At 40.3% G+C, this 131,441-nt stretch overlaps 7 protein-coding genes across 15 annotated transcripts in view; 2 read left to right on the forward strand and 5 right to left on the reverse strand.

Annotated features, from left to right (window-relative positions):
• Positions 1 to 4,253: 4,253 nt before the first annotated feature.
• Positions 4,254 to 17,246, reverse strand: bcat2 (branched chain amino acid transaminase 2). Its single transcript, XM_042504706.2, has 11 exons — positions 16,569 to 17,246; positions 14,739 to 14,810; positions 14,130 to 14,330; positions 13,773 to 13,883; positions 10,629 to 10,748; positions 10,237 to 10,400; positions 7,468 to 7,610; positions 7,246 to 7,331; positions 6,706 to 6,846; positions 6,252 to 6,326; positions 4,254 to 5,806 (listed from the first exon to the last, which is right to left on the reverse strand). The coding sequence occupies exons 1-11, from the start codon at positions 16,584 to 16,586 to the stop codon at positions 5,765 to 5,767; spliced, it is 1,173 nt and encodes a 390-aa protein (XP_042360640.1). The 5' UTR covers positions 16,587 to 17,246; the 3' UTR covers positions 4,254 to 5,764.
• A 137-nt stretch (positions 17,247 to 17,383) lies between these two features.
• hsd17b14 (hydroxysteroid (17-beta) dehydrogenase 14) lies at positions 17,384 to 23,440 on the reverse strand. The gene is made up of 9 exons (XM_042504707.2): positions 23,121 to 23,440; positions 22,998 to 23,036; positions 22,275 to 22,372; positions 21,828 to 21,894; positions 21,638 to 21,729; positions 20,302 to 20,406; positions 20,147 to 20,214; positions 19,163 to 19,259; positions 17,384 to 17,973 (listed from the first exon to the last, which is right to left on the reverse strand). Exons 1-9 carry the CDS (start codon positions 23,200 to 23,202, stop codon positions 17,827 to 17,829), a joined length of 795 nt encoding a protein of 264 aa, XP_042360641.2. The 5' UTR covers positions 23,203 to 23,440; the 3' UTR covers positions 17,384 to 17,826.
• Positions 23,441 to 23,632: 192 nt separating this feature from the next.
• kcna7 (potassium voltage-gated channel, shaker-related subfamily, member 7) lies at positions 23,633 to 35,128 on the forward strand. Of its 4 annotated transcripts, none has more exons than XM_088069545.1 (4): positions 23,633 to 26,097; positions 26,362 to 26,396; positions 27,217 to 27,946; positions 31,179 to 35,128. In XM_088069545.1, exons 3-4 carry the CDS (start codon positions 27,260 to 27,262, stop codon positions 32,109 to 32,111), a joined length of 1,620 nt encoding a protein of 539 aa, XP_087925671.1. In that variant the 5' UTR covers positions 23,633 to 26,097; positions 26,362 to 26,396; positions 27,217 to 27,259; the 3' UTR covers positions 32,112 to 35,128. The 4 variants fall into 4 exon arrangements, with proteins under 4 accessions (XP_087925671.1, XP_042360638.1, XP_042360639.1 ...); XM_042504704.2 differs by having other exon boundaries at positions 23,633 to 26,030; XM_042504705.2 differs by having other exon boundaries at positions 23,633 to 25,959.
• A 2,236-nt stretch (positions 35,129 to 37,364) lies between these two features.
• slc1a9 (solute carrier family 1 member 9) lies at positions 37,365 to 68,097 on the reverse strand. 3 transcript variants are annotated; one of them, XM_042504702.2, is made up of 11 exons: positions 67,946 to 68,097; positions 58,014 to 58,169; positions 56,122 to 56,274; positions 54,396 to 54,652; positions 51,432 to 51,537; positions 49,346 to 49,472; positions 46,667 to 46,900; positions 45,651 to 45,845; positions 41,844 to 41,978; positions 41,238 to 41,676; positions 37,365 to 39,775 (listed from the first exon to the last, which is right to left on the reverse strand). In XM_042504702.2, exons 2-11 carry the CDS (start codon positions 58,162 to 58,164, stop codon positions 39,575 to 39,577), a joined length of 1,998 nt encoding a protein of 665 aa, XP_042360636.2. In that variant the 5' UTR covers positions 58,165 to 58,169; positions 67,946 to 68,097; the 3' UTR covers positions 37,365 to 39,574. The 3 variants fall into 3 exon arrangements, with proteins under 3 accessions (XP_042360636.2, XP_042360635.2, XP_042360634.2); XM_042504701.2 differs by lacking the exon at positions 67,946 to 68,097 and adding an exon at positions 60,653 to 60,924; XM_042504700.2 differs by lacking the exon at positions 67,946 to 68,097 and adding an exon at positions 60,649 to 60,924.
• Positions 68,098 to 76,022: 7,925 nt separating this feature from the next.
• ntf4 (neurotrophin 4) lies at positions 76,023 to 85,922 on the forward strand. 2 transcript variants are annotated; one of them, XM_042505259.2, is made up of 2 exons: positions 76,023 to 76,695; positions 83,693 to 85,922. In XM_042505259.2, the coding sequence occupies exon 2, from the start codon at positions 83,712 to 83,714 to the stop codon at positions 85,161 to 85,163; it is 1,452 nt and encodes a 483-aa protein (XP_042361193.2). In that variant the 5' UTR covers positions 76,023 to 76,695; positions 83,693 to 83,711; the 3' UTR covers positions 85,164 to 85,922. The 2 variants fall into 2 exon arrangements, with proteins under 2 accessions (XP_042361193.2, XP_042361192.2); XM_042505258.2 differs by having other exon boundaries at positions 76,024 to 76,922.
• Positions 85,923 to 86,833: 911 nt separating this feature from the next.
• ppfia3 (PTPRF interacting protein alpha 3) lies at positions 86,834 to 121,349 on the reverse strand. Of its 3 annotated transcripts, none has more exons than XM_088069543.1 (31): positions 121,213 to 121,349; positions 119,475 to 120,161; positions 112,032 to 112,133; positions 111,578 to 111,817; positions 111,427 to 111,486; positions 109,790 to 109,918; positions 109,556 to 109,648; positions 108,937 to 108,989; positions 108,751 to 108,844; positions 108,425 to 108,559; positions 107,521 to 107,604; positions 107,112 to 107,243; positions 105,626 to 105,688; positions 105,454 to 105,533; positions 104,349 to 104,514; positions 103,662 to 103,855; positions 101,962 to 102,199; positions 100,867 to 101,000; positions 100,622 to 100,776; positions 100,380 to 100,479; positions 99,369 to 99,450; positions 99,040 to 99,240; positions 98,072 to 98,137; positions 97,608 to 97,634; positions 97,261 to 97,436; positions 96,812 to 96,909; positions 93,380 to 93,555; positions 92,128 to 92,196; positions 91,859 to 92,021; positions 90,032 to 90,093; positions 86,834 to 89,743 (listed from the first exon to the last, which is right to left on the reverse strand). In XM_088069543.1, the coding sequence occupies exons 2-30, from the start codon at positions 119,823 to 119,825 to the stop codon at positions 90,041 to 90,043; spliced, it is 3,714 nt and encodes a 1,237-aa protein (XP_087925669.1). In that variant the 5' UTR covers positions 119,826 to 120,161; positions 121,213 to 121,349; the 3' UTR covers positions 86,834 to 89,743; positions 90,032 to 90,040. The 3 variants fall into 3 exon arrangements, with proteins under 3 accessions (XP_087925669.1, XP_042361227.2, XP_087925670.1); XM_042505293.2 differs by having other exon boundaries at positions 91,859 to 92,024; XM_088069544.1 differs by lacking the exons at positions 86,834 to 89,743; positions 90,032 to 90,093; positions 91,859 to 92,021; ... (1 more) ...; positions 93,380 to 93,555; positions 96,812 to 96,909 and having other exon boundaries at positions 97,268 to 97,436; positions 97,608 to 97,882.
• Positions 121,350 to 127,656: 6,307 nt separating this feature from the next.
• nucb1 (nucleobindin 1) overlaps positions 127,657 to 131,441 on the reverse strand; it is a 7,780-nt gene continuing 3,995 nt past the window's right edge. The window contains exons 6-13 of the mRNA XM_042505718.2: positions 130,908 to 131,093; positions 130,665 to 130,755; positions 130,523 to 130,581; positions 130,221 to 130,313; positions 130,018 to 130,107; positions 128,513 to 128,683; positions 128,215 to 128,332; positions 127,657 to 128,118 (exon numbers count right to left, since the gene is read on the reverse strand). Coding sequence (XP_042361652.2) covers positions 128,033 to 128,118; positions 128,215 to 128,332; positions 128,513 to 128,683; positions 130,018 to 130,107; positions 130,221 to 130,313; positions 130,523 to 130,581; positions 130,665 to 130,755; positions 130,908 to 131,093 — 894 coding nt within the window. The 3' untranslated portion in view covers positions 127,657 to 128,032. The remainder of the gene's footprint in view (positions 128,119 to 128,214; positions 128,333 to 128,512; positions 128,684 to 130,017; positions 130,108 to 130,220; positions 130,314 to 130,522; positions 130,582 to 130,664; positions 130,756 to 130,907; positions 131,094 to 131,441) is intronic.

Here is a 131,441-nt window from a genome sequence, read left to right on the forward strand (position 1 = left end):
CTTTTTTTTGGGTCAGGGTATGAAAGTATAATTGGTTGTCAGACGGGATTGAACTGCATGAAAAATGGGAAAACGGCTCGATTCCTGTGCAGAGATTTGCAAGACACACACATCTTACTGTACATATTACTGTTTCTCGATTTCGGCTTCTTACCAAACATATTTTAATGGCAAAATGGCTCTTAACTTTTGTTTTCTCGTTTAATGGTTCAGTACAAGCCGTTTTCTTGTTTTTCATGCACTTCAATTCCGTCTGACAATGAACTTTATTTCACACCCTGGCCTTTTTCAACAATCAATGATGTCTTTTTCAGCCATTTTTTGACACGTCAAAATTTGACAGTTTTTGACATACTATACTATGTCCTTTTCAGCCATTTTTCATCCCTGTCAAAATTTTACGTTTTTGGCCTTTTTTTGGACATGTCATACTATGATGTGTCTCTACAAGCTAAAATATGTCCTTTTCAGCCATTTTTCCGACATGTCAAAATTTGAGAATTTTCAACATACTACGTATACTATGTTGTTTTCACCCATTTTTTCAACATGCTGTAATATGACATGGTTGGCCTCTTTTTTGGCAGTGTATACTATGACATGTCACAAGCTATTACATGACATTTTCAGACGTTTTTTCCACATGTCCAAATCTGACATTTTTTTGACATACTATACTCCCATTTTCAAAAAAAGGGACCAGATAGTGTCCTCCAATTATCAGGGTATCACACTACTCAGCCCCTCAGGGAAAGTCTACTCCAGGGTGCTGGAAAGGAGGCTCCAACCGATTGTCGAACGTCTGATTCAGAAGGAACAATGTGGGTTCCGTCCAGGCTGTGGAAGAGTGGATCAGCTCTTTACACTAGCAAGGCTGCTGAAGGGTCGTGGAGTTTCCTCATTCGGTCTACATGTGCTTTGTGGACTTGGAGAATGCCTAAAATCGCGTCCCTCGGGGAGTCCTGTGGGGGGTGCTGCGGGATTACGGGGTGCCGAGGTCGCTTCTGCGAGCCTTCTGGTCCCTGTATAAGTGAGAGCTGTGTCCGCATACTCGGCTTTAAGTCAAACACGTTCCCAGTTGGTGTTGGGCCTTTGCCAGGGTTGTCCCTTGTCTCCAATCCTGTTTGTGATTTTCACTGACAGGATCTCAAGGAGCCGGGGGGAGGAAGGGGTCCAGTTAGGGGACCTCAGAATTGCATCTCTGCATTTTGCAGATGATGTAGTTCTGTTGGCTTCATCACACTGTGACCTCCAGCATGACCAGGGGTGGTTTGCAGCAGAGTGTGAAGCGGTTGAGGTGAGAGACAGTACTTCCAAATGTGAGGCCATGGTTCTCTGCCAGAAAACAGTGGACTGTTCCCCCTGGGTGGGGAGTGAGTTGCTGCCCCAAGCAAAGGAGTTCAAGTACCTCTGGGTCTTGTTCACAAGTGAGGGTAGAATGGAGCGTGAGATGGACAGGCAGTTAGGTGCGGCATCCGTTAAGAAGGAGCTGAGCCGGAAGGCAAAGTTCTCGATTTACCTGTCCATCTACGTTCCAACCCTCACCTATGGTCATGAGCTCTGGGTAGTGATCGAAAGAATCGCAGATACAAGCGACCGAAATGAGTTTCCTCCGGATGGTGGCTGAGCTCAGCCTTAGATATATGGTGAGGAGCTCGGATATCTGGGAGGAGCTCATAGTAGAGCTGCTGCTCCTCTGCGTCGAAAGGGGCCAGTTGAGGTGGTTAGGGCATCTGATCAGGATGCCTCTTGGGCGCCTCCCACAGGAGGTGCCCCGGGCACGTCCCCAGAACACGCTGGAGGGATTAGATCTCCTCTAGCCTGGGAAGACCTTGGAGTCCCCCAGGAGGAACTGGAAAGCGTTGCTGGGGAGAGGGACGTCTGGAGTGCTCTGCTTAACCTGTTGCCCCCGTGACCTGGCCTCGGATAAGCGGATATTTTTCAACATACTAAACTTAGTCGTTTTCAGCCATTTTTCAACATTCTATATTATGACATTTTGGGCCTTTTATTCAAGATTCTATACTATGACGTGTCTCTACAAGTTATGTCTTTTTCACCCATTTTTTCGAAATGTAAAAATTTTACAATTCCCGACAAACTATACTATGTTGTTTTTAGCCGTTTTTTATACATGTCAAAAATTGATATTTTTGGCCTTTTTTCGACATTGTATTCTATTACGTGTCTCTACAAGCTTTTCAAGTCTTTTTCAGCCTTTTTTTTTTCATGTCAAAATTTGATAATTTTCAACGTACTATGCTGTTTTTTTCAGCCATTTTTTTTTCATGTCAAAATTTGATAATTTTCAACGTACTATACTGTTGTTTTCAGCCATTTTTTTTAACATGCTATATTATGACATTTTTGGCTTTGTTTAGACATGCTATAGTATGACGTGTCTCTACAAGCTATAATATGTCATTTTCAGTCATTTTTTCGACATGTCAAAATTTGACAATTTTTGGCATTTTATATTATGTTGTTTTCAGCCATGTTTTATACATGTCAAAATTTGACTTTTTTGGCCTTTTTTCGACATGCTATAGTATGGTGTGTCTCTACAAGCTATAAAGTGTCCTTGTCAGCCATTTTTTCAACATGTCAAAATTTGACAATTTTTGACATACTGTACTATGTAGTTTTCAGCCATTTTTTCGACATGCTATATTATGAAATTTTTGGCCTTTTTTTCGACATTGTATGCTGTGACGTATTTCGACAAGCTATTATATGTCATTTCCAGACGTTTTATTGACATGTCGGAATTAGACATTTTTTGATATTGTTTTCAGCAATTTTTTGGACATGCTATATTATGATGTTTTGGGCCTTTCTTTGAACATACTGTACTATGACGTGTCTCTACAAGTTATAATATGTCCTTTCAGGCATTTTTTGAACATGCTGTATTATGACATTTTTCGCCTTTATTTGACATTGTATACTATGACTCAACAAGCTATAATGTTTTGTTTTCAGCCATTTTTTCAACATGTAAAATTTGACACTCCTCTTTATTGATAGGACAGCTGTAAAATGACAGGAAATGTAGGAGACAGAGGGGGAATGACATGCAGCAAAGGCCCACAAGCTGGAATTGAACCTGGGCTGCTGCAAAGGTCTTGGCATATGGGGCACACACTCTAGCAGGTGAGCTAGAGGCAGCCTCTAGTATGACATTTTTATGCCATTTTGGACGACATACAGTTTCTGCCATTTTAGACTACATGCTATAGTATGACATTTTTATGCTTTTTTGGACAACACACTATACTTTGATGTTTTTATACCATTTTGGACAATATACTATTTATTTATGTATTTATTTATTTGTTTATTTGACATGGACATACAGTAACATTGGTGCCGTAACATTGAGGCATGCTCAAGTCCCAGATGCACTGCTTTGAGTGTTTATAGCAAAATGCTATTTTGCAACACCTGTCGGTGAGAGGATTTTAGAAATTACAAATTAAGATACAGAGAAAAAAAGAAGAAGAAAACTAAAATAAAAGAAATTTAGGTCATTACAAATACAATATAATTTCAAGTGGTAGATAAAGTACAGATATAAAAAGGCTGTGTGAGGAAACTAAACATGCATGATCCTATACCTGTTTTAAGTGTGGGAACAAAGTTGTTTCTCCTCTAGCAATATACAATATACTAATGAATTATGTTTTTATGTAGTTTTTGACAACATACTATGATATGCCATTTTTATGTCATTTTGTACGACACATATTATAGTATGACATTTTTATGCTTTTTTGAAATCTGTCAGTCATTTCTTCTACTAGGAAATATCTGACCCCTGTCACTGTGAGAAATATATTATTTGTTCCATATTCATACATGAAGAAAGTATTAGACTGGAAACAGCTAGTTCTGTCCAAAGCGTAACTAAACACATCTTGCAGTACCTCTAAAGCTTTCTATATTGGACTAATGTAACTGATATGTGTGATCCGTACAAGATCAAAAAACAAAGAAAAAAAATTAACCTTTTTGGGACTGTAGGAGCTCTGCAGATATATCTCTCACTGCAAAATGAAAAATGTGGAAAAAAGAATAATTTTGAGATCACATTAAATCAACAGTATTTTGACATTGCAAAAAAAAATGATTTGAGAAAATAAATATAACTCAACGATGAATAAAAAAGATGCCTTTTTTTGCAACTTAGCACCTGAAAAAATTACCAGTGATGGACACCTTGAAAGCAAAACAACTTAAGTACAAAACATGGCTGAACTTAGATCAGGTTTATTGTAAAAACATTAAAGCCATGTAAAAGTTACAGCACATTTAAAAAACTAAAAACAACTAAAGGCTGACAAAGAATCCAGCTACATCCCCTAGTGCACAAACGAGAAAACAAAACATCAACAGCAGCTTAAGATCCACAGAACAACAAGCTAACAGACTGAGGTCAGGCACTTAGACAGAAGAGAGGGGCAGGTATGTGTCGTGTGTGTGTAAAAATGAAAAATACATTCAAAAGTGAGGGAAACCGCAGAGGGAAGGACATGAAGCCAGGAATACAGCACAGTACTTTGGAAGACAGTCGGCCTAATTTCACATCAAAACGAGGGGAAAATATATATTTGAAAACCTTTGAAATAACAACACTATTTGTTGTATTGTTTTCATAATGATTACACACAAACTAGTGCAGGAGTCACTGCCAGTCTGTAACAGTCCTCTTCTACAGCATGTCGTCCTCTCATTAGACCTTCTTAATCTCAAGTTTTTTGTGCATTCTTAACAAACAAAACCAACAAAACAAAAAAATTCTGTTTCCTCTCTTAAATAGTTGACTCACACTCAAAATACAAACCTGACATTAAACAAGGTCAGTGCAAACTCTGGGTTCAAAGTGACGTGGCCCCATAAAACTAACAGCATTACTCTCTTAGATCATTATGTACACGACAGAAACAAAACATTATCCTATGATGCACTTGATCACATGTAACAGTTAAAAGGTATTCAGAGAAAACGCCACAGGTTGTTGCAAGAAGTACAGCTTATTGTCACTACAAGTTTTTCATTTTGTGAAATATATGTTAATACATAATTTCATGAGAAACAGCAAGTATAGATTACGTGCCCCAAGTAACTGTCCTACACATCAAATATGTAACCGCTTTAATATTGCAAATATTTCACCTCCTACTACTGAAACACGTCAGTTTGTGCCTTTTTTTGTTAATGCCAGAATGAGGCGTTAGTGAAAATGAATGTTTGTGCTATTAGGTATAAGCAAAGTCCTCGTGAGGCATTTATCCAAGTGAAAAAAAGGGAAAACACTTGAATAGAATGTATCCTTTTTGCAAGTTAACCCATTTAGATTAGAGATTTGAATGTGCTCATGTTAACATGTCACCAGCAGCCATGTTTCCTTATCTGGCTGCTTGAATTGTTTCTTCCAAAGACAGCTGTTTTTTTCAGCTTTGCATACCTCGAGGTTAAGGGTCAAGTCAGAACATTGCATATTGTTGTTAATATTGCTTTCCAAAGCGAGACATTCAAACCACCAACCGTTTTCCTATGAGAGTCCATGACAAGAGAAACCTGTTAGAGTTGCCTGAGAAGGCCGACAGAGAGAGGCGTTTGTCTCCTCGGTTGGGGAATAAGCAGGAGTGCATTAGTGGGTTGAGAGTTTGGGGTGGGGGTGGGGGTGGGGGGGGCTGCTGGTCGTCCAAACTGGAATCATGGGACTAACTGTTGATACAACTGGCATGTGCAATAAGGCCGTTTAGACAACCAGTGGTGCCCATTCGCTTGGTTTGCGTCCATACTGAGTGAAACAAGAAAGCAAGAGCGAAAAGAAAAAAATGAACACACAGAAATGTAAAAGTAAAAGATGCCTGATAAGACGTTTTAAGTTTTTATTTTGTAGTGTTACATTGTTTTTCCCCTTTTTGACATTTCATATACTAAATGAATAATCCAACAAAAAAAATTAGATTAATTAAAATAACTTGTGCGGCCCTGATTCAGTCACGGACTCTTGAAATAGAGTGCAATATAAATCCTAAACAGCAGTGAGAACGTTGGACTTTATACTGTCACATGACAGTTTTTCCTTAATAAAAATTACAAGCCAATTTTAAAAAAACTGGTAATTTCTGAAAGTAAAGTAACTAATATAATCCCTTTTGCTGCCACTGGGAGGCGACGACATGCAACTCTGCCTGCAGCCCAAAGACGCTGATGCATATTGAACAGTGTAGTGCACTTACCTGAATATCAGTAAGCTCTTTGTAGAACCTCTTTGCCAGGTCCGGACCGTTCTGCATAGTGGGGATCTCATATGTCTAAGAGACAGAGAGAGAGGCCAAAACTGATATTACAGTTATTGTTCTTACAGATATACAATAAGTGGGTTAACATGCACTTAGATAACAAGATTACAGTCATCTTTCATTAGTAAAGTGATGTATTACACATCATGTACAATGAGGACTGGAGTAAAGGAGATATCTGACTGTTGATCTGCTGCATGTATACACAGATTTAGGGTAACCAGTGTTTACCTGGTTTCTCTGAGCAACCTTATTCTTACAATGCATATAAAGGCACTGAATAGAACAAGAAAAGATGGTAATTTTCTAAAAGAAGATGCAGAACAGCATCATCATCATTTGCATTTGCAAAGAAGACATAAAAAGGACACAACACAGGGTGAACCCCTACCTTTCCTCTGTAGAGGAGGCTGCCCACAGGACACACAACGCAGGCCGTCCCCGCTCCGAACACCTCCTTGACCCTCCCGGCATCAAGAGCCCCTAGCAGCTCCTTCATACCCATTGTGCGCTCCGTTACCTTGAACTCACCCTGACAGGCACATGGTGAACATTAAGTTTAATTATCTGCTGCTAATCTGACCGCCACACTCTGGTTGTGCTTTTGTAAACTTTGAAGTTTTGAGGGATTGGCAGTCACACTTCTTCTACATTAATGCTCAACACCGGAGCCCCTCAGGGCTGTGTGCTCAGCCCCCTCCTGTTCACACTGTACACCCATGACTGCACTCCCACACAGCAGGAGAACTCTACTGTGACGTATGTAGACAACACCATTATCATCAGCCATATTATAAACGATAAATAGTTCATACAGGGAGGACAATATTGGACAACATTACATGACAATGACTCTTTTATACCATTTGCAAAGACATGGTATCATATGACTTTTTTTTGCAATTTTGATAGTCTGTGTGTTTGGTCTTACCCAGCCTCTGGCCAGGTCCAGCAGAGACTGTCTGGTGACTCCTGGGAGAATGATGCCGTCCAGAGGAGGGGTACACAACTCCATCTCTGCAGACACACAAACACTTTTATCTTTATTAAGATGGCAACAAGACAATAGTAGTGCACCCAAAACACCTGGAACAACATGAATTCATGGATTTCAGCAACAATTAACAAAGATCAAGACAGAAAAGAGTCACACCTCCTTTGTCATTGGTCCAGTAGATGAAGAGGTTCATGGTGCCGACCTCAGTGATCTCCTCCTGCTCCCCATACAGCCACAGGACCTGCTGACAGCCACGCTTCACCGCCTCGTTCTGCACTGCTATCGTAGGGCCGTAGTTACTGGAGTGAGTAAAAATAAACCAAAGACATGACTGTCAGGACAGGGACAAAGGACAAATACTATAGATGCCAGCTTCCAGAGATCATTTTAGTGTTTGCTTTAATCATTTTCCAACAGTTTCCTTGTTGGTGCACTTTTTTCCTATATTTGTACTATGTGTAAAATATCTAAGGCTATGATACAACGAGAAGCACTTTGGATGGTTCAAAGTGGCATTAGTGTTTCAAGGTAATAAACGAAGACAGAGGTGTTTTTTCCTGCCTTATGACATTGAACCAACACCAACAGACAGGTGTTTATGTTGAGAGGGAATCATGGTGGTTACAGATACCACCAATGTGAACAACAGAGGACTCAGAAGAAACATTTTGGTTGGTTAAGAGATAAAAGCAAACAAACCAGACTGCATTAAACCTCCTTAAATAAATAAACAAGGAGTCACCTATTTCATCATCCTGTCGCTGAAATTAAAGAACATCCTGTGAAACACACTGCATGATCTCTGGAAACAAGATATCCTTCTGACAGCAAAGATTTACATAAACAATGACACTAACAGTTAAGGTCTCAGGTGATCAGCCCTAGTGTGAAAATCTGTTGTCTTTTTCCATGTGTCAGTAGATGTTTCTAGCTAACATGTCAGCAAAAGAGAAGAGTTTTTTTTTTTTTTTTTAAAAAGCCCAATATTTTGAAAAGTGTCATAAGGCAAATTATAAAAAATATATAATATATATATAAAATACTATATGAAAATATATATATATAGAATAAAATACATTTTTTATATATATAAAAAAATTAAAAAACAAAAACAAAAATCACAATGTTACATTATGAAAAGAGAAATGAATAGTGTAAGATGTCAAAGAATATTTTAAAGTCATAGTGTAGTTGGTATGTCTTAATAAAAAGGTCATAATACAGTAGTATTTTTTTTTAAAAAAAGGGAATAAAAAGACTATGTTACAGTGTGGTCAGCGGACCAGTGGCCCCTGAATGTAACCTGAAATGCATGCATTTTATTGTAATCATCTGCAATCCATTCAATCCCCAATACAATACAATACAATCCCCGGCTATTGCATCAAACTGTGTGAGCTTTCCACAAACACATATCCAATAGACATGATCATATTCTGAGCTATGACCCTGAAATATCCATCCTGCGGTCCTGTGACTGCTGCTGCTGCTGCTAAATCTGTCCTGATAGCTGAAGTGAGAGCAGATTTTGTTGGTTTAGTGAGTCGAGTGGCTGCTCGCTGGCGTTATGTAATCACAGTGGAGCAGGGCAGGCCTGTGATTAGAGGCTGTGTGGAATGAGTCCAGATTACAGTGATGGTATCTGGAGAGTTTATACTGGACCCTTTAACAGCACACTGAGAAAGACTCTCCCACTGTGAAATAGTTACAGTGTTGCCATCTGTAATGTTCGTAGATTTTTTAGGCTTGTTTTTTTGTTGCACTTTTCTAACGTCATTCTTTTAAAATAAAAATTGGTTACATTTTGCTCAACAGACCTTTGACAGTCTGTAATTTCATAGCAGGAGAAGCGACAAGTTTAAAGAGGGCTCTGTTCCACTGAACCACTTGTGTTTGACGAGTCAAACTGGTCAGACCACTCAGACATTTTCACTTGTCATACACAGATTTGACTGATTTTTTATTAATAAAATCAATGGGTTTAATTTCATTATTTTCTCCTTCATCTTACATTATGCATTTTATGTATTCATTTTTTATTCTTATTTTATCTTTCTTTTACTAGTTTTTTTCGTATTTTATTTTTACATGCAGGTTTTAGTGTGTCTTTGTCTTGTATGTCTTTTGATGTGAAGCACTTGGTGTGTGTAATTGCTTTCTTGTAAAGCACGTTGGGCTGCATTTCTTGTGTGAAATTAGCTATAAAGATAAAGTTGATTATTATGATAATTGAGTAGATCTTTTGTTCCACCTTCTCTCTCTCTTTTCTTGGCACAGTGTGGCCCAACAGGAGCCGGCTCTGTGGCTGGCTTCTCTGCGCTTCATGAGCAAAGCGGAAAATCCAAATACTTGTACTCTGTCCAGACCCACAGCTGAATAAAAACACAGCCGGGGTGTAAAGCACGCCAGAAACTTCACCCAGCCATGACAGTAGTAGACAGCAGATAGACTACTTGTGCAGATGTATATATAAAGTTTTGTCTGTTTTCTTACTCTTCTCAAATTTCAAAACATCTCATAACCCATGGTTCAGCACAAATTCTTAAACCGATTCACGGGCAACCAGCTTGTTTTTACTTAAATTTAAGAGCTACACATGAACGACCCCTCTTACATTTTTATGACATTGGGTGTTGTGCTTGAAGCACTCGTACAAACAGATTAAATCTGAATAGGGACACTCCGGTGATTGAGGAGAGCTTGTCATATGTCGATAGTGGAAACAGAAACCATCATATAGCAATTTAAGTGAATCTCTGCTAATGATCACAACTTGTGAATGAATACTGTACTGACAAAAAGTGACATTCATCGACTGACATGGAGGTGACTGGTGGAGGGATGTGACTTGCCAAGTCTGTGGATGGAGTGCTTTTAATAATTATTACATAATAATATAAGATTGAGGGGATAGTTCAAACTCACCCTCCCATCTTATAGGCCCCGACGCCTCCTTGCCAGGCCCTGACAAACGAAGGGTCCGCCAACAGAGAAACAGGGTTAAAGGACCCTGTGGCGAAGTAAGGTCCCACTGGGCCGATGATGACAAAGATCATAGCCTGTCCTGCCCGAGACACGCCGAGGGACGGCTGGAGGAGGGGGGAAGGAGGGTGAGGAAGAGGAGCAGACAGGTAATCAGGAGCAGGAAGTCACTCTGTGTGACAGTAATGAGAGTATGCAGCACTGTATTCCAGCCACAGTTAACTACAGCTCATTTAATCTCTCCTGATGAGACGGGTACCTGCTGAGGTGACCAAAAACCGTCAAACGTGTCACTGCAGCAGGAATACATAATCCCTTTCTGAGCCAAAGCTCACCTCAGTTCCTATGAAGGTGGGTCTGATGTAGAGGCTGGCGTCCTGGGAGAAGGGAACCCAGTCCTGGTCCACCTCCACCAGCTTCCTGATGCACTCCAGCAGTTCACCTTTATCAAACAGCTACAGAGAAAAAGAAACAGGACATTAACCTTAAACTAAAAACTTTTCCGCACTGAATAATGATATCAATTATGTTATATTGTTTTTGAAGTCAAGCCAACTGAACCATCTCTACTGTTCGGTTGAGACATGTTACGCAAAAAAAAATTTTTTAAAAATCGCTTTGTCTTTAAATAGTCTTAGTTTTCATTAGTAACTGAAAAAGTCACACCAGACAAGGCTCTGTGAGATGGGATTTTCAAATCTATTTTTATGCTATATTAACTATTTATACTTTAGTGTCAGAGGAGCTTAATGAACAAACTAATGTAACCTTATACAAAAAATAAAAGTCTAAAAAGAGTTAAATCATTTTTTTAACAGTTCATTTGTCCTTTTATGGTAAAGGCAGTGAAGCTAAGATGCAATAAAGACTGACTATTTACTATAAAATAAAAAAAATTGGGATAGTTGTTGTTAAATTATACAATGAATGATACATATTTTATATACGCTAGAATAATTCCACTAAGTATGATTGGTTTTTTTTTACTGTCTAAAGCCGCATTCAACCAACAATATAATTCTAATTTTATGGTAAAGATAGTGATGCTAAAATATTCATAACTGTTTTTATAAAATAAAAAAGGATGAGTATTTACTGTTGTTAATACCATATATATTTAATGTTATTCCATTATATATTTGATTTTTTTTAAAAATCAGTATAATTTTTCATCAATTCTAAGGTTATGATGACATTATTGCCCCAAGTAAATAAAAAATGCAAAAAATAAAATACAATCTCCTTGCTTTTACTTAGTATAGACATTAACGATAAAAAAACAAGGGACATATGTGTACTACCCATGCACACCAAAGACTTTGATCTGAAATAATCAATACTAATCAAATGACCTTCAAGGGGATTATTACCAGATTTGTACCTTAAAATGAGGCTGTTCAACTTTTAAGGGAAGAAATTACATCAATTTGATAATAACAAGTCTTACCTGTTCTGGTATGGCCAAGTGGCAAATATTATAACTTTGTAACTATTGTAACTGACATTAGTGAGACACTTTGTTGACTTTATAATCTTTCTTTACTTGTGCTTCTATGTGTTTTAGCAGTACATGACAAACAGCCTCAGGCTCCACCTCTTTGATGACAGCACCAAAATTAATTCACCTTTTGGTGAATTAATTTTGGTGTAGGTGTACTAGAGAAGAGCTGTGCAACTTGATTTAATTTCGCATTAAAGCTCATGTTGCTCTGCACCTCACTGTTACATGTAGCATTTTACAGACTAATATTTCAATGTCTTAAACACAAAAATTAAACTTTAAGTCATTTTTTGAGATGTTCATTTGTGTAAAATGTGGTGCAACAGTAGCACAAGCAAAGGAGAGCTAATAAAGTCAGCGAACTCGTTTAGTAACATCATATACGATATGATATCTACCTAAAGTTTGCAATAACACTGTCGAACATTAGCCACCTTAGACTCCTTTTCATACTCGTCCAAGACTGTAACAGCAAAACACAACAAAGACTGGCTTCAGACCATGTGACAGAGGTACATCATGTGTGACATACATGATGTACCTCTACCTCCACGGTGTCCTGGACACCCAATGAAGCATTAACTCTTGCAGCAGGGTGGTGTTGCTCTGGGTGGAAAGCCTAAACTGGGCATGATGCCAAGCAGTTGCACAACACTGTAAAAGATTAATAGTTTCAGATTGTCAGCCTGTAATGTAACCTGCCTCGCCCTGCAAACCCGGCGCTTAGCAACACACAACTGTCATAGCTAGTTTCAGACAGAACACAGTTGTCATTTTCACAGTCAGCACTCACTTGTGCCCATCTGTGCACTCATGGGCGTGTAGGTTTTAAAATGTGAACATAGCAGAGATCAGAGCAGAGCTACTCTCCATTAAGAGAAATGCTGAGCACATTTACGCACAAGGAGCAGCCTAACTTCATTAGTTATTTCAGAAGCTAAAATATTAGTTCTGTTTCTTCTGTCACATTAATAACTACAGTTTTAAGTTTTGCTGTTTAAATGTATTTGCTACAGTGACATTACCTCTAATTTGCCAAATCCGCCATGTTAATATCAGCGCACCAGCTGCAGACGCATCTGGCTTTTGGACGATGACAATATGATTGGTTGATTTCATATCACACTAAAAACACACCTATAGATGAATTAATGGACTAAATACAACCTTGCCCCTTGCACCTTAGTTTGTGCCTGGATCATGCACTGTTTAACTAGCAAAAGGAAAAGTGGATACGCAACAAAGGCACTTGCACCGTGTACTTTAGACCTTGCAGTATGGACCATTTTAGTAGATCCCAAGAATCCCAAAAGAATCATTCAACATTCAGTCAAACTGTGGCATGATGCAGAGGGGCTGTGTTGGTTTGGGCATTAACCTGTGGAGTTTGGAGGATGAAGTCCAGTTTGAAGGCTTGGTTTAACACGCCTCACATGATTGTACAACATTGAGAAGTTCATCACAGCAGCAGTAAATTAACACTGTAGTACGAGACCTTGATATGTGCCTGCACGCACTCAACCGGCCGGTTACTGTGCACTTTGTGCGATCACTTTGCACTGCGCTAAAACAAGACACCGTAATTTTGGTGTTAGGCTGGCTTTCCCAGTTTTAGTGAGAGCTCAGATCGAAACCAACTCTACATTGGTGGGAATGTTCTGCTTCAGGTGCCAGTGAGGTAATAAAATAAGATCCAGAAAGTCCAGTTTGAGTAAAACATTAATGAATGAAAAACTTAATCAGACACCATAGTCCTGCACGTTGATCTGAACGTGACTTTATGTGTCTCATGATGTACTCAATGCTGTTTCAAAGGTTTTTACACTCTGGGTGAACAACTGCTTAAACGACCAGTCAAGCATATAACACCAAAAATTGGCTTCATCCCAGGTACACACCACCGCCCAACATGAAAGACCTGACACAAGCAGAAATCCTCACTGAGGGTTTCTGAGGACATGATCGAGCACAAACTCACAGGAAGGCAGCTTCTGTCTGCGCTCCGATGCATCCTCTCCATGTTCAGCATCGGTCTGAAGAGGCGGATGTGGTTGTCGACTCCACGGAACGCCTTCATGCCTTCAAATAGCTGGAGAGAGGACCGAAGAAAAACTTTAGTTATGATTTCAATGTAACAGACTGTTAAACTCTTACTGAGCTCATGGGGCAAACCTGCACAGAAAGTTTCTTTCCCTATTTTATTCATTCAGTTGACAATTTTTGGCATTTCCAGGCCAAATTGTGCATGAAATATCAGTTTGTTACCACTTTTTAATAAAAGTATTGGTCTTGCTGCACCCAACGAAAACATCAGAAATAAGGGAACTCCTCTCACCTCTATGGAGTAGTGCAGTGCAGAGCTGGCAGGGTGCAGTGACAGGTTCTGGAAAGGTTTGATCTTTGGAGCATCCCAGCCGCCCTTCTCTGACCAATTGATGGTCAACATGTGGTCGGAGAACTGTTTCCCAAACACCAAGGTGGAGGGGTCCGGCTTCGACTTGCATTCTGAGTTGCGTTCTATGACGAGATCTGCCGCCTGAGATGGAGAGGACCGAGCGAGCCGAAGACGGGTGGAGAGAAAAAGAAGCAAGACGGGACAAGAGCAGAGCAGCCGACGAATACAGCGATTGTTTTTAAATCATCATTATTAACAGAGCATGCTTTAAAAGGACAATTAGTTGAGCTTTATGAAGAGTCGATAAGCTGACTTAACTGGTGAATTAAGTGCAATTAATGAAGTTCAATTAAACTGAATTAAATGATTACAACAGGCAGACAGTGAGGGAAAGAGAAAAAGAAAAGTTAGGCAAGTTGAAGAGACAAACTCCTCTTTTGAAGGTTGTCACTTCTTTCTTCACAAAATACACTGCTCTGACATGTACAGACAAACATGCAGTCAGGCCTCACCTGGTAACAAATAAAATGTTTACGTTTTGCTCATTACCTTAAAGGAGCTGGCGAACCGCAGTGAGCCAAAAGAAAAGGGGAGGGCCTGAACAAGTCGTCCATGAAGTGCCTGCAAATGAAACGCAACCAAAATCTTTGCCATAGTTCTAATAATAATACATGTAAATGTTTTACTAACACCATGCAGTAATAATTCATAAGATCCATTGTTTTTCCAGTCAATAATTCACCCGGCCTTGCAAATATACAGGGACGCCATGTCTGACATTGTGTTTTTGTAGGTGTGTGTCTCAGCACCAATCATTTTGCATGTATGCAGCTTGTAACACCTGCCGATTAGAGACAGCTGGTGCCGAGAGCTGTAAAAAGAATCAGCACATGTGTAGGCTACTCTGCAAAAAGAGGAATGCAAGGAAAGAAACTCGATGATCTTATGAGGGTGAAAAAAAAGGTGAAATGGAAAAAGATATCTGCACCAATAACCAAAAAGATGCCACCAACAATAATGGCTTGCTGTTGGAAAATTCTACTTGGAGACGCCCCTGGTGTACTGACTAAGAGAGAAAGCAAGAAAAGTTTGTTTGTGCCACATGCTTTGATAGCTTTTTAGTTTGCATGTAAATTCTGTTCCTTTCCTGGTACTATGAGGTTAGGCTGTGAAGGATATTATATTCATTGTTGTTTAATTTCTCTATGGTTGAATTGCTCTGGCAGTTACAGGCTTGTGAAACATGCTGTGCTTTTGTTTATTCCATAATTAATCTTAATTGCTGGTAGTTTTTCCCAGTAGTTAAATATCCTCATTGTGGTGGCTGACTTTACTAACATGCCTATCATGCCATGTGGTCACATTCTCATGCAGTGGCCTAAGGAACAGCATAACTGATGCTTTAGTAAAGTTTAGCAGGGACTCTGGTGCAGAAGCCTCTGTGTGCACTTCTGTTCAACTGATGATGCAAGTTCTGTCTTCATTACATCAATGAGTTTGTTACATAAGTTATCCATATTTTTGCAGTGACGTTGGTAAAATGCACGTGAGTCATGAAATTTGATCCTCCTTATGTTAGTTTGGCCCCACAGTCTGGAGTGAGAGTAAAATTAGCAAATGCTGGCTTGCGTTTGTGGTTAGCCTTAAAATTAATTATAAACCAGCAGTAAACTAATTTATTTTCATATGTCAAACGCGAAGTATAAGCATAATGAGTTAATAATATACATATACACTTTACCCTTGCCATTTCCTGTGGATAAGCATCAGAACTACCCCAAGATGTAAGATACCTTCTCGCCGCAGACCAAACTCTGTTCACAAATTTGACAATTCAACGAAAACTTACTTACGGCGTCGCTTACAAATTACATAGAAACAAACTCACGACTACTCTCGCGTCAGAAGCATATGTTATTCAATTCGGCATATTTATCATCTAGCAGTCATCTAACTAACTTGCCTAACACCGTCCAGCAAAACGCGGAAGATGGTAAACTATGTAACGTTTGGTAACTTCATTATTCCATAAATTAAGGTCTTACTTGTTGACTGTATGTCTGCTGAATTCGTTATCGCACCATGAACAATTAAGGAAAAGACTGGTCTTGTTTTTGACGGGGATTAATTTTTTTCTCGAAAACAGGAGAGTTTTAATAACCACATTTCAGCATGGAGTTTGGTCTAATGACCTTTCCACGCTGCTTTGTTTTGTCACCCTCGGTACTGGCGGGACACACAGAATAGACTATTTCGGGAACTTTGTTATCTTTCTCGGTCATTATCCGCAGATTTATTGCTACTTTAGATGAATCATTTACCAGACAGTCAACATAAACACACAATAAACATCAAACAGACATCGGTCAATGAACTCACCGTCCGGAGGGCTGCCATCTCCGCTACGTAACGACGATAAACGGGATTATCTGCCCGTGTGGAAACAAACGCTCAAAGTCAACTTGAGTTCCGCTTTGAAATACGAGACGCTCTTCGGCTGAGGTGAAGCCTGAAACCTCCCCAACATAAAATGCCCTTCGTGATATTTTATCTTTATCGGAAACACTTGGCACGTCTATTTCATATAACGTTACAAGCGATTTGCGATTTTCTTTTATCTACTTGTTTTGGGTCAATACTTGAAAATCTATCGGACTGCTCGATGAGAAGACACAAATACATCAGAGGAGGGAAACCACAAAAATCAATTTTATAATAGTCTAGTAATAATATTTCATCCAGGAAGTCTTTAAAGGCGTGACAAAAGCGTAATGTCTGATTGGTGGGCACCATCAGAAAAGTGAGGTTATTTGAGGTCAGAGAGGTTGCCGCTGATTGGTCGGATGGTGGGGAGTGGTGCAGGTCTCCTTACACAGTTGGTCAGGATGCCAAAATTTAAAGCTGACTGATCTCAGAAAGCTAACTTACTAAACTAAATCAATGCAATGTCACTTTTACAACCATTAAAGGTCCCATATTATGCTCATTCTCAGGGTCATGCTTATATTGTGGATTTCTAATAGAACATGTTTAAATGGTTAAATGTAAAAAAAAATAAATTAAAAAAAAGCACTGTTTTTATCAAATTGACTATCTGAATATATCTTTATGCAGCCCTCTTTCTGAAATGCTCAGTTTTTCATATACACTCCAAAACATCCTAACAGGAAACACAAAGGGACTCATTTATATAGTTTAAGTTTTAAAGTACTTTTAATTAAGTAGCTTATAGTTGTGACATCACAAATTCGTGGAAATCCTGAAGGCTCTTTAACAACCCAGTTTCTGAATAAGGTCTGTGTGCATTTCTGTGGGTATTGAGCATTTTGATACTTCCTTAGTATTCACACAGCATCAATACCTGCTTTATATTAAATAAGTCATGGAAATCTGATTTTTTTTTTTTTTTTGTAATATGGGACCTTTAAGAATTTGCCTTTGTTTTTATTTCCTCTTAATATTTTGAATATGTGCTCAAGACACAAATGCATATTCTTGTGAGCAAAATCTACCTGGAAATAACCCTGATTCTGATTTATTTTAGTATTATTACCAGTGCACTTTTTCAGCATTTATCAATTTAATCTGTTTAATCAGCTGTTCCAGGACAACAAGGACGCTGTGGTGTTCAGGACAGTTAGGATGGAATCTGACTTTTGATGCCATAGTTGAGTTCGGCTCCTCCGCTACACAGCAGGTCAATCCCAGTGCAAAAAGTAGCATCAGCAGCGAGAAACAAAGCAGCCAGACCACACTCTTCTTCTGTCCCCATACGACCCAGCAGCTGTTGGACAAAGACAATGTGTCACATCCAATTTCTGTTTACTTTCCAAAAGCATGTGTTTGTATTTGCTTCACGTCATTCCCTTCTGTTTTTCCTTGTTCTTTAGGCTTCTGTAGCTGTTGCTGCTGCACTGTGTTATTGCATAGTAAAAAGCAGCTTATTGGCCACTAAACTATTGGCCTTAGGGAAAAAAAGATGCATATAAAATTTTTTCTGGAAGGGTCCTCTTATGTTTCGTCGCTTCCAGGAATTGACAAGATCCTTAAAGTTATATACACAAGGCTCTAGGCTAAAAACTACAGATTCACAGACTTAAACTCTGTCAACCCAAAGCTGAGAAAAACTCCCTTTATCATCATTACCTGAACACCTGAAAAAAAGTTTATAAAATAACCCTTCTTCGCTATTAACCCTGCAGCTAATTCCTTGAAATAGAAAAGAAGACCAGCATTTCAACAACCAAGCAATGAATCACATTTAAATCTATAAAATGAAATTATTTGCTTTCATTCCACCACTATAAGTAATGAAGCGCAAGCTGACACTCTTTAGTATCACATGGTGGTGCCTTCTCTTCATTGTTTCAGCCCGTCTGCTTCAAATACCTTCTCTCTGACTGGAATGAAAGGAAAACTGTAATTTGCACACCAACAACAACAAAAACAGCCTGTTGTAGAAACGCTCTCTATTTAGATCCAGGATTGAGGGGGTTAAAATTTACAACCCAATAGAGCAGTCGCTGTGCATGGCAGTTTGGATCATTTACACAACAATGTTGCCTGAACTGTAGGCTGCCTTTAGGTTTTTACAGTGGAACATGGAGGATTAACTGACTTTTTGCAAAAATCTTATCAGTAGCAGTTCAGCTACTGCAAAAGCTCAGAAGAAACCAACAGCTTATCTGCAAGTGAAAAGAAGTGGTTTAGTGCGTTTGAGTGTGTGTGCGTGCGTGTGTGTGTGTGTGTGTGTGTGTGTCTGTGTGTGTGTGTGTTATCAGTTCTGAAAAGAAAAAAATGTTAATATTTTTATTCTTGGACAGCCACATAACTATGTCTTTCTTTTTCAGTTTCCAAAGTATTTGTGCCATTCCCTAACCTCCCCAAACACATTTAGATCACTTCCACTGTAAACATGTTCCACATCTTTCTAGTCCTATGTAGGAACCCTTGGTTCCACCGTGAGAACTTGCCTGAGATTGTTCTCCCATTTTAATGGCTGCTGCAGCATCCGGTGTCTGTCCTGCTAATTCTTTCCACAGAGGTGTCAGCACATTACCCGGAGAGAGGCTGCAATAAACGGCAGACAGCATTATTACATTACATTATAATACATGAGATAAGAGAGGATACTGTTAGATTTGTAGATTTTAATACTGTACTGTAAAAGAGTACACAATCATTACTCAGCTCAAGCATAGTTGTCAGAAATATGGTGGTTACAACATCTTAATGCATTGCCGTGTGATATTTTTGACACTAATAAGCAGTGGTGAAAACAACTAAGTACACTTACACCACTGCTGTATCTAAGAACAAATCTGAGGTACTTGTACCTCACTTGAGTATATTTATTCTATGCTATTTCAGAGAGAAATATTGTACCTCTTACTCTAGTGACTGATATAGTTACATTTCAGATTATTATTTTATATTATATTTTTATTAACTTCCTACCAATTGACTTACCTGTGGTAAGTTTATAAAATACAGTTCACTGCATAAATAAACCAGTTGTTCCACCTTAAACCTTAAAGCTTGTGACCCAGTGTAAAAAAACAAAAACAAGAACTCAGTTTGACAACAGTCAACTTCCATATCTCGTACAGGGTTCATTAAAATAACTGTTTGAGTCCCAAAAAGGTAAACTTATTAAATACTTTATAAAAAACACAAACATGTGAGAAATATCCAAAAATAAAAACAAACTTTTATTTCAGATCTTGGTATTTTTTCTTTTCTCTTCTCTCTCTCTCTCTCTCAGAAATTAATCTCACAATCCCTAAGAGTTATTTGCCTACCCTTTGGAGGGGCCCGACCCCTAGGTTAGAAACCACTGGACTAACCTAACTGTATGTAAACTAGTAAAAACTAGACCCCTCTCTTGCAGCGACACAAGTACACATTGATGCATCAGTATTAACAATCTAATAATGTGGCAGTGCAGTTTCGCTCACCAGTTCACTCTCACATTGTAGCGACTCTCATCCACGGCCATCGCCTTTGTCATGGAGATTATCGCCCCCTTGTGGAGAAAACATCACATTACAGGACTCTTCTTTCTCTTCGGCTGAGATTTAAGGAATACTTGTTAACTGGAGGATGAACTCACCTTGGTGGCAACATACGGTGCAGCATCTTTCTGACCGATGGTTCCCACCAGACTGGAAATGTTAATGATGTTTCCCTGACGCTGTCGTAGGTACGGCAACGCATACTGAAGAGAGAGGGAGACTTCTGAGTCATTGTTTATCAGTCAGTCTATCTATCCATCCATCCATCCATCACAAACTGATAAATTAATCTAAAATGCATAATAATTTACAATTAAATCACTACTGAATACTTCATGTTGGAGCTAAATTTAAAGCACTTAATGTTCTACTAAAAATGTCACTGATCTGAATCAATTTAAATATTCCTCATGCACAATAATATTTCACTATTATTCCAAATACAACAATATTATGAATTTGCTGCTGGTCATGTAAGCAGCATATTTTGTTCGGATATTTCAAATTCTGCCTTTTTACAAATTGAGCTTTTTCTGAATATGACACGTGGGATTTGCCGGTATAATTTGGGTTTTAGGAGCATTCTTTGGACATGTATATTGCTCATTCAGAATATTGGTCTCAGTTGGAGTTTTTACTGTTATCTGCGACACTTGGCCTCGTCCATGTTTACTGTCAGCTCTGTACGTTGTCATGGATGCATTGCACACAAACCAACTTGTCCACAGTTTGCAAGTCTGGACTAGAAATACATGATCCCCAGAAAATCCCACATTTCTAGTCAGAAGAAGAAACACACCTACTCTTAAACATTATGCAAGACTTGGATAGCAACTGATTTTTTTATATATATATATGTGAAAAATTGCAGCACTGACTTCATCAAGAGGGTGGTTAAAAGAACAAAAGAGTGAGGTTGTGTTTGCACAACTGAACAAGTCTGCCAGTGGTGGATTTTTAAAAAAAAAAAAAAAACCCTATTTTGATGCAACAAAGGAAAAATGTCAGTGTCTCCAGCTGTCACACTTTCCCACATTTAGATGTGTAAAAGGCCTGTTAGGAAACGTTAATCACAGTATGCATGTAAATGGGAATATTAGATGAATATTCATTTTCATTTGCCATGTAAACAGCTTGTATTGTCTTTTTTGGAATAAAGGCAAAAATTAAGTGTTTTGTGCATGTAAACATAGTCACTAAACAGGACTTCTCTCACATGGATAATGTGACTGACGGGACTATATAGGACAAGAGATTTTTAATTCAATGCAGGCTCCATTGTAAGTATTCAGTAGTGATTCAATTTCACAATTAAGTGTGAAGTTTCTTATAAGGGTTAAGTCTTTACACCCTTTCTTTGCTTTTATAGAAGTCAGCGTTTATGAGGGAGAGTTATTCTATGATCTGTCATTTTACACACGTTGGACACATTACTTTAGAAGCCAGGAAGTAGCTGACGAGGTTCAGATTCAGCAGATCCCTGAACTCCTCTGCTGTGGTGTCATCAGTGGGTTTATGAGGCGGGTCTGAAGACAGAAAAAAAAAAGATAAATTAAGTATGAAAGCATCTTCACGACTTTATCATCCCATCTGTTGGAGGACAAGAAGGAAGTGTGAGACTCACGCCACCCTGCGTTGTTGACCAGGCAGTCAATGTGTCCATAATGCTCCACTGTGACTGCAACTAGTCTCTGTGGGAGAGACAGTCACACCATTTGCATGCAGACAAGAAACCAGTTTTCGAACAAAACACTGCGCTTCAACCAGTTCAGCAAACCAGAAGCTTGAGTAAACACTGAACTGGTTGGAGCTGAGACAAAAGAGAATGAGAAGTGAGAAGTTTTCCAAGAACAAGAATGAGGCAATGGGGAAAAAAGCTTGACTTCCTTTTGAGATTAAGTCTTTAGTTTTAACTGGACATCTGTATCTTTGAATCGTTTGGTCTTGAGCTGAATCAGCTGATAAACAACACACCTACACACACGTCATGTGATCATCTGTTGGTTTCATAGGCGAACTGTAAATCTCTGTGCAGCATAACCAGAACAATAACACTAAAGTTGCACATCACCTTTATGTCATCTTCTTTAGAGATGTCACATGAGACAAATTTGCATGAGCCCGGCCCTGCTTTGTTCAACTCCGTCTCCACAGCCTCACCTGCTGCACCTGTGATATATGGGTGAGCGTCGTAAAATATTCACATTTTAAATTCAAGGTTTAAATTTCAGTGAAACTCCTATACTTAAGTTATAACCAGGGAAGTAACTAAGTACATTTACTCAAATACTGCACTTGAGTATGATTTTGAAATACTTTTACATAGTAATTTTCATTTTATGAGACTTTATACTTCTGCTCCACTCCATTTTGGAAAAAAAGTACTTTTTACTCCATTACATTTATCTAATGCATGACACTATTGAAGTAACCACTGATGTATAAAGTGCCTAGTATTTGCTACACATGACAAATGATAACATTTAGTAATAATATCCCATAATATAATATATTATGAATGTATTATTCTTGATAATACCACCTTTGAAGGGAAGCTGTGTTTCTGCACAATAAACACGTTTACTTTTTGTAATTTAAGTTCACTTTACTGATAATTTTGTTCTTTTTCTAAAGTTAAAAATCTGTCCTCTACCAATGATTGTGCACCTGTTGTGTACATTTAAGTCGCATCAGTCAAATACACTTACATAGTTGGTGAAGAAATGTGGTGATGCATTTTCCCATTGAATGCAGAATTTAAAAGAAAAAGCAGAATAAAAACGACTTTACTGACCTCCTCTTGCACAAAACACAACTTTGGCTCCATTCTCCACTAAAAAAGAAAAAGACGCAGGATAGTCAGTGCGCCACTCCCTGTCTGAACAAAATCAAATCCACATTAGAAAATAAACGTTACCAAACACTTTGACAATGCCCTTGCCAATCCCTTTGGATCCTCCGGTCACAATGACAACTTTGTGGTGGTATCGGAGGGACATCTCGGCTGTGATGAGGATGATGATGGTAAGTCGTAAAACGCCGCAAAGCTGCGCTGCTGTCACACAGCGCTTCTTGTAACACCGCACAAGTGGGAGTATTGATTATTTTTATTCTCTCTTTGCTCTATTTTTTCTCAGCACGTCAGCTGTCTCTCCAGTTCACACACTGTCACACAATCAGCGCAGTTTGTGTGTGAGGTTCAAAGTTCCACCAAATCATGGGGTTTGCTTTGCTGCATTCAGGTGCTGTTGGAAATCACAAAATCCATTAAAAGGCAGTCAATAAAGAGGTGTAGTGTAACGAAGTAATAATACTTCTAATATAATACTCCAGCTCTGTCAAAGGCATGAGAAGAAGGCAATGCGCAACTTAACAAAAAATTAACAAGAAATTTACAAAACTCACAAGAAAATGACATGTAAATAAGCAACAAAAAAAGAAAAGTAAAAACAAAAACACAAAAATGACCTTAACAAAGTGCTAAAAAAAGACAAAATATATCAAAAAAGGTTTTATTTTGTAGAATAACTCTAAATATAGAATGATTAAGGATGCCTGTTGGCTCAGTGGATAGACTGGTGCCCCATATACAGCAACAGCTGCGGGTTCGATTCCAGCCTCAACCCTTTGCTGCATGTTGCTCACCCCCTCTATCCCCCTTTCATGCTTAAACTTTCCTGTCCCTTTAAGGCAATGAAAGCCAAAAAAGCTTTAAATATAGGATGATTAGATTTCTAAAGATTTATAATACCCCCCATCCCCCCAAGCCTTTTTTTAAATGATTATTTTATACTTTTTTTTGCAGGTTTGGGGACATTTCTGTCCAAGCTCCTTATTGCCCTTTTCACCCAAATTTTTCAAAATAAATCAAACCAATTTTCTGAGGTTTCAGAGCTTTAGACATCTGTGAAAGGCATCTGAACGCAGCAACAAAACTGATGACAATCCAGGTGTTAAAGGGTCAAATAACATGTAGGCTATACTGTCACTCCAATACTTTTCTTTTGGCATTTTAGTCATTTTACTACTACAAGATAAAATGAAGATTTTCACTCTTAAAATAAGTTTCAATATGCAGTCAAGTCTTGTCAGAGTAGATGCTACATGCAGGTGACTATTCATCCATTATCCATTAAGGTAGTGTACATTCTAGGAAAAATAAACCAACCTTTAAATGTACTTCTACTATTCTGTCAAACTTAAATACATTTAGTAGACTATAATATAATTACTTTTGATACTTTAGTACACTAAATATCTTACTTTAATGGTTTTACTCAAGTTACATTTTAACAGGTGTCTTTAACTTCTATTGATTTTTTGTATTTGGTAAGATATCTGTACTTATACTTCTATTGCTAACAATAACTCTAAAAATAATGCTAGTTGTTAATTTTACACAGATGTTTTTCCACTACAATTGAACTTATCCAGTGATAACACTACATCTGCATCCACACAAATGCATTTTGATTTTTATATATGATGATTACAAAGTCTGAAGATAAGGGAAGTTATAATGATTCCTTCTCTTCCTAAACATCTGGTATTAATGTTTGTGCCAATCCATCCAATATGTTGGGATATTTCACAGAATACGTGAAAACTTTGATCTGCCCAAGGAAATTTTGGGCAATCACCAAAGTCAATAGGACTCATCATCTTGTGACCACACATATCTGTACAAAATTTAAAAGCATAAAAATGAAACAAAATAAAAAGCTTTCATATTCACAAATGTGTTTCAAATTACACTTATTATTTCAGCATACACTCATCACCTCCTTTACCCTAGCTTTCAAAAATGTGACTTTGATAGTGTTCAGTCTCTTATTTATTTAATTTACCTAACAGTTTATGAGTCTGGTATTTACTCAGAGCATTTGAAGGCAGCATCTGTAAAGTGCTTCCTGTTGTGGGAGTTGTAGTTTTGCTGCACACAGACGCTTAGCCTCACAGAGATGTTTGAGTGTAGACTTCATGATGATTCCAAAATAACCCACAGACATCCAGATTTATATTTAATTTAAAATGGAGACCAGACCAGCAGGTTGAGTTTCATTTGGCCTGTTTTACATTTGTGGACAACTCTGCTCAAGCCAAAGTCAAATAGCCGAAAGTAAACCTAATTTACAATAGATGATGAAAGTATAAAGACGTTAAAGGCAACAGAAGCCAAAAAATACACACATTTGTGGTCTCATTCAGAGCATAAATCATGGCCATGAATGTTCCTTTTTTAACTCAATGGTTTTGGCCTCTAGTACAAGTTCATGTGCACACATGTGCAAACATGTAGGCTCCTACAGTATGTTTAAGAGAGAGTGAAGGGTTAAGAGGTTGACCTTTTCGGGCAGGAAGGGTTGCTGGGGGCAGAGAAAAGGTGGGGAGAGGAGGCAGCGGCGCTCTTGGAGGTGGAGAGGGTCAAAGATTGAATTTCGGCCTGACAGCATTCCCCAGGGGTGCACTGAGCGTGAGAGAGAGAGCGCAAGTGAAGACTGCGAGTGACCTACAAACAAGCTTAACTATCTTAACATCACCCGCGCAGCAGATTAACACCACAGCAGCAGCCCCTGAAGGAGCCACGCCACCTCCCCTCCCAAACGTGACATATGAAGGTGGGACGACATAGAGGAGGAGGAGGAGGAGGAGGGGTTGTCTGGAGGGTTGTCTGCACATCATGATGAAGGAACTGATACACAAACTGTCTCACAAGGAGTGAAGGGTCAGCCCAAAAGGCACCCTAAGTTGTGGAGGTACCGTATGAGTCATGGTCACTCTGTGGAGGGGTGGTTAGTTTGAATCAGGAGCTGTGGCGGGCAGACGGGTGAGAGGAGGTTTCTACTGGGTGAACTGGACATAGTGATAAACTAGTGATGAGCATGAAGCTGCATGTATGGAGGTTTTTGCACGGAGGGTCTGCATGATGGGATTTACGGAATATGATGGAGAAAGTTTCAAATAAATTGCATAAATCTACTGATAAATGTAAATACTGGGGACATTTTAAGACAAATTCTGCATTGTTGTTAATGCTGTGGATCATTATTTTCAGTGCAGCGTTCACTCTTACTTTCACAAAGTTTATGTTCATTTCTATACAAAGCATTGTGATGTGATCTCAATGACACTAACATGATTTTTTTTTCTGTCTACAGAAAGTTGTTCGGCTGGATTTACACAGAAAAGTGAGGTGAGATTTTCATATTATATCAATAAGTTCAAAAATATTTCTGGGAAATTATAACGTATTATTGATGAGGTTTTGTTACTACGTGTTGGATTTTATGATTTAATTAAATGTAAAAGGGGCAATTTATTTCATATTAATAGCCTATTTCACAAATGTAATACAGTGTTGATAAGCATTGTAGTTTGTGCTCATTATTAGATAGATTATTATTAGATATTGTTTATATATTTGCTTTTTTATGTTTGCCTTTGATACTGTAAGCTGCTGTAACAGTAACATTTCCCACTGGGATTAATAAATAACTCTGTGCGTCTGTCAGTCTCATTATCTGAATGCATGAGGTTTGAATTCCCCTCTTTCAAACTGTAGGCTCATTTCAAGTTTGCAATTTAAAGGACTTAGCAAATTTAAATTAAAAAAAAACTGTTTTGGAGGTTTCAGGTCACTAAACTGGACTTCTCTGACTTGGATCAAGTGACTGAAACGACTTAACCTGATGAAACGGAAGTTTTATGAATTCCATTCAGGCTGCATCTATTATACATTCAAGTTCTAAAGTTTTCAGTCTGAATTTTGGTTGCTGAATTTGAACAACTGACGTCTTGCCTCGACTGGATGTTTTTAAGATCTGAAAAAGACAAACTGAATCTAAGCAATCTGAATAAATTGATTTGTCCATCTAAATTTATTAATGATGATAAAACAACAACAACTTAAACATCACAGAAAAGAAAGGAATTCAGATCACAGCGCTATCTGTCATGTTTCCCTGTACTCATGTTTCCGCATTGCCATGTTAACTTTAATTTGTTTTGTCCAGAGTGAAGGGACAAGACAAGTAAGACAAGAAAGAAGACTGAGAGATGGATAACCAAGACAAAGGAGGAGGTACAGGAGAAGGAGGAGGAGGGCAGTCAAAAGAAAAACAGAAAGCTGAGGAGGTTGGTGACGAAGAAAAGAGGACTAAAGAAAAGCAAAACAAAATGGAGAAGGAGGGCAACGGAGAGGCCAAGAAACACAACCGTCGTGGTCACTGGAGGAACGGCTGGGCTGTGACCGAACGTCTTGCCATCAACGTGTCGGGGATGCGTTACGAGACCCAGCTCCGCACCCTCGCCCAGTTCCCAGACTCCCTGCTGGGAGACCCCCAGCGTCGCATTCGTTACTTCGACCCAATGCGGAATGAGCTCTTCCTGGACAGGAGTCGTGCCTGCTTTGACGCCATCTTGTACTTCTACCAGTCAGGCGGGAGGCTGCGTAGGCCCGCCAACGTCCCTCTGGACATGTTCCTGGAGGAGCTACGCTTCTACGAGCTGGGAGAGGAGATCATCGACCGCTACAAGGCGGATGAAGGCTTCCCAAAGGAGGAAGAGAGGCCCTTACCCACCAATGACTTGCAACGTTACCTCTGGATGCTGTTTGAGTATCCAGAGTCTTCCAGCGGAGCTCGAATCATCGCCATCATCAGCGTCATGGTCATCGTGATCTCCATTCTCATCTTCTGCCTGGAGACTCTGCCTGAGTTCAGGCTGGAGAAGGAGCTGAGGGAGGTGAGGATGGCTTACATGGTGCAGATGGAGGTTATGCATGCAGACAACCAGATAAATGAAGATAGCTGACAGGGTGCAAGGAGAACAGAGGTTATTACTGCGAGGGAGTGATGAGGTGAACATAGAAGGACAACATGTGCTGACAGGTGTCACTTTGCCAAACATACACCAGCCATGTAGCACGAGTTGAACACGTATTTGTCTTTCAACACCGAGGGGAAAAAGGAAAACTGCAGGTTAATCAGAAACATTAAAGTAAGGGACCAAGATTAAGGGAAGGAAAAGCAAAGGCAGCAGATAGAGGAGGAGAGAAGGGCGAGGTTTTCCTGAGATTATTTTGGACTTGTCGTTAAATCCGATCCACTCAGATTGAGGGGATGGAATGGAGGCGATGAAGAGTGCAGTTAAACTGCTGGTGGAAAAACCAGAGTAAGGAAAGACGAGAGCAGACAGAGCAGGTTGGATTAAAGTTTACATTGTGGAGATGATACGTCGGCCAATTGCGGACGCCTGCCAGAACTAAGAAACACACTCAGGTGGAGTGGAGACTTCGAAAGTACTTAGGAGAGAGAGAGAGTGAAAGGAGTTAAGAGGTACAGAGGCAAGTGTGAAGGGAAGGAAAGAAGATGAGCTTGTCTCACGTTACCCCCTGGAGATCTAAAGGGCTATATATAGAGGAAGGACAACCCTAAGAGCACATCAACACATAAACGAACGTCTGTATTAATAAACGCTATGACTCATAGGCTACATATTGAAAACAGCATGGAAAAGAGGCTCACAGATCAACTTTTCTGATGACCGCCGCTAAAATCAAATTAGCCTCGCACACGCTGCTGTAGCCTGGAGACGAGAGGCGGATTCTAGATGTCCGGGCAGCAGAAACGACACCGCAGCAGCAGCTCGCTGGATTTACGTCCCCCCATCACCACCAACACCATCCGTACATAAAAAGATACACTCATGTGATCAGAGCATTTGACGCTTTTGGAACGCTACACAAACAAAACAAAACCTGAATGCACAGCCGTCCCCACGCTATCACTCATGCACCAGACAGTGGTAAAAAAAAAAACAACTAGTCAACCAAATTAGTTTAGCTAGATTCTGATGCATGTTGGTGGTTCTGTTTGACAAATCATATGACTTTTATATGGCTGTTACAAAAATGTATTGGCCCAGATTGTGGCATACTGACTATTCGATATCTACCATTAACCAAAAACAGTGGAGGTGAATGAGATGTGTTTGTCTTCAAAGTATTTTAAAAAACAACGTTAAGCTTTTACAGCCATACTAGCTGCTCTGTGAGCCTGTAACAGGGCACTTTGGTGCTTTAAGCTGAATGCTAACTTAAGCATGCTAAAAGTCTGATGTTTATCAGGTTTAATGTTTAGAAAATGTTCACCACCTTACAGTGGTGAAGTGTTAACGTGCTAATATTTGTTAATTAGCACTAATCACAAAGTACAAATGAGGCTGAGTGGAATTTTTGTTATTGTTGATATTGTGAGCGCAGCTATGATTCAGGGATTGAGCTGGCAGCAAACAGTTTACAGTGCAAAAAGTGCTCACAGCAACAGTGCTGACAGAGCTTACGGAGGGTGTTATGCTTCCACAAGCTGCCGCCACCTTAACCCATGGTGGTGGTAACCACCATATGAGCAAAATGCAGAATGACAATATTTATCGATCGCTAGCCAGTGGGATGCTCATACAGGGACTCACATGCGGTTACGTGCACGTGTGGCTGGACTGGTTACCAAAACAAAGACCAGAAAAGCTAAAATTCAAACACCCACAGAGGGAGTGTCACCAGTCTCTGCTCATGATGCCATTACTCCCCAATATCTTTACACTGCAAATAATTGCTTGCTGCTATATTAAACCTTAAACACCTGGATTGACATCAGTTTTCATGTGCTGCATTCAGACATCTTCCACTAAAAACCTCCAAAACCTGAGAAAATTGGTTTGATTGCTATAAAAAAAAACATGTTTAACAACTTGGCAAGAAATGTCCCGCTAACAGCAATCATTTGTGAAAGGAGAAAAGAAATAATCTTAAAATTGCCTGAGGGAGAATATGAGATGTTACCAAAAAACAAGGGAAATGTCCATAAACTATATGTATAATTCTCTTAATTATTCTTTTTAATTATGTTACAGAGCACCTTCTTCTGGTTATTTTCTTGTTTTGCTTTTTACCTAATTTTTATTATTATTATTTTCAGGTATTTTTAGTCTTGTTATGTTGCTTGTTGCCCTGCCATGTTTTTGAAAGAAATCAAGCCAATTTGCTCAGGTTTCAAATGGTTATTGTTGTTGTTAAGCTCCTTAAAGCTAATATTTTTCCAAAGAAACAAAACTGTCATGCAGGGTTAAAGGAAAAGTCAGAGAATCACCAAAGTCATTCATCCTCTGCACAACATATCATGGCAATCCATCCAATAGTTCCTGAGATATTTCAGTCTAGACCAAAGTGGTAGACCAACCAAAAGGCAGAACGACAAGTCTTCACTTTATATATGTTGCAAATAGTTTGGTTGGTGTAAAGATACATGAAGACATGTGGTTAGAGGATAGAAGAAACATGTAAACATCTAAATGAATACTTATAGCGCCGAGGACAATATGTGCTGCGAGGTCACCAGAAGCTCAGAGTAACTCTATCTAACTTGCTAAAAGACACTAATGCCCAGCCATTTCAAGCCTGCACCTACTTCCCAGAAAAAAACAAGCAGCCGGGTTAAATGAAGTGTCAGATGCCCCGGCCGTGCTGATGTCTGGGGTGTAACGCTACCCAGCGTCACATGAACTTAATGTTTTTTGTGTGCGTTTAAATATAGAGAAACTGATTTATATAAAAGTCTGTGAGGAAAATAAAGCCGGTGGAGTGAAAATGGAGAGGAGAGAAAAGTTAGCACCGTATCACAGATCTCACAGGCTCGATCAGATCCTGATGACAGGCGTCATGCTCCGAATGTGCTGAGGACAATCTTTCAGAATAATCGCTTCTTCTCACTTCTCCTCTTATGTCCTTGTTTCTTCTCTCTCTATTTACTCTCCATGGAGATATTCATTATAGCCTTACCTTTCCCCTTCATTCTCATATTTCTCCTTCCAGCTCATGTTTGAAACCATAGATGATGGAACATACCTGGTATCTGCTTTGATTTGTAACAGTCTTTGAGTGCAGCTATGACCACTTTTCCTTTTCTTTGTTTTACAGCAATTCACCACCATACCTCACCCCACCATCCCCAACGAAACCATCTCGGTCTCACCTGGCTTCGCTACCTTCCAGGACCCCTTCTTCATTGTGGAGACAGTCTGCATAATCTGGTTCTCCTTTGAGCTCATTGTGCGCTTCACCTGCGCTCCGAGCAAGGTGCACTTCTTCAAAGACGTCATGAACACCATTGACTTCTTCGCCATCATTCCCTATTTCGTCACCCTGGGCACAGAGCTGACCAAGGACAAAGACGCGCAGCCGTCCGTGTCCCTGGCACTCATCAGGGTCATCAGGCTGGTGAGGGTCTTCAGGATCTTCAAGCTCTCTCGTCACTCCAAGGGTCTCCAGATCCTGGGCCAGACACTGAAGGCCAGCCTCAGGGAACTCGCTCTGCTCATTTTCTTCCTCTTCATCGGAGTCATACTCTTTTCAAGTGCCGTCTACTTTGCAGAGGTGGACAGTCCTGACACAGCGTTCACCAGCATCCCTGAGGCATTCTGGTGGGCTGTGGTATCCATGACGACAGTTGGCTATGGGGACATGTACCCGGAGACAGTCGGAGGGAAGCTGGTGGGCTCCATGTGCGCTATCGCCGGCGTGCTCACCATCTCTTTGCCAGTGCCCGTCATTGTGTCAAACTTCAGCTATTTCTACCATCGCGAGATGGAGTGCGAGGACACAACGGTGTACAACCATGTCTCCACATCACTCTGGGACAGAGAGGACGATGAAGATGGGGAAGATGAGGAAGGGGAGGATGAGGGGCATGAACACTTGGGAGATTATGCGCCCTTGTATGGGCAGGACAGCAGGGGTATCTGTCCTCCGCTCAATGGGACGATCCTGGCAGGGCTTTGTGCCGGACAGGAAGCTGGTCATCAGAGAGGGATAAACTTCTACCTCAAAGAACCTCTGGTCACTCAGGTTTGAGAGAGTTCAAGGCGGACATCAAGAAAAGGAGACTTCCATGATGGAATGACACTGGCAGAGTGATACAGGAGAAAATTCATTACATGTACACAAAGACTTACACTGATATAAGCTATAATTTGTTACATTTGAGGCTTTTGCATGATTATCTTTGACTCAGCATCTTTTTTCTTAGTTAATAAACAAAGACCCTACAGGTCATCTGACAAAACTTACTGCTGTGTTTTTTTAACTGACATGTCCAGAGTCTTCAAAGAATCCTTTATCCAGCTCAAAAAAAAAAATCCACGAGCTACCAGTGGTGCCCACATTTTTAAAAAATCAAAATTGTGAATATAGAAAGTTAAGGAATCACACACTTTGGTTTGTTATTTCACAGTAAATATCACCAATTATCTGATGCACATGGACTAGTACCGGTGTAGTAAACTTTGAGTTCCACAAAAATCGTGTTTTAATGTATTATGCAATATATTAGCACTCCAAGTAGGTTGGTTGTCCTTTCTCTTAAAGAGAAAATAGACGGCTTTAATGAAATTCAGTCAGTCACTGTAAGGAAAATGTAATGGCAACAAGCCCTCACACGTTTAATTAACATTTAATTTTCATAGATATCTTGAGGTGAGAATTCAGCGGACCCCTTGAAAATGGCCATCCCAGCTGTTCCCTTGCCAAAATTTAGCCTAAATTTGGAGCATTATTTAGCCCCCTTCCCAACAAGCTATGCTGACATGGTTGATACCAGTGGATGCCTCACATTCCCTCCAGCTAGCTTTAAAAATGAGCAGTAATATAAACTACAGCAACCACAAGTGGCATTCTGTTCATTCTTTTAGAAAAGGAAAATGAGATTACTATAGAGAAATTAACCTGGTAATAAAAGTTTCAGGTAATGAGTAATTCATGGGTCCATTATTAACCAAAAAAATTCCTAGGAACTTCCCTGTAAAGAGCGATGTAAACTGGCATTTCACTGAAAAAAAATAATCTTGATTTAAACCCAAGTAAATATTCACAATTTTAACATTTCTTCATGTTCACTTTAACTGCTGTGCACTGACTGAAACACTATTAGTACTGATCTACTATATAGTCCTTGCAAAGAAACCTAGAGAATTAATGAGAAAGTATCCAGAAATTACAGTCCCGTAAAATAAAGCAAGTTAGTGAAACTTCCAGTCATCACATTTGTTTGGCTAAATAAAAGAGTCCCAGTTTGGAAAGCAAGTTCAAAACCTTGATTGTGCTGCAGATGGAATACATTTCATCCCAGCTAAATGGATAAGTATTTGAGGAATCTGGAAATGTCTTTAAAACAGACAAGTGTTGTTAAATAATCTGCGAGGTCCTTGTCTCTCATGAATGTAATCACCACTGCAAAAAGTAAAAATAAAGTTACATCACCAATATTCAATATAAACTACAAACAGATACATTTGTGTAATCCTTGTAATGACAGTTTAATATTGTCACTGTTTTATGACTAAAGTACTGCACGCAAAAAATGAGTTCACTGCACATTATTCTGATGGTGTTAAGTGAACTGTAGTGCCAGTAACTGCTGCTGTTCACACGCTGTTTATTGGAGCTAAATGTACAGTGAGTGTTGCAGGTGTTGATGCCCTGTACTTGTCAGAGTTATGGCAGAAATGCAGCGCTGTGATCTCGTGCTGAAGTTGACAACAAAGAGATCGCTCATCGGCTGGCAGCGGTGCAGACAGAGTTCATGTAGTTGGTTCAAAGCCAGTTTGCATGTTATACACCGCAGTGTAATAGATACAGGCTGGAGAGGTGTGTGGAGAAAGCTGATTTAGTTCAGAGATGGTATAGCTCAAAGTCTGCTGACATTTATTCTAGCCACAGTGACTGGAGCAACACTGTACTCTGATGAAATGATGATGGTGGTACTAAAACAGTCTTGCCCTCTAATCAACAAGAACTTACACCATGCAGCAGGGTATATGTTTTATGACACATTCATCCTCTGTATGTTTGAAATGTGGCGGTGAAACGTTTGCGGTTTCCTTTAGGTGATTTACACTCTGTGGCTCATTCATCAGCTGTTTGGCTACCAGCTGACTATTAACACCAAATCACATTCATGTGGATGTACAGCTCAGCCTTTAAAACACTTCTGACACCTCTCATTTATTTATATATGCTTCTGCCAACTCCCACCATCGCCCCCACCGCTTTATCTGTTAAGTTTATATATTTCTGATTACATTAAGAATTAATGTTCAAGTATGTTTTTATTGGGAGGGGATTAGTTCTTCCATCAGAGTCCTTGTTGCTGCTCTGCTTTTTTCCCCTGAAAGAGCAGGGCCAATTTATTGCAAAATCGAACCTTTTTTCGATTTGTCAAATATTTGACATGTAACATGAAATGTTACTTACAATAAATTCAAGCTGTGACAAGACTTCATTGCAGAATTTATCAAATTGTGCATGTATACCTCCCAGATCAGTTCTGTGAAGTAATCCTCTCTCATGCTCTCGGGCTGGCGCGATATCAGATTTTCACAAGACGATTATCTTGGCTAAACAAGTTCAAAACAACGATGTTATCACAATATCTATAGATTTTATTTTATTTTTTAATTATGACAATAATAATTCTGTCATCTTTAATTCCGTTTAGTATACATTTTGTCTCTTTTTTTGGCAAATTAATTACATAGATCATCTTTTGTCAAAAGTATGACTATTTGGAAGATACTAAGGATATGGATATGCAGTAGAGTACTTGGGAGTGATTTAGGGAGAATTTGTTATATAATTTCTAAATTTCATTGTAATTCTCATGAGCTCAAGCTGGTGCAGCCATTAAAAAACATCTTTTAGCCTAAAGTGGGTGAATGTTTATTTGTTTGTATAGAGTTTTACCTCAAAAGAAAAGAAATACTTTTATAAGTGGTTTAAACTGTGTGGATGTAGTGTGACCTACAAATTCTGAGGGCAGATGTGGCTGTGTATATGTATATAGTATTATTTAATAAAGATCATATTTAGTCACTTATGTCATGGATTTCTGAATTCCTTCCACATGACTCCCTGTGCAGTGACTCAGGGAGAATGTGATGATGTGTGCTCAGATGTAAACAACGTTTTAAAAGCATCATGAGGCATTTATACAGTATCATTAGACAGTGATGCACACTGGGGGCTGCACATCTCTGTATTGTGTTCAGAAAATCTACAGTGCAGTACAGATTGTGCACATGTTCCACTGTGCTGCATGTGATGAGTGATCCTGCCTCTAGATGTCAGACTGCGTTTTAAAAAACAGGACATCTGTTTCACTCGTGCTGCCACTGGATTTAATTTACAGTAATATGACATGAAAGACTCCAGAGTAACCATATGAAACATTTTTCCTCTTGAAATGATCATGTTCATCGATGCCATATGATCCAGATGACTCGTATTATGCTGTTTTCATTCCACGCAATCCACAAAAAGACAATGAATTATGATAGACTTACCAAACCAAATTGATAAAACTAAAAGTCATGTGATTGCATCAAGTATTTGATCTCAAGCCAGTATACAAATGTTAAAAATTACTATTGCTATTCAATACAGTGTTATTTAGTAAATTTAATTCTAACTTTAGACTAAAAAAACAAGTAATTCCTTGATAATACAATCTGATCCATCCAGCTCTAAAGCGTGTTACTTAGCAATAAATCAATAGCATAATTAATCTATAGCTGAAACAATTAGTATATTAATCCATTAGTTACAGGTAAAATTATTAACTTTTATTTAAAAAAAAAAAACAACTTTTTGCTATATTTGCTAAAGCTGTCTATGAAAAGTTGTTTTTTTTTAACTAAAAGTTAACAATTACAACTTTAATGAGGAGAAAATGAACTGGCAACTACTTTGATACTTGATTAACCATTTACATTGTTGTTTTCAAGCAGAAACTTTAAGTATTTGATGAATTCAGCTTTTTAAAATCTTTGGAGTTGCTGCTTTTTGCTAATTTATACTTTTAAATAGAATATATTTTAATCATTTTCAAATGCTTAATCAATATAATGAAAAATCAAGAAAAATAATTTTCAGATTAATCAGAAAAGCAATGGCAGTGGCAGCCCTGAATCAGTTGTATTACTAAATTGTTGAGAGGCTCAGAATTTATGTTAATCTGGTTCTACCTTTCAATAGATCTAACTGAATATACCTTTTGTTTTTCGAAGTTTATCAAAGAAAACAGTTAAGAGCCATCATCGACATATTTTTTAAATGCAGTTTTTACCCCTAAATGTCCAGTTTTTCTGTGACTTGGATCAGAAATGAAATCAATAAATCAAAATAATGAAGTTTGTGACACTCTCTATTTTGTCTTTATTTGTGAATTATTTAGTTTGAGGTCCAGTAAACTCATCCACTCATAGTTCTATTAAACTTCAGGAATCGAAATGTCTAAAAGCAAGTTAATGAACTGATCAAACTTTCATTATTTGGCAGAGATGATAACTAAAGACTCAAGAATTAGTTTGAGTTGAGCTGAAGTAAAGAAAATAGACCGGGTTTGGAGCAGATGATCCTCCTCATAACCCCCAGCCCACACGCACACTCTCTTCTCCATGATGATGGCTGCAGTGATTAAATTCCTGACCCCCCTGTCGCCTCAGATGGTGTGATATCCTCATGTCATGTGTCGGAGCTCGCTCTCATGCTACAGAATAGATTAGTGCTTTGTTTCACAGACACCATCAACTAGGAGCATCATCACAAATCTGAGTTTCACATATTTCCAGACACTGCCAGATTTTCAGATCTCTGATGACCTGTACCATTTCACCCTTTCCCTTCACCGAACTCGGATCTCCTCTCTGACGTGCAGGCGCCCGAAGCTAACGTCAGTCCTGCTTGCAATTACCCACAGTGCCCTTATGCTGTCTGGGAAGAATGAAAAGGATTGACGTCTTTCTGGCCATCTGCCGTCCTCCGATTCCTCTCCCATCCCTCACTCTCTCCTGCCTCGTCCATCTCTAGCTCTTCTTTGAGAGGATTAAGTGTGTTGGTATCTCTGTGTGTCTTTGTCTCATCAATGCGTGTGCGTGCAACATGTCCATGTGTGTCTGTTGCAACTTTTACATCCAGTAATATCTTTGTCTGCGGGATTTTTCCTGCATCTTTAGTCACCAAACACTGACGCGTGTCCCCTTTCGACTGCAAATCCCTCCACAGATTGTCCAAAGTTACTTAAGCGGCAGAGGACACACACAAGAATTGCAGTTATTTTAAATAAACTTCTAAGATTTTATTACATACAATATACACATGACCTGGACCTGTGACTCTGAGTTAAGACTTGAGGAGGGAGAGTGTTGGGAGGCAGGTGATGAAATTAAATTTAAAATGAAAGGCATTTTCAGTGGGGAGTAAGAGACTGATGGTGTTATTTTACAGCAATGAAGAATGATACATGAAAGTAAAACTAGTCAAATTTAAACATACAACAAAATTAAAACAGCATATTGCCTATTACTCATTGTTTCAGACACCACAACAAGAAAATACAAACCATACATGATATAGACAATATTAACATCAAGGTGGCAGGTGATGTGCAAGAAGAGCACCGAGGGTGAAAATGTAAAGAGATGAAAGAAGGTGGAGAATTATAAAAATATTTTCTGCTGGTTGTACACTTCTGTCATTTAAGTGATCCTGTTGGTATTCTTGAGGTTATTTAAAGGAAGAGTTTGACATTTTGGGAGTTAAATGAGAATAACAACACCACTCTCATGTCTGTACGGTAAATATGAAGCTACAGCCAGCAGCCGATTAGCTTAGCATAGCTTATCATAAAAGCATAAAACAGGGAAAAACAGCTAGCCAGGCTTTATCTAAAGGTAAAAAAAAATCTGCACAACTCTAAAGCTCACTGGTTGATAGGGATAGGCATTTTAAAGTAACTTTCATATTCAAGCACATGCATTAAATTATTATATGGTAGCTACTCGAGTTCTCAAAACAAAAATAAAAAATTCTTACGCAAGAGTAGGAACATCAACATGCCAACAACAAAAAACAAGTGTGATCTGAAAATCATTTATCAAACAACCAGGCTTCAATAAGCCAATTTTACGATAAATTTAAAGTCAAGAAAATCAGCAAACTTTGTTCAGAGTCGCTTTCCTCAAGTCAAGTCAACATCTGCCTGCCACAGCAGCTGTGACCAATATCTGACACCAAGCCATTAAATGGCCCGAAAAAACTCAGTGAGTCACTAAAACGGCCCAACCCTGTAGTTAAACCTGTTACCAACCATTAGGTAACATTAGCCATGAGATGGTAACAGTTAGCCCTGTCACTGTGTGTGTGTGCGGGTGGACTCACACCAGCTGTCAGAGCTCACACTCCTGCAGCAGTAGTCTCATAACAGAGTGACAGCAAGGCAAGGAGGTAAAGATCAAAACAATGTACGCAGCTCTGCTATGCAGATTTTACCCATTTTAAATAGGAAAAAAAAATAAAAGTCATTTTCACATGTGAAAGGTTGGGAAATGTTTACTCTGTAAGAATAAATACTGCCGTCCAAAGTGACTACTTGATAACTCATGCCCATCCCTACTAGTTAATATGGTGTATTAACTTTGTTAAATCCACACCAAAAACAAAATTTCTAACCAAGAAGACGTGGCTTTACGGACTTTTATGTGTTGGACTATTCTTTAACTGGGACTCAAAGAATTTACTGCTCCCAACCAAGGATTATTGGGGTATATAACATACTTTTGTATGGATTAAACAAACTAAATATACCAAAGTCAATTAGTGAGCTTTAGAAGTGCTGGTTAGAGGATTTCATTTCAGACATGACTGTAATATTAATTTTCTCATCTTACTCTCTGCAAGAAAGCAGAGAGTAAGAAAGCAAATAAATAAATGTATCAAAATGTGAAACTATTCCTTTAGGTATATTCATTTTAACTTCCTGCCAAGAAAATAAAAGTAGAAGAGAGGGAGGGAGTTGAGCAAAGGTAAAGGATCAAATAATAACTCATGGTTGTGCGTTAAAAGGCTGGTAACACTGAGATGCTTTTCTCATGGAGAGCAGACTCAATTTCTCTCCTATCAGGCAAATTTAAGGAACTTCAGACTTACAGGAGCATTTTTAGTTTGTTTATGAAATGAAGACAGTGATGGAGACAGTAAACTAGGGAAGCAGCTCTCCATTTAAGCTCTCTTTATGAGAGAAACCAAAGAACAAAAGTCTCAGGTTTTAAAGTTTTAATATTTTGATGTTTTAATATCTTTTCATATAAAGCTCAAAGTGAGCTTATTTATCACTTATCCAACAGTTCTGTTGATCAAGAGCAGCAAACTCAAAATACATCTAAGAAGTAGCAATGAAACCAGCCGGAAATCCAAAGTGGATCTCGTAACCTGTCGTAAAACTGGAACTAACTGATGGGGAAGCTTTTTGGTGCTAAATCCGATCAGGGCAGGTCGCTCGGCGGCATTGCGTGTCTCCTGTCATAAGCAGTGTCATCACTCTCCTCGCCGTCGCTCACTTCACCTAGAACCCTTTCTCTCTCCTCCTCCTCTTCAGTTTCACTCTCTCGCCTCAGACGCTCCCGTTCCCGTTCCCTGTCCCTTTCCCTGTCTCTCTCTCTGTAGGAGCGAGGCATTGTGGGAACCTGAGACAACAAAGAGACAAAATGAGAACATGTTTATACTTAGTGACTAAAAAATGTGAATTTTACTCATGTACATGTGTTAAATGTTGAAGGAATACACAATGATTTGATCGTTTTAGCAAACATGCAAGGACAGAGAGAACTAAAGCAACCATATATCTGAAAACACTACCTACTATTATCTTGTTAATATCACAACTTTATGCTACCTGTCTTCTATCTTCTGCATTGCAAACCGTTAATAACATATGCAGGATCTCAACTATTTACGATTAATTTCATTATCTGTGAATCAGGAGACCATTTTCTTGATTAATAGTTAGGTCAAAAATGTCCTGCATAATGTCATCAAATGTCCTTTTTTTAATTAATGCTAAAACATTGTTTAAATAATTGTTATCCAAATAGTTGCAGATTATTTTTCTGACAACCAACTAAACCATTAATCACCTCATCACTGCAGCTCTAAAAAGTATCTCCAAAATATGTTTTTATTCAGTTAGTTTAGTTCATAAATAAGAAAGGGTCTTTGGGTGGTCTAATTTTTTATTGTTTTTTTGTTTTGATGATTTATTTTTGTTCAATGTTATTGTTAACTATTAAAAAAACTTTCTTTCTTCAGATTATCTAAAACATTTTAAATCACCAAATTTGGCGATAGATGGTTTTCTTTGGACTATCACAATAGACAACCTCCTTGGAAGGATGTCTAATAAATGTGTACTTTAAAGAAAGGGTCTTCAACATTTCTCAGGCCAAGGACCCCTTAACTAAAAGAGGGACCCCGCTACTATAAAATCGGGGTGCATATTAAACTGAACGTGTATGGCAGCTTAAAGTGCAATGCATAAAGATAACTTAATGTGATACACAATTAATACATAAAAAATATATATGTATTGAAAAATTAATATATTAATACATCATGGATTCATTTGAAAAGGATTTATGGGTAATAACTAGCGTATCATCAGTGTTGTGAGCTGTTAATAGATTTTATTCTATTTTTTATTTTTATGAATAGGCCAGTTCATCTTAACAATTAGTTATATGGATTCATATTGGGGGGTTTTTTCAGACATATTTTAATTTTTGGAAAAAAAACAACTGCATTAACTTTGAGGACCCCCTAGGGTCACCCTGTTAAAGACCCATGCTTTAAAGGGTTAAAGGTTAACAGGTTAACCACAGGAGGAGAGGAGCCATTGGAGGAGAGTCCCACTATGCTTCTATATTTGCAGACAAAGTACATGGTCCTGACACTCAACATACTGTATCTTAAAGCAGTAGCATGCAGTACTGCGGTAAATGCCCTGAGACTGTGCATGATTTGGGAGTCTATTGTATGTTCTGACCATCAGGCCAATCTCGAAAATATCTGTTCTACGTAAATTTAAAGTACCTTTCGATCAGAAAGTATTGTGTGACATGATAACAAGAAGAAGCAGAGGTGTTTAGTTACCTGGTTATCGTGGCTGGGCAGGGCGCAGTAGCCCGGCTCCGTCCTGCGGAGGAGGCGTGGCGAATGAGTACGGAAAGGCCGAGGGGAGTGGGAGCAGACGGAGCGCGGAGAGGGAGAGCGGATGGAGCGAGGTGATGGAGATCGGACAGAACGAGACGGTGAGTAAGTGATGGACTGGGATTGGGAGAGAACGTGACCGTGGTGGTTTTGTTTGGGTGGGCGAGGGGAGCGAGGGGGCAGCTCGGGCGGTTTGAGGGGGTCCATCAGGTCAATTTCTGTTAGGATCGGGGGCGGGGGGATGAAATCGAGCTCCTCCTCCGTCGGGAGCATTTGCATTTCTGCTGCGTCTATTTCGGCGAGCTCCGCCTTCGACAAGTGATCCACTATCCCGGCGCCGAAAGAGTCGCCCACCACATTGATGGAAGTACGCATTCTGTCACTGGGTGTACAAACAGTATCAGTGTCAGTGGGTGAAATGAGAGAAAGCCACCCAACACCACTCGAATGTTTCTGTTTAAAGTGAAAAGCTGTGAAGCGTCACAGCAAACACTCATCTGTTATTCACACACACTCACACACTCTCCACCTTTCAGACACCTGACTCACAGCAGCCAGTCGACAGCGATGAGCAGACTGATGTCCTGAGTTGGTAGACCCACAGCTGTCAGGATCAGCAGCATGGTTACCAGTCCAGCACTGGGAATACTGGCAGCTCCGACACTGGCCAGTGTGGCCGTCATACTTGGGGAGGAAAAAGACAGAACCACCGCCACTTTTAGAATGAGCCTTATAAGGGTTCCCTGACACACTGACTCCACTTTAGACAACTAACAAAGATGTATTAAGATCCTAAAATTGCCTTTTATCTGTTGTTAGAAGCTGCACTTGAACATGCCACAAAGAAAGCAGAGAGCAATCACGTAATCATAATTAATCATTATAAATCATTATAAATCATAGACTGTAAAAATAATGGATGTAGCATGATATCACTAATAGGTTTGTGGACTTCTATTTTGAAGCCTCACGTTCAGCATTTTGGCTGTCGCCATCTTGTTTTTTTTAAAGTGACCCAAAGTGACCATATTTGGGCGAGAGGTTGGAGCTGTGGAGGAGCGAGGGTGGGATCTGACTGAGAAGCAGAGAACACTTTCGCCAAACAGCCTATCATTTTTGGCACTTTTGCATGGGCTTTATTTTTCAGCTTCAGAGGTTGCCATATGTTGTGAATAAACAAACTTGTAATCCATGATTTCTTGCATTGCAATATATAATTTAAAAAAATTCTGAACCACATGAAATTTTAAAAGTAGAATTCTGCTCAGGAAGCTTTATGCAGCGAGCGGCCGGTCCAGCTGGCACACTGTCTGCAGACACCAGCCTTTAGTCCCTGGACGGTCTGTTGTTGACATGTGCTCTGAATGCAAACAGGAGGATTTATGGGATGGGAAATGAGATGAAGTGAAATTAATTTCATGTATCACATTTTGTGGAATATGCTTTGGCTGATGACAGCACAGCCCAGTAAATGTGGTTCAGATTATTTGCAGGGGAAACTGGACTAAATGAAAACAAAGGGTTTCAGATTTTAACCATTACTTTTCAAAGCAATGACCACATATTCAACATGTAACAGGTTCTACAGGATATCCCACTTGTATTTTTTGAAAAGAAGTTGCAAAGTATAATCCTTTGATACATTACGGTGTTATTGAACAGGTTTAACCCGGTAAGAGATTAATCCCGCGCTTGTCTGATGGATTATTGGAGGTTTATCACAGATTTAGCACAGGGTTACTCGAACACTGTAGTCGATATTTCAACTCTCTCGATGAAAGACATGTGGATAACTGCACAATGTGATTTGTGCCATGACATCTCCATGATGTGATTTAATAACAAAATAAGATAAAGACTGCATAAATGTCAGATGCATATTTGAAAGCTGACACCATGTTTAGCAGAGATTTGTGATTTGTTAAAGGCCTAGTATAATCGTGTGGTTTACAGTTGCAGAACCTGTTCATACAGTGTTTACAAGGGTTAATTGCACCACATCACACATGAACCATTAGCATTAATATTTTTTTCCGAGGAAGAAAGAGGTTTATTGGCAAACAAACCCAAATGTCTTTGTGTTTCCTGACCTCTCTTTTTTTTCAGACTAAGATCCTCAGTGCTCAAAAGGCGCTGCTCGTCGTGACATGTTTGCAGTTCAAGGAATTATCAATTCATGTTGGTCTCAGATGTGACTGCAGGCCAGTTTGGACACTAAATCTAAAGATGCTGATCATTTGATCCCAGAGTTCTGTTACATCTCAATCCTCACTGACGAACTGCAGCGCTAATTATCGCCCAACTGTGACTGTGACATTCAGAAGATTTACACGCCACATATGGATCTGATTCCAGAACAATTCCACCCCAGATGATGCAATAGTCGTACGGTGCTTTTAGAAAATTAGATTTTGGAGTTTGGTGGTAATTGATGAAAGACATACAATAAACAACTTCAAAGTGTGGAGCGTCATTTGTTACCCGCAGCCGCAACAAGCTGAGTCTGATCCAAGTAGACTGGCTCCAATCATACATGAATGTTTCGCTGAAACCTCAGAAATGGGAGATTTTACTTCCTTGCTGCATCCATGCAGAGTTTAAAACTGTCGTTCATCTCTGCACATCATTAAATGTTTTTTGAGGTTTGTTTACACGGATGCACAGATGTTTTCATGCAATTTGGATGTACACAGTGTGTGTGGCCCTTAAAGAAATTTTAACTTTATCTAACTTAGTTGCATTAAGTTAAAAGTATATGAATTGTTGAAATTTAAATATATGCTGAGATAATGTCATTTGGGTACAACCGAAACCTCCTTTCATCTATCACAATCAGCTGATGGACGACAAACAGTTTGTGATGTGGCATGGACCTAAGAAAAGAACCCCCCTGACAATTATTTATACAAATTTCAAGTGTAATTTTAAAAACATATAATGTGTAAAATTATATGTAAATGGTCATTTATTACATGTGGGAAATTAAAAAAAAAAAAGTTAACAGAGCCGTTACCGTTACTGACTCAATGGGAGGCAAATTAGATTTCTGTGTCATAAAAAATAATGGTCAAACTATCTGAACAACTTAAACGGTAACCGTTGTATTTTTCAACCTGGACCATATGTCTGCATGATTTTGTGTTAAAGTCTCTAACAGGAGCAAGAATCTTTGAAGTTGTGCAGTATTGAGTGAGACGGCTGCAGCAGGCAGCAGCAAAACAAGATGCAATTAAAGGTTAATGTGCAATGGCGCTCCATCAATTTACATCAGTTAAAAATGTTTGTTTTTGCTGCTGACGGACTCAGATTATTCTGAAAACATATTAAGGATCCCTTCAGAGAAAGATCTTCTTGTTAAGGAGTAAGACTCTTTTGTTTAACGAGACATCTCCAAAATTACTATCGCCAAACCCACCAGCGTTCATTTAAATAAACAGTGGAGATTTATCAACATAAAACACACTTCATTCGAAGTTGAGAGAAACAAAATAAAAGTCACAAAAGCTGTCTTGGTTCATCTTTTCAGTTCCAACAAATTCCAACAAAATAAACCCCTATTTGCCCAGTTAATGAGGTAAAATATGTTGGCTCCATACACACTTAAATCAATGTTTATTCATCTTGTGGGTTTGGCAATAGCAGTTTTGGGATTGTGACTAGTTAAACAAAGAAGATCTTACTCTTTAACAAAATGTCCATCTCTGTAGGGTCCTTTCCATAATGTTGTCACACACTTGAAATAATAATCTGTGCCTCTCAGTACCAAAAACAAACACTTTATGTAGACATAAATTGTCAGTGCAAACAGTCGTCTATTAACTTTGAATTGTAGCCTGTTTCAATGCTGCTGTCTGCAGCCCTGTTGCTGAAAACTGGACCAGTTTGAAACATTGGTGTTTAACTCAGATGCAAAAATGTGGAGTAGAAGGTGCAGGTTAAAAAACACTGAAATTAGCCTTTGAAGTCCTCTTTTGTTCAAAAATCTGTAGTTGGGAGCAGACTTTTCAGTGAAGTAGGAAAATTTAGTTCCAATTGCATTACTCATAGATTGTGGATTTTTCAAGGGAGGGAGAAACTGCAGCGAAAAATGCTTTTAGGAATGTTTAAGGAACTAAGTGAACTGTTTGTGGAAAAGCCATATAAGACACTCATTTTTGTGTTTTTCATGAAGTTATTTAAGGCTTATTTATCTCCTCTGTAGAAGTGTCAGTAGCAAATGTCGGTACTGATCTGCAGCCCAGAGGTTGGGAACCACTGTTTTTTTTTTAATGAAACTATGCAGTACAAAATGTCACCAAAAATGTTTCTCAGTCGAAAAAAAGACGCAAACAGTGAAACATCCTCCATGTCTCTTACCTGACAGTGATGATCTGTCCGCTGTCCAGACTGATGTCATTCATCTGGGCAATAAAGATGGCTGCCACGGCCTCATACAGTGCAGTGCCGTCCATGTTTATGGTGGCTCCTATAGGCAGCACGAAGCGAGTCACACGCTTATCAATCTTCAGATTTTCCTCCAGGCAGCGAAAGGTGACGGGTAATGTCCCTGCGCTGAGAGAAAGAGGCCACACAAGGTGTTGAGTTAGAAAAAAGGTGCACAATGTACAAAGAAGAGGAGCAAAGTGTCTGCTGAAGGACATAAAATAGGTAGACAGGTGGTGAAAGACAGAAGTGAAGAGGTGAGGAGGGAGGTGAGGGGGTGAAGTCAGCGTAGAGACAAAAAAAAGTGGAAATTTGAGTCGGCCGACAGCCTCCTCGTAACAGCTGGCGCAGGCCACTGTTGCAATCCTCCAACATGTGAATTAAAGGAATTTGATTCCTGGCCCTGCTAAGCTCGGGTCATAATATAATTAGAGAAAATGTTGATAGGATTACCCATATTCACTAAAGCCTCAGTAATGTGCCAAAATGACAGTTGGTTTCAGCGCAATGCAGACTCCCGGGCGGGCCGAGCCAAGCCGAGCCGGGCAGGATACATCGGGGCCAGTGACGACTAATCCCGAGGCTTAGACATTTACAACACAGAATCTGTCTGACATGGACTCGACTATGATAGCCTGCGCTTACACACATTTGGCTCTGCTGTCCTAATTTGTCCGCGGAAATACAAAATTTTTGCCTTTAGCCGCTCAGATTTAACCCAAATAACTGAAAGCAAGCAGCAGGCCATGCCGATCAATCATAGTAACTACAGCAGCTGCTCGAGGAATAGATGTTGTAAAAAGAAACATGTGACCCACATGTGTTAACACATGCCCAAACAGAATTTACACACACACACACACACACACATACACACACACACACACACACACACACGCACACACACACACACACACACACACACAGACATTTACTGCAGGCGGTCCTACCTGCTAGCAGTGCCCAGAGCTGTGATCCAAGCCTGGAAGATCCCAGAGTAGAAAGTGAAAGGGCTTTTTCTGGTGATAGCGAAGAATATAGCAGGTAGAATCAAGCCGCCATGGATCACCAGGCCCACCATGACGGTCACCATGTACATGCCAAGCTGCCTGGCTACCACCTCCAAGTCCCCAATGGCCGCTATCTTCCCCGCGATCAGGGAGGCGATGCCAACAGGAGAGTACCTGAGCACAGAGTTAAGAAGACACGTCAAAGCTGGAATTATTACTAATGACAACTTTACATTTTACTTATGGTTTTATACTTAAAACGGACAGTTTGTAGTGCTATTTATCAATCAAGATTGTTGTGGTGTGATTTGCTGAGTGATATCAGCCATAGAGAAGTCTGCCTTCTCTCCAAAATAATGGAACCAAATGCATGCTTCCTTTTAAGCAGTGATGCTGTTGGTGGGTGTAGTTTGATAATAGGAAAATAGTTCCTACATGAAACTGCTCACACTGACTAAGTAACCGTGTCATGAAGTATTTTTTGTCGCTTTATCTAGTTCCATTTTACTGGAGAGAAGGAAGACATCTCTATGGCCAATATCTCCAACACTCTGCAACTCACACCAAAACAGTGTAGATCAATAAATAGCACTACAGGTAAGACCAAAATTTATCTATTTTTGCTTTTGAGGCAAACTATTCCTTTAAATCGCTTACTGCTCAGTTTGTTTGTGTTTTCTGTGATTTGTAAAGATTTCTTGTATGCAAAAAACTTTGATGCTGCTGATGTGATGTAGCCTATTTATGTGGTATATAAATAACCTTATTTATTTCCAAAAAAAATATTTGTTAAGGAAAAAAGGTATTTTCAGGATGCAAAAAAAAGTGCTTACTTTCATAATCAATTAATGTACACTTTTTTCCTCTTGATTCACAAACTGATTGTTTGGTCTAAAAAACATTTAAAAAAAGAACATCAAACCAATATTCACTTTAAAATATAGTCAGTATTTTATAATATAAGATGATAAAAAGCCGCAAATGTTCACAATAAAGAAACTGGAACCATTAGATATATATTTTTTAAATGAATCGATTATTAAAATAGATCGATGATCAATTAATTGACAAATTGTTGAAGCTCTAACGTATATTATGTAAATAAATCAAACCTTCAGTCCTAAATGGTTGACTTTCATGCTCAAACCTGAAAATAAAAGTTAAGGTCGCATCTCATAATTTTCATCTTTAATGCTTAAAGGCAACATTATTATTTATATTTGTATTAAAGCTGAGTTTAGAGATGAAAGGATTAGAGTTGAAACTTTTAATAGATAATGTGATTTTTTTCATCTTCCAGAAAATTAATCAGCAACTCTTATGAAAACCTTGAGTTATTTTATTTTACTTCATTTTTTGGGGCGAGAAAAAAGCCCAATATTTTTAAGATATTTGAAGATGTCACCTCAGGAAACAGAGCATGTTTTCACCATTTTATGGCTTTTTGTAGAACAACAACATTAAACGATGATGCCAATAATCGTTAATTCCAGCTCTTGAAAGCAAATGACCCGGCACATGGATGCATTTATCACCTCATCCATCTTCATTCACTGTCAAAGGAGCACTTTTCACTTCGGGAGGACATGACACATTCTTGGATCTCTGGTTTCCAGCTTTGGAGCGCAGTTGTTCCTCTTCGTGAATACAGGCCGCTGTGGGGCGGATGAATTAAAGCGGTGTTCCCCTTTAAGCGCCTTTCCTGGTCCGAGTCAAAGCAGGTCCCATCACGACAGCGGCCCGCTCTCTCCCAGGTCAGCTGCGTGCTGAACCCCGAGCCTGGCATTCAGTGACAGTTGTTTGGTGGAGTATGCCGTGTATATGATTTGATGGATGTGTTCCTTGTATGATACGTGTTTTTGTATACACTGGACTCTGTGTTTGGCGAGCTCCATCGGCCCGTGAGTAATCTGTTTATACTGTGTGAGTGATACGAACAAGGACATGATTCCTTTGGTGTCCAGCTGCGCATGTAGATGGCCTAGGAGAGCTGCAGCACAAGCATCCTGCTGTTTCTCTTCCAACCGCCTCCCCTGCCCCCCCCTCCCCGTCCCCACTCTGAGTGCCACTACACTCTTTCTCTGTGCGACTAGCCGGGGTCCTGCGAAGCCTCAAGGCGTGCACTGCTCTCCAAAGACATGCTCTCACATGCATCTTTCTACGTCCTGCTGTCCCTCCCACCCGCATCTGCTTTCTGCTCTGCTGCCAAGTGGCTCCTCTGCCGTCGGTGGATCCATTACATTTTGGAGATCTTCCACCCGGCTCCCCTGGGAGCCCACAACATTGTTCCGGGCCCCGGCTCCTGCTACTCCCCAGCATACCACGGACTCCAGCATGTGCCAGGGAAACCCTCTCTCTTTCCATCTGTCTGTGTCCTTCACTGACAACCTTTTTCCTTTCTCTCCTCCTCAGTCTTGGATGTCCAGCACTGTTACCCTTTCCCACAATACGCCTCATGTACGCAATCTTCGCCTTATCCATCACTGTCACTGACCTCGTGTGTGGTTTTTCCAGAATGTCAAAGCAGTGCAGGCCGAACAAAACCAGAGACACATGTTGTGCATGACTGCAGATGGGCACACACAAAAACAAACACAGGAGGGAAAACAAGACACTAACCACATGATCATGGACACCATCGTCATTATAATCTCGTTGAGGATGTTGAAGAACTCGCACATGATCTTCCCTCGCTCGCCCATCCGGCCCATGCATATCCCAAAGGTGATGAAGAAGCCGATCAAGCCTGGAGGAAGACACAAAGCTGCATGTCAGCGCAAACTGGAGGAAAGGACCACAGATCAAAATGCAAAGCAGCAAGCATCAGTGTTTGGGCTCACTGTGTTCGCCAAACCAGTGGCTGTAGAAGTATTCAGATAACTAACTTAAGTAAACTCTGTTTGAATACTCTGCAAGAACAATACCTGCATTAAAACCCTACTTACTGTAAGTAAAAATGTGTAAGGATTATCAAAAGTAAAGGTTAAAGTCCAGTGAAATGTTCCTAGCAGCGTTTTTCTAATTAAAATAAAGGGTACATTTGGTATTTTTCAACCTTTACTCTATTTTTCTATGTTTTTTTTTTGCCCTTGCGATCACAGGAAACAACATTTTTGGAAACTGGTCCAGTATTAGTGAGACTGCTGCATCTGGCAGCTGCTGCAATGCAAACACTGAGGGCATGTTTGTATCATCACTTTACATCCACTAAAAGTGCTTGTTTTTGCCACCTACCATCTCAGATTGTTATTTTGAGTTTCTGAAAACATTATGAAATGAACATCTGCACTGATGGACCTCTCTGTTAAAGAGTAAGATCCTTCTCATATAACAGCTGCCATAAAATTTGGGCAGTTTAACATTATCCACAACTATTTTACTCAAGAAAGATAAATGAATAAATGTAATATGTTTGTCCTCGAGGTGAAACAGAGAGAGGAAACCTTACAGACAACATGTTCCGGAAAGAAATATTTGACATTGTAAAGGGATTATTGGTTTTGAGATCCCTTGTTCACCTTAGCTAGCCTTACTAGGCGACACAGCTGACATCCCTCCTGATAAAAGAAACAAGGTGCGACTCATCAAACTGACCACGATTGCTGGTCATAAATGCATTGTTTTATTGTGGAAAAGTGCCGATCCTCCCCTTGTCTCTATGTGGCTTTAAGAAATCTTGTGGTGCATGGCATCAGAGAAAGATTATGTTCAATCTTAAAGGAAAACCATCTGTTTGATAACTGCTGGTCTGCTTTCAGGAGTTACATGGGAAATATATGAGAGACTGTTCTTGTGGAATTATTACTGTATTTTATTGAATGTTGGAAAATAAGAATTCTGTGTTTTCTCCTTTTTTGCGGGTAAGGTTTTTATTTATTTGAATAAATGAAAAACAGTTTTATCACCTTCAGTTAAACAAAATCCAAAGGCCTGTGGCAAACGTACATATTAATAACATCTGAAATAAATATTTAACAATTATAGCCAAACCATGGGATCATCAGTGTCCCAGCAACACTGTGAGCAAAAAAGTCCCATGACCTCTTAAAGTTTTTGCCTGTGTCTTTGACTCTAGCTAACATCTGTTCACATAATGGCATTTTTTTCCATTGTGAGAAAATTCAATTAAAATGTGTTAAAAAAAAATGATTATCCTTTTATGTTTAACTAGCAACAACTCAAATGTTGCCGTTGCCAAACCCACCAGACTCCATTTAAAACAAAGATTAATTTTTTAGCATGTACAGAGAAAGCATACTTTCACATCTAAGTGGATGAATTAGGGTTTAATTCAACCAAACCAGAGTGATGGTTCGAAAGACAAACCAAGATGGTTTTTGTGAGTTTTTCTTTGTTTCTGTTGACTTTGAATTACTGTGTACAACAGGATCCCCCTCTTTAAAAAGTACTTAGAATACCCATCTAAGCTCGTCAGTGGCACAAACAGGCAGTTTCAATGGATGAACAGTGAAGATGTGAACAAGCCTCAAGTGGTTACATTGCAGCCTGTTTTTCAATTATCGGCTGCAGCGCTCTCACTCAACACTGGACCAATATTAGAACTTGTGGTTCCCATTAGTCACTTAGACACAAAAACACAAGAAAACAAGGCCCCACATTGAAAATCACCACAGCTACCTTTTAAATGCAATGAGCCCCAAACCTTTCAAAGAGGAAAATAATATCAGCTCTGTCACCGACTCACCGAGGACATTCATGCCCCATTTGTACTCCAGTTTCTTCCTGTTCACTAAGACGGGCTCAGTCTGGTTTGTTGCTGCAACCGGCACCTTTTTCAGCACCGTCTGAACCTGGAGGTAGGGGAAGAACCACATTCACATTAATCAGGGGTTCAGGCTGTAATCGAACTGACTTGAACCCTATTCACACAGCAAAGCCCTGATTTTGTAACTCATGTTGTGTGTGAGCAAACAAAAGCTTGGCAGCTGCAGCACAACACACTCGGGTTTTTGTTTAAAGAAAAGGAAAAACAGGGAACAAGAGATTCTCACATAAAGACAACAAAGGGGAAGAAAAGAGACAAGAAGATTGAAAGGGGAAGGACAACTCCTTCCTGCAAAAGCAATTATGTCTTTTATGACTTCAATGAATCCCCGATGAGTACAAACAAAAGAAGCAGTAAAACAGAGATGAAGACAGAAAAGAGAGAGATTTGGAGGATAAAGAAAAAGAGGGAAAAAACAGAGAATACCGCAGGGACAATAAGAAAGAGTCTATAAGCTGGTGCTCAGCAGTGCTCCCTGCTCACCAGCAGATGCCTTACTGTGGTAAATAAGGATGTAGCATTACAGATGTAAAGAGATTAGCAGTAGCAGAAGGGCTGACCCTCACCCAGTGCAACACAGACAACTACTTCTAATCATTCAGACACACACGCAGAGCGCAGAGAAGAGGGGAAAAAACAGGATTTGAACAGAAGTTGCATCAGGATTGAGACCTGGATCATCATTTAAAAATGATCTGTTTGGATAAACAGTTGTGTCAAGATAGTTTTATTTATATAGCCCCTTATCACAAATGACAAATCCTGTCCAACATCAGCCAACTGGCCATTACTGTAACTTCAGTTTTCAGAGGGAAATTATGATCTTATTTTTTCAGTTGGGATTCAAAACAAAGTGGACCATTTCTGATATCTCACTTTTATGTCCCTTTTTTTCAAATATCCGTTTCACTCAACACAGACTTCAAGCACTGATTAACTTAGTTATTCAATAATCTAGAAATTATTTAATGAATTGGTTAGAAGTTTGTCCATATAAAATGGCCCAAAAAAGTTCCTAACTGAGCCAAAAAGTGATATTTTATTTAATTTGGTTTCTTTTGTCTAAACAAGTTTAAAAAAAAACAATGAAATTGCAATGTTGTTAAATGGAAAATATTCTCTTGTGTTTTTTAAGTAAAATTAAAACTTAAGTAAAATGTTATCTTTTTTTAATAAAATAACCAAAAAATCCCAACAAAAAAACAATGTATAGACTCAAACGTAAGTAGTCCCTCTCAGTCATCGCTTACGATCCTTCAGAAGTGAGCGGTAGTGTATATTTCTGCAGAGACTCTGCCCTCTGACTGCATTTTCTTCTTATTTTGCTGTGTTTGGGATGTTCAGAACAACGTGCAGCTGAGTTTGGGGCTTTATAAAAAGACAGCAACCAGGTGCTAGACCGTAAACAGCACGCATCCAAGAGGAGGCTACCAAAATTACGGACACAGCAACAAAAGATGCTGTTTACAAACTGTAACCATCATTCTTTAACCATAAATAGTTACACTTCAAACGTTATACTTCTGGGACAGTACATGGCCAGAGGGCAGCCTTAACCTTTTGGTCTTTTTGTACTTCAAACCCTTTGAGTCAAATCAGGCTTTCACTCACACGTGTAGAAAACATTGTGGACGGAGTTTGAAGGACAACCAGATTCCCCAGAGAATAACCAGCCATTAACAGCTCTTTGTATTCTGTCAGACCCCACAGTTAATATCTGGTACACTTTGACCTTTTCGGGTTCACAACAAAAAGGGGTCTTTTTTAAATTTAGTTTTTAGGCTTTTATGCCTTTAATGATAACGCAGTAATACCTGGTGAGCGAGGTCACAACACACAAAGAGGTTTTTCCAATATTTACTGCAACTTTAAAATATTAAAATTTGATTAATAAAGCCAACCTCACCTCGAGGTACATTTAGCAGCTGTTATGGGGCTTTAGATCAGTGGTTTCCAATTCATCTGCATGTGAATTACCACTTGCAACTCTCCATCACAAGTTGAATACCTTTGAGATGTGAACAGTTGGATAGAAGAGGGATTTTCTCTAAACAGAGTGTTTCTTTTCATGACTGTGTTGACAGCTGAGGAAATAAAACAGTCTATGATATTTCACAAGAAAACAGCAAAGATTGCAGAAAAAAAAGTCCATGTAGCAGTATTTAGATTTCTTCATTTCCTATCAGAGTGTTGGGGAGTAACTACTTGGATGTTATTGTGTTACATAAATAAATACAAAATAAATGTTATCCATTATAGTCAGTGAGAAAAAAATCTGTAATTAAATTACAGTTACAAATGAATTTGTTAGTGATTACAAAGGAGCTTAATCTGTATATATCCTACAAAAGCAAATAGAATATAACATTCATCCTGCTGCTCTGCATCTTCTTGCCTTCTTCTGGCATATTTCAGGACACGGGTCAGCAAAGCCGTTGGGACATATCTGACTGCAACACCATCAAGGGTAGGAGGGCGCACAAAGAGCTATTTCAACATCCAGATAGACTCCATCAGTTGGCAGCATGCACTCAAATTCTGAGCGTTGTGTTTTGACTAAAAATAATGGATGATACTTATTGTGTCATGTTATGGATTTAGCATTACTGGAAACTTAAAATAAAAGTTGAATGCCTGTCTAATAAGACATTTTTCAGTGTATTTAATTAGCATTACTTTAAGACTGAATGATGCATATTTTATCACAGTATTTATAACCTGGTACACCAAGAACTAACGTTGCTGGAAGTAGAAAGCAATGACTGACAGATAACTAACTTAATTCTAAGACCAGCGTTGGCAACAAAACTTGTCCTTTCTGACCTTTGACCCACATCTGTAACATTTCATGCACAACAGACACATTTCAGAGGCAGAGCCTACCTGTTGGAAGCAGGCCTGCACCAGGTTCTCAGGGAAGAGGTTTCTGAGCAGGTCGAGGAAGGCGTCCAGACTGCTGACTTCCTGGTTCTTCGGGGCTGAGCTCGTGCCCGAACCTCCCCTCAGTTTGGGGTTGCCCGGATGGATCCCCAATACCAGGATGACCCCGAGGATGGCAGCGATAACAGTGGTGGACATGTAGTATACCATGGCCCTACTTCCCATCCTGCCACTGGAGCGAGCGTCTAGACCAGCCAGCCCTGAAAGAGACAGATGAGCATCAGTGTTTGGGCTCACCGTGTTCGCCAAACCAGTGGCTGTAGAAGTATTCAGATAACTAACTTAAGTAAACTCTGTTAGAATACTCTGTAAGAGTAATACCTGCATTGAAACCCTACTTAAGTAGTAATGTGTAAGGATTATCAAAAGTAAAGGTTATAGTGCAGTAAAATGTTCCTATCAGTGTTTTTCTAATTTAAATGGTGCTTTTGGATCAAATATTACTGCTGCATTTTACTGCTGTAGATGTTTAAGTTTGCTTATTGCACTCCTTTATATTCTGTTGGGTAGTTTAATGTACAGCAATGAATCATATTCCATAATCATCATATTGTAACATGGCTGTCCTGTGAGAACCATGTATCTAAAAAAAATGTTAATGGTGTCACAAAATGTTCTTGATTAGCTCTCTTCAGCATGTTAAAGGAGCAGTTTGTGACATTTAGAGCATATCTATGATTCAGTGATTGAGCTGGGATTGTCTGCACATGGCTCTCAACATGGAGGCAGCTGAGCTGGTGGCTAGCAGCTAACAGTGCTAACAACAACAACAGTGCTGACAGAGCTAACAGTGTTAATGTGGGGGGAACCGAAGTAGGGGTGATAAGCTTATGTTATCATAGATAACCACCACATGGGCATAGTGCAGAGCGGCGCCGATTAGCTAGCCAGTGGGTTACACAGGGACTCATGTGCACTAACATGCACATGTGGCCACAACGTCTACCAAGACAAAGAACAGAGAAGCTCGGATTACAACACACACAACAGGAGCATGATCTCGGTCATTCACACCATTATTGCACTATATCTTTAGATGGCAAATAGTGTTGTTCTGCTACATTAATGCTCTGAATGTCACATACAGAACTTTTAACTAGCGAACAGTTAACCTGCTGATATCTGCAACATTTGTAATGTTTAGCAGGTTAGCGGAATGTCATTACAGCATGTTAGCATTTCCTCAAAGCACATCTGAAACTGACAGAAACATTTCATTTTAGAGGTATCTTTTAACCACAACTGTGGGAAAAACACTAAATTACTGTCTAAATGAAGAAGCAATGTTCTAAATAAACTGATAATTTTTGAATGTACTAACTTCTAACATGCTAACATGCTGACATTTAGTGTCTCAGTTTGATCTCATGTACAGTTAGTGTGGTAAAACACAAATGTTAAGAAAGATAGTAAAACATATTTACAGTATGTTAGCACTTCACATGCAATTGTGGCACTATTCTTAAAGAACAGGCTGAAAGTTAAACGTTTTAAAGGTATTTCTTCATAAAAAGATGGAACACTTGACTGGTTATTGGTGCTATGAAAGGTCATCAGGATTCATCCTCTGGGGACCATGAATGTCTAATATTTGTAAACATATTTACACTCTAAAAGAAAAAGTCCAACCAGCGAGTGTCTGTGTTTGGATGTGTGTTTAGTGGCACACCTGTGATGAGGCTGGAGATGATGAGAGGCAGGATGAGCATCTTTAGCATCCTCATGAGGATTTCTCCAGGGAAGGAAACCATAGTGAGAGCGGCGTTATCCTTCACCATCATGTACCGCAGCAGCATCCCAAACACCGCTCCCATGACAACACCTGAGGAGAGGAGAGGAGAGGAGAGAAGGCAAATACTGTTAATTTAAAGTTTGAACCTTTGAAACCTGAGCAAATTTGCGTGATTTCCCTCAAAAACATGGGAAGAGGGCAACGAGCAACAAAAGAACTGACCCCCCAAATTAGCACGAAATGAGTAAATAAAAAAAAATTACAAGAAAATTACCTAAAAATCTGTGAAAAAAAAAGAAAAACACAGAAATTACCTGGGTAAAGTGCATACACGGGGGAGAAGGCAATGAACAACAAAATAAGAAATTAGCAAAAAATGTGTAAAAAAAAAAGTACAAGAAAATTACCTAAAAATCAGTAAAAATATGTTTAAAAAACATGGAAAAAGAAAGACAAATATCGGAAAAAGAAAAAAAAACCTTAAGGAAATGACCTGGGAAAAGTGCATAAGTATAATATAACAAATACCATAATAATTCTGTCACATAATTAGTTGAAATTGATGTATTTGGACAAAAATAACTCAATAATTAAAATGATCAAATAGTTGTTTTAAAATTAAAACAATTCCAACAGTGTGTACTTGGTTAACTGGAAAATGGATCCAAATTATCATCCAAATGTGAGAAATATCTGAAACTCTGACCTTGCACTGGCCTTCAGAAACCACATGTTGATAGACCCTCTTGGTCTTTCTAGGTTTTTATTTGGACTCACTGGCCTACTTCTTTTTCCCTCAAAAAGGGCTCTCACATTTTTGAGACCGCTGACTAATGAGAACCGTCTACTGAAATGTAAACGGGTTGAAATTGGGGTTTAATTCTGGGTGACAAATGACCGACTAAAAAAACACATCTCGACATTGCAGGAGCTTTTTTTGGACAAAGAACACAACTATGTAGAAACATACCAAAGTATTTACAGAGGCGGACTGTAGACAACACCAAGCCAAAGTTGTCTCATGGGAAAATGTTGAGTCTGTATATCTTGTGCATGTGTCATTTGCTGTTGCACAAATGGCTGTTTGGAACAATAAAACTGACCTAAAATTTAATTACATTTGGAACGTTAAATCATGTGAACCAAAAGCTGAAATTAGGCTTGTTTTTTTTTTCAAATGTTTCCTAACTTTTATTACGTTTTTAACAACTGCATTTCAGCTTTCACAAGCTGATGGAGATGCTTTGGAGTTTAACTCTATTGGCTTGATTTCTTTCAAAAACAGGCAATGAGCAAGAATATTGTAAAAAGGTACAAAAGGATTAGTGCAAAAGCAAAGGGAAAGAAAATAAAAGAAAAGAAAAGAAAAGAAAAGAAAAGAAAAGAAAAACATAAAATGACCTCAAAAAAGTGCTAAAATAAAATAAAAATAATACATCTAGATAATAATGATATTTTTTCACTAATCTAATTTCAAATATATAATTATAATAATTATGAATACAGTTTTACTTGCTATTTTTCTCTAGTCATTTGATAATTTTGTATTTTTTAAGATAACTTTTAGGTCATTTTCTTGTCACCTTTTAATAATTTTGGGTTTTTTTGGCCGATTTCTGTTTTTGTTTTTCTTTTTTTAAGTTTTTTAAAGAAATCCCATTTTAAAGGTATAAATACTTGTGAAGGGCATCTGAACACTGTGCAAGAAAACTGATGGCTTTTTAAAGGGTTTAACACAGAATAATATAATAAAAGATAGACAGTTTCCATGCCACCAAGGAAACTATAAAAATATGTATTTATTTACAGTTTTCTTGGCCCATGCATACCCATAACAGTGAGTCCAAGCAGCAGGTTGTGGGTGTTGCGGCTGCAGTGGCCTGCATCTTTATACCCAACTTCTGTGTTGTCATCTCGCTGGCTTTCTTCTTTCTCCTTCTTGTTTGTGTTGGACTGGTTTGCTGTTGACTGGTTTGTCATCCTGCCTGTGGAGACAGTGGGAGACATGGGTTTACTGCTGGGAAAATACAGCATCATTCAGCACACGCTGGCCTGCACAGTGCTCAGTGTTGGTTAATGATGCACCCTTGGCTCTTTAACTGATTCATCAGATGTGAAAACTGTGTACTGTTTATAGACTATCTTAACAGATCATTCTTCTCCAATGGCTCATGAGGATTCAAATTGAGGCCCTCCCGGCTGGCTGATTCTTGTTCTTAGAGGGAAGTTAAGAATAACCAGGGCTACCTGCTACTCATTTACTCTCACAACAGGAATGTCTTCTGAGTATTTGGTTTGGGTCCCTAAGGGAAGTAATGAGTGCAGGCAACCCAAACACAGCAGGCAATGGCTAAACAGGACATGAAGAAACAACTCAAGAGATGTAATCTGTAATCATCCTGTAAATGGAAACTGCCAGAATCTAAATACGACACAGTTGCAGATAAAAGAAGAGATAAAGCTGATGAGTGCGGTAAAGAATGAGTCAGTCAGGAGCCGTGAGATGTGGCCCCTGGTTGTCTAACCATCTGTGACTGACAGGTCTGAGTGGAAGTTACTTATTGAGGTAGTCCATAATGGAAGAGTTCAGGAAAGAACAATAGTCTACAGCCTTGCTAGAAGCTGTGGGAACGGTGTGCTTGGAGCCAGCAAGTGCCTTAAATTAAATGCTAAGGTATGTCTAATGTGTTCTTAGTTTTGACGATAACGTACAGCGAGCAGATTGTTGGGGGGGAGGGTATTTCGCAATAATGACCTACCCACTGTACATTATCCCACTTATTACACTGCCACTTAAAAAAATAAATCCATAATTTGACATAAAATATTAATTTAAAAATGATTTTATTGCTTCTGCTGAGCATATATGATCAGAGCTTTCTCCAAAAACAAACTACATTAGCCATAATTGACCAATAAAAATCGTGTAATATAACGTTTGCTTTATAAACTACTCATAAACTCAAAGTGGCGCTACAGAAAAGTCAGAGGATAACCAAAGTTATTACAATTCATGCTGAGGGGTTTGTACTATATATTAAGGCCATGCACCAAATTTTCATTCATCCATTAGTTGCTCCGGCATTTCAGCCAGAACTACAAATGAGAATTCATCGTGTGGGAAAAATCTGTATATTTTACACACCTAATTTGTAGATGTTGAGATATTTCACTAAATATGCGAAAAATTTGACCTTAGGACATCCTCTGGGCAACATGAATAACTGTTCCAATTTCACAGCAATCCAATCCAATAGTTGTTGAGACATTTCACTAAAAACCCCAAATACCAACATCATAGCACAAGACAGCCTGGTCTCATTCCCAAGCCATCAAAAAACGCCAGCCTGGTCAGTGGCCCTCTTTGTCTGATACGGCTGCACAATACACCCTTTAGCATCTGCATGAGACAAACTGGACTTTCAACCAACTCCAAGGTAAACCCATCTATGTCATTAGATGGTCAGAACAACTGACGTCACATGACAAACGTCAAGCACAGTCTTTTCCTAATCAAACAAATCCATCTTGATGCCTAAATCTAATCAAAAAACCCTTCTGCGTCAAGATGCTATGCAAAAGGCTTCCCAGGGTGTAATTATAGTGACGCTGGGGATGTCTTCCAAAGCGTCAAAATATAAAGAGTTGGGATGGGATTGCGTTGTGCTGGATGAAAAGTCAGAGGATCACCAGAGTCATTAAGATTTCTCCTCTGGGGATCATAAATGTTTTGAAAAAAAGGTCACGACAATACATCCAGTAAAAGGTGAGACATTTTGGTCTGGACCAAAGTGGTGGACCGACCAACTAGCACTGCCATGCTTAAAGCTACAGCACTAGCATTCCTTAAAAGGATAATCAAGCAATGATAAAATTCAAGTATGATGTCCGTCCATATGTATTTCAGCAGTATGAGTAATCAGAAAGAATGCAGCTGCATGAAGAAAAAAACATATGTAACATCAACACTATTGTACTTATGGAAGTTCACATCTATTATTTCAAACAGTCCCCCTAAAGAAACTTCACAGCTTTCAAATGAATACCTGACAACTGTTAATTATGATCCGTCAAAGTCTATTTTAGCTCCTGTGAGTCAACACAGGATTATTATGAAGCTATCAAATTTTCCTCCAGGGCAGAGTCATCACCTCCAACACCAAAGAAAGACTCAACCAGAAAGAATGAGTCTACTGTCCAATAACACTACACATTTCTACTCAACAGAGACCACCATCTCTCAACATTAATCCTATATAAACACATCTTGAGAGCAGCACACCCATGCCAAATCCTTGTCAGAAGTATGAATGTCACATTTACAAACAGTCTGACTCAGTGAGACAATTGCAATCAGACATGATTATAATCCATCAGCTAAGCCTATGGCATTTTTCCGCAGCAGTAGGGATACAGTTGCAGACTGAAGTACAGTTAACAAGAGGGAGCACAAAAAAATGTTACCTACTAGTTGGTTTGCTCTCACGCTTTCACCTCCACTCTCTGGCCATATCTCTGCCCCTTTTCTAGTCCCTGCAAGAGTCGCCAGTCCAGGCATAAAGTCGGATTGCCAGTGTGATCTGAAATTGTATATTTTGGGGGCGGAGAATGTCCTGCTAAGTTTCAATTGCAAAGATATAATCCTCGGTCAACAGAGTACGGAGGAGAGGAGGGGGGAGGGTGTTCCACTTGTTCCACTGTTGTAGTCTTCACAAATCCTCTTTTCAATCCTTATGTCATTCTTAGTATGAACATTGTTTGGTCAATCACATACGCTTCAGTTTTATAGCTGCCTAATAGGGGGTGGGGTGGGGTGGGGAACTCATCCTCCCAGCCTTTTTATTGAACAATGAACTCATGGGCAAGGTCGCAAGAGTTTGCCTTAATCATCAGATTTCCAGGTTTGTTGTTTTTTTTAAATCACTGAAGGGATTAGACCTTTTTTCTATAGGTTTATAAGGTTCTATAACCTTGTTGGGTAAATGATGTCCTGACTCAACAAAAATTAAGAGGTCGTCAAACTGTGACAAAGGCTGGTTTGCTTTGTTTTGGACAAACCTTTTAGTTTTTCCCTTGAATACAAAAAGAAAGTAAGAATAAGGATGATTGTCATCCTCTGTGGCAGTGAAAGCTGGATATTAAAGCTTCGCTTCCTGAGCAGGTCAAATGGAGGCCCTGAAGTAATGAAGCAACAGCATGTGTCTTGCAAGGAGGGCGGCGCTGAGTATAAGCTGCAAGGACATACTCAAGGACCTGAAGCTGCTCTGCAAATCTGTCTTCCTTCCCCAACAGACAGATTATTTTCCTGCTCCAGGAAATGTCAGAGCAACCTCGAGATGAAACTTAGCTGGCTTCTAGGAACCAGCTCTTACTGGGCTGTCCTGGTGGTTCTGTTTGACTGAGAAAACAGAAACTATTTACAGCCTTGTAGAGTTGAATTTGACTCCTAAGTTTTTAATGTCTTGTCCTGAAAAGTACTTAACAAAGTACATTTTATAGGAACACAGGAAACAGACGCTGATCAGAGTATCAAGGAAACAGCCAGGAGAGAAATGACTGGCCGTAGACACGCCTGTTACATCACATTACAGCTTAGCATCCCTAATAAAACACAGCAATTCAAGTCAGCGGGTTCAGTCTCTTTGGTCAGGCAGTTTACAGTAAATCCTGGATTTCGTAGCAACATGACACAGGTATTACAACTCTGCCAGGTAGGCTGTAGACCAGGAGGCATTCCCCTTTGAAGGGAAGCCTAGTCTTTAAGAGACAGCTGTTGGTGATGAGCGATGAAGAGACTTCAAAGTGAGTCGAGCTAAGAGCAAAGACACGAGGAAGTAACTCCTGCTGGTTTGGTGGTGATGGCTGTTTACATGCCCTCATGGGCCAGATACAGACAGAGAGTCTCTCACAGTGACTGTCTAAGTGAAGCAGACTGGATAAACATCAGGGTCTTCAATGTAAATACTCTCATGATCCATCAGATGTGAGATGGTGACCTATGCAGTGCGTGATAACCATCACAATCAGTCTCCACATACAGTCATGTACTTACGACACATCTTCTTAATCGTCATGGTTTCCAGTACAACGGGCCTCCAATGACAGAATGAATAAATCTCCCGAAGGGGCAGGCTTTGATTACTGAAAATGAGCCCAGGCTGTTGAAGACGAAGGTGCACATACCATCAGAGCAGCACACGGTAACTACCTCAGCACTCGCTTCAGTCCGGCTGTCTCCGGCTTGTCAGTGTTAACTCCAGTCTACTTAAATCCACATTAATGATCCAGCAGGGTCACCAGCCAATCGCTGATGTTGAGTCAAGGGATCAAACAGATGCACGTTGGCTATACATAAAGTTATACCTCCTCCCCTCCCTCTAAATCTGTCTGCCTGCCTCTGATCTCAACGTAGACATTACAGCAAGTTTCAAAAGCAGGAATGCTGGAAATCAACATAAGAACATGAATGAGGTTTGAATGACTGTATGTACTCTGTTGCTTTGTCTATATATAGCTACAACAATTAATATATATATATTTGGTCTGTTGTTTCCTTCAGTGTTTGATCTAGTCCTTACTTATGTCATGCATCAGGATAATATATCTACTTTTAAACAACGGCATGCAATTATTTTTAATGACAGTTTCAGTCATTTTGAAGGAAAAAAAGGGAAAGCATGCCAAACATCCTCTGTTTCCAGCTTTTCATGTCAGATGATTAACTGCTCGTCTTTGTCGTATATATCATCGTAAACTGAATATCGTTGGGTTTTGGATGTTTGGTTGAACAAAACAAGACATTTCAAAGAAGTCATTGGGCTCGTGGGAGTTTTGTTGAACATTTTTCACTTTTTTCATTTTACAGAGTAAGCGATTTATTGATGAAAATTATTGTTTTTTCACATTAAAAAATGCAGCTTAGCCACTATTAGAGAGCATGGCATTAGTAGAACTTAAACATCTAAATGGCATACAAATCTTGACTTTATTGATTTCATCGAGGTTACTATATATGATATGATGCGTGTGTGTGCGTGCACACATGTGCATTCTGTAAACACAGTGGATTGAAATGTATTGTTTAAAAGGTATCCGTGTGTGTGTGTGTGTGTGTGTGTGTGTGTGTGTGTGTGTGTGTGTACTTGCTTGTAACTGTGTGTGGATGGATGTCTGTGTGTCTCAGAGGATTATTTCCAATGGTTGATTGTTTGGTGTGAGCTTTGCAAAGGGATCGAGATATAATCCCCCCACCCCCCCACCCCTCCATCCTCTCCTTGTTCAGCAGAGGGAGATGAGGACGGTCACTACAGCAGTACAACGTTGCATTACAGCACACCCACATGTCAAACATACATATAGCTTTAGGCGTTAATCCATGAGAATTTAGGTATGTGGTTCTCTTGACAAAAACCGTATCAGAATGCAATATGGTGAAATTAATGCAGTTTCCCATTCTGCACCAATATGAACTGAGGTACGCACTGATAGACACAAACTTTGGAAATTCGAATTCTATTTTAGAAATGAACAATTCACAAAAAATGTTTTACATTTTCTCTTCTGGAAGTGTGTCTTATTACAATTTCAGCATGCATGAAATAGTCTTTTACTTTTAACCTTTGCCATGATTATTTACCAACATGCTGCTGTCTCCACTTCACTGTGTGGTGTGAATAGGGTTGGGTTCCTCTAACAAGTTCCTTACAGATCAGGTTCCACGTCGGTAAAATCTTCCTTGGAGACAAAAAAATCTTTTGGCAAATCTGCTCTCTTGCAACAAGCAATTAGGTAATCCTTAAGCTAAAGAGGAAACATGGAACCTATAACCGAAGCTGAGTTTGGGTACTTTAAGTGTGTCAGAAGTTATTTTATAAACTGCATGCATATCGATGATGCAGAGTGTGAGATAGGATTGTCTGCGCATGGCTGTCAACATGGAGGTGACTGTGTGCGTGTGTGTGTAAAGACACAATGACAATGACTACCCACCACAGATCAGGATTGCATTATCAGTGGTGACTACAACTACAAAGCGCAGTGCAGAGCGTTGGCGCATAGTGGAAGTGAAAGGACTCACATGCTGTAACATGCACACGCGAACAACAACAAACAGAAGCTCAGACTTCAACACACAAAGAGGGAGCATGACTTCATTCTCTGCTCAGAAAGCCAATACTCCACTATATCTTTAATAGTTGTTCAGCAAAATTGGCATAGTTGTTTAAATATTGCATTTCAAGTAAATTCTTCTACAAAGTTCTTAAAAAGTGATAACAGCTAAAGCACTGTTTGATAAGGCATTTGAAAGATTCAGATTTAATAATTGGAATTTCAGATTCTATCTAAATGCTGTCAAATGCCAAACCTTGTGTTGCAGGAAGGTGCTACTTTGATTGGTTGTGGGTTTGGCTAGAGTATACAGCATGCAAACAGCTAACAGTACTAATACTGATACAAGTTGAATTGGTTGGATTCCAACCCTTCATATCACTATTACACATGAATAATCTCTTCTTACAGACACACATATTCTATGTAATTATCATCAATAATGGTACGCTCTCTCTCTCTCTCTCTCTCTCTCTCTCTCTCTCTCTCTCACACACACACACACACACACACACACACACACACACCTAATTCCTTCGACATATGCACAGCTTCCATCAAACACGTGTCTAATGCATGGCTTTAACAGATCTCTGCAGCAGGACGGTCTGTGATGCGTATTAACCCTCTCTGTGAAGGTCAGACTCAATCAGATGAGGACTCCACTCAGTCCATTAGTGGTTGGACGCGACAACATGAGTCAATATGTGTCCTCACTTGGCATGTTTTAATGCCTTATGAGGTATTTCCTTCTGACTTTTGACTAAAAACAGTAAAAAACAGATCACATAACTTGTAGTGTAACTATAATGGTTTCCTGTTTGTTCTTGGAATACTGATTTTATTAGTTTGACTAGCAAGTGTTTCATGTTTCTGAGGCGTCTGTCCTTGGGTGTCGATATATCAAAATATTGCAGAGCCCTATTTTCATGATTAATAAAACGTTTACTATTTTTGATATTTATCATATTCTATACAAGATCCTATTTTGTCTGATCAACAGTTCAAAACCCAAAGAGATTCATTTTAAAATGATATAATAATGTCAAAAAGAAAACCCTGACATTTGAGAAGCAGATAAATGACTTAAACAATTAATTATCAGGACCTTTTTGGTTAATTTTATGTTGTTTAACTATGGGCACTTTGAGACACAACACATTTTGAGCTGCACTTGCTGCTGAGTTCAGCTCAAATCTGACTAGATGCTCAAGAAAGTCGCAGAGCACAGTGCAAAATAGGCAGACTTTTCAAAACTTCTATCTACGCCATTTTGTTGTTGTCAGCAAATAATATTTTGAGAAAATGATACCTCCTTATGTCAGAGAGGAAACTTTAGAGCTATCAACAAGGAGCACTTTGTCAACCATATAACAAACCTATGCTGTGTTTATCATGTTGGCAACAAACTCTGCCTACCTACAAGTTCCCTGTTAAAACACACCTAATATGCCCGCTTAGCTGGAAACATGTTTCCAAGACAGGGCTCCCCTCCCGAGGTATGAATACAAGAGAAAACTTGTGTTGTTCAGTTCAGTTAATTCAGACACACAATATTATTTTTTCCTCCACTTTGAGTTCTGTGCCTGGCTCGCTGCCTCGTTTCTATTGGCCAGTTACCAGAAAAAAATGTTGGCATTGAGCGTTTCTGCAAACCAAAGATATGTTACATTTGCATGTTATTATGAAGCAGATACATGGACACTACATTTCAACAACCCTGTGGTGGACGTGTGGTAAGGTTTAGGGAACAGAAACCACTTGGTTATAGGAAAAGACCATGTTTTGGCTTAAAAAAAAACACCCATATTGAGGGCACTGGAGAAGCAGCAATGTCTTGGTGAAAAACAATTACTTTTCGTGCCACTACCCAACAAACAGGTCGCTGCAAAACACCCACAATTGGCACCTAAAAAGCTGATGGGAAAACACAGGCAATCGCTACAAAATACCCACGACTGGAGCCTTAAAAGCTGATGGAAACAGAAAAGACTCGCTAAAACACAACTAGTATTGTTGTTTGTTGGTTTCATACAGCGGTCTGCAGCTTGGCAGCTGTCTTGCTAAGATGACAGGCTAGGACACCATCCTCTCCACCTCCTGATGACAAAGTCAGCTCATATATTAAGTCACAGACAAATATTAGTTTGCAGAAATGTACAATGCCAACTCTAAGTGCTATATATCATAAGCAACTGGACTTGCTTGGGTTTCTTGAGGACGTTTCACCTCTCATCCGAGAGACTCAGTTCTGTACTGAGGAAGCTTCCCGAATGAGAGGTGAAACGTCTTCAAGAAACTCAAGCAAGTCCAGTTACCTACGATATATAGCACCACGACCTAGATGAATGAGAATCTTTGCCATTTATAATGCCCACATTTTCTTCCAACAGATGAACTTCATGCCCAAGTTCAAGCTAGTTGAATCCAAGCTGTGTGCTCGATGCAGCAAAGAGCTGTCGTGGCGCAGTAAAAGCCATGGGAAATAATAGGTTGCATTATTGTGTTGTGCCAGGAAGGGATTCAAATTAATTAATCAACTTTCAATTTAGCACTAAATATCTGAATAGAAATGGAGAGGAAGATGCAGCCAGAGACCTTTGCGGGAAAGATTTGTGTCAGTGGTTGAGCCCTAAAGTCCAAAACCCAAAGATATTCAATTTACAACGATATGAAAGAGGTAAAAGTAAAAAAAAATCATCACATGTGACAAGCTATAAGTCAAATTTCGGGCACTTTTACTTCATAAATGAACTAATCGATAAACTGACTAAAATGTTTAAGCACTAAAAGATGTCTGGCAAGAAATAGAGAGGAAGACACAGCCAGAAACAGTCAGGGAAAACATTTGGGAGTGTGTGTTTGTGTGTGTGTGTGTGTGTGTGTGTGTGTGTGTGTGTGTGTGTGTGTGTGTGTGTGTGTGATTATCAGTATTTGAGATTGGGTGGACACGACAGAGTGTGAGTGAGAGAAAACACTTGAGCTTGTATGTGTGTGATTTACTCTGCATCTGTGTGTGTCCACATGTCAGGCACACGCCCTCCTCCCTCCATCCTCTCTTGTCTCTCTCTCTCTCTTGGACGATAATCTGAGTGTATTAATCTGTTGTTTGAACTCCTTAAGCACAGACTGTCTATCACATCTGCTCTCTTCACCCTGGCAAAGCTCTGCTATTTATACATTTTCTCTTTCTCTTGCCTCCCTTTCTTTTCTCCGCTTCTTTCCTTTTTGATCTGCCAGCGCAATTTCTCCCATCGTGCCTCTCTCTCTCCAGCAGGACTGAATTTCACACAGCTAACTCCCTCCGCACTGCAAATCCATCCTCTCATTTGGCCAACAGACGCTTTGGAAACTCCTTAAAGTAGACAGCGTGCCGAAACAATGCTGATAACTGATAAGATAACACAGGTCCCCACATGCTCAAACAGCAGATTTAAAAACTAAAAAACAACTTGACAAAATCAGCAACACTAACTAAACACTCATTCAAAACGGCTGCAAACAAACATGTCTCCAAGGCAATAATCACAAATGACTGATCCCCAAACAACCAAACCGACACCAAACAAATCAAAGCCATGCTGTCAACACGCCACGAGTCAGCTGTGAATGAATGGGAGCGTGCTGACATCCAGGAGGGGACCGAGCTTACCTGCTGTGTGTCGCTGTCTCCCATCCGACAAGAGCGAGGCATCGGGAGAGGCTCGGAAGAGAGGAGGGATGTGGAGATGAAGAGGGAGAGGGGACGGGAGGTGAAGTCACAGTCTGCGTCATCTGAGAAAATTTGCAGATTAATACAACAGCTTGGTGCTCAGAGCCCCCCCAACCCCATCTCACCCTCGCTCTCCTCCTGTCCCCTCCCTCCCTTCTCTCTCCCACATTCACTCACTTCCTTTCCATCACAGGATTGCCTCATTTAAACTGTTTGTTGGCAGTGACAGGAGACAAATAAGAAAACTAGTCTCACATTATTTTGCATTTGTTTGCAGAGACTATCCTCTCAACAGGGAGGGAGTTTGGGAAATCCAACCTGCTAGCAGATACGATGATGGTGGTGATGGAGGGGTCAGGATTACCCTCCCTTCCACAGGAGGGCGCTATGACTCTGCACTGAGAGGAGATCTCTACACAGTAGCCTCCCTCCGAGGGATCCTTTGACAGATATCAGTGTCACTCAGTGAGGCCTCAAAGTGCACGGAGGCCCGTGGGTGGAGCTGCTACATACTGTACATACAAGGTTCAAGCTCTTTTCCATGAACCATGACACTTTATCAATACACAGAATCCGAAATAAACCATGGTAGAAGTCGAGGAGTTTCAGGTTTGTCATACCGGAGACACATGGTGCTGCTGCAGGGGAATGTGGGCCTAGGACTGGGACTTTATGAGCGGACCAGGATTGATTTATGGGTGCAGCCTCTCAGCTGTCAAATACAGTGTTGTAAAATGACGTGACTATGCAGACATCTGACAGTCTGACTCCGTGAAGTCTTAAAATCCAAACTTAAAACTCATCTTTTCACCTCAGTTAGTTGCTTATTTTTTCATTTCTTCAGCCCGCGTACCTGTTCAGTCCCACTGAATCTCTCTGGCCTCATTCTTACGGTCCATGTTCATCCTGTTAATGAGAATACCGTGATGAGCTTCATCTGTGCCTCATTCCAGATGTTTGGATCACGATCTTCATCCACCAGGAAATTCAGCCTCTCCTCTTCTCTCTCTTTTTTTGTATTTCATTTCTGCTAACCATGTGAACGGTTTGCTTCAGCTTTGTCTCTTGTGTGTTTGTGTGTTAGTCTCCATGGTGGAAAAAAGGTTGTGTGGTCCAGGTCTTATCTGTTTGGTGACACCTGGAAGCCGCTCGACTTCCTCCCTGATCCACATTCTTCATATATGTCGTCATCCCGATTGTCTATACCGTTGGTCTCTTCTGTGTAAACATCTATTGAATGTCTGGCCATCCAGGTAGAGGAATTCCTCCTCAGTTGCTCTTCCTAAGAGTAAAGGTTTTTATTCCCCTTACATTCCACTACATGACATCAATATGCAAACACTCCTTGGTATGAAACCCACACAGCCTCTTCCTTATTGACATGGCAGATACATGCAAACTGGATGATCTGATCTAAAAATCGATCACGAAGTCATAATAAACTGTCATGATAATGACAATCATTCTAAAATAAAGTATGTATGATATATTTGTACTTGATATTAGCAGTCTTGTGTGAACTCACGTCTGAACAGACAAAAATGTTCACTTCTAACATGGTCTGTGGGCTGATCAGGTGGTTGAACTTCTGGCTTTGTGTTATAGGGTGCTGAGTCTATTCTAACTTTCGTAACATGGGGTTCAGACAATGCATTTAGCACATATTTAGTTCAGTAACGCCCCAGACACACTGCATGCGTGAGCAGTGCATGACACGGCTACCTCGCCAAACTGCTGCGGCTCACATTTGCAGAGTTCATACAGACAGAGTTGTTGCTGCAGAGCTGCCTGCTGCCTGCTGCCATGACTGCTGTGTGTCCACAATTAAAAGCCAATACTGCACTCATTTATGGAGCCATGCAAGCCACCGCGTTGTCAACAATACAGTCATGCATTATTTTATAATTAAAAGCTTTGTGTTTACAACTAAAGTTTACTGTCTACAGAAAAGTTGTCAATGGGCTTTTACTTAGAAACAGAAACAAGAAAAGTTGAGTTATAAAAAATAAGTATTTATATGTCTGTGACAAACAAACACATTGAAACGGTTGTAAAAGGTGGTATAATGTTAATATAAGCATCACAAGACTATTATCACTGTCTATTTTTACTAAAAAACGGTGCACATCATGCGGAAAGTATCCGCAAGTGTCCTTTGCTTTGAATGTTCCACAGCTGAGCAGCAGCCACGTCGCGCCAGAGCAGCGCTGCTCACATGGGCAGTGTTGACCTTAGACCATTTACAAAGGAACACTTTACTTTTCCTGTTTATCATTAATCATTTAATTTATATTGTGTCATTCATTATCTGCCTATTATACACCAGCATCCACTAATGGGTGACTGACAGGAGTTATAATACTTGACACATACGTTAATAAACTCTTTTATCTGCTTATAAACACATTATAGGCTACTGTGTTATAAGCTGTTTTTTAAAATGTTTGTATAGTGCTTAAAAATTATAAATAGGGGGATTAAAAGTAAAGTCATGCATTAACTGACTTATTATCCAACTCAACACTAACAAACAAACATGCACACAGACATAGAACATTTCAAACATCCATGCACAAGCAGAGCCACACGCACTGTAACACACATACACAGACAGTCCCACAGGAGTGACAGATGGAGAGGGGCAGGACGGGAACAGGGGCTTGTACAATTGGGCCGGTGCCTCCATTGTGCAGTAGGTGCGCTGTAAGTCTATCCTCTACTAATTGCCAGAGCAGTTCAAACACAAAGTCTGCCTCTGAAATCCAATCTTGTGGGGTGTTGTACAGTGAGAAAAGTTTACAATGTGTAACATTTTTCTTCTGGCAAGAAAAGGGACAAAACATGGCTTATGGAGCAGGGGGGTGAAGGGATTTGGAGGAGAGGGGGGAGAGAGTGTGCACAGCGGGGCGTATAAGTGCAAAAACGCAAAACACAGAGAGGTGTGGATTGTGTTGGCGAGAAGGCAAAAGAAGACGTCACTGTAAATAGATCATTCACTATTTAGACTGCATGTCTAATCCAGGGGGGGGGGGGCATCCAGACTACAGCGGCACTGTGGCAAGTGAATGAAAGTGTAGCCGCTGTAGGTGACACTGTAAGGAGACACTGAGGAGGGACAGATAAGGAGGCGAGGACGAGTGATTGAGAGGTGATCTGTGGAAAGAGGGAAAGCGAGGTGCTGTAAGAGGAGAGGGGACTGGCTGGGGCAGACGATGTAAACAAGACGAGCAGAGTGTGTGCGCTGGGCAACGGCTGCATGGCGGCGTCAGAAGCATAAACTGACAGTGACCCGGCTTCTACTCCGACACCACACGTAGCAGAAAATCTAAACAGACAGACTTGGATTGGGGGGCAGACTGCTAATGCAACAATGCAGCGCCAGTCTGTATTCTGCACCCATTCCAACCTGTTTCTCATTAAGCATTAAACAGAAATAACCCAACTAAGTCCTTCATTCCCCTTAATGAGGGTTTGCAGCTCCAATGCTCTCATATTCCCTCTCCCTCCCAATCTGTTTCCCCAAGGTGAACATTCCATACACTAATTTCAGTTTCATGCAGGAAAGACTTGTAGGCGCATGTGTTGTTTGTTTGTCAGAGTGAACGTGTGTGTGTGTGTGTGTGTGTGTGTGCATACTTTTACTTCCACATATGCATGTACGTGTGGTCTGGCTCCAGACCCTGTCACTCATCCTCTTTGACCTTTAGTAAGCTGTGAAATTTAATTTCAGGCTTGGGTTGCTTTTTTTTCTGAAAATCCTACACCTGTGCCAAATATGTCTGTGGGGAAGTTGGACAGCAGCTAAAGCGCTGCAGCCAGGGATGTCTAAGACAGACTGTGAGCCAGACAGACAGACAGACAGGAGGTGATGTAATCATCAGAGTCTGACCTCCTCCCGTGAATGACCTCACCTTTGACCCTTTACCTCTTTGCCACCACGGCTGCCGACTGGGGCATTTCCAGGAGGCTTCGGCTAATTGGGTCAGATTGCGCAGAGAGGAGCATTACGCCTGAAATTGGAAACACATGCAGCTATACCTCCATGTGTATGTGTGTGTGGTGATGGCAGCGATGGTGGTGCAGCTCTTACTGGGGAGAATTTTGGGTTACGGGAGGAGGAAGAGGCTGTGGGTGAATGATGAAAGGAACAATGAAGGACTGAAAATGTAAAAACTAATCAGCCAGGGAGATTCAAAGTGTGCGACGACAGAAGAGGACATGATGAAGGACTGACACCGGGCACCCCGGGGAGGTCGAGGATTTGTAATTGAGGTCTGACGTCTGACTCAGTTGCGGACAGACAGACTGTTAGCCTCGCCCTGACAGCTTAGCTATTTGCAATAATTGCCATAATCGCTACCTTCCAATTACGCTCAGATCCGAGTTTCAAATAAAGGAGGATGTCGAAAGCGATCGGTTGATGTGTGGTGGCGCTGCGTGTGGGAAAGATTTCATCGAAGGTAGTGAAAGTGACATCTGGAAACGAGAATCGGTTGAAGATGTCAGGATGAAAAAAGGTGGATCATGAGCGGGAAAAAATGACTGTGGTGAAACTGATATCCCCGCTATGAGACGCAGTGAGTGATGTTACCGGAGGCCTTCTGAGTTCCTCGTGTACGAGGCAGGAGCAGTAAAAGGATCAGTTTTGTTTTTGTGGGGCTTTAATAACAGTCTGATAATCTGTTTGGGTCATGAAAAATGTTGTTTGTCGAAAACACAAATCCCAATGGAACAACAGAAAATCGCTGTTGGGTATTGTGTTATTCGGCCACATTATTGTGACCTAACTTTAAGGGCTTTCGGTGACTTGCGGATTTAGGAAATGACAGTATGATGGAAAACATGTTCTGTGAATGAACCTTAAAAACACCTCTATATCTCCTCCATTGTGAAATGGTTCTGCATGTCTGAATGTGTGTGTTTGTGTGTTTTCAAAAGACAGCAAAAGGACATTTGCGCGTCCCTGCCCTTTCAATTGTCATCGTTATTTGACCTCCACTCAGTCCACACTCAGCTAACAACTTTCCCTTGCTCTCTCTCTCCGACTCCAACTCTCGCTGATGCACCCCGAGGCGGAAATATCTAAGTGCACGCAGGGCAAGTTCAGACAAAGAAGGAGATTGAGAGAATGGTGGGAGGGTTGCGAGGATTTCGAGTGACTGACACTAAATGCCAAGAGGGAGGAACGCCGCAAGGGAGACACCACGCAGTATGTCTGTGTCATAATGGTAAAGAGAAGCTGGTGGAGGATTTTCCAAAATATACATGCAGAGCTTCTATATGTTGGGTTTGGTTAAGAGAAACAGGGGGAATTGAGACAGACAGAGCGTGTATGTGTACGTGCCATCGTGTGTGTTTGCGCAATCAGTCAACGGGTGCAAGTACATCAACGCTCCCTTCCATCTGAGGGTATTGACAGTGTTAAATGTCTCCGTCCCTGAGTGAAGACTGCACTTTAGTCCGCCTCTCTATACAGAAGTGACCCGTTTTAGCGGCTTTGAGTTTGAAAAACCTCTTTTCATGATCCCCCTTCTCTTTCTGTGTCTCCTCTCCGGTCCCTATCTCTCCCATCCCCAAACTCTTTCATGAGCAGTCTCTCAGGGGCAGGGTTGTAACATAACCCTCCCCTCTTTTGTCTCCATTCTTTTCCTTATCCTTTCATCTTTTTAAACATTCAGGGGGAAAGGGGTTTGGTGAGATGGAAACCACTACTTGGTAAAGGAAAGAAAGAGATAGCATGTGAGAGAGGGGGAGGAAGGAGGAGTGGGGAGGCAGAGTCTCCCCCCTCCTCTGCTCATCCGCCAATTTATGGCTCTCCTTTTCAACAAGGCCATTCAAGGTGGGGAGGCTCAGTGGACGCGCTGTTCTCGCGGGTCAATAGCACTGAACCCTCGTCTGGTTTGTGTGGGGACGACTTATCTGCTCAGAGGACCCGTTGAACTGTCTGTCGGCCTGTGTGTCCCCCACAGACTTCCATTGTGTCTCTACTGGGCCTTCGCCGATTTCCCCAAAAGACCCGTGAGTGGACAGGGCAGCCAGTCACCAGCTCCTGTTTCCATCCTTTCAACTTTACAGGAAGCCGCCTGCATTCAAACAAACAACATATACAGGGAAATTATGTTTAATTACACTGAAAAACTGCAGCATTTAACTGTGAACATTCATGAAAATTTTAAATAAAAACAGCTGCGTTAAAGGAAAACTTCACCCCCCCAAATGATTATTTGTAAATCACTTACTCACCCCGTGTTATGCAGTATTTGTTTTATCTCGCATGCCTCCATGGTGAACGAAGAATCCAAACAAAGACAAACATTCTTGATGAATTGAAGCAAAAGGTGTCTGTGTTTAACAACAGCAAAACTATATCTAAAAATCATTTTACAAACTTTGACACAACTCCTGCAGTTTAATCCAAGTCTCATTTACCCAGTCGTATGCTCAGTACGTCTTAAACACATGCATTGTGGCTAAAACTCTAAAACGAAGTATTGCACTGTGCTGTTTATGTGGAAGTGTTTGAAATGTTACAGTTTTAGTGAAAATGCATGTGTTTGTGAAGCACAGAGCATATGACTGGATAAGTAAGACTTGGATTATACTGCAGGAGTTGTGTAAACATTTATAAACAGATGTTTTGATATAGTTTTGCTGTTATTAAACCCAACTTTTACTTGAGCCTTTCAAGAATGTTTACCATTTTTTGATTCTTTGTTGACTGCAGAGACGTGAGAAAAATTTCGTTTTCTCTCTAAAATTAACATAACCCATGGTGAGTAATGGACATACAAATGATAAAATAGGGGATAAAATATTCCTTCAAGGAGAAATATATACAGAACTTACATTTACAATGTCAGACATTATTACACTGAAAATACACATCCATTCACTGCATTTGCACAATCATCTTATTTTGTTGCTATAATAAAAAAAAAATGACAAATGCATTAGTGGATCAAGGAATAAATGTGCCAGATTGTTTTTCATTCAAGTAATGTGTGTTGCAATACTTTCAAACATCCCCAGATTTGGAGGCACACCAAAAACTAATCACCTGTTTCTTTGCCCGCGGCATCAATAAATATTTTCACTTTTTACAAGGAAGTAACTTTCAGTTACCTTTATGATAAATAATAAAAATCTGTCTACGTCTGAGACCACACAAGAACGAAGGACACCAATGTTGAAGGTAAATGCTTCATACACCACTTAAAACAGCCGGCAGGATGTTCACCATACAATGAATGTTGCTTATGAATATAATTTTTAGAAGACTAAGAATGGTTATAAATAAGAGGATATTCCAGGATTCAGTTTTTATAAAACAGCTGGTTGGGGTGATGTAGGTCTGGGCTGGGACTCAGGGAAACCCATGCTTAACATTACCCAGGACCCCCAAATTTGTATGTCCACCCCTGTTAAAACGCATGTATGGGATTTAGGAATGTGAATTATTTCCATACTGAACATTGTATCTGTGGTGTCTGTGCTTCTTCTGTATTTTCACTTTTGCAAACCACTACGTTTTGGAAACAGTGTCAAGAAAATATGTAAGCACTAATTACAGCCAATGAGGTCATCAAGATCCAAATGATCCCATCCAAGTGTTGCACTTCAGCAAGACACTCACCTGCCAAATAGCCAGGCACATACCCAAGAAAAAAAAAATCTGGTGCAAGCAAACAGGAAGCAATCTGAAACTCGGATTTGGCATTAAAACATAAAGTTACATCCTGAGGTCTGATTGAGCCAAATGAGATTATGTTGCAGTCTTGCACTTGCAGAAGGGGAGCCTTGACGAATTGCGCCATCCAGCTTCACTACAGCTTGTTTGTAATAATTTGCACTGTTACCAACCCATACTGAAGTCACATTACGTGGAGCCGTGCCAACAAAACACTGCTGGTAATTCGTCAAATAATTTTCTTGTGAACCGTGGGGCGGGGATGAAAAAAGGAGGGGGGAGGTAAAGGTAAAACATATCTCAGTCACGCACATGCTGAGTCTGACTTCACACACGTTTGTTTGAATGTATCAAATCTAGCTAGCATGAAATGTGACCTTTTTTTGGCTAATTTTATTTACCAAACGCTGGATTACAGTTCTATATTATATGCATATGTTTAGGAAACGAGTTTAAGACACATGTGTTCTCACAGATGTTACTCGTTGATATGTCGTAGGTCTCGTTTTAATATACTAACCTCCTGAGGAAAAAAAAACTTGTGCTTGTCTTTGCGCTTCACAGGAGAAACCAGAGTCGTTAGCCGTGTCAATTTCGCAGCGGAGAAGAAGAAGTTGCGCCGGAAGTACATTTTCATGTCTTCAAAATAGAACTATCGTTGCCAGTCAAGCGTTTCATCGCAATACAGCTTTTGCAAATTGATTTTACTTTGACAGTCAAAACCGGAAATTTTGATTCCGCCTCGCGCTAGCTTAACTGTTTGTCCGACTTTACGCGTTTCAGGCGGAGTTCAGGTCTTAAAACATTTGGCCAACTTCTTCACCTCTCCACTTCTTCGCTCACATATTTGAAATGAGATACATTTTCCCCGGGCCGCCTTGGAGGAGTAACAACTCATGGAATATTTAAACTTCATGGCACATTTTTGACACTTTTCTGGGCTCATTAAGCAGCCCTTTTTTCTCTGCAGTGGAAGCGCTCCCGGGACAGGAGACTTTTTCTGGTTTGTAACTTTACAGTTTTCCCCACCTTGTCGGATTTTTGGGGCGCACATGCGATGTCATGGACTATTAAAAGAAGAAAGACATGTTTGTGTCTAGTTTTGTGGTTTCCGTACGAAGGTGTTATTTGAGTTTATTATTTTAAAACCAGTTGAGTAACTGGCGACAGGACTCTATAATCAATGTGGTGTCAGCTGGAAGGACGCGGGGTCCGGATCTCACCTAAACGGTATGGATTTAAATCATACATGTAGGCCTTTAACAAATATTTTAGTGTTAAACAATGTGTATGCATTATTATGCGTATATATTTATTGATTTAATGATGTGTTTAGCCAGTTACTTTGACTACTAGTTACATAATGCGAGGAAGAAACCCTAGGATATATAATTAGGTCAGTTTATCAACCTCATGTACATATTTGGCTATTCAAAAGTCCATGCATTTCATTTATTTATTTATCAGATCACTTATTTACTTACACCCATGCATGCACACACAACTGGCACACTGTTTTTTTATCATCTTCAATTAAATTTTGGTTGATGTTTTATAATGCATTTTTAACTCATTTTCGTCGCACAAGGCTTTTGAACACTCCAGTCGAAGTTCAGTTTTACTTATTTTCATTGGCAGTCCTGCAGTTGTAGCCAATTTCGCATTTTGTTTTCGTTGGCAGTCAGTCAGGTGAGGTGAGAGCTACCGCGTGACAATCCACCCGCAGGTAGATCACACAGGTTGTAATATAAAACAAACCCGCTGCTGAAGTCTTAATTTGATACTGTCAAAAGATCAGGGGCTGAAAAAGCTCTGTGGGAGGTGAAAAAGTCATTTAGAATAAAAGAAATCATTCAGTGTTACAGTTTTACACGTTCTGTGGGATTACATGTCAAAATTAAGTCAGACAAGACTTTGTTGTGGTATTTTAGTGCATTACTACATGTACCTTATCAGCAGTGGTGGAAAAAGTACTCCGATCTTAAGTAAAACAGCGGTATAGTGTAGAAATACTCTTATTACAATTAAAAGTCATGTGTTCATAGTTTTTTAAGTAAAAGCACAAAAGTATTAGCATCAAAATATACACGGACTACCAAAGGTAAATGTGCTCATTATGCAGAATAATATATCACTGTATTACAATTATTGTATACATCACTTTAATATTGAAGCTGGTAAAAGTGGAGCTCATTCATATACCTTATCTGCTAGATGACTTGTGTATCCCCCTCCCCATTACCAATAAATGTTTTCTTTTAATGTATAATATTACATCACTACATCATGATGTATTTGTTGATTATCTGAATCCAGGAAATACCAAGTAATGAAAGTTATCAAATAATAACTGGAGTAAAATATTTAACTCTTAAATTAAATACAAGGTTGCAGAAAATGGAAATACTTAAGTATATGTACCTCAAAATTGCACACAAGTACAGTACTTGAGTGAACATACATGTAACATTCCACCGCCGCTCATCAGAAGTGTGTCTTGTCATCTTGTGTTTCTGAAAGAGAGAGATGATCATGTGATTGGAGAGAGATGCCACTGATAGAGTTGTTTCATTTGGAGCTGAGGTCAGAGGAGGAGGAGGAGGAGGAGGAGGAGGCTGGATGTGTGCAGGCTGAGCGTGGTATGAAACAATCACAGACCTGGAATTAATGGGCTGTTTGCACAGTGGGACAGCAAGGCACTGTAAATGAGCACATGTGAGGCCAAAGCTTTTACTCTACCCTCACAGAGAGAGAGAAAGTGAGGGCAAACATTTACCCACATGTGTTATATACCTCACATGGTGTCACAGCCACACTGTTTCTGACCTAACCTGTCGTAAAATCTGCCTAAAGACCTGATGTGAGGTGCAAACTGTCCTCCAATCAGCCGGCCTTCCAGACATTTTCCAACCCCGTTGACTTCAAAGAGGCAGGATTAGGTTAGGATGGGGCCTGGTCCCAACACTAACACACAGTGCATTAACTGTCTGTCGGATGGACGTGTCTGACATTAGCCACGCACGAGGGGGGCATTACTTTGTTAACAGGCTAATAGCACAGTAGCCACTGCCAGGTGTGGGGCTGCTTTATGGCATCTGCTTCCTGGGGAGGGTCTCACAGCCAGAGGCCCTCTGTGCCATAATTCCCCCTGATTTCGCCGTCACTCACGCTGTCTTATGTGGATTACACCCCTGTGGATCACACTGGCAGGCAGCACTCAAAACAGAAGTCAGACCAATTTGCCAGGTGCCAGACTTTGTGAAGAAACACTTTCATATAGTGTTTTCCCATGTGTTCATATGTGTCTGTAGTGTTTTACAGCAAAGTGTCTGTAGTGGCTGCACGTCAACAAAATAGTTGGATTCAAGAATTGAAGACTAAGTTAAAAAAAACATTTATAGTATTATAATTACAGCATTTAAAGCTGCAATTATTAAAGTCACTTAATCAATTAGTCAATCCACAGAATAATAGTCGCAAACTATTTTCGTAATTGATTAATCGTTTTAGAAAACAATTATCAGATTAATCAATAATTAAAATAACTGTTGCAAGGGGGGTTTGGACAAACCAAGACATCTGAAGATGTCACACTGGACTTTTAGAAATTGTAATTTGTCACTATATTGAAGAGACCAGGTAATTAATTTACTATCAAATAACTAATTTTCAAATTAATTAACCAATAATAAAAGATCATCTTTATTTTCAGCCTCAATGGCAATGATGTGATTTAGTATTTAATGTAAAAATGACCCTTGAATTCAACAGAATAATAGTTGCCAACTATTTTCATAACTGATTAATCTTTTCAGAAAATAATTGGAAGATTACAATCATGAAAGTAGTTGTTATAATCTGAATATTTCAGTGGTTTTGGACTTTTGGTCGCACAAACCAAGACGTCTGAAGACACCACATTGGGTTTAAGAGACTGTGATTTCTAACATTGAATAGACCAGGCAATAAACTGATTAATCAAATAACAAACTTTCAAACTAATCAAAAACAAAAGATGGTCTTAATTTGCAGCCCTAGCGGCAATGATGTTATTTAGACTTTAATATAAAAATGACCACTGAACTCAACAGAATAATAGTCGCCAACTATTTAACAGTCGATTATTCGTTTCAGTCATTTTTAAGGCAAAAAAATTCAAACTTTTTCTGGTTCAAGCCTCTAAGACGTGACAATTTGCTGGTCTCTGTTTTCTTACAGTATAGTAGGTCTTTTGTTTTTTGTTATTTATTTGGGCATCCCCTTGGACTTGGAAGCTCCCCTTTGCTCCCCTTGGAAATTGCAATGGGTATTTTTCTAGTTTTTTTTATTTTTATGACCAGACAAGTCACTAATCAAGAAAAGAATCGGTAGATAATATGTTAAAAAAAAAAGAACAAAATATAGCGCAACATGTTTCACAATAAGAAGAATGTGGATAAACAGGGAAATGGTTAAATGAAAGCAATCAGTAACAACAGTAAAATAATCAATAAACAAATAACGTCAGTAACAGGAATAAAACAAAACACTGGATAGTGATTTCAGAGGAAGGGAAACGCAGCACGTTACAAGACAAGTTGAAAAGCAAAGTGAAATAGATCTGTTTCGAGTTGTCACTTAAAAATGTTCTGTGAGGTCGTCTCCCTGATATCCTGCTGGGAATGTTACAGTATTGCACAGTTTGGAGGAAGAGTTTCTTCTGACCAACCGCGAAGGGTTCGAGTGAGCATAAATTCACACGAAACAAGTGGAAAACAGGCTGTTTAATTAATAGAATCAATGCTAAATAATTCAGGGTGCCACAGCGGCTCAGGGAGGCCTCGCCGTTAATGTCATAGTTTAGTCTGTTTAGTGTTTATTCATGGAGTTCTGCTCGGTGACGTGGTTTGTTCAGGCCCTTGTCCTGTGGTTTTTAGCGTATTCTTCCTGTGCTCATTTGGAAGAGTTCCAGGCTACGGAGATTAGGATTAACATAAGTGTGCAGTGTTGAGTGGGCTTTTATTTACTAAGTGAGGTTTTGGATTTAGAGAGACTGGGATTTTTGTGTGTGTGTGTGTGTCCGTCTGTGGGGGGAATCAGAGTGCTTGGGTCGGGTCCAGAGGGCGGAAGAACGTCGTGGTCCTCGTCTAGCCTTGCAGGGAGCGCAAATGATGCATGTCATTGTGGCAAATGGAGCATGGTGATGAAGTGCTGCTGCTGCTGCTGTTTTACAAAGAAACCACTTAGAGAGTGCGCTCGCCTGCCTTCTGTGTGGTGCCTGAGTGCTCCAAGAAAGCCCTTAAGAAGCAAATTGCTCCCTGCAAGAGACTCACATAACACAAATCCTGCAGATTCTTCCTGGATATTCACCATCCAATTCCAAAAGAGCTTCTCCTGCTATTAGAGATCGTATGCAACTTTGCTGCACACATTTTGTTTTCATCTTGCGCTGCCGTTGGCTGGTCTCTCCATGTTTTAGGGGTGTGTTAACAGCCCAATTTACCAATTATCTTGCTTTCATCACCTGATTTCTTTGGCAGGTCATCATAGATCAGTAGTTTAAGCAAACAGGAAGCTCAGCATGACATGCAGGCACTTTGTGCGCCCGAGGTGATTGCATGAGTGATGCGTCGACCAAACCTTGCTGCTCCTCGGCTGGCTATATTGTGCCCAGGGTGTGGCCCTGTTGACAACGTGTTCTGTCATTGAAAAGGGTTAACTTTTGTCATTCATGTGTTGACACTCACTTGATGGTCACTGATGATACATTCAGTCAGTCAACCAAAAGCAAACAAACACACATTTGTGACACCCACTCCTTCACACTTGTGTTTTTTCTCTCTTCGCTGTCTGAGGAAGCCGTGAAGACACCGCGCCAGTAAAGCTGCATCTCTGACATTCTGATCATTCCACCTATTTTAACTCTTTGCAAGTGACCTCCTCCCTGCTTTCAAACAACACTGAAGGCTCACCTCCTCAGAGCGCCGTCCCACTGTGCATGCCACATGGACGGGGGACTGGAATTTTTTTCTGGTTAGTCACAGGTGTCCCTGACTATGAAACACAAATGAATCACCTCTGCCTGACTTATGATTCATGTTTCATGCAGATGATGTCAGACATGACAAACTACCTGAAAAGTCTCCTGGGAAGTGTTTACATTTGGCTCACACGAGGGAGTGTTTTATTTGACTTCTGTACAGATTTGTTGGCTAATAGTCATTGTAATGGCTTTTCAATGTGTCACTATATAACATAATGTGTTCTTAAGTTATTAACATCACTTTTTTGATAAATCTGGTAAAATGTGATCAGCATTCACTTGGACACACGTGCTTTAGTTTTTATTTAATGTTGCAACTTAAACATTTTGGGGATTTTTTTTTGGTGCAACTGTAAATTGTTTTGTATTTAAATAATAAATAAAATCAAGTTAAGTGCACAGTCTAATTTGTTGGCATTTAATATAATTAATTCAAATAACTAAACAGACTAGGACCACAACTAATTTTTTATCTTTGATTAATTTGCTGATAATTTTCTCAATCCACTTCATCCAACCTTGGTCTGTAATGCATCAAAAAATGGTTTAAAAAATGTATTCATCTCTGTTTCTCATGGCAAAAGGTGACCAGTTGTTTGCCTCCTCTGGCAAAAATAATTGGAGGCTAATATTATTGTCATCAATTGACTGTGGCATGCTTTGTTTTAGTCAGTGCAAAGGTATTGGTGAAACTAAAGACATCCATTGGTACCAGCCATGTTGGCAAAGCTTGTTGGGGAGGGAGGTAAATAACACTCCAAATTTAGGCAAAATGTTGGCGAAATTTTGGAAAAACTACAATGGTGTGCCACCCTAAGATTTTCAGAAAACCCTATTTTGTCACTCCTATGAAATATGAAATATTTCTATGTGGGCTCTGAAGGTTGAGGTCTTCAAATGTTGTGTTTTGTCCATCCAAAACCCAAACGTATTGAAATATTTTAATATAAGGCAAGAAAAAGCTGCAAATGTTTACATTTGAGAAGCTGAAAGTATTACATGTTTTTACGCAGAAACAGACTTTCAAGCAGCTCTAAAATAAACTTTTAATGACATTTTAGAAACAGACTCTGCACTTTTAAATAACATTCTGTCCTGTTTTCAAGATTGTAAATGTCACCTACTGCTACTGCCGCATGACTTCACCCCTAGAAGATTTATTACAAAGATTCTGCAGTATTTGTTTCATATTTTGCCACGCAAAATCAACTGCTAATCCTTTTGTGACTACAAGCTGCACAAAGTTTAAATAATGCATGTTATGGCAAGCAGGGTGTTTACAATAGTGAAGATATATATCACTAAACAAACTCTGCCAGTCTGAGGCAGCGTATTTATTGTATCATGTTCAGGCATCATCTTTTGAAAGAAAAACAAATTCCACCACACCACAGGTGTGTTCACATTGAATACCTGAGGTTTACCTTTAGCGGAGTTGTGATGCTTTCCTCTAATTTGTGTGTTTTTGCGAGCAGATCTGAGGTAAACCATGATTGTTATGGAGATTTCCAGATTACTGGATCCTGGAAAAACCTGCAACAACAGAAAAAAAGAAAAGAAAAGTTATACCCTTAAAATCTGAAAATGGGGGCTTGTTTTCTTCGGTTGCAGATGTCTTCTGAATCCATTTCCTTTGGCTGTAAAGTTCTTGACTTGCATACATACCAGGTTGTCAGTGTGTCCGTTTGAAGGTCAGTGCTTCAGAATCTACAGTGTTCATAGCTGAACTCCATCTCCCCACATGAAGAAGCAGAGCGTGACCTTGCTGTACTTGGTACTATTTTTCCACGACTTCTGCCAAGATTTTAAAGCCATACCTCAGTGGTTAAAGCAGCAGGGTCATAAAGCTGCGGGCCACCAGTAAAACTTCTCATTTTACATCTTAATTGAGGTACTTATGTTAACTGTATAAGCCACAATTTGCATTGTTTAAACTAACATTGTCTCTCTGTCTCTCCCATCTATCTACTCTTATCAGCTGATACGTCTTGGGAGTGATGCACTGGCTTCCCCTGGTTGCCATGGTGATTGCCTCGGCCCTGCCCTTCCCTCACAACCCCGTGTCCAGGATTGCCGCCGCAACGACAGAGCCTGGCTTCGACAACCGCAGAGAGCCCCATCATGCTCGCCTCGCGGCCCCCCCTGTGGACTACAACTTCCATGGAAATGCCTCCTTGCAAACGGACTACAACATGGCTGCTGCTCTTAGCCAACACACCAACAGACAAAACCTCCAGAACCATAGGGATTATGTGAAATCCTCCGTAGATGAAGAGACTTCCACGTTCAAAGTGGACAATCAGGCAACCTTCCAACCCAATAGCAACTCAGGCAGCGATGACAGAAGCGGTGTCACTGTGGACGTTCCCACAGAAGGAGGAACACTCAGGACCGAGGATGTTTCCCAGGATAATTCTCGACCAAAGGATTACAAAGCTGAAAGCAGCAGCAGAAGCAGGCGAGATTACTCAAGTTTTGCTGACTTTTCCAAGAAGGACAATCTTCAGGACTCTACAGAAAGACTGTTGCTGGTTTCCACAGCGAAAACCCATAATGCAGTCAGTCCTGCTGCTGATCTAAAGGGTCAAAGAGGACCAGAACCAACTGTTTCCTCGGAGACGCTCAGAAATTCACCCACGATCGGGATGGGAAGCACGTGGACACCAGGGGCCGAAAGAGGTCGAACCGAGATGAACTTGGAGGCAGGGCTTGGTCTTGGGACCGTGTTGGAAAATATCTTTGAAGGAGACGAGATGTTTCTGGATGCACATCCGCGAGTCTTGTTCTCACCGTCCCCGTCGCCTCCAGAACACCCGCCTCTCCTGCTCATGCTGGAGACCGGCATGCTGGAGGAGGACAGGGAGGAGCAGGAGGACATGGACGGACACATAGAGGGTCACGGGGATCGAGCGATCGATAGGAGCACAACTCTGAGTTGGGCTGACTCTTCTCGAGTCACAGAGGCTGCCCACCCTGTCAGAAGGGATAAACGCTCACATTTAATCGACAGACGGAGAGGCGAAAAGTCGGTGTGCGAGTCGGAAAGTGTTTGGGTCACCGACAAAAAGACTGCCATTGACTCCCACGGGCAGAAGGTCACCATCTTGCAAGAGATCCAGACGCAGACAGGGCCACTCAAACAGTACTTCTATGAGACTCGCTGCAGAGAGGCCGAGCAGCCGAGCAACGCCGGCAGGTCAAGGGCTGGCGCCGCTCTGAGACCTGCCGGGACAGGCGTAGCTGGGGCCGGCTGCTTGGGCGTGGATAAAAAACAATGGGTGAGCGAGTGCAAAGCCAAGCAGTCGTACGTCCGAGCCCTCACAAAAGACGCTAACAACAGAACAGGATGGAGGTGGATTCGCATCGACTCGTCCTGCGTGTGTGTGCTGCTGTCCAGAACCAATCAGGCGCTTGGGAGGGAGGTCTTGACGAGGAAGGGGAGAGGCTGAGAGAGTGGAAGGGGGAGATAAAGAGAGAAGGCAAGAAGTAGAAAGTGACACAGAGCAGATGGCTGTGACATCCTTGTGTGTGCACATCCTTAAACATGACTTCTCTCTCTCCTCCATCACAACTTCAAAAGACTTTTGCAAAAAACAAGAAGACCTCAACACTAGATCTTAGGGAAAAATGTCACATAGAGATTTGACTTTAAAAAGTACTGTTTTTGTATGATGTATCTACATAATCTAAGTTATTTTTGATTAGTATGTAAGCATGTGTATGTCTTTGATATTAATATATTCCTTTATATATGTGTACAATATGACACCAGTATACCTTTATGTATGAAGATATGTATATCTGTGTGTATTTATAGAAGAAGTCTTCATGGAGTGGTAGGTCTCTCCAGTGTCTGATGATAATTCCAGCCTCTGGGCCGCTCGGGTTGTGAGAGGAAGGAGCGCCACCTACTGAGGCTCCGTTTTACTGCTCCACACTGTCCCCAGATGGATTAATGTGACAGTGCTTTTAGATACAGAAACTACAGCATGGGCAATCTTTAGCACGGTTTCACTCAGGCTGATGATTTGACAGTTTTGTAGCAGGAAAACATCTCCGTCTGTAGAACATGTTCGATGTGGTTCATGAATGCAAACCCATGTGGTTTGTAAATTATACAACACCTAAACAAGCTAATTTTAACATCTGCTGGTTTGTTCAGTTTGCCTGCCAAAATGTGGTAATAAAGGATCTTTGTACTCGGCAAATTATTTTCACACAAATTAACTGATGGAAATGTGCAGAATTTCATTCTCAAAGCACTCTGGGATTCATCTTGCAAAAGGAGAGTTATCAGGGGGGACTGTACTTTATTTATCAGGGGAGCTGGGGCGTGACTTTTTTGTTGTTGTTTTTTTAATATCACCACCCTCCCCAGAGCAATAAAAAATATTTCTCCTCAAGCCTCCCTGATGAACTGGGGAAAATGCATGACCCTCCCTCCACCATTAATAAATAAATACCCATATCTCTCTATAACCTTTCAGGCTGCAATTAATGGTGTTTAAAAAAAGAACAAGGGTATTTACAATAAATACAAAATTCGACCATTTAAAGGTGAATATTCCTCCCTGAAGCAAAAATTTAAAAGAAAGCATAACTCCTTCCCCAGTTCCTTAAAATTATTTGAAGGGTCTCACCCGTTGTGCAAAAGAGTCAAGCCCTTATGCACTGAAGTCCAGATTCTTGATATTACAAATTTTTAAAGCTTCACTGAAACTAATACTACTTGCACTTACTGTTGACAAAATGTAGATTAACCTGACTCACTCCAATAATCATATTCCTACATAAAACCTCCCTCTGCAGGGGACTACACTACTCACCTTTAGACTTACCTGCAATGCTTTAATAAGAAAAAGTTCATTTGTTTAAAAATCCATCTCATATTTGCTAAAAAAATAATCTTTTGAAAATGTAAAAGCATTACATTTAATTGTCTGTACATGTACACACTGTGGTAAATGTACTTGGTTAAACTCACCCCTGCACACAGACGATTACCTGCAGAAAGGGAAAGAATAAAACAAATCAACGGGGAAAAGAAAAGTGGAGGAAATTTTGCGATGATCAGCAGATCCACCTGGATCGCTTTATTTTTTTTCCTTTTACATCACCATTTTTATCATCATCATTATTGTTTATTTTCCAGATGATATTTTCAATTTGTATTACTATCACTTTAATCATGGAAATCTGTTAAATCATTGCACAATTTGTTCTCAAAATGTACACATACAGTAGCGTATTTGAATGACCATTTTCAATGTTTCATATTTACTTTTTAAAACTAGTTCAAATTAAGTCAAGAAGGAACGGAACATGTACATACATTTATCCAATACATACCTAAAGAAAATAAATAGATATCGTAAAAAATAAAAAATACAACTGAAAAAAATACACACATTTTACAAATTGATCCCCAGGCTCCCGACCCCCTGTAGGTTTATCATACAGATATATATTTTTTTTAAAGACACCTCATATCATCTTCACCACCAAAAAAATGTTTGTAGGTCATTGTCGTTTGTTTGACATGCATCGTAAACACAGAGGCTAAAGGTTTTGTTTCCTGGGCTTCCTCGGGCTCGCCCTCTCTCCCTGCCTCTCCCTGATCTCATCCCCCAGAGAGCTCTTGGTTTCTGTTATGGCTTGTGTGTGCAGTAAAATGACCGGCTTCTGTCCATCCTTTCAGTTCTTTTCTTTTTTTTTTTTTTATCTCCGTCCTCCCCGTGAGACGCTGTTTCATCTCTCTGCCGCCTCTCCTATCATCAGGATTACCCAAGACCCTGAGCTGATGATTACAAGTCGTGAAGCGCACAATGACATCATGAAGGGCCAGCGAGGAGTTCAAATCTGGCCTCAACGTCATGTCAAGTTATGTCATGTCTCATTCCTTCTTAAATATATAATACTGCGGTACCACTTTCTAATCAGACATACTTTACTATCCTTACATGACTATTTTCATGTTCATTATATTTTATGTTTACATTATTTATAGGCCAGTAATAATTTACTATATTATTAAAAATGGCTTTCGAGTTGCCAGTTATGAAAAAAAAATCTATATTATTGTTGCATTTTTGCTTTGTCTTTTTAGCAAACTCTTTATTCCATTAATTAACAACTTATTATTGATTTAAGATCCACACAGGATATATTTTTGTGATGGAAGAACCCTTTATTAATTACTAAAGCAGAATTTTAATGTAGACCTTTGACTCTTTGCCTCAGCGTCCTCTGTTTCTGCTGCTCGAAATAACAGTGGTAATGGTATATTTCAGCAGCGCTCCAAGTTTTCAAACAATCCAGTCGGTGCCAGACAAAGAACATACCTGGTGTCACAGAGGTCTGTCACCATAATGAAAAGACTTAAGATGACAGAAACTATGTGGGTTCCCGTAGGGTCGGGCTTCATTTTTTTGGGCCCAATTAAAGCTGTATTTTGGATCTAATGGCTCACTATTATGTCCAAAAAAGGTATGCTCTTTTACATTCGGATCCTAATACTTAGCTACAAAAGTCTGCAGTTTTATATATATATTTATATATATATATTTCAGAGCTAATGTACAGTATGTGTTTGAGCTTTGTGGGGTCCACAGAACTAGAGCAAATTTTACACCATCAAAATTAATTTTTTCACAACTTAGCAACCCAAAATATGTCTTTATCAGCAGCTTTTTTTTTTTTTTTACTGATCTATAAAACATTATTAAGAATTTATTGTGCTCAAGCATTTTAGTATTGCACTTTGAAAAAGTTGGGGCACTCACAAGAGGCAGATAAAAAAAATCAAATAAGTTGAAGCATCAGAGAGGGAGATATCGTGACTTTTTAGTCCCCAGTATAAGTAAAGCTCCAAGAATGCTGGATCCTACATTTCCCATAATGCAACTCAGTAGTGTCTTTTTGCAAAGCTTCTCCAGCACCTTAGAAAACACTATACAACTGTTTTTACAGGTTTATCTAATTTCTAGTAAACTGAACTTCATGTGACATATCTGTGGAATGGCCCTTTAACATTGATAAAGCCCAGACTTTAAAGTCTTTGTAAAGTACACCTTTACAGAAAGTGGTACCAACACTAAATTAATGGATTCCCTGCCATCGACATCATGAACACAGTGCCTCTGCGGCTTCGCTCCACCCTGTCCCGTCCACCTCTGTGCCTTTGATCTCTATAATGGGGTCTCTTCAAAAGAGATTACTCAGCCTATCGGCTTTCAAGGTGCCAAAAGACAAAGCATGAGGAGGGTCCCTCTGATGTGGTCGGAGCCAAACAGCGGTCTGAACTCGGACGTGTTTTACTACACCACTCCGACCAACTTGGGACACTTACACACCCCTGACAAGGCCAACAATAGAGCCACAATGGCTGACACTGGACACCATGAGCAGAAAGGAGAACACGGTTTATGACCATCCGGCCGTTTCCCCCCCGATCAGTTTACAATTTTAAACATCCTTCTAGTCATTTTTCAAATCTTAACTTCACGGTGAGGTTAACTTCTGCCCCGGCTCTCAGTAAAAACACCTGTTGTTGAGCAGAAGTTATAAGGCGACACGTTTAAGTTGTTTTCAGACTGTAAGAGAATAAATGGCAGCACGTAGTGGTTCCCTCTGAACGTAGGAAAATGAGCCCTGATATTGCCAACTCTGCTGACTGTGTGCAGACTCTGACAGGAATGAGGAGGGGGAGGAAACGTGCCGGACTGACACCAGTGTTGTCCTTCGTTAAACCCCACAGCACAGTCACGCCGAGAGAGGAAGAGCAAAGACAGAACGACAGGAAGAGAGAGACAGAGAGAGAAAGAACAGCTGATCCCATTCAACCTTCCCAGTCTGGTCGGAAAATACATTCATACATTCTTCATGTCATTTTCCCCCTTCATTACTTTGCTTCTGTTATTGCAGAATGGTCAGACCGATAGATTTATTTTGAAGTTAAATGGTTATATTCATTGCTTCTTTCTCCGTGGATGAGCGAGCGGGGTCCTCTAGTCCCAATCCAGTCAGCGCCCTGGGGAGAGAAACAGCATTATTCCCACGTCACTGCTTCCGCAGCCTTAATTCAACTCTCCTTAAATCCCCACCAACTGAAACCCACCACTTAAAGACCTTAGGGCGACTCCTAAAATCCCAGGCTCAAACCAATCTGCCTCAACAAACAAAAACATAAAACAAGGAGGCTCAAGGAAATGTGTTCAGCACATGTGAAAGGAGACTCGGATGTTTTTGTTTCACCACACCGATAAAACCCCGCACGGATGAAACACCACTAGACAGTTAAATAAACGTGTGTTCTCACCTCAGCCCCTCAACAGGAGTACGTCCTCACTGAGGCAGATTCACCCCGGGCACCAGAGTTGGCTGTTTTTGGAGAAAAGGGGAAACAGACACAGACGGGGTCATTATCACAATGTCTTAAACAGCGCTGACCTTCCACATGCATTCCTATTAAGAAGCAGAATGAGGGATAATAGTCTTCCTCTGCACTTTGAAGCGTCTGTTCCTTGTTATAGTCAGTTCCTTTACTGAAGAAAAGAGAAAATTCCTCTGCCGAACTAATGGCAGAGTAGCATGAAAACAACCAACATGCATGTGTAACTCTGGTCGTGCCTTTCCTGCGGCTTATATAACATGGCTGACGGAAGAAGTACTGAGATCCTGTACTTCAGTTTAAGTACTAATACCACACAGTGAAAATACTGTGTAGGTTACCTAATACAGTAGGTTTTTTAACTAATATTCATTTACGGTTGCATTAATGTGTGAGCTAAATTTAATTCCTTTATCTCCTGTTGCGCAATGTGTCACATTCTATAAAATCATCATAAATGTGTCGTGTAGCTGTCCTGTGAGACCAACACGTATCTAAAAAGTCAACGTTTCATGGAGTCAGAAATAAAGCCCTGTTTTCAGCTTTGTGACAATGCATTTGCCCGCTGATCCAAGATGGTTTTTAAAGGGTCTGTATGCAACATTAAGAGCATAAATAAAACAGCAAACCACGATTTCCTGTGTACAGATATAGTGGAGTGATGGCGTTTTGAGCGGAGGATGGAGTCGCGCTACTTATTTGTGTGTTACAATCCCAGCCTCTCTGTGGTTTGTTGAGGTAAGCGGGTCAGGACGCACATGCATGTTATAGCAGCACCACACCACCTGCATGAGCAGTACGTGATGGCTACCGCACTGCTGTGGCTCACACGTGGTGTTCACACAGATAGTACGGCTGCTGCAGAGCTGCCTGCTGCTGCAGAGCTGCCTGCTGCTGCAGAGCTGCCTGCTGCTGCAGAGCTGCCTGCTGCTGCAGAGCTGCCTGCTGCTGCAGAGCTGCCTGCTGCTGCTGCAGAGCTGCCTGCTGCTGCTGCAGAGCTGCCTGCTGCTGCAGAGCTGCCTGCTGCTGCAGAGCTGCCTGCTGCTGTACCTACTCTATTCCAGGATCAAAAATGCCAGTACTCCACTCATTTCTGAAGCCCTGCAAGCTACTGCATTGTCAACAACACGGTCATAACAATATTTCACAATAAAGAACCTTGTGTTAACAAATGAAGGGATTCTGTCAACAGAAACGTTGTCAGAAGACTTTTATTTTTAGAAGGGAAACAGAAAAGATTCAGTTAAAAAGAAATGTTTCTATTTTTTCATGTCTGTGACAGATACAGCTATTAAATTTGTAGTGAAATTTGATACAATGTCTGAATAAAATTAAACATTTTCTGTCTGTTTTTGTTAAAAACCACACAGAGTGTAAATGCATCTATGTATCCCACTTGCTATCTCATCACTATGCACTGCGCTCCTATGGCAGTTGTTGCTGATATCGTGACGACACCATCATGGAAGTGTAGTACCTACCCTTCAGTCACCCCCTGCTTAACACTGTTGCGTTACTTAGACGTTTCTGCTCAAGGATCATTTCAAATCCAGATGTTAACACATGTATCATCAGATCTGCAGATCACCTGATCAGCTACAACAGACCTTTGGCCCTGATTCCTGTCATGCTCTACATGTGAGTAACGCCATATAGAGTAACAGGTCATCGTCTAAATTGAGACGCGCCTCGAGGGCTCGGAGTGTGAATGTGAATATGAGAGCGGAGGTGTCAGAGGTCGGGGATCTTACTCACCATCACTCTGAACCTTTCTCAGGGTAACGGAGGGCGTGGAGATGGCTGAGGCACGGAAGTTAGCAGGCAGGGTCTCGGCAGAGTCGGAGGTCACGCCCCGAAGGTCTTTCTCTCTAAACATCTTCCTCCAGGAGGGCGAGCGGGTGAACGTCTTCGTTCCATCCTGCTAGACAGACAGAATGTGAACAGAAAGACGGAAGCTCAGATAATCCTTCTGTTGTATAATCTCAAATTTTTCTCTTATTATTTGAGCTGATTAGCATGCTGACCTCATCAGGTCGCCTCTCGGTTCCCATGGAGATGAGGGAGTTGTACTCCTGCTCCAGGAGCTGTCTGGCCTGCAGGAGAGAAGTGATGTAGAGAGTTGAGATTGGTTTGGACTCTGCAGATGACATATTTTCAGGGCAGGTGTGCTGCCAGTCAGTAGTTCATGTTTGAATATTATTCCTGCTTTAAAAACACGTCATACTTACTTACTGTCCTATTTGAGGCTCTGAAGGTCAAAGAAATTTAGACTTATGTATTGTTTAAGACTGAAACTACAGATATCATGAAGCTGTGAAAGAGGCTGCAGTGTAAACAGTCAGGGAACGTGTGCATCGCCAGTTCAGACTCACTAAAAGTGCTTCTGTTTTCCACGGACCAAGCTCAGATTTTTATTATATCTGATAACCGTATGGAAACAACCCCTACAGAGGTAGAACTTTTTGTTAGAGAGAAAGATCTGTTTTGTTTAACCAGAAAAAGCCCTGAAATCGCTCACATCAAATCTTCAGACTCAACTTCAATAAACATGAATTTTATTCTTGTAAAACACACTTAATTCAAAATCTACAGAAATATAATCAACTCAACAAAACTGTCTTGGTTCATCTTTCCAATGTTCCAACAATATCCAACTCTGGTTGGGTTGGAATAAACCTTTAATTTTCCCAGTTAAATGGGTTAGGGTTAGATTTTATACACACTGAAATTACTGTTTATGCTAATAAAGTCTGGTGGGTTTGGCAATGTTTCTGGTTATGGGCATGGAAGTATGAGCATTTTAGGCCATCACAACTTTTACAGCCAATCACGTTCTAGTATGCAACTTAAACAAGTGTGATGAGGTAACTCGAAGCCTCAAACTCACATTTTCAGTCAACTAGGAGACGTCTTTTGTTCAGCGGTTAGAAATATGTGCATAACTGCATATTAAAGATTCTGGATTTTTCAACGAGGGAGACGAAGATGTAATTTCATCTGTGGTCAAACTAAAGCTGGAGCCCCAGTAGTGTAACGGTCAGGGTGCATACCATGGAAGCACCAAGTCAATGACTGATTCCCAACTTGGCACCTTTAGCCATGATTCCTGTCTCTCTACACTGACCACTCTCAGTTTATTAAAATACAAAATGCCAAAAAACTCATGTAATGTAAAAGACAAGTTTGGAGGAGATTTTCACATCCAAAAATATATGTCTATAAAAACTCTGCCTCACTTCCTGTTGTAGCTCTAACTCCTCTTCATAAGTGCATTACCTGTGTGTTCTGATTGGGGATCTGCAGCAGCAGGGCCAGGTCAGTGTAGTCAAAGGTGTCGTCCAGCGCCAGCAGAGCCCCGTGGACGCCGCTCTCACGCAGGTTGTCGGCGTACTCCTTCAGACCGATAGTCTGCACCCAGCACATCACGCGCTCATTGGACCACACCATCACATCTGGGAGGAGAGAGGGAGAGGATGAAGAGAGGCAGAGGACGCATCCATCTGCAAACAGCAAGCTGTCGGCTCGCTGTTTTCAGAAGCCAGATCAGGTTTCTTAATATGCTCACTTCCTGAACGTCAAGCTGGATTAAACATGCAGATCTATTAGTGAGCTTTTGAAAGGGTTAAAGGGGAACTATGCCTAATTTCAAAATTCATACAAAATTTTTCCTATGGTCTAAGACAGTCCAAAAATGTTGGCAAACATGGAATATTTGCTCCAGATTCCAAAAAAACCTGGAACACTAAAATTCAAATTTGTGATGTAGGAGTCAAAAGTTTGGGACTTTTTTTCTCTGGTTTCTGGCTTTGAGAGAAAGAAGCTTATGTTCACAAATATTGATTGAATTTTCCCAGTCTTTGGAAAAAACATATTGGAACTATTCATTTCAGTGGTGTTCCCCTTTAAAGAACCCATTGTGTTAATTACTGATGAATAATCAAAGGAAACAGGAAAGTGTTCCTGTTTTACTGAGTCATTCTTCCTACATAGACAGACATGCTTATTATCACACAAACCCAAAACTCACGTATTTCCTCACTCAGGGAACTCTCTTGTGAGGAAATCAGCCAAGATGAACTGACTGTAAATGTTACAACATGTGACTCCCAGGGCTCAGCGGCAGGAGGGCGAGTGGTTTGGGTTTATTTGATGACTGAGCCTGTTGACATTTGTAATCATTATCTTGCCAAATTTCACTGGAAAGCTGTGGTCTATAATCTCATGTGATTATGAGGAAGGGGGAGCAATAATGAGAGGGTGGTCAAAACATCTCCCCACAGTGTGGAAGGCAGTGCAAATCTAAGGAAATGTGTGTTCTCGTTGCCATTATTAGGTTTGTTTTACTTTATTTCACCTGTTTAAACTAATGTGGGGATGTAAAAGATTTTTATAGGTTAATGAGTCTGGGAAGTTTTTTTTTGCTCATGTCTATATACTTTTAAGAAATGTAGTAAAGCAAATGACATATGCAGCTGCCTCTATTAAACATATAATTTAAAAAACAGCAATCTGGTGTGAAACAAGGAGATGTGGTCACACACACTGTTCTCTACACTAGTACACTAGGCTCCAGAATCAGGCAGGTTTAATGGTCTCCCTGAAGATAAAGCCGCTTGTTTGTTGTGTTATTTATGTGAAATTCATGTTCTGTTGTTTATTATGTATTGATTTAAGGGACATACTACGGAAGATTAACTTTTTTTTTCTGATGAGTTTTGCTGGATGGATGATTACAAAAAACTTTAAGGAAGGAGCCTTTTTGTGGCAGATTTAATTTGTAGGGAATGTTGTGTTATGATGCCACGTTGTGTTAAATAAAAATAAAAATGTTAATGTCTAATATATTGGTGTCTTTTAAGTCCATGTGACCAGGGGAACTGTCCAGTACTTTGGGTAGGAAATTACAATCAATTGTAGTATGGACATGAAGTAAAAAAGTACTTTTCAATCTATCACTAAAAAAAAAAGTACTGTGTTTGGATTAAATGTCAGACTGACACAGAATGTGGAGGCTGATGCACACCTTTGAACTTGTAAACATGTGTGCAGAAGATGCTTGTCCACAGTCCTATTACTTGCAATAAACTTTCTATAAAAACACAACATTTTGGTCATCGGACCTTCATCAGGTAGAGCACTGGAAAATTGTGTGCTTAAATAAAATTTACTGCAAGTAACAGGATAGTGTGCGGGATTTCTCCTCTATTCAAATGTAAACATAAGCCGAGGCTAAACTTGCCTGCACAGGGAGAGCCTGTGGAACAGGTAGAGGAAACCAAACTCCAGTAATATTACACAGCAGATTCAAGTCATCAAAACAGATTTAAAAACTGTTGCAGTTACAGGAAGAGGTCTGACAGTTATTGAGAGATGTGCTAAATTCTTACTGCAATAACGCAGCTCTTACATTGTTCAAAAATGACCCGTTTGGATTACTGTCAAACAGTGTTATCAAGACTTGGATAAACTACAGTTAGGTCAGAACAGAGCCACTCATAAGAGCCACGCACTCTTAACTGTAACAGAAGAGCGAACATCATCAGAAAGCAGATAACCTTAGGCTGGTCATTAGTTAAGGACAGGATGGTTATTTCTCTGCTCTGTTTTATGAGAGACATTTTTCAAGCTGATAAAAAGACCAACAAATAAATAAAGTGTCAGAGCAAAATACAGTAATCATGTGTAGTAATAAGTAGACAAATTATGGTTGTTAATAGTGATAATTGTATAATTCAGGGGTTCCTGCAGTTTTCCATGCCAAAGTACCCAAACAGCTTTAGCTGGGGCTTCCCTTTGGCAAGATTTCTTAAAAAACAATTGACAATAATAATAAAAAAAAATGAACGAATGAAGCTAAAAATGATGCCTTCAATGCATGATCAGGGAAAGTAACTTGCTGCATAAATGTGGCTACTGCCCAAATGCTCTTCCTTTGGTGTGAAAAAGTCAGCTTCTGCTAGGAACTTTCAAGTGACGCTAGGGGTCAACTGATATTGTTTTTTTTAGGGCTGATACTGATACCGATAATAATTAGTAGTTAATGAGACCAATAACCGATATTTGGAACAGATATGCATCTACGATAAAAATGAACATCTTTACATCAGTATTTAGAATTTGGAATAAAACAAACCAGGAGTTTTTCTTTGTTTCTTTTTTTTTGCAGCTGAGCTTTTGTCAGCTGGACAGTTGGGTCTGCTCATCAGATCTTTGCCTTTATCAAAATGTGTCCATTTTTGTGAGTTAACATTTGGCTAAATGCTAGCAGGCAAGCTAGGTAAATTTTGGGGGCAGAGCAGCATTCTGGTAGGCGCAGACAGTTACCAGTCAATACTGACAACTTATTATGTAATGGATGATTTTATTGGACTGGCAGACCATTAAAAAGATGGCTATGGCAAATAAGATTTCAATATGTTATACATTATTTTAAAAAATGATCTCAATGATTAATAAAATCTGCTATTTATTTATTTTTTAGCATTTTTCCTCATCTTCTCTATAATTTGCTGACAATTTGCTGTTGCCCCCCCAGCGACCCCCCCATTGAAAATGGCTGGTTTAAATAATGAACCTAGATTATGTGGTTTGTGTAGTAATCACTGAGGTATGCTTTGAACAAGACAACAGCACAGCATGAATGGAGGAATTAGCTGGGGCATGTGGGGCATGAATAGTGAGATAATGCCGGAGACAAAAAGAGCTGACCTTTGTTCTGGTGGACGCTCTCCTCTCGCCTCCTCTCCAGCTCCTTGCGATCGTAGTTGAGACGCTTCAGGCACATGATGCCGTAATGCAAACTGACCCTGGGAGAGGTCAAAAGAGCCAGAGGGGGTTAAACAGGTTAACAGAGGGAGTGTTTCTACTCTCACCTGTACTCAGAAAGCATTAACAACAATCCAAGTCCCATGACCCCTGGACTCTTATTTAACAAGAGCTGAAGAAAAAAAAGGGCCCGGAGACACACACCTGAGCAGTGGGAGTGTCACAACAACCGGAAAACTCTCCCTACACGTCTTTTAACACCTTCACATTTCTGCTCGCCACACACGCACACAGTCAACAGAAAAGTATGAGAGTGAAACCACTAGAAGTGACAAAGAGTGTGAGTTATGGCTGCGAACGAGGCGAGAGCGGGCACGCAGCAGAAGCTCTACCTGTGGAAGCTGTCCACCATTTTGAGCTGTCCTCTCAGCTCCTTCTTGGTCAGGTGGTCCAACATGCGGGCATCCACCAGGGACTCCATGAAATAGCTGCGATACTGTGGCAGGCCCAGGCTGGGCAGCCAGTCGTTGCCCACCCACTCATGATTCATATCGCCATAGGCCAGTATCTGGAGGGGACAACCACAGATGATCAGCGCTGATTCACGCTCGGCTTCATATCTGATGGTAGTGCAAGTCAGTGGCGCATGACTCACTGCGGTTGGTCTCACTCGAGAGAAAAATCACTGACAAATACGCATCGTGTTGTGTTAATTCTGAGCATTTCACTCGGTCCTTACCTGATCCCAGCTGAACTCTTTGAGCTCCTGCAGCAGCGAGAGGAGAGAAGAGGCAGACAGAGAGAGAGACAGAGCCAGAGAGAGTGATGTGGAGGTGGCGAGGGAAAAGGGGGAACATGGAGTGAAGATGGAGGAGAAGCAGAGGAGGAGGGAGCAGCAGTGGCGGCAGGAAAAGAGGACAAAAGGAAGGAATAGTGTGTTAGTGAACGGGTAATTAGTTGGAAGCAGTTCACACTGAAACCAGAGGGAGAGAAGAAGATGCTCAACACTATGGTCTGGGCCCACAAAGAGACAAAAAAGAAGTAGAAATTCCAAAAAGAGAAAGAAAGAGAGGAAAAGGAGGGAGGGAGAGACTCGTCAACATGATTCAGACCAGACGAGACACTAAAATTAATTAAAAAAATAATAATGAAAAACATAAAAAAGGGTTTGTGAGACAAAGACAGGACAGCAGGGACACTGACCGGAGGCTTGGTGGCTGCGTTCAGGGACTCCATCTCTGCATGGGTCATCCACACGTTACTTGTCGACTGTGAAAACGGGAAAAGTGTTGCCATGAGATTAAAAAAAAAGCACCACATACCATCACAAGATGCCTGCCGACCTCAACAGCAGACTGATTTCTCAACGCTATGGTGTTTTTTTTATGAAAGAGGTTCAAGCAGTTTACTGAAATCTGGTGAGGACTGTGTGAATGATCATTTTCAACATTTCATTAACAGGATTCCTGTTGCTGATAAATACAAAGCCAAACAGAGGATGGGAACGCCAAGGCAAACCACAACTTGGCATTTGTTCCAAAAACTGACAGATTGTAGAAGATCTCTGTGACTTTATCTCCCCTTCAACAGATGAAAAACAAGAGCACACATGCATTTGCACGCAACACTTTTACTACATTTTTCAACATCTGGCTGTCTTGTCGCTGTGTGAGGAGACAAAATTTGGGAAAATGTTGCTTTTGTTGCCAAGTTTTGTTTCAATGTGAAATAGGCAGAATTTTATCAGCAAAAGTGCACCTTACTATCATAATCTTATGGAAGATACACTCATATTTTTTTTTTATTATTTCTGACATTTATCACATTCAGGATACTTTCATGTCCTTTATTCCACTCAACAGGATCTGCTTTTCATCGCTATTTGATATAATAACCGTTAAATTATGCTTTTTTTTAAAATTATTTCTGTATCCAAGTTTCTGCTGCAAAATTCCTAACAGTGATCATTAATATTTCAACTAATCTCATAACAACAAGCACCTGGTTCAACTTATACCTCATGGTGCTGATATGAATGCAGCTTTTTTGCATTATCAGCACAAAGGCTAAACTCAGCAATTTAAATGCTGAACTAAATTAAATTTTATGACACGAGAACATTTGTGGTCTTAATTTCTCTTTTTTCTGTAAGGTGAATGACTATGTCTCACAGATCGAGTGCTGGCCGGAGCAGAGGGGCTGGTGAGGGACACCATCTCCTGGATGGCCAGCCGCAGTTTGAGGCGGTGAAGCGGGTTACTAATGCCAATCTCCCTCTGGATCTCTGTGTCCGACAGGTTGGCCATGATGGCGCCGCTCTTCACGTTGGCGCGACAAGCTGCGACGTACCAGGCCGGCATTCCCACCCAAAGCTGGAAGGAGGCAAACAACATATTAAATGATGGAGAAAATATGAGGAAAAAACAAAAAATAAAAAAAATCCAAATTCTGTTTTTTAAGACAATCTCCGATCCCTCAGGTGTCTGTGATGGCACAGTACCTCCAACCAAGATACAACAGTGGGTCCATCCCAAGATGCAAAGGGAAGTCCTTGGCGACATGCTTCTTCCAGTAGCTCATGCCTTGTAAGAAGAGGAAAAGGTAAATATTAGAAATCAAAATATTAAAGGAATACTTCACCCTCCCAAATTATCATTTGTATATCAATTTCTCATCCAGTGTTACCTTGATTTCATGGGGATAACTCTGTTTCTCTCACTTGCCTCAACAGTGAACAAAGAATCCAAAACTGGAGAAAATTCTCAATGAATTGAGGTCATTGGGGTCCACGTTTCACAACAGCAAAACTATATCAAAACATTAGTTTACAAATTCACTCAAGTTTCATTCATCCTGCCATTTGCTCAGCTGCCCAAACAGACCTTTTTTCCAAAAGGGAACTGAACTGAAACTTATCGATGTCCTTTGACAAAGACAATAATGTTACCTCCCTGAACACGGGACCTGCTGGTCTATCACTGCCTCTGTATGTTGTTTGTTTGTGTTATTATGTGACTTTGGTGAACCCGAACTAAGCCTTTAAAACATCAGTCACAAAATAACACAAATAATAAAAATATTCAGAGCAGTGGTAGAGCAGCTACCATGTTCAGCGAGGTAAAATTACTGGGTTTTTTTTTTTTTATTAACGGAGTCTGGCTTTGAAATTAAAGTTTTAGAGAAGTGTAAGTGTTTGGGAGGTACTGAGCATAAGATTGGATATCTGAGACTTGGATTATTCTGCATGAGTCGCGAGATAGTTTGTAAACAGATGTTTTGATGTAGTTTTGCTGTTATTAATCGTGGGCCTCTATGACTTATATTCATCAAGAGTTTTCTGTTTTTGGATCCTTTGTTTACCTTGGAGGCATGTGAGCAAAACAAAGTTTTATTCACAAATTAAGCGTAAAATGGGGTGAGCAACTGATTTACAATAGGTCATTTGGGGGGTGGAGTATTCCTTTAATCTGCAAACCAAATCAAACCAAAACAGGATGCATCATTTACGTACTTCTTCTTGCTGCGGCGGTCTTTATCTGCTGGACCCAGAGTCCCAGTCTTGTTCATCCCTATTGGGTCTCCAGAGGCCAAGTCTTCAGAGGGTGTAGATGCTGGAAGAGACACAGTGAGGTCAAAGGTTTACAAGATTAAAAGATATAATAGAGATGAGCTTTGAATCGCTGAGTGTTTAAGTGAAGATGCTGACAGTGTGGATCACTGATATACAGACAGTGTTTTCCTCCATCTGTTTACCAAGAGAAGCAGATCCATCTCGCCCAGGTTGACCCATCCTTCCTTTCTCCTTCTTCCCAAAAAGCCGCCCGATGGAAGACTTGATGCTTTTCTTCTTGCTGGACTTGTGAAGAGAATCTTGGCTGCTGTTGGAGCTGCTGCCATCTGCCGAGAGACTGGAGGGGACAAAGGGAATCACTGAGGGGAAAAAGGCGAGCAAGGCTCTAACCGCTGTGTTTGCTATATTTAATGCGGAGCTGCTATACCTGCGAAACTCCCGGGGGTCATCTAGCATCGCTCCTGGATGGGTGAGGGCCATCCTGTCCAATCGCAGCGCACGAGGAGTGGAAGGAGGCGTAGAATCAAGAAGGGCGAGGGACCGGTCATCATCTTTGCTGTTCTAAAAATCGAAATGTAAAAAAGAGCAATTAAGAGAAAAAAAAGAAAATTCTCAAAGTGGGCAGTTTGGTTGTTCGCACCATGGAAACTTAGGAGCCATATTTCAGAACAGCTGAATCACAGAACCTGGACTGATTGAAATTATACTCTATTACTGCTCAATAAACAGACTCTCCCCACCTCATCAAATCTGAAGACAAACCACACAGAAAGATTGTTTCCACCAACTCGCACAGTCTTCTTTTACCAAAACAAACACGGGCGGCAACCAACAGCAGAAACATTACCTTTTTTAATGCGCTGCGTGCCAAATGATTTTGAAATTTTTGAGTGAAATTTGAGTGAGGCAAATCAATATGTGTCATATAAGTTTGGATAAAGTCTAGCAATCACATGGTACTTATTTGGCACTACAATACAAATCCAGAATAAGCTAAGAAAACAATATCTATAACCTCACATTCTAATTACTCTGTAAATTATCCTGGATCCATTAATGACTCATTTTTTAGTCTTAATTTCTAACATGTAAATGGAGAGTGTGTGTGAGTACAGTCTCATTTTGTTCAATATAGCCCTGCATCACCATGACATTTTGGTATTCAGGAGTAGAAGCTGTTGTGGCTTTCGAGCTCCATTACTGCCCACATCCGCTTTTTCACTTTCACAATCCCCACTGACTGCATGCTTGGTGTTTATTGCACCATCTTTCCTCCGAAATGCTGGAAACCAGCGTGTCTGGCACCAGCCCTCATACCATCCTACCAGTTACTTGGATCAGTCTCACCCAATCTAACATGCTGCTAGAATAACTGAACTTCTCTGACCCTGTCTGCATGATTTACTTGTGCTTTATTTACATGACTCACAGTCTGGAGGAGCTGTTTGCATAAACAGGGAGGTGGAATACAGAGGCGAGAAAAAAAAAAGAGGTTAACACGGGACATGAATAGAAGCGGTACCTGTCTATCAGTCTCGCGGGCCGGGGAGTGAGGCAGGCGAGGGGTGGAGTGTCCGGAGCTGGGGGGAGAGGGGGAGGCCAGGGTGGAGGATGTTATAGACGAAGGGATGAAGCCCCGTCCTGTGCTGTCTCTCCCCAAGGAAGTTGGAGGGATGGGCGGACTGTCCAAAGCCACGCTGACTCGGCTCTCAATCTCTTCGGCTCGTAACTCCGTGTTCTCCTTCTCCTCCTGAATGAGTCTGGATTTGAGTTTAGAGGGTGAGAAAAGAAGGATGGATTAAAACATTTGGTCGTATAGCGTTGAACAGATAGCGTTGAACAGATTAGGAAAGATTGAATTATCATGTAGCGCAGACCTAAAATAACCTCCCAGATGATGTTAGACCTGCCCCGACTCTGACCATTATTTACTCAAAGCTAAAAATGTTTCTTTTTTACCCTGCCTACTCCACCCTCTAATTATACAAACTTATTTTAAATTTGATTTTTAAATCATTTTAAATGATCTTTGATCTAATGGTGATTTGTATTGTATAATTTTTAAATCATTTAGAAATTAATTTTGCCTTTTATATCTGATCTCTTTATTTTTTATTTTTTTGTAGTTTGCACTTTAGAGCACTTTGAATTGCCCTGGTGTTTGTAACATGCTCTACAAATAAAGCTGCCTTATCTTGCCCTAAAGGAAACCTTTTGATGCTTTTCAGTTTTTTGTGTCTTATAAACTGTGTTACAATGAGAGATGTTCACAGTAAATGTGGCCTAAGTATCAAATAATGAGGTAAAACGGTGTCATAGTAAACCCTGTGAGCAAAAACCTCAGGCTTTAGACATTCTGACTCTGTTTCCAACCATTCCTACTACTTTTGCTGCAAGTTGAAATCAGCTTGTGACAGTTTTCCTTATAAAGCTACAGTCAGCAGTGAGTTAGCGTAGCTTAGCATAAAGGTCTATAGGTCTACAGGGGTTACCGGCAACCAACTGAGTCTCCAGGAAGCTCCTGGTCCTGGCCAGAAAAACAGTCTGATACATAATCCCCCGTAAAGCAGCGAGTTGACAGTTTTACTCTTCGGTTTTTGTACTGTTTTTGTAATTTAGTGAACTTCAGAGGCACTGATAAGCAGGTTATATTACCTCTGGAAAGAGTCTGGCTGGACCTTCCCCCGTTTCAAGTCTTTATGCTACGCTAACAAGACACAATAAATACAAATTTGTGAAGTGCAACTCTGTTTTCTCTTCTTTCCTCTCCTATTAATCATCTAATGGCCCCTCAGATTTATCTGGTGACCCTTTGGAGGGGCCCGGCTCCCGGGGTGGGAACCACTGGACTAAAGTAAATAACTGTAACTCAAATAGTTCAAACAAGCTCTACCTTTAGCAGCTACACCAGTGACACACTGCTCAGTCAGAGCCAATAATCTCTCACTAAAGAATGAGGACTTTTGATACCTTAAGTGAATTTTGCTGTAAATACTTATGTACTTGTACTCAAATAAAGGTGTGAGTACAGAGCTTGTAGTTTCGTAAGTACTGTAACTAAAGTACAGGATGTGAGAACTTCCTTTACTGCTGCAGTTTTTTTCAGACGGTGTCAGAGGGTGTTGATATGTTTATTTTGGGGCTGTGGTATGTGCCGGATTATGCAAAAAGGTGTTTCTAGCATCCCTCCCTCCCAGCTGCTGTGCTGCCGCCTGTCCTCACTTGATCTCCTTATTGATGGCCTCCAGCTGTTCCTGCAGCATGATGGCCAGGGTCTGCACGTCCGTCTGTCCGCTGGGGGACAGCAGTTCGGAGCCAAACCGAGGCTCCCCGTCGTCCTCCTCATCGGAACAGCCCACATCCAAGCCCGGCTCAAACCCGCTCCCCAGCAGAGCCCCGCTCTCCCAGTCTGGGTACTGCACACAGAGAGAGCAGTACTGCAGTACTTCCACATGAAACAAAATGTTACATTATGTTGTGTTTTTATTGTTCCCTGAAATAAAAAAAATCACAAGAGATTGAGATGAATGCAATATCAACCTGCAAGTAAATGATGTAGTTTCATAATCCACCTTATTTTTATTTTAGAGTTTATTAGTTAACTTCTCCATAAGAAATGCAAGAATTTTTTTTTGTTCAGGTGGAAAAAACCACAACTTTTTTTTGTAAGAATGACTGATGAGAAAATTGCACGGTTCAATTTTTTCCCAATTCTTGGTATTAAGGTTTTCCATATCGTTGGATATTTGGCCAACTTTTGTTGTTTAACAGAAACGTTACTGATGCTTCTAAGAGCTATAAAGTGCAACGAAAAAAAGTCTGTGTGCTGATTCAATATAAAAAGATACAGATAGATTAAAAATAAAAGTGGGGTTTTTTGACAGATTTTAAGGAATGTCTGAGTCTCACCTTGGTAGAGTCCTCTCTGGCGGAGCTCCAACGGGCCCGGTGGCTTCGCCTGACCACACCCCCCGAGGTGTTACCGAAGGGATCCAGGTGAGTGGTGGAGCCCGCTGGGAGCGAGCCGCTCCCATGGGAATACCTCAACTCCAGAGCGCTACCTGGCAGAGAGCGACTGCAGAGACGCAGGGAAAAAAAAGATACAAGATAAGATAAAAGGGTAATTATCCCTGCAGGGTGAGTAAGATTATGGCAGCAGCTACACAGAACAAACACAGAAAAACACATTAGCATAACACAGCTGGCAATACCAAACTAAAATATGTGCAGGAGAAATATTAAAAAAGAACAAACTAAGGAGACAATATGTGAAAACTAGAATCACTGGCATGCTGTAAATGCCTCTGTGCACCTGTCACTTTATTGATATAATCTTTTGGACGTTTGTTTGCAATTTTGTTGTATTTAACGTATTAATTCTTGAGTTATGGCAAAATATATGTTTCATGAGGTCAAAGTGATCTTTTACCTGCAACCGCTTAATTGATGATCGATGCTGTACAACTTCTTATTTTTCTTTCTCAATTCTGATCATATCTGATTCATTTGTTAGTTTATACAAATTAATAAGGGTATTAATTTGGAAATCTGATAAATTTTTCGAACTGTAATTTCACTTTAATTTGAGCATCTGTTAATAAATATCTAAAATATAAAAAACTCTAATAATAAAAACTATATAATATAAAAAATATGAACAAAGCCGAGTACATCCAATATAAAAGACTAAAAATAACAAAATATATGAGGAAAACCGGTGATTTTACCTCATATAATGTGTCATGTTCCCATTTACAGGTTCAGAATAACAAGTGTCGAGACATGCAGATGAGAATGTGCTAATGAGAAGTGTTGGATCATGTATGTGTGTATGTGTGGGTTAATGAGTGTGTACATATCAACAGTGTTTTATCTGCGTGAGTGCTGACAGTGGTACACACCTCCAACACGCACAGATTTATCTACAACATCTGACAAGATAAGAGACACAATACTGGCGTCTTCACAGTCAGACGACGCGGGAGACTCAGAGTAATGTTTTTACTCAACAAACCTAGAATAGGAGCCCCCTGGCCTCGCTCTCAGCTGATCCAACTCCAGCTGAAGCCGCTCCAGCTCCGCTATCAGCTGGTCCTGAGGGTGGAAAAAAGAGAGAGAGAGCTAGTGAAAAAAGGAACATATGTCGACTAGCTTTAACTAAGAGTGAAGCCTAGAGGCGCAGGCACCTTGTTTGCCAGGAGATCGTCCTGGAGCTTCTTCATGTTAGACAGCTCCTCAGACAGGGCGTTCTGGAAGAAAATGAGAAGCAATAATACTGTGAAGTAACAAGGAGATGTGTTTTCAAACTGGACAGCAGGGTTGGTGAATTGGTCTGAAAGTGGTATATTGTGTTATTTGAAGCTCCACAGTAGAAATGGGAAACAGAAATCCTGCACACGTCACAGCAATGTCTACTAACCCAGGACGTTTTCGTTTTTTTCCCAGATCTTTTAAAAGGGGTAGAGCGGTTTAAGCCTATTTTCTCCCAGATTTTGCTTTTACAGAAACTTTCCCTGCAGCAAAGGGAAAGTTATCTCTTCAATTTACGGTTAATATGCTCCTTTTGCGATGCTGACTGCTCAGAAAATGCCTCCAGTGCATAAAAACAGAGGAAAAATAGGTGGAAAATGTTAATAAAGTGCTGATAATGCACTAAAGTAAGAGAAAAAAACAACAGAAGACAGCACCAAGTTTGTGCTCCAAATGGTGTTTTAAAATTCAAATTTCAGCCATATTTTCACTCATCATTTTAATCCTTTACTGAATTAAAAGGAGCAGTCCAACACTGTAAAAATGCTCAGCTACAAGTTGAAGTCCTGCATTCAAAGTGAGCGTATAAATGTGTTATTAAGAAAATATAAAAAAAAATTAGTAAAGTAAAATTTAGAAAAATTACCCATGAGTGTTATTTTATTATAAACAATATAACTGTATTATAGATATATTTATCTATAGATATATAGATATATATATATATACATTATTTTATTTTCATTTCTTTTATAGTAGCATTAATATATAAGCAGCATGTTGCAGTTGGATGAGGTGGAGCTCTGAAACAGGACTGGAACTGACAAATATTTTAATCATCAAATCTGTCCATTATTGGTCGTTCGTTTAGTGAAAAATGTCGATCGGTGACGTCCTCCAAATAACTTGTTTTATCCACACCCCAAATATATTCAATTTACTGAGAAAAGAAACCAAAAAGTATTTAAAGGCTGGAATCAGAGAATTTGGGGTTTTTTTTTTAATTGCCCAAACAGAATAATCATGACCAAATTAGCTGGTGATTGATTTAATAGTTGGCAACTAATCAATTGATCATTACATCTCTACTCTGAAATGCAGTGGAAGTATGAAGCACTCTGAAATGCAAATACTAAAGTCTGGTAAAAGTACCTCAAAGCGGTACTTAAGTTCAGTAAAGTAAGTAAATCTGCTCTGGATGAAGGATTTATGGCTGTTTGGGGATCAGTTTTGGTATTTGCTCAAGTTTTAACTGGTCACTTGCTGGAGGGCAAAGAGCTGCATCAGCATACCTGACACCAAGAGTTTATTTAGGGAAAAGGGACACATCTTTAGGGTCTTGACTGGGGACGGATACATTCTCTGTTGCATGATTTTTACAAGCTGAAGATCAAAATGAAGACATGTTCGCGATTTGGTCACCTTTTCCTCCAGAGCGGCCATCCTCTCCTTCAGATGGAGCTGCAGCCTCTCATTGGACTCAGACAGCAGCTTGTCCACCGTGTCAGAGAGACGCTTGTTGTGTTCGTCGTTCATCCTCTCCCTCTGCCTCGCCTGAGGGGGGAAGAGAGAGCGACACGGGTGAGAGTGAAACAGGAGGAAAAAAAAACAAGTGTAAGAAGGAGGTGGGGGGGCTGTAGGAGAGTTAATAACAAGCATTCTGCTTGACTGAGAGCGAGAGACAAAGATGTCTATCTGAGTGTGTACGGTCAAATAAAGGGTTTAGAAAATTAGTGCGCCTTTGTGCTGCGTGAAGGCTGACAAAAGCGACGGCATGAAAGAGGGGGAGGAATAAAAAAGAGAAAGAGAAAAAAAAGCAAGCATGACTCACCCTCTGTAGCTCCTGGTTCTTCTCCTCCAGTTGCGCCTCCATCTGTCGCAGTCGCTCCTCAAAGTTACCATGACGCTCCTCCGCCTGAATGATTGCAAAGGAAGGAAGCGGGGTTACAGCCTGAACCGTGTTGCGACACTAATACAAATTAACACAAAAGGAAACAGCTTGTTGACCCGAGTCTACCAATTAGTGACATGCCTGTACAGATCACAGCGAAACAGGAAACTTTGTTCGCTCGTCTCTTACAGGCGTTCATCCTCTCCTCCTGAGGAAGCCATCTTGCCCCAACATGTGAGTGTAGCCATTTAAGAGGTTTGGCTACCTGGAGGAGAGTGAGGATTTTTTTTGGCACTGTGTTTACAGGAATGCAAGAGGTTAACATAAGAGCAATTAAATCAGTCAGTCATGAAGAATTTGTGCGGCGTACAGTTCTTGACGTGTAGATCGCCCAAGGATCAAATAGCTGAGCCGACTCGGTGCCCTGAGCTGGCTTTCATCTTCAGATCGTGTGCTTGTGAATTACTGGCACCGCTTGATGAAAATATTTGGTATTCATCTGTCATTTGACATCTCATGTTCCGTTTGACTTACGCATGAATAAACACACGTATATATTCACGCCTGCACCAGCCAGCATGCCCATGCATGCACACGCACACTCGCGCAATTGTGTCTGCGCACATATGCATGCACATATTGCTGCTGTCGGTTGAAAAAAAATTGCCATTTTAATCTCATTATGTAAAACTGAATGAGGTGAAAAGAAAACCTTGACACATTTCCAAACCTGCACACACTTGCACACACACACTTGCATGCATGCACACACACACACACACACACACACACACACACACACACACACACACACACACACACACACACACACACACACACACACCTTGTTGAGCGCTGCCACCCTCTGCGCGAGCTGGGCCTCGATCTCCGGCAGTGTCTCGGCCCTCTGCAGAGTCTGCTGCAGCTTCTGCTTGGCATCATCCAGACGCTCCTGGAGCTGCCGGTTCTTCTCCTCACTCTGCAAGAAAACAAAAGGGAGTGGAGGTGAAACTCGTAGAGCGGGAGCGAAGATCCCCGAGGGCAGCAGACATGATGAAAACCACCGGGAGGAAAAAGAAAACACAATGATGGCACGCTCTTGTGTGCCAAAGTGAAAACATGGCCAAGCTGCCAATCAACGGCAGAAAGTCCCCCACTCCTCCCCCTCACCTGTCTATAGAGTGAGTCTTTGCTGGCCAACTCGTTCTCCAGTTTGTCTTTTATGTCGTGGAGAGACGTCGCCTCCCTCTGGGCGCTCAGGTACCTGCAAAAAAAACAACAGAGCAGAGAGAGAGCAGTGAGCGGGAGGACGCTTTGCAGGAAGGCTAAGAGATTTCACAGAGACAAAACACAAACCTGCGTTCTAACGTGGTGATTCTCTCTTCCATGTCTTCCCTCTGACAGAGCGCCTGGAGGAATTGCAGAAAAAATGTAAAGATGCAGAAATAGGAAGCAGAGGAGAGCAGACAGAGAAAGTGGGATAGGGCAAATGTCAAGTTTACAAGTAGGTGTTGATCAAAGGGAATTCACTGAGCTCAAACGGCTATTAGCTGAAGAATGATAATGACTGGTTAATAGTTGTTGTTGACAGCTTTCAGAGGCACCCACTTATGCTGTTGCACAAGTCAAAAAGAGACGGAGGGGGGAGGGCAGGGGGGAGATAAGAGAGAAGTGAGTGAGGAGAAGCAGTTAGACAAGAAGACGTGAAGGGAAAAAGGTTCTCTGGATCGATTCTCCAAAAATGCCCAAGACAACTTTCACTCCACCACCAGCACAGTGACTGGCACTGTCGCCATGGCTACAGGGGTAGAGGCTCTGGTGCGTACAGTAACAGCCGCCGCTGCCAAGTAGGCAAATGGCTTTGTAACCATAGCAAACTGTTACATACTTCTGCGAGTACAAGCAAAATAGACTATGTGTGCCAATGGGACAAACACACACATTATTGTCTGTCAACAGCTCGGTGGCGTCTCACCTCTTTCACATCCCGCTGTAGTTTCTGGTTGGCCTCCTCCGATCGGGCCAGCTCCCTCCTGGCGGACGTCAGCTGCTCCTCGATCTCCCCGACCTGCCGGGAAAGCGAGAGTGTGGGGATACAAGGCTGAGCGAGCACACGTCACTTTCTGTCCGTTTAGCATCTGCTGGCGTGCGATATTTTGTTTGTTTTGCTGAGCGCATTAGACCATAGGAGTGTCCCCGAATCGAGTACCTGTCTGCACATGAGGGCCAGTCGCTCTTTCAGCTGTCCCAGCTCTGACCTCTGTCTCTCTATCTCGCCCTCCCGCTGCCTGTCGATGTCCCCGTCATCCAGGATGGACGATGGTCCGTTGGGAAGCCGCTGGATAAAGAGAAAAGGATGACTTTAATTAATGGTGCAGAAAGAACCATTACATTGCTACAGTATGATCCACCTGGGTTATCGGGACACATCATGTGTCCTCTGTTTTGACTTGTCCAGACAAAAACATCTACTCGACACATTGGCATAAACTTCTGTCCTTTTGGTTCGGGGGGGTGAACCTTCAGAGATGCCCTGACTTCTCTTCTTACACTACTGTGACGTTTGTGCTTTGAAGTAATGTGTGTGTCTCAACTCAAATAGTGGATGGACTGACAAATCTGTATGGCTGCTTCTAAGGATTATTTTCACTGTGGGTTAATCTGTTAATTATTTTCTTGATGAATTGATTGTTTGGCCTATAAATGGGTAAAAGCCCAAGATTACGCTAATAAATGTTCTGTTTTGTACACAACCCAGAAATATTAAATTTACTGTCATAGAGGAGTACAGAAATTAAAATAATGTTCAAATTTAATCAGAATTTTTGACTTTTTTTCTTAAAATATTACTCAAATGATCAATCAATTATCAAGTAGACGGCAATGAATATAATCGTTGAAAACTAATTGATCAACTGGTTAAAAGTCGGAGCTCTAAAAATTTGATTCAGATGTTTACGTCCCTCTCAGGATGAACTGTAATCACTTTCCCTTCTCTTTCCATCTAGCGCCATCATCAAATCAACACTTTTTCATGTCCAGTAGTTTGCTCTATGACCAAATACCTGCTAAACTGATGCCATTCCCATCAGCTGTGGACAACACAAGTAACTTTTGTTTATATAAGTAAGTCACAAATTTGCCTTAAGAGGCTCTTGATCTTTACAGCATAAAACATCCCTCTAACACACTAAACTAGAATGGTGGGCATGGCTATCATTGTAAATGCTAAACAACAGCATTCAGCATCACATTCTTGTTGACAGTTGTGCAAGTTACTAAAAATTAGCGATTAGTTACTAGTTACTTCCCTTAATGTTAGATCATTAATGTTAGATCATTAAATATTGGGAAAAGGGTGCGTTTGTCGGCTATGATCAAGACAAAAGTAACAAGTTAACTGTTTAAAATTTCATTGATTGTAACTGCATTAAATAATTTGAAAAAGTAATTTGTTTCATTTTTAGTTACCACGAAAAAAGTGAATTACAGTACTTCTTTGTAAGGTGTTACTCCCAACAATAATCAGACACTGACTCTTTTCCCATGATGGCGCTCATCTTACCCGTGGTTATTTTGGATTTTCAGGTTTCTTCTGCTAAAAGCACTGAATGCATGAAATGTGTTGGTCACTCAGTGCGAATGTCAAAGCAGTAACAGTGAGGGATTTTCATGGTGACACGTTGAAACCAATACATCTCTGCTCGCCCAGCAGAGATGTAGAGCTAGCATCCTTATTTCGACTTGAAAAATGTGATTTGATTGTGTGAACCGTACGCTGATTAAATGTTTCGACTTCTGTGAAGCACCTATTTCTGAAACTGTATAAGAAATGCATCCCGTCACCTCTTTGCCGTTGTCTAGTCCTTGCTGCCGCCGCTTGATTTGTTCCCTTAAAGACACAACCTAAAACAACACAGAGGAGAATCGTCAAGAAGACACTCTCATTATCAATTCACTGAAACCTGTGAAAACCAGCACAGAAACATGGACTCACCTCTTGAGAGGAGGACTGAAGCTCTTCCTCCAGGGACGCCACTCGCTCCAGAGCCACCCGTAGCCTTTCCCTCACCTTCTCATCCAGAGCTTTGTGGTGCTCAAACAGGGACTTAAGTGCTTTTAGGACCTCCACCTCGCTGGAGACCCCGGCTGGGGACTGGGCCTGCCTCTTCACCACGGTCATCCTCAGGCTGCGCTCGTGACGGGAAACCAGGCACTCCAGATGTTCGAGCAGCAGCTGGAAACACATGTGGTTCACATACAGTAAAACGTCTCCACAGTGCACCTCTTATCGGTTATAAACGGTCTCACACGATTAGAGTTCACATTTCATGGGGATTTCTTTTCAGAAAACTCGTGCCAAAAAAAATCAGACCAGAGCTGTAATTAACCAAATAAATAAAAAGATAATGTTAAACAGACACTTGGCGCAGACGTATTAGTGTACTGACCCGTGTGTTGTTCCTCTCCGCCTTCAGCTCTGCGATCTCCTCCTCCCTCTCCAGCAGCTGCTCCCGGCAGAGGTTCAGCTCTTTGGTCAGCACTGCAAACTCCTGCAGGGTCACAAGAGGGAGCTGTTATTGACTCCGGGCTGCTGCATGAGGTCATGATCACACACACTCATCAAACTGTACCGATAAATGATTCTGTTGTGAAGCGCTCCGCTCTCCCTCTCTCCCAAAAACTGCCCTGTCTGCTTTGGTTGGCGACTTCCTTCATTTCCCAGAATGCCAGCAGAGGGCAGGTATAAACTTTGTTGCACTGGCTGGTTTCACAGGTGGAGAGATTAGAAACAAGTGAGCAAAGGAGTGAAGGTTCCAAGTTTGATATCTTATGGCTGCTTGTATGGAAGCCCATTTACGCCAGTGTGATGACAAAAAAAAAAAAGATTCTGTAAGTCATTATGGCGACTCATTTATCTCATACTAACTCATTGTTTTACAAACGTTTCTCATTTTTTGTAGACTAATTCATAATTTGGACATACTGAGTTATTATTTACAAAAGGTTTCTCATTATTTTGATATTAACTCATTATTTCTGAGATAATAGGTCATTATTTTTAGAAACTTTCTCTTATTATTTTTGATTCTAAATCATTATTTTGATTTAAGCCAGTATTTTGAGCGACTACATTGTTATTTTAAGAAACTTTCTCTTATTATTTTGATACTAAATCATTATTCTAAGGTACTACCTTTTTTTTCCATCCGCAAGTCATCTTTTTAATATTAGGTCATTATTTCGAGAAAGTGTCTCATTTTGAGATATTAAGTCATTGTTTCAAGACAGTTTTTTCATGGCATGGTATGGCATTATTTTGAGAAATTCATTGTTTTGAAAGTTACTCATTATTTTGACTTGAACTTATTACTTTGAGTCATTGTCTTTGAGAATGTTTCTCATTATTTTGTTACTAAGTCATTTTTGAGATACTAACTCATTATTTGCAGAAAGTTTCTCATTATTTATACTTACATTATTTAAACTTATTTTATTAACTTATTATCTTATCTTATCTAACTTACTTTGAGATAGAACGTAATTATTTTTTAATAAAGTGTCTTATAATTTTTTATTCTAAATCATTATTTTGACTTTTAGTCAAAGTTTGATCGAAGTTGTTATTTTGAGATATTAAGTCATTGTCTGTGAAAGTTTGTCATTATAATGACTTACAGGATTTTTTTTCTCATTGCACTGGCAGACATGGGCTTCCATAGGTCTTGAATCTGCACTGCCAGACAAAATGCAGTTCTTGTTACTTTTTTAATAGATTTCTCCCTTGTATGATTGATAAATGTTGAGTCAGGAGGTTTAAGACCAATAAATGAAGATCAGTAGAATTCTTTTACCAAACCTCATGGTCTCAGCATGCAGTTACCTCCACTTTGGCCAGTTATCCCAAAGAATGGCACCTTAACACCTTACTGCCAACATTTTCCGTTAACCCACACAGCGCAATAAACTACAGTGAACAAGTCTTGATTTCATTAGCGAACTCACAGTCAACCTCACAGACTTTCACTGCATTAAACAAACGTGCACAGACACGCAGCGAGGAAACCCCTCCACACACTACAATCCCTGCCATATCCACCACAGCGTTCACGGTTAACGGCCACCAGGAGTCTTAAACCAGGCCTCGATATAAAATCTAACAACCAGGTTTACTGCATGTGTTGCACCTGAAATTGGTTTAATTGCTCAATAACCACGACTGGCTGTGCGTTTGCCCGTCATTAAAACAAACGCTTGGAGGTTAAACAAGCATGAGAGGAGCTGGAGTGAATCCAGCGCAGTGTAATGTCTTACATCTCCAACTGACAGCAGTCCAGTTGAATTGTGATTTTGTGTAATTTAATCCAATTAGGTATAATGTGAGGTTAGCTACATGATAGTTATGATTAAAATCTGCTGCCTTTGGTCAAACTGAATGGTATCCATAGCAACAAATCAACAAAGAGAGGATGAGTGACACCATAAAGTCAAACTTTCAGCAGAGATTATTCCTTTGTTTCTGTAATCACAACCCTCCACTGAACACATGATCTTATGCACACATACTGTGGCACGACCGCTCGTCCGTGCACTGATTGTCCTCTCTGCTCGTGCGTGACGGTGGCGTGATACACATATGACACAGAGCACTACGCGTGCCCCGAATCATGCGTGTTTAAAAAAGAAATGCTTATGCAAAACAAGCAGTTAAAGGGCACCGATGCATGCGCGGCGCTGCTGTTATCTTGTGTTCCCGCTAATCAGTTTACCCACACGGCAGCAAACAGGCGCCTTTACCTCAACACCCTCTCCCAGCCAAAATGCATTAAAAAAAAGTACAGCATGTACAGTCTCTGACAAGCCTCTACATCTCATGTGCTCACTGGGCTGAATTATGGGAGGATGGAGAAAGGACGTGAAAGGAAAGGAGCTTATTTGAAAAGATGGAAGTAGGGAGGATCAAGGAGGAAATTGCTGCGTGCAGATGGCATGTACTGGGCCCAAAGGATATCATAATTCTGGGATTAATTTGCGAGAAAAGATGGAGTGAGATGGACCACCGGTACACTTCCTGGATTCCTCTCTTTGGGTTCATATTTGGTCGATGCACATCACCCTGCACTGGCATTCACCTCTTTTCCACTCTTCCTCCTTCATCCATTTCAATCTCCCCCGTCATGATCCACCACATCTAAAGCAGACTCTAGAAGCCACCTTATTAGTATGCAGCAATATGCAAATGGGCTTGATTTGTTAGTCTCTGTGTGTTTCATATCACCAGGTTTTTCTCTCTGTGTGTGCCATGCTGTGGCTCTCTCCATCCCTCTCTCCTATTTTCCTCTCTTGGCAACGTCTAACGTGCGCAGACGAACTCGCTGAACTCATCTACTGTAGAATGTATCACAGCACTCCATGTGTTCCTGTGTCTGCGTGTGTGTGTTTCTACAGATGTGTGCGCCATATTGATCTCCTCGCAGTGAGGTAATATTGCCCTTTAATGTCCAGTCACTCTGTGTGAGAGCGCGCGGCGCTGCTACATCTGTTATTTCGTTTTGATTTTTTTTTTTGTTGTTGTTTCCCGGTGTAGCGACAGAGAAAAATAGTGCACTAACAATGAGGGAGGCATCATCGGCGCCCGAGGCATCCAACAATGACTCCTGCCTGAAAATAGAGACGGAGCCCTTGTATGTTGAGTGGAATTACAAAATGATTAGCTCTCGGGCACGGGGATGTGGGATAATATAATAATTGGCTCCTGTGCTACAGGGGGCAAATGCAACATTTTGCCATCATCTCCAGGTTTTAGCTCAGACCCGGTTTGTGCTTCTCATGTGTTTCCATCACAAAGCTCAGCAAATTTTACAGGAAAATTTATAACGGCCTTTAAAAAGCCAAGATGGGCTTTTTTTGACAACCCTTAGTACTGCTCTGAAAGTATTTACAGAATCCTCAAAGACTGAAAAAATATTTCAACTGCACAATTAAAAGAGTTTTTAGCTTGTTTCTCATGTTGTGGCTGTAATTCATAACCAACACAGAGACAGTAGCTTGAAATGAAACCTCTCCTTGCTCAGTTTGTACAACATGACCCAAATTTAAAATTCTATTATGTGTTATGTTAGTATATTTAGATTACTTTCCAATCATTTATACTTTCATACAAAATAACACAATATTTTGCTCGTATTTTACAAAACGAGTAAGAACACACGCCATTTTCAGCTACCTGGATGGCAAATACAGTCTAAACTTTTTTTTTTGGTGCAACATATGGAACATATTTTCTTACAGAATGTTCTATTTGTAAAAGATAACAGGCTTTTTATTTTGGGGAAAGTCAGATGTTGATTTCTGTGACTTGCAAGTAATAATAATACAAAGGGGCATAAACTGCAGCAAATTTTAAATCAATTTTGTTAAAGTAGAAATTGATTTTTTTTCCCTTTAACTTATCATTATGAAGTAAATGCTGATTGTGCAGTTTAATAATTATAGAATAATGACGCCATCGGTGTTTAGATCAAGTTTGTAATGCACGAAATGCATGAAATGAACTCAATAAAAAAACACTGTTATATCTCAGCCATGTTTTACCTCGACGACCTTATACCACAGCCTTATTTTAGCTTCACATTTGCAGCATCATGTGAGGAGTTTTAACGGGAGAAAAGAAAGATGGTGTGGATGCTGGAGATGCGATGGTTTCCATCTGTGTTGCTGTACTTTAAACTCCCCAGCAGAACAATAAAGGAGTCAGACTCAGCGCCACCTGGACCGGCTACAACATTAAAACCCTGCTAACAGGTTAAGGCATCAATAATTCAACACTGTGAAAGGAACCATTTTCAATCGGAGTACTTTTGATACAGCACAACACTCTACCAATGATACTTGTTTACTTTGCTGAAGTTAGATTTTGAATGCAGGATTTCTACTTTTAATTTTTTAATTTTTTACATTTTGCTTTTGATGCTTTTTTTATACACTAAGAAAACTATTTTATTACTTTTCCAGCACTGCAGCTCACAGGGATGAAGTTTATCTGGTATTCTGGTGTTCTCTTGTTACATGTGTTTATAAGATTAGACATTTAAAACTATTTGTGTGCACAAGGCAAAAAAACCCTCTGAAGGATCATGTACTTGTAGGGCTAATTATGTTCACTGTATATATGTCCATATCAAGTACTTTAGGGCATGCATATTTTGTGAATATGGACTATTTTCTGTAGTTTTGTGTTTTTCAGTTTCGAGCTGAGCATACCTGTTTCATAACAGACTTTAGATGACAGAGAGATAATATAATACGACTACACATCCCTGGACTAGGGCTACACAACATGCAAAAAAAGGCATGTTCATTATTTGGCAGATTGTCATACAAGTTGCAATTTTACTTAGAATGGTAATTTTCACTTCTTTAAAGAAAATGATGATGATGTGATTTTTGCAAAGGTCTGCACCAAAAAAATCATTTCCTCTTATGTCTGGAGTATGATTTATAGGCTGGGGCATCTCTGTAACACCACAGTGCTACCTTTACTGTATTTAGTATGCTGTGATACATTACAAATTACAACTCCTCTGATTTGGATTTAGCACTTGGCCATATTGCTATTTCGGTAATATTTTGAGTTTTGTGCAGCCCTACCTGAGAGACAGTTAAGACTTTACACACATCCCAAACTATATTTGAATCTAGCAGCTGAGGGTACTAGGAGCATTAAGGGAACAGTTGATTGTAACCACACACCCACGTGCCAGCATGTAGAACCAAAAAATAAACAGCAGATTCTTACCAATACTTCCATCTGTTGCAGCACAACCTTCACCCAAACTATTACAACTAAAGCTAAAAGCTAACAGTCTTTTTTCTTGCTCTAATGAAAACATAAAACTGTTTTCTTAAAACAGCTTTTTGCCAATGCAAATGTTTGTGAGTAGATATTTGACATACGGGTCTGGTTATTCAATAATCATGTCCTCTATTTACCTCAGTGTTAATGCTTCAGTCATGCACGTACTTCAATGTGCGTCTGCATGCGACTGTAGGACGTGAATGTATGAGGCAAAACATATGCGAGAGATAATGACCATCATGCGTTGCACTCAGATACTAAATGTATTTCACACTATTGTTTCAGCTCATGGCTGAGTCTTCAATTTGGGGTTAATTGCTCCTCTGAGTAAAATTTGGGATGCACATATGCTTGTCTATACGTTCCATAATTCAATGCCATTAACCCTTTGAAACCTGGATCGACATCAGTTTTCTCGTGCTGTACTTAGACGTCTTTTACAAACATTTAAACCTTTAAAATGTGAGCACATGTCTGACAAAAACACGTGAAAAAAGGCAATCAGCAACTTGGTATGAAATGTCCTGCAATCTGCAAAAAATTAGCGAAGGGTGACAAGAACATGACCTGAAAATTAGTTAAAAAAAAAAAAAGACAGAGAATTGTTAGAAAACTGTCAAATAACTAATGAAAAAAATCCAAGATAACTATAATTACATAATTATCTTATATCATTATTTTTATTATTTATATTTATTAATTTTATTTTACTTTAGCACTTTTTGCAGTTCATGTCCTGTTTTTGTTCTTTTATTTTTTCATTGTTTTGGCTCATTTCAGGTAATATTCTTGTAGCTTTTTACTAATTTCTTGCTATTTTTTGAGTCATTTCTTGAGTTGCTCGTTGCCTGCCTCCCATGTTTTAGAAAGCAATCATGACAATTTGCTCAAAAGGTTTAAGATATGACTGAACTTGTCCTTTCAGGCCAGTTGAACAGATAACTTTCTGATGAAACCTTCAGTCTGACCTCGACACGGTAAAACACTAACATGACCTCTGTCAGTGGAAGTATGATAACAATAATATCCTCTTACAGGCATGGGCGGATTACAAGACAATGGGCTCCTGGGCACAGATTTGCAAAGGGCCCCATCACCACCCCTACACAGGAGCAAGACACACAGACTTTGTGCACTGTACAATCTGAGAAATTGATCTTAAAATAATCTTCAAAACCAACACTTTGAAAAAGTCAAAATAACTTTAAATCTTAGTTTTTGTTTACTTTATATGTAAGTGTTAAGTCCACTAAAAATGTAGCTGTATTTACTTAATTTTGTTGAGTTGTTGCAACATAAAAATGAAAGGGAAATTACCTTGCTCTGTCTAAGTGTTAACAACTTCAGTAAACCAAGTTAGTCTGACTTACCTTGATCATGACACAAAAGATTTTGCCAATAATGAAGTTAGGAGATCTGCGAGTTCGGTTTTAACATGTTTTAAAAAATACAAATATGACTAGTCTGCAACCAGCAGAAAACACATATATAGCACAGTAAACTTGGTTTACTGAAGTTGTTAAAACTTAAAAAAGATTGATTTAACTTTTTCATGTTGTCATTTTTAAGTTGCAACAATGCCACAAAGTTAATGCAACCAAATCTTAGGTAAATTTAATAATAAAATATAAAGTTAACAAATTAAGATTAATAGTTGTGTTCACTTACATTTTTAAAGGCACTTGCTTTTCCAGATTTTTTAAAAGTAAAATCAACTTGGCAGATTTTACAGTGTGGTGGTTTTGTGTCTCTTTGTAGTTGTTATGCATCTTTTTGGAGGGTTGTTCCTCTTCCTGGTTGGTGCATTTTAATTTGACATTTTGCTAGTGAACACCAGGGGACTCCTGAGACTTGGGGCCCCTGGGCCTGTGCCCGGTGGGCCCTTTCAGTAACCCATCCATGCTTACAGTGATGGGGAGGCTGGATTACGGACAGATGGGCTATAGACTGATGAGATGTGTGTATGTGTGTAGCACTGAAACAGCATTATGAGATTCTTTCACCTCCTCCTTGACCCCCCCCTCAGTCACTGTACCTGTGGTAGGGCGATGGACAGCTGCCTCTGAAGTGACTCCTTCTCGTGGCCCAGCTCCCTCAGACGTAGGTGCGCCGTCCCCAGGCTGTCCTGGGTTTCCCTCAGGCTCTCCAGCAGCCTCTCCCTCTCCGTCAGCATGTTCACCATTAGCGACTCCAGGTTGCCCGTGCTGCCTCCCTCATCACTGCCGCCGCCAGCACCACTGCGTGGATCCCTGCTGCCGTAGCCCCCCATGCCTCCCATCCCTCCTCCGCCCATACCTCCACCGCCGCCCCCCGCCGGGGAAGACGAGCCGCCTCCTCCGCCACCGCGCCCGTCCTCCGAGATGGTGGGCATCACCTCGCACATCATCTTGAGGCCTGGGTGTGAGAGGGGTTATCTGAGAAGCTGTCTAAGGTCTGGTGGACCACTGGCTCGTCATGAAACGGACGTCAGGTTAGGAGGTGTCTGTCCTCTCAAGCTGATTGGGTGGCAGGCAAGAGACAAGTGCTGAGGGGAGGACGGACAGTGAAAGAAAAGTGTGGGACGCAAGATAAGTTCCGGTGTTTGGAGGGAACAGTGTGGGGTGACGGGGGCTGAGTGGGGGTTAGGGGGTGGGGTGGGGTTGCAGGGGTAAGAGGGAGAAGTGCAAGTTTGGTGGATGACCTCTGACCCCTGGCCCAGGCTTCACTGAGATGAGAGACAAACCTGGAGAAGAAAAAAAAAGAAGGGGAGAGGACATTTTTAGGCAAATGTGTAAGTTAAAATGATGGAGGAACACATGATGTCATAGTAAAGCCTGTATTACGCCACCAGGTTATGATCTCTCATACCATCACACATGTGATACATCTTCTCTCTCTCTCTCTCACACACACACACACACACACACACACACACACACACACACACACACACAGCTCTCCTCCAAACCTCAAAGACAGAATAACCATTGCTGTTGCAGCACAGCTCTCTCTTCCACTGACTGGCATCGCGATACTCAAACGTCTGGAGTAATTCATCCATCAGTGCATGTCTGGGCTCTATGAATCCGTGCGCCCATAGTCATCATGATGGTGAAAATGAATACGCATGATGTACGGAAATGAGTCGTGAATGGTGGCTTTACCTCACGCAAACACAGAACAAGTAGAAGGGCCTGTAGGTAGCAGAAATATGCGGCGCTGTTTCATACATTCATGTGAAGAAGGGAAAAAAGGGTGTCATCATGAATTGTAATTACGGGCTGTATCCAGGAGGAAATAGGCTTCTTTCTCCGGAAACCATCTGGAAAAAAAATATATTCTAGGGTCTTGTTATCCTCGGGGTGTCAGGATGGGAAATTAGTTGCTGTCTTAATAAAATAATTAGCTTAAATATGAGGAAAAACAGCATTTTTTAATGCATATAGGGCTGTGCAGGATAGCCTCACATCGCTATCACATCATGGTAGGAGGTGCCAATCACGCTGTAAATGATGTAGGCCTAATTAACACGCTCAATCACCAGATAGCACGCAATTGGATTATTTTTCAAGATGTGATTAACCCAAATGTCGGAAAATAGTGCGCCGCTTTGGCTTTATTCCGACTGCAAGGCGTCTATTTCCTATCAACACCCCACTGCCCCCCCTCCCTCCCTCCCTCCTCACACCACCCCCACCCATAAAAACAGCTGGACGGTCTACCGCACGCCTAGATCCGTGTGCCCGAGCATCACGGCGGATTTCAGCCGCCGCCGGACGGTCGATGTGTCTTACCCTCTCCATGATCGACAGAGAAAGGAAGTGAAGGCGCATCGGAGCCCGGTTCACTCCATCGGAGCACCTGAGAGACGGAGGCTGCAGCTTATCCCCGTTACAGCCCGGTTACCAGCCTGCCCCATCCCCTCCCTCCCTCTCTGCTGTGGGAGCGACGGCGCTGCTCAGCCGCTGCGTCAAATGGTACGCGCGAAACACGAGCTACATCCGGTGAGGACTTTCAGAGTAAAATCTGCAAACAGCTGGCCCGACCAAAGTGCCAGAGATATGAACGTGGAAGATGACAAACCAAAACATGGTTTTAACAATGAACAAATTGAACCCATATTTTTCATATGCTGAAAATTTGCACAGCCCAGCTAAACACATGGTTGATATATATGGGCATTTTAATCACCTACTTATATTCATTTTATTATGTTTAACTCTCATTTTAATTATTGATTAGATGTGATAATTACGACGGAGGATTAGGGCCACATTAAGGGAAAAAAAAATAATTATTTACGAGATTAAAGTCATTAGTTACGAGAAAAAACTCATTATTAACGAGAAAAAAGTCATTATTAATGAGAAAAAAGTCATTATTTACGAGATTAAACTCATTATTAACGAGAAAAAAAGTCATTATTAACGAGAAAAAACTCATTATTAACGAGAAAAAAAGTCATTATTAATGAGAAAAAAGTCATTATTTACGAGATTAAACTCATTATTAACGAGAAAAAAGTCATTATTAACGAGAAAAAACTCATTATTAACGAGAAAAAAAGTCATTATTAATGAGAAAAAAGTCATTATTTACGAGATTAAACTCATTATTAACGAGAAAAAAGTCATTATTTATGAGAATAAAGTCATAATATTCAAACCTGCTGCTTTTGGAGACACTTGTTAACATGAGGCTACGGAGGATTTGGTTGAGTTGTATTTTAGGATAGGTTTCACAAACAAGGAGATACTTAATCTTTTGGCACATCAGCATCACATTATCATAAGTATCAGAACTTTAAAAAGAATATGCAAGAAATTGCATCTTTTCCGGCGAAAGAACCAGTCGGACTTGGAGGATGTTGCTGCTTTTCTGGAGGGGGAAATGGCTGAACTGGTCAACTGCAGGGTTATCGTTGGATGCATATACGGGCTATTCAGAGGGGTTTCGTTGTGTCTCAAGAAACAAATCCTCCGTAGCCCTCATTTTGACAATGGTCTCCAAAAGCAGCAGGTTTGAATATTATGACTTTATTCTCATAAATAATTACTTTATTCTCGTTAATAATGAGTTTAATCTCGTTAATAATGACTTTTTTCTCGTTAATAATGAGTTTAATCTCGTAAATAATGACTTTTTTCTCATTAATAATGACTTTTTTTTTCTCGTTAATAATGAGTTTTTTCTCGTAACTAATGACTTTAATCTCGTAAATAATTTTTTTTTTCCCTTAATGTGGCCCTAATCCTCCGTCGTAGGATAATGGACCTATCAAGTATTGACGTAAATACCATATTTATATATATATAATTTCACTACACACAACCAACATTTTGTGTCTTTTCCAAAACTTTCTATGAATTTTACCAACTCTATGACATCTCCAGGCCTGGAAAATGTGGTCTCAACATTATATTACAATTATATAACTTAACATTTTATTTCACATTTATATATAGGGTTTTTTTCATTATTATGTTATTATTGTATTACTTATCATAATTCCTTATTATCATAAATTCTTTTAACATAGCCCTAAGCCTGAATCTGACTGCATTTGGGCTTGAACATGTGACAAGTAAAACCACTAAGTCTTGTTAAAGTCACCAAAGAACAAGTTTTGATGTTTATTTTTATCCAAATTGTGTTATACTCTTACACTGAGCCAACTTGATTTGTAAAAGCCAAAAGGATGATAGGAAAAAATAAACATGTAGTGCTTATATTTTCAGGGAAGTTTTAGTTCAAGTGTTTACAATACACATAAACATTAAGAATTTTATTCTGAAGACAAACAATACTTCCGGTGTGCTTCCTGATATTTGTGCGTACCTTGACGACTTGCCATCGTTTATCTTCCCTCATCTCTCCTCCTCAGTGAGATGTTGGGTCTTAAAGAAACAAGCTCACACCGGCTGTCACCACGCCAAGTCCTCACATCCTCATTCTCACTTCTGACTGCATTTCTCTGCAGTTTTCTACCTTTAAACACAAAACCAAAACACATAATCAGTTAGAATTATTCCCTTGACTCATTCTCGCTGTGTGGTACCTGAAACTTGCTGAAATTGTTTAACAATAGCACCCTCTGGTGGCTCAACAAAGGAAAAGCATCGCACTGCCACCATAGGGTTTTAGGCTAGATTTTCAACAACCATCATGGATTCATATGTTTTTTTGTGTAACTGAGGAGTATGAGAGGGTTTTTAAAGGTCACAGTCAGCGGTAAACAACTTTAAAATGACCAGAATTTTGATTTTTGTGAAAGGTTTCCGGTACAGTGACTCGTTTGGGGTTTGTTATGGAGATTTAATTATTTTATTAAAACAATTTGAATAAAATGTTGACAATTTCTTTCTTTACGATTAAATCACCCGCTTCTTCTGCCAGTAAAAATGCACCAGTCACCATCACCAGCCATGAAACGTTTGGTCTGTCAGCCAATTAGATCGCAGGGGAGGCGGGTCTTAAAGGTAGTGACGGAAGGAGAGGGAAGAGGGAGGTGGGGTGAAGGTGACGTAATGCCCTCTTCAGAAAGGCTGATGCTCAGTCGAGCCGCCAGTGAGATTCAAAGTGCATCTAAATTACATTTGGGGAAAAAAGTAAGAGACAAGAACAGAGGGGAAAACATGAAAGTCTGGGATTATAAACAAATTACAGCTTTTACTGGATGAGTTTTAATACTTATTAACTGTTTTTAAGAATAATGTTGAATTTATTCGACAAAGAGCAATGTTAACACTTACAATATTGTAAAAGTGATATTTGTCAGCTTGTCTGAACAGAATTAGTCTATCAAAATCACCTGCAAGTGCTCCTTAATAATCATACTGCTGATTTTTTTGCCTAAACCTACTTAAAAATTCACTACCTGCGCTCTGTTTATTTATTGCACTAAACTTTATTTCTCATATTGAGAGATGACCACAGAGGACAGGGAGCATGCACACAGTGTTCTTTCTTTCTGCAAAATGTCTCTTTCTGAGTAAAGTCTATTATCGTCTGTTATACAGACCTCAATGACAAGTCATTTGAAATTGAAAAAAATTTCACAAGAGATCAGAACAAACAGAACTGAATGAGTTCTGTTTCTAAAACAGCCAAAGGAGGAGGCACACTTTGCTCTCTGAGGGACTGCACAAGTCACAAAGGCCACCGTCAATGGATAAGGAAGAACTATTTTTTACCTTTAATACTTAAAAGTATTAATATTGCTATCAAGGAATAACACTTCAATAACAGAACATATCCTGTTATTAAATTTCATTTAACTTGAGCTGTCGTTACAGTAAAATCTGTTATAAAAGTGAAATTACTCTTAGTGAAGAACTTTGCAAAAAAGAAGTCTTTCTGCAAAATAGCCAGAAATATTTAAAGGAAGAAAGAGTATCGTCATTAATGTTCACAGACTCACAATGTGGAAGTTTTCGAGTAAAGTGTCATTATTTCTAAGTATCTGAGCAGAGGTACCTGAGCACAGTACACTCGCAGGATCACACTGCATCGTGCTCTCCTGCCATGACGTCTTAACAGAGCCGCTGACAGTGTGTTGACAGTTTCAGTGCCGCCTCTGCTCACAAACAGTTGAAATGTCAGAGCTCCTGTTGTGGATGAAGACCTCTGCAGACCAACAGACACAACACAACACCGAGCTGTTAGAGCCCCCACAGGGAGCACAGCCTCACTCGGAGTTCACTGGAAATCCCAGCTCCAAGGACGAACACAATCCCACCACATGAATAACAAATGCCTGTGTATAATTATTTCTTCTGCTTTTATTTAATTAAGTGTAAGTTTAAATATACACTTCAAACTTCAGCTTAGTTTTTCCAGATTTCTGTCAGATTTCTTTCAATTCAAAAAAGGCAGTTTGAAGTTAGTTTTGTTTCTATTTCAGCATACAAAAATGGCTTTAACAGCAAGTTTTTATCCTAATTCTAATTTGTAATACTCTTGTTTGAACATTAAGCATTATTAAAGCATCTAAACAGATGTCACACTTTTGCATTATAGACACACTAATTCTGTACCTTGGCATACGATTTGTATCTGTCAACATCAGCTATAAACTAGAAATACCACCAGTCAAGTTTCACTTGCAGTTTACGGTATGATGTTACAGTGAAGCTAACCTTTGACCTTTAGGATATAAAATGTCATCAGTTCATCATTATATTCCATTAACTACTTGTGATATTTTGTCATAATTAGCATATGATTTTTTGAGTTATGGCCAAAAACATGTTTGCGAGGTCACAGTGAACTTACTGACCACCAACTTCTAATCATTTTATCGTTTGAGTCCAAGTGAACATTTATTTTAAATTTTAAAGAAATTCAGTCAAGATGTCCTTGAGATACTGCATTACCAAGAATGTCATGGACAGGGTCACCGTGACCTTTGACCACCAAAATCCAATCAGGTCCTTTTCGAGTCCAAGTGGTCGTTTGTGCCAAATTTGAAGAAATTACTTTTGAGTTTGAATTACTTTGAATTCTGGAGATATCGCGTGCCTGAGAATGGGACGGACATGCAGACCATGGACTGTTAAAGTATGGACATACAGCCCGACAACATAATGCCCAGAGCCACCGCTATCACTGGCAAGGAGCCAAAAAAAAATCAATTTTGGAACCTCCCAGTATAATTCCACTGCTGACTCTGGACTGATTGGAGGATTGGCACTTTTTTCACCAGGAGTGTGCTCTGTAATACAACGCTTAATTGGCAACAGAATAAAATATAATGCTTAAGCTGTTTTGCACCTGAATTTGTGCTAAAACAAAAGTGTATTAAATGAATTGTCTGGAAAATGTACATTTATACATCCATAAAGTGCATCAGTCACACACTGTATTTGCTTCTATATACACATAACATTTCAAAATAATTGTGCTCTGCTGTGTCTAAATTCTGGGCATTGCATTGTAATAAACACTGACTTGATGATCTGGGCGGCCTCCTGAAGACGTCTTTATTTGGCTGATATGACAGCGCTGACTGACAGCAGGCAGCTGCACGGACACCAGGAGAGGAGGGGCCCCGAGGGGTCACGGCAGGTCAGCGGGTTAGAGGAATGCTGATAGGAATGCCCTGAGCGGCAGCCAGGGGAGCATCTCGTCAGCAGGACAACAACAAGCATCAGCACGTCCCCGGGGAGCCATGACAGTGGACAACAGGCCCAGTGTCTGCAGAGACACACAGCGACCCGGAGGAAGAGCAGGAGCAGGAGCAGGAGGAGGAGGAGGAGGAGGAGGAGGCTGGGAGCACAGAAATACATCTTTACAGGGCGACATACACATCCACTGTCCAAACTCACTATCTAATCTCCTACATTCATCATGCCATGCTGTAAATAACTGTTTTATGGTTATATCAAATGATTATTCATTCTATTCTTTTGTACACTGTTAGAGTTTATACCAAATTACTCACCTTTGCTTTCATACAAATACAATATTTGCATTAGGTTACGAATAACAGATGTTACATCAAACATTTGTATTGTAGAACATTTCTATAATTTCAGGACATTTCTAGGACTTTAGGATGTTTCTTGGACTTTAGGATGTTTCTTTGATTTTAGGATTTTCGGACATTTGGGCTTAGCTAGGACCTCTGTCAAGAGGTGCGGGGGATCCTCCACTGGCACTTTTTCTGATAAACAAGCTCTTTCTTGATGCTGTTTTATGCACTCTGGCACTTAATGTATACTAAAAGTACATGAACATTTCCACATATCCAACATATTTTTATTGTGAATGATAAAATGGTTGGGGGGGCCAGCCAGCACCCCATAGGGGGCCAGATTTGGCTTGGGGGCCGTAAGGTGAGTATCACCTCTGTAGGACCCAACATGTTCGGAATTGCATGTTATAATGCTTAATACAACATTTAGTTTTTGTTTTTCAACATTAGATTTTCTCTCCAGTCTTTTCATTCATAGTAATCATTCAATTATCTTGCAAGGCAGAAAAATCAGTGTGGAAATTAGCTCCTCATTTTGCATTTATATCAAACAAGCCTTGTTTAATGAGAGAACTTCACCGTGAGCTCAGAGTTTTGTGAAAAGAAGCTGATTTCTGACTGACCTGTGTGGAAGAAGATGCCTGTCTCCAGGAGTACAACATCACACGACATTGCTGTGCTATGAGAGGAAGCAGGGAGAGTGAAATTTTACAAGTGAAATTTCTCCCGGCCAGTGTCCTCCAAATAAATAGAGATAAAGAAGTTTATTGGTTTCGAGGCTTTAAATTAAGACTTTATTTGATGATGTTAGTGATATTACACTGAAGACCCTGCATTAATGAAAACTTCACAGAAACGGAGGATTCCTGAAAATACATACACTGTTATTTAGAGATCTTTAAATCTAATGTCGACCACAGAGATGAACACACAGTACAATATGTCATGATTCATGAAGTCAAGTCTGTCTGAATGTATACACACAGTTCACGTTATTTAGCTTGTGGAACCCATCTGGCTATCTGTGTCAGTGCAAATCGGAGTGAGCGTGTGTGTGTGTGTGTGTGTGTGTGTGTGTGTGTGTGTATGCGTGCGTGCGTGCGTGCGTGTGTGTGTTAAGGCTGTCAGAGCGTGCTGCGTTAAGTGTGTAAAGGCAGATTCTGTGGAGGCTCTGCGGGCAGATTATTCTGGGCCTCGGCTTGGTGCTCAGCTGGGACTTTTGCCTCTGTAAGAGAGAGAGAGAGATTCACTTTATAAAAACAATCACAACAGAAAGCTACATTCACAAACACACATATCACTCACATCACAGATTGTTTACCTTTATCTTCCACTTTTTGTGCCTCTGGTTGGAACTGGAGTTCTCCATTAGGACCCGCAGGAGGCTGCCCATCTGCCGCCTGCTGTTCCTTCTGTCTCTGGGACATCTCTAACACTGCCTGAAATAGAAAAAAGTGCAGCTAAATGATTATCTCCAAATGCTTCAGTGTTACCACAGGCTGAAAATTGACTATTGAGTGGCTATAATTCAAGTTTGACCCCTTTCTAGCTGTGTCAAATGATGCACTCTTTGAGTCCAGGTATTGATGATGCCATGAGTGACGTGCTGAGACAGTTACCTGCTGGTACTCTCTCCTCTGGGCCTCCAGGGCTTTGCCTCTCTCCTTCAGCAGTTCCTGCTGCTGACGCAGATTCTCTGCCTTCCTCTTCAGCTCCTCCTCTTTGTCTCTGAGTTCAGCCTCAAATCGCTGCAGCTCTTCCTCCGTGTACACCGGCTTGGTTTCCAGAGTCTACGGAAACAGCATGGGAATGGATGTAATAGAAAGAATTCACACTGCTATTTAAATGTTATGGGTTTGTAAAGGCTAAACATTCTTCATATTCATGTATGTAACCTCATCAGTTGGTCCTACTTCTGTTGTCTCAATTTACAGCATGGAAAAAAGCTGAGAAGTGCTTAAAATGATATTCACAAAAAATTCTGTAACATAATTTTAAATACATAATTATGATAATTCTAAATATAGTTTTACCCAGGCTTTTAAATTTTTTTCTCCAGACATTTTACCTTGCTTTTTAGAATAATTTCCTAAATCTAACAATTCCTTGCAATTCGTGGAGCATTTCTTACAATTTGCTCATGCCTTTTTCCCCATGTTTTTGAAAGAAATCGCACCAATTTGCTCAGAGTTCAAACTCTAAAATACTTGTGAAAGGAGTCTAAAAACAGCACAAGAAAAGAGATGTCACTCCAGGTTTGAAAGGGGTAAGAGACCTATGACATAAAATACGTCAGCAAAAACCCCCATCACAAATTTTGAAGCTTTCATGTCTTAAAAAAGACAGTTTGTTAACAAGTGGCTAAAAGAGACTTCAGAACATCAAAACGCCAATCCACGCAGAACATGGCATTATAACCTCTTAGCAGCGGCCGTGGGACCGTAGTGTCATTTGTTTTAGCCCAGCAAAATCTTTTTTCCTCAGACAATTGCACTGAGGTTTCAAAAATCCTGAAAATGGTGTTTATTTGTGTGTGTGATCTTACTGAACGAAACGTGTAAGCATCATAAACATTTGTTTACCACAGAGCTTACTTTCTGCAATGTTCCAAAATCCAATGGAAAAATCCCATGGGCTTTTTGACGAGGGAACCAGGGCAACATTAGCTTCCAGTCTGGCCTACGGAAAAACGTCATCCCTGCGGCACTCTATAGCTGCTACAAGCATAGCACCAGAATCTCTGACTGAACAGGAAAAATGCATTTTGGGTATTGTAGGCACTATGTTTTAAAGAGGAATGTGTGACACAAGAAAGATGATACCTCTGGTTCTGTCTCATCGATTTTGATCCTTTTCTCTCAACTGTCCCTCCTAAGTCCAGCAGTGTTATAGGAGTGCAGTGCTTAATTACTCTTTAATTAAACCCAACATTACTCGACATTTCTTCTATTCACAGCCGCAACTTTTGGGAGCAGCTCCAAGTCTGCGAGTTGATGAAGGAGAGAATATAGTACTATTTAACTTCACCACCCACATTTTCCCAGCCTGTCCTGGGATTTCAACCACAGACCCTCCAATCGCCCACCCACTCCCCCGACCTTCAGGCCACCTCTGGGCTCTTTACCTCCCACTCTTTGGGATTACTGAACTCCTTCTTCTCGGTGGATTTAAGGAACTCTTCCAGGCTGACGAGACGATCTTTATTTGTGTCCACCTTGTAACACAGAAACGTTAACAGTCAAAGTGCAGCAGTGAGGAAAAAAAAGGAGCGAGTGACTCATGGCATTTGATGAAAACAAGAGGTCAAAGTAAATACTTAAGACTCACATTCTTCATGATATGCTCCCTCATCCGCAGCCTCTCTTCCTCCATCTCCATCATATCGTCCTCCTCGTTCTTTGGGTCGTAGACCTTCTCCAGCTGGAGGAGGAAATGAGCAGATGTTACCGTGCTGCTGTGCATATCGCTGCTGTCAGGTTCAAAACTTTCACTTTTAAAAAAGTCTGCGGGAGCAAAGGCGAAACAGCTGTATTTTCAAATAGATGAGCAACCATTTTTGATTTGCTGTCATGAGATTTTAAAGAGTAAAACCTTGATTTTAAAACCACGGTGTGCTGTAGGTTCCTCACCTCTTTAGTGAAGAGAGCCTCCAGTTCCTGCTCATCTAAAACACCATCTTCATTTGTATCTGAACAGAGCAGCGAGGAACGTAATTCATATTTATTCATATCATAATGAAGGACAGGGGTTAGAAGCAGAGGCGTCACTCACCGTGCAGTTTAAAAAATGTTTTGGGGTTGAACTCCTGAGGATCCAGTCCGTCTGTCTCCTCCCAAACTTCCCGTAGCTGAGCGACACTACCCTGAGTGTGGGGAAAAAATGGAGGAATAACACGTAAGCGAGCTTCACCTCCACTTGTTTCACTTTTTTAACTTCTTTAAATCGTTATCTAAAGAGTTTCACAGTTTGACTTCCACTTGTTTCCCCTGAAAACCAACAGAAGTGTCTACGTACCGGAGCATTAACTTTGGGGTGCTGGCGGTGTTTGTCCTTCATCTCCTGCATTCTCTTCTCCTCTCTCTCCCTCTTCTCCTGGTCCAGGCCCTTCAGGTACTCCCGTCTCTCGTGCTCCTTCAGCATCTCGTAGCGTTTGAACTCCTCGTGCCTCTCTGCGTCGTAGTTCTCCAGGTCTTTGGTGGCCTAGAGACAAAGAGCCGGACAGTTTTTCTTTTAAACTGCATTTATTGTTTTTCAATAATGTTGTACAAAAGAAACACTCCTCTATATGCATATACAAAAGCACACATAACAAGTATAATAACAGTAATAGCACATAGCAAAAATTAAATCAAGAAGAAGGAAAAAAAGGGGGAATTAAAACAGTCTAAAAAGGAGAGAATAAATTAAAATAATACAAAAAATTGTAATAAAAAAATAAACATTTTCAAGAATGTGATGGATATAATCTTAACTCTTGTCAGATTTCATATGATTAAAGTAAACTATAAAAGGCTGCCACATTTCATAAAATTTAATTTTCTCTAGTCC

The sequence above is a fragment of the Plectropomus leopardus genome, chromosome 18 (assembly GCF_026936395.1).
Source record: "Plectropomus leopardus strain MGB_pleo_1.0 chromosome 18, ASM2693639v1, whole genome shotgun sequence".
NCBI classification, from domain to species: domain Eukaryota; kingdom Metazoa; phylum Chordata; class Actinopteri; order Perciformes; family Serranidae; genus Plectropomus; species Plectropomus leopardus.

Excerpts from the sequence above, each read along its gene's own strand:
- bcat2 (XM_042504706.2), bottom strand. Across the intron at positions 10,749-13,772 it reads CAGACAGAAGCTGCCTTCCT|CTGTTTGATAAAGGTGAACT; the intron begins GTGAGTTTGTGC and ends TTTTCTCTGTAG. Across the intron at positions 7,611-10,236 it reads GGGGCCTATAAGATGGGAGG|TAACTACGGCCCTACGATAG; the intron begins GTGAGTTTGAAC and ends TACTCACTCCAG.
- hsd17b14 (XM_042504707.2), bottom strand. The coding sequence starts at position 23,202 with ATGTCCCTCCGATACCACCACAAAGTTGTCATTGTGACCGGAGGATCC. Across the intron at positions 23,037-23,120 it reads GGGCATTGTCAAAGTGTTTG|TGGAGAATGGAGCCAAAGTT; the intron begins GTAACGTTTATT and ends TTTCTTTTTTAG. Across the intron at positions 21,730-21,827 it reads GGTCAACAACGCAGGGTGGC|ACCCGCCTCATAAACCCACT; the intron begins GTGAGTCTCACA and ends TTCTGTCTTCAG.
- kcna7 (XM_088069545.1), top strand. The coding sequence starts at position 27,260 with ATGGATAACCAAGACAAAGGAGGAGGTACAGGAGAAGGAGGAGGAGGG. Across the intron at positions 27,947-31,178 it reads TGGAGAAGGAGCTGAGGGAG|CAATTCACCACCATACCTCA; the intron begins GTGAGGATGGCT and ends TTTGTTTTACAG.
- slc1a9 (XM_042504700.2), bottom strand. The coding sequence starts at position 60,742 with ATGCCTGGACTGGCGACTCTTGCAGGGACTAGAAAAGGGGCAGAGATA. Across the intron at positions 58,170-60,648 it reads GAGAGCAAACCAACTAGTAG|GCAGGATGACAAACCAGTCA; the intron begins GTAACATTTTTT and ends CTGTCTCCACAG. Across the intron at positions 46,901-49,345 it reads ATGGTGTCCATGATCATGTG|GTACTCTCCTGTTGGCATCG; the intron begins GTTAGTGTCTTG and ends CTCTGTGCTCAG.
- ntf4 (XM_042505259.2), top strand. The coding sequence starts at position 83,712 with ATGCACTGGCTTCCCCTGGTTGCCATGGTGATTGCCTCGGCCCTGCCC.
- ppfia3 (XM_042505293.2), bottom strand. The coding sequence starts at position 119,825 with ATGATGTGCGAGGTGATGCCCACCATCTCGGAGGACGGGCGCGGTGGC. Across the intron at positions 104,515-105,453 it reads CCAGGGGGCTCCTATTCTAG|TCGCTCTCTGCCAGGTAGCG; the intron begins GTTTGTTGAGTA and ends GCGTCTCTGCAG. Across the intron at positions 93,556-96,811 it reads GAGCGTCCACCAGAACAAAG|ATGTGATGGTGTGGTCCAAT; the intron begins GTCAGCTCTTTT and ends CTCTCCTCCCAG.